The 144179-nt window shown below is 42.7% G+C and overlaps 1 long non-coding RNA gene across 8 annotated transcripts; it reads left to right on the forward strand.

The window, feature by feature from the left end:
* Positions 1-38047: 38047 nt before the first annotated feature.
* LOC134932344 (uncharacterized) lies at positions 38048-103990 on the forward strand. 8 transcript variants are annotated; one of them, XR_010179314.1, is made up of 9 exons: positions 38048-38275; positions 38850-38907; positions 42174-42239; positions 79735-80542; positions 80839-80940; positions 81487-81616; positions 98654-98829; positions 99697-99799; positions 103659-103990. It is a non-coding gene; the product is annotated as an uncharacterized LOC134932344 (long non-coding RNA). The 8 variants fall into 8 exon arrangements; XR_010179315.1 differs by lacking the exon at positions 79735-80542 and having other exon boundaries at positions 42174-42243; XR_010179313.1 differs by lacking the exon at positions 79735-80542.
* Positions 103991-144179: the final 40189 nt, after the last annotated feature.

The raw sequence follows: 144179 nt of genomic DNA on the forward strand, positions 1-144179 counted from the left end.
ATCAAAATGACCCCCAAATACTATGATTTAAGCTGTTTTTTAGTGTTTTTTGAAAAAAACACCCGAATCCAAAACACACCCGAATCCGACAAAAAAAATTCGGTGAGGTTTTGCCAAAACGCGGTCGAACCCAAAACACGGCCGCGGAACCGAACCCAAAACCAAAACACAAAACCCGAAAAATTTCAAGTGCACATCTCTAGTAAGGACTGACAAATGACGTCAAGCCAACTAGTGACCGATCTGTTATCACTTGATAAATACTAGGTCCACACTATTCACGGTTCACTCTATTATATAGTATTCGCATTTATTACTTTTCATTTATTTATTGTCTACTACTCACTCTGTGTATGTATACCCTCCCAGCATCACCCCCCTCATACATCCTATATAGAAATTCATCCTTCAGTAGGGTTCACTACGGCTGGCCGGCGGTCGGGCTCCCGGCGACCAGCATCCTGTCGCCGGGAGCCCGACCGCCGGCTTACCGACAGCTTGGCGAGCGCAAATGAGCCCCTTGCGGGCTCGCTGCGCTCGCCACGCTACGGGCACGGTGGCGCGCTACGCGCGCCACACTATTTTATTCTCCCTCTATGGGGGTCGTGGACCCCCACGAGGGAAAATAATTGTCGGTATGCCGGCTGTCGGGCTCCCGGCGCCGGTATACTGAGCGCCGGGAGCCCGACCGCCGGCAAACAGAAGACCACCCCTTCAGTATACTACTCTGCACCTGGATCTTCCGCTTTTCCTCTCTAATTGTAATTTCATAACCTCCCACCCTTCTTTGTTTAATCCCACAGTATGGTCACCATAAAATCACCACTGTATTCAAAAATGAATTGCCACGTTTTTAGACACAAGTGTTGCAGCGTTTTGCGCATGTTATAATAATGTTTAATATGTGGGCCATTAAGATATCCCCATCCCCCACCACCCCTCTCCTTATGCACAAATGTTGCAGCGTTTGCGCATGTTATAATATTGTTTATTATGTGAGCCACTAAGATATCCCCATTCCCTCCCCCCCCCCCCTCCCCCCGTTTATAGCAGTCTCCAATACCTGTGGAAAACCAGTATATTTCTGTCTGTTCTATTTACATGGGACCGTTGCTATGGATACCGCAAAGCCACGTTATCTGGGTCTCCTAAGACTCCTTAAAGATGGCCACCGCATTTCCTATGGAGTTTCTCACCAACAACATGGCTGCCACAGCACCTGATGGGATGGACATACACTTTATTGTGACCTGCCTGAGTCTGCTGCTATCCAGGAGGGACTGCAGGCACATGCGCAGTGAACGAGGATCGCCGCCGGCGCATGCGCACTAGCGAACCAGAAGTGGGCGGAAATACCCGGAGTCACGTGACGCGCTACCTCCGTTACCGGAAGTGTGGCGGAAGTGCCGCACTTTACTACATTTCAGCAATATTGAACATTTTAAGCAATGTCTGCACCATATAAACCACTCGTTTTTATTAAGAACATGCATACTGTGACCCCTAGTTCTTTGGGCTGTGCTATGTTTGATTGTCCTTGAATGTTTTTAGGTAAATGTTTTTATTGGATCACATGACCAATTATGACATCACTAACCCTGAGCTAGTATTGCCAGGGGTATAAATAGGCATGCAATCTCATTCTGTCCCTACCCCTTGAAGAAGTCTGGTGTGACGAAACGCGTTGGGTTCCCTGCAGTGACCCCCTTGCCTATTTTAAGTTAAGTCATAAACTCCTTATCTGACCTTTATGTTTTTATCAATATTTGGCAAACTTTTATGTTTTATCCCATTTTTTATGCGTTATTACTATTATTAAAAACTGTCTGTTTAATTTTATATTTTTTGGCTCATAAATTATAAGTTTTAGTATATGTACTTTCAACCAACATTAGTCGCCGGTACCCTTATCCCCTCACTATATATATATATATATATATATATATATATATATATATATATATATACACTGCTCAAAAAAATAAAGGGAACACTAAAATAACACATCCTAGATCTGAATGAATGACATATTCTTTTTAAATACTTTGTTCTTTACATAGTTGAATGTGCTGACAACAAAATCACACAAAAATTATCAATGGAAATCAAATTTTTTAACCCATGGAGGTCTGGATTTGGAGTCACACTCAAAATTAAAGTGTAAAAACACACTACAGGCTGATCCAACTTTGATGTAATGTCCTTAAAACAAGTCAAAATGAGGCTCAATAGTGTGTGTGGCCTCCACGTGCCCTAGTCCTCCAGAAAGCGTCAGCATAGCATCAACAGCCTTTTCAGTGCACCTACAGATATATATGTATATAAAATATAATCACAGCACTTCAGGATTTTTAAATGCATACTTACATTTATTTGAGTGCTGAACCATATGCAATATAGAGTATAACAGATGTACATACAGTACATCTGTACACATACATAGACTTACATACAGCATACTTACAATCAAACACAGAATACATACATACATATATACACACACACCCACATAGCATACACATACACACAGTAGACACATACTGTACAACTAGGGTTACCACCTCATCCCTTTAATTCTGGACACATCCACATTAACAACTGCTTTGGTAATTAGGGCATGATATGCCTCACCCTGCCACAATAATTTATTATACACTACCCCCCTCCACCGAGTCACCCCGATTTATGAGGCACAAATCTGGCTGCTGCAGTCAGTGGGAGTACCAGAGAGAGTCAGTCACTGCCAGGGGGGGTATCTAGGTACTCAGAAATGCCCCCGCATGTAAATATGAAATAGTGTAACATATAAGCACAACTTTATCAGTGATGTTACAGAAGTGGGTTACTTTGGTGCAACATTTCTTTTCATTACACTTGGTGGAGCTTGGCTCCACAAACTAAGGTTTCATTTAGGAAATTAACATTGTGTTGATTTTGAAAACTGGCAACTGGTATGACCACATTTACAAAACAGCAGCAGTAATTATTTTATTGCAGTAAAATAAAAGGTTTCTGGGAAGACAAAGCCTTTTGAAAACAATTCAGTTTCAAATTGAGGTTCTGAGTGGTGACTTGACCAGAGCAGATTCGGTTATGGTTGGACAGGCTAGATGGCAATGACTACAGCACACAACAAAGGGATCAGCATCTCGGGCAGTAGCAGATAGCATAAATGCTCCAAAACTTCTCACTGTCATGGGCCCCACCCAACTTGAAATGTTCCATGACATTATCCCATGCTTTTTGTTCCTCATGAAACAATAAACATACTGTATAACAAAAGTGCTACTCCATATTGGGAGAATCTCCATGTTCAACCTAACCTTAAGTGGATTTATGTAACCATGTACATGTGTGGGGTTAATTAGGGTAAATGCAATTTTGGCATTGCAGCAATAAAATATATTGGATATATTCCTACACAAATTTAATACCACTGCACCATGGGTGCTGCATTTTTGTGGTCCAGTCCCAAATCAAATCAAATTATTTGGTTTGGCATCTTTGTAGATTTGGAAAGCTTTGGTTTGCCCTGCACTAATAGGTAAGTACCCTGATGTGAACATGTGATAATTATCCTTAATATGGTACTGTACTCAGTTTATTCATGTAAATGATAGATTCTTTTTCCCATTCTTCATCATCATGTTTCCCATTCTTCATCATCATGTATAGATTAGTTACTTAATATTTAATGTGCTTTGGGTGCTGTTAAATTCATAAGAGTTATACAAAGGAGAGAAATAAGGGTCTATTATGGCACACTAGAAGGCATATACTGTATTTATAAGACTTCTAGTGTTTTAATCAGTACTCACTCAGACCTATGGAAACAGTTATTATTATTATTATTATTATTATTATTATTACATTATAAATAAAATTTAATAATAATAATAATAATAACAATAATAATAATGTGACTGGACCCCAGGGCTGCAGTTAACTCCTTCTGCACCAAAAATTTTCCAGCTGCTGCGGAGCTGCAGCAAACGTCCTTAAAGGGGTACACACAACAAGTTCCGGGGTGCCACGCTTGTCTTTAAAAGGGAGGCCTTTGCTAGTATTCTGATTCAACCAGTCAGACTGCCAAACTGCAGGGAGAGACACAGTGAACACAACATACAGGTAAAACACATTTTATCCTTCAAATGCCTGACTTTCCCTAGCTTACTAGCTAAACACCCCTGGCTTCTTTGTAGCACACTGACCGTTTTGCCACTATACTCTAAGCACATAAAATACGCTCACTCCTCATTTCCTATGTCAATAGATCCCATTCAGCAGCTTGGAAAGCTCCATGACAATGACACGTTCTTAATGGTTTTGTTTCTTATGAGGACACACAATTAAACATCCTGAAAATGCTATTACATTCTGCAGGGACATCCATTTTCAATTTGTGCAGTGGCAATTTGTTTCTAACCTGCAGTGTATGTAAAATGTTATGGCCCAGCTGTGTAGGATTAATAATTAATAAAGTTATGTGAAAGCAGAGTTTACATGTCAGCAACAAAATGCTGAGCACATGAGAAGCACTGTATGCAGAGGGAATGGGAAAACTTCAAGCTAAATACTGTAAATGCAATACTTATTATAGTGACTTAACTGTATATAGAAATTTAAAGTGAAACTATAGCCTTATATATGCATTTAGATGTAATAACAATTGAAATGCATTTTTTAGAAAGGCAGTAGCACTACTAAGATTACAAAGTAGATAAGTTAAAAAATAAAGCAAAACATTCCATTGATACATTCAAAGCAATCCTTAGCATGTACTCTTTAACAGAAGAATTTTCTGCTGCTGTGGAACAACTTGCCTTACTTCAAGTCATAGTTCTTTTTTTTCTTACAGATAGCATCATTTTTTCCTTACACCCTCTTCTGCTAAACTCTAGAGATGTGCGGCAGGCACTTTTCATGTTTTGTGTTTTGGTTCTGGTTCCATGCTCGTGTTTTGGATCTGGTTTGGTTTTGCCAAAACAACCCTTTCGTGATTTGGTTTTGGATCTGGATAAGTTTTGAAAAACACCTAAAAACAGCTAAAATCACAGAATTTGGGGGTAATTTTGATCCTATGGTATTATTAACCTCAATAACATTAATTTCCACTCATTTCAGTCTATTCTGAACACCTCACACCTCACAATATTGTTTGTGGGCCAAAAGTCTGCACCGATGTGGCTGTATGACTAAGCTAAGCAACACAAATGGGCAGCACAAACACCTGGCCCATCTAGGAGTGGCACTGCAGTGTCAATCAGGATGTCAGATTTAAAAAATAGGCCCCAAACAGCACATCATACAAAGAAGTAAAAGAGGTGCAATGATGTAGCTGTATGACTAAGCTGAGCAACACAAGTGTGCGGCACAAACACCTGGCCCATCTAGGAGTGGCACTGCAGTTGCAGACAGGATGGCACTTAAAAAAACTAGGCCCCAAACAGCACCTCATGCAAAGATGTAAAAGAGGTTCAATGAGGTAGCTGTATGACTAAGCTAAGCAACACAAGTGTGCGGCACAAACACCTGGCCCATCTAGTAGTGGCACTGCAGTGTCAGATAGGATGTCAGATTTAAAAAATAGGCCCCAAACAGCACATCATGTAAAGAAGTAAAAGAGGTGCAATGATGTAGCTGTATGACTAAGCTAAGCGACACAAGTGTGCGGCACAAGCACTTGGCCCATCTAGTAGTAGCACTGCAGTTGCAGACAGGATGGCACTTCAAAAAACTAGGCCCCAAACAGCACATCATGCAAAGAAGTAAAAGAGGTGCAATGAGGTTGCTGTATGACTAAGCTAAGCGACACAAGTGTGCGGCACAAACACCTGGCTCATCTAGGAGTGGCACTGCAGTTGTAGACAGGATGACACTTAAAAAAACTAGTCCCCAAACAGCACATCATGTAAAGAAGTAAAAGAGGTGCAATAATGTACAGTAGCTGTATGACTAAGCTAAGTGACAAAAGTGTGTGGCACAAACACCTGGCCCATCTAGGAGTGGCACTGCAGTTGCAGACAGGATGGCACTTAAAAAAACTAGGCCCCAAAGAGCACATCATGCAAAGAAGAAAAGAGGTGCAATGAGTTAGCTGTATGACTAAGCTAAGCAACACAAGTGTGCGGCACTAACACCTGGTCCATCTAGGAGTGGCACTGCAGTTGCAGACAGAATGGCACTTCAAAAAACTAGGCCCCAAACAGCACATCATGCAAAGAAGTAAAAGAGGTGCAATGAGGTTGCTGTATGACTTAGCTAAGCAACACAAGTGTGCGGCAAAAACACCTGGATCATCTCGGAGTGGCACTGCAGTTGTAGACAGGATGACACTTAAAAAAACTAGTCCCTAAACAGCACATCATGTAAAGAAGTAAAAGAGGTGCAATAAGGTACAGTAGCTGTATGACTAAGCTAAGTGACAAAAGTGTGTGGCACAAACACCTGGCCCATCTAGGAGTGGCACTGCAGATGCAGACAGGATGGCACTTTAAAAAACTAGGCCCCAAACAGCACATCATGCAAAGAAGAAAAGAGGTGCAATGAGTTAGCTGTATGACTAAGCTAAGCGACACACGTGTGCGGCACTAACACCTGGTCCATCTAGGAGTGGCACTGCAGTTGCAGACAGGATGGCACTTAAAAAAACTAGGCCCCAAACAGCACCTCATGCAAAGATGTAAAAGAGGTTCAATGAGGTAGCTGTATGACTAAGCTAAGCAACACAAGTGTGCGGCTCAAACACCTGGCCCATCTAGTAGTGGCACTGCAGTGTCAGACAGGATGTCAGATTTAAAAAATAGGCCCCAAACAGCACATCATGTAAAGAAGTAAAAGAGGTGCAATGATGTAGCTGTATGACTAAGCTAAGCGACACAAGTGTGCGGCACAAGCACTTGGCCCATCTAGTAGTGGCACTGCAGTTGCAGACAGGATGGCACTTCAAAAAACTAGGCCCCAAACAGCACATCATGCAAAGAAGTAAAAGAGGTGCAATGAGGTTGCTGTATGACTAAGCTAAGCGACACAAGTGTGCGGCACAAACACCTGGCTCATCTAGGAGTGGCACTGCAGTTGTAGACAGGATGACACTTAAAAAAACTAGTCCCCAAACAGCACATCATGTAAAGAAGTAAAAGAGGTGCAATAATGTACAGTAGCTGTATGACTAAGCTAAGTGACAAAAGTGTGTGGCACAAACACCTGGCCCATCTAGGAGTGGCACTGCAGTTGCAGACAGGATGGCACTTAAAAAAACTAGGCCCCAAAGAGCACATCATGCAAAGAAGAAAAGAGGTGCAATGAGTTAGCTGTATGACTAAGCTAAGCAACACAAGTGTGCGGCACTAACACCTGGTCCATCTAGGAGTGGCACTGCAGTTGCAGACAGGATGGCACTTCAAAAAACTAGGCCCCAAACAGCACATCATGCAAAGAAGTAAAAGAGGTGCAATGAGGTTGCTGTATGACTTAGCTAAGCAACACAAGTGTGCGGCAAAAACACCTGGCTCATCTAGGAGTGGCACTGCAGTTGTAGACAGGATGACACTTAAAAAAACTAGTCCCCAAACAGCACATCATGTAAAGAAGTAAAAGAGGTGCAATAAGGTACAGTAGCTGTATGACTAAGCTAAGTGACAAAAGTGTGTGGCACAAACACCTGGCCCATCTAGGAGTGGCACTGCAGATGCAGACAGGATGGCACTTTAAAAAACTAGGCCCCAAACAGCACATCATGCAAAGAAGAAAAGAGGTGCAATGAGTTAGCTGTATGACTAAGCTAAGCGACACAAGTGTGCGGCACTAACACCTGGTCCATCTAGGAGTGGCACTGCAGTTGCAGACAGGATGGCACTTAAAAAAACTAGGCCCCAAACAGCACCTCATGTAAAGACGAAAAAGAGGTGCAATGAGGTAGCTGTATGACTAAGCAAAGCGACACAAGTGTGCGGCACAAACAACATGGGACGTGCTGGAATCTGCCCAGATGTAATACATGCACAATATTGGTGGCATAGGAGAGCATACCCCTAAACCACACACACACACACACACACACACACACACACACACACACACACACAGCAAAGCCTGTAAAATTTATTTGGATGATAATAACCCTTTTATTTGGCGCTATTATAATAATATGCAGCACCAGCGAGCGTATCCCTACACCACACAGTAAAAATTATTTGGATAATAATTTAAGTAATGTACAAAACTTTTATTTGGAGTAAATAATATACAGCACAGGACACCACCACTGGACTTATGGCATCACAAGACACCACCACTGGACTGATGCAGCACAAGACAGCACCACTGGACTGGACTTATATGGCAGTACCACTGGACTTATACAGCAGTACCACTGGACTGGATTTATACGGCAGTATCACTGGACTTATACGCCAGTACTACTGGAAATATACAGCAGTATCACTGGAATTATACGGCAGTATCACTGGAATTATACGGCAGTACCACTGGACTTACACAGCAGTACCACTGGACTGAATTTATACGGCAGTATCACTGGACTTGTATTCCAGTACCACTGGACATATACAGCAGTATCACTGGAATAATACGGCAGTACCACTGGACTTATACGACAGTACCACTGGACATATACGGCAGTATCACTGGACTTATACACCAGTACCACTGCAATTATACGGCAGTATCACTGGAATTATATGGCAGTACCACTGGACTTATACGGCTTTACCACTGGACTGGATTTATACGGCAGTATCACTGGACTTATTCACCAGTACCACTGGAATTATACGGCAGTATCACTAGAATTATATGGCAGTACCACTGGACTTATACGGCTTTACCACTGGACTGGCTTTATTATACGGCAGAATCACTGGATTTATATGGCAGTACCACTGGAATTATACAGCAGTATCACTGGAAGTATACGGCAGTACCACTGGAATTATATGGCAGTAACACTGGACTTATACAGCAGTACCACTGGACTGGATTTATATGGTGGTATAACTGGATTTATACACCAGTACCACTGGAATTATATAGCAGTATCACTGTAATTAGACGGCAGTATCACTGGAATTATACAGCAGTACCACTGTATTTATACAGCAGTACAATTCGACTGGATTTATATAGCAGTATCACTGGACTATTACGCCAGTACCACTGGACATATACGGCAGTATCACTGGAATTATACGGCTGTACCACTGGACTGGTTTTATATGGCAGTATCACTGGATTTATATGCCAGTACCACTGGAATTATACGGCAGTATCACTAGAATTATGCGGCAGTATCACTGGAATTATATGACAGTACCACTGGATTTATATGGCAGTACCACTGGACTGGATTTATAAGGCAGTATCACTGGATTTATACGCCAGTACCACTGGAATTATACAGCAGTACCACTGGAATTATATGGCAGTACCACTGGACTAGATTTATACGGCAGTATCACTGGACTTATACGCCAGTACCACTGGAATTATACAGCAGTCTCACTGGAATTATACACAGTATCACTGGAAATATATGGCAGTACCACTGGACATATACGGCAGTATCACTCGACTGGATTTATACACCAGTACCACTGGTTTTATGCGGCAGTACCAGTGGACATATACGGCAGTATCACTGGACATATACGGCAGTACCTCTGGACATATACGGCAGTACCGTTGGACTGGATTTATACGTGAGTACCACTGAACATATACGACAGTATCACTGGACATATATACGGCAGTACCTCTGGACATATAAGGCAGTATCACTGGACTGGATTTATATGCCAGTACCCATGGAATTATACGCCACTACCCATGGAATTATACGGCAGTACCATTGGAATTATACGGCAGTACCACTGAACTTATACGTCAGTATCACTGGACTGGATTTATACGGCAGTACCAGTGGACATAGATCGCAGAATCACTGGACATATATGGCAGTACCACTGGACATATATGGCAGTATCACTGGACATATACGGCAGTATCACTGGACTGGATTTATACACCAGTACCACTGGACATATACGGCAGCACCACTGGACATATACGGCAGTATCACTGGACATATACGGCAGTACCACTGGACATATACGGCAGTATCACTGGACTGGATTTATACGCCAGTACCGCTGGAATTATACGCCAGTACCACTGGAATTATACGGCAGTACCACTGGAATTATACGGCAGTACCACTGGACATACACGGCAGTATCACTGGACTGGATTTATATGCCAGTACCACTGGAATTATATGGCAGTACCACTGGACATATACGGCAGTATTACTGGATTTACACGGCAGTACCGCTGGACATATACAGCAGCCCAGGGACACCCCCACTGGACTAATGCAGGATAACACAGCACCACTGCAATGGACTGGACTTATACAGCAGCACTGGACATATGGCCGCAGAGGATACCATTACTGTGACTGGACTGATGTAGCACAAAACACCACCACTGGACTGATGCAGCACAATACAGCACCACTGGACTGGAGTTATACAGCAGCACTGGACATATGGCAGCAGAGGACACCACCACTGTGACTGGACTGATGCACCACAAGACACTACCACTGTACTGATGCAGGACACTGAGGACGGAGACACGTCCTCTCGCTACACTCTCCAATGCCGGAGTGAAAATGGCAGCAATGCGCGGCTCCTTATATGGAATCCAAACCCCGCAAGAATCCAACAGCAGGATGATCACGTTTTGTCTCATTCTGGTTTCCGAGTCAGGCGGGAAAACCCGAGCCGGGCTCGGAACCAGGCTTGGGTAGTGAATGCCGGTAGGGTTTGGTTTTCAGGGAACCGAACACACTCATCTCTATAAACTACTGGTCTCACCTTCACTTAATAATCAAGATATTATCATCATTAATGTTACTTGACTACCTTATCATCACTCCAAAATAGTCCAATTTTCAAGGTAGCTCACTCATCGTCATCATCACTGTTTACAGGAAATGCATCAGCAGTAATAGCATTACCATCATCAAGAACGGCTATAATAAATAATAATTAATAAATAAGGTGCTGAACTTGTCATTATCCCAATCCCCGGCCTCAGCTCTGCTACATATTTTTCCTGCTGAAGTGTTACCTCACCAAAGATATAGTACTTGTTAGGACATATTTGTATAGCAGCCAGGACTGCCATAGCCCAAAGTTGGAAACAATCTTCCCGTCCCTCCTTAACACTGGTAATCAATAAGATCCAATATCTTTTTACTATGGAAACTGAATTTATGCCTAACTCTTCTTCAACTTCTTCTCCAATGGCGAAATGGATGCCTAGGCATGAGTACATAACATATGGTGTGGTGCCTTTCTCCTGTCTTAAATAACCTTTCCATCTATTCACTGTCCATTATAGTCTCATTGTTCTAAGGGGTTTCATGCCTGTTATATCTCGTTATATGAGTTTTGACTGTTTGAGTGATTTTCCCCTGGTGTATTTAAATTCTGTGTCTATTTGAAATGTTTCACTTGTTTTTATGTCATGTTTAATTAATATGTGTCTGCATCCCATCCCCCTTATTCTGTAATCTACTCCCTTCTTCTTTTCTGTATCCCAGCCCTTTATAAAAAAAAGAGTACATTTTACTCTCAATAAAAACTATTGATGAAAAAAAAAAAGAACTGACAAGTCCAGTTTGTATCACAAGTAACACCAGTAAATAAATATCTTCCTTTTTTAATCAATTGCTGATGTTGTTGGTACAACTATGTTGTACTTGTGCAGAACACATTTGCACTAAGCAGTGTGTTTTGTATACTGTATACCATGTCTAAGAATGAGATAGTGATAAATAAGGAGTCTGAGCCATTGGTGTTTCTATCATGGGTGCAATGTGTGTTGTGCACAAGGGCCCCTAGGTCCAGGGGGGGCCCACAACACACACACTGCACCCATGTTGTTTTATAGTTACCTTTCTGGAGTCTTACGGCGGGCGCTGCAGCAGCACCAAAAAAAAAAAAAATCACCCCAAAAATGGCCACCACCCATGCACAGTAGGAAATTTGCCTCGGGGCCATGGAAGGTGCCATGTTTCTGTATACCTGCACATGCACAGTAGACTCTTGCACAATGCTGTAGCCTACGGTGCTGTGGAAAGGAGGGGACCCACCTGGAGTGTGCACACGGGCCCCCTCCTCTCTTAAAACGCCTCTGGTCTGAGCATCAGCAATGTGCACGTGCAAAGGACCACAGAGAAAGAAATGAAACATAAATGCATTCTGTGTTTAGACTTGGGTACCATCCTCAAGATATCTCATTGTGGTATGCAAATATTCCAAAATACAGAAAATTCTGATATCCATTAATACATCTGGTCCTAAAGCATTTTGGATATGGGAGACTCAACCTAGTAATTGTATTACACACATTGGTTAAAATAAATTCAGTTGCTTTACAGGGTAAATGCAGCTATACTTAGTAGACTGTCCTGAATTGGTATATTACTAAATGACAGAATTTCATTGTGCAAGAGTGACAGGTCAATGACTCCCTTTTATAGGTTTGTGGCATACAATTACAAAATGCAATAACATGCAGTTGCCAACATTCTGTCTGTCTCCTGTGGGAGGGGGCAAGATAGACTACAGCAGTGGAGGGGTAGGTCTAGGCTGCTGGAGATGAGGTTAGGAATAGGCACTAGGGGAAAAGTAGGGGTTAGGGATACACACAACCAGAAGTCATCATGATGCCACTGCTGGACCTGGAAGACACCACTGGAGCTGCCGGGACTGCTGTACCAGGGAGGTCACCACTAGATCACCAAGAACATTTTGATGACATTCTAATTATGTCGACTATTCATCAGTGTTGACATGATGAATCTTTTAGTGTTGACATTTTGAATGTTCATATGATGTCGACAGTTTATCCGGTTGTTTCATTCTATTTTGATCAGTCTGTCATATACTGTAGCTGTGTGCCATAAACTTTGCACATGCTTTTCAGCCTTATTCAGGTTTGTTAGCAAAAATAAGATTTTAAACCTACCGGTAAATCTTTTTCTCGTTGTCCGTAGAGGATGCTGGGACTCCGTAAGGACCATGGGGATAGACGGGCTCCGCAGGAGACATGGGCACTTTTAGAAAGACTTTAGATCTGGGTGTGCACTGGCTCCTCCCTCTATGCCCCTCCTCCAGACCTCAGTTAGAGAAACTGTGCCCAGAGGAGACGGACAGTACGAGGAAAGGATTTTAGTTAATCTAAGGGCAAGATTCATACCAGCCACACCAATCACACCGTATAACCTGTGATATACAATCTAGTTAACAGTATAAACAACAACATATCATCGGTCCATAACCGACAAAGCTATAACATAACCCTTATGAAAGCAATAACCATATACAAGTCTTGCAGAAATAGTCCGCACTTGGGACGGGCGCCCAGCATCCTCTACGGACTACGAGAAAAAGATTTACCGGTAGGTTTAAAATCTTATTTTCTCTAACGTCCTAGAGGATGCTGGGACTCCGTAAGGACCATGGGGATTATACCAAAGCTCCCAAACGGGCGGGAGAGTGCGGATGACTCTGCAGCACCGATTGAGCAAACAGGAGGTCCTCCTCAGCCAGGGTATCAAACTTATAGAACTTTGCAAAGGTGTTTGACCCCGACCAAGTAGCAGCTCGGCACAGCTGTAGTGCCGAGACCCCTCGGGCAGCCGCCCAAGACGAGCCCACCTTCCTAGTGGAATGGGCCTTAACCGATTTTGGTAACGGCATTTCTGCCGTAGAATGCGCCTGCTGAATCGTGTTACAGATCCAGCGAGCAATAGTCTGCTTTGAAGCAGGGCCGCCAACCTTGTTGGCTGCATATAGGACAAACAGTGCTTCTGTTTTTCTGATCCTAGCCGTTCTGGCCACGTAAATCTTCAAAGCCCTGACCACATCAAGGGACTCGGAATCCTCCAAGTCCCATGTAGCCACAGGCATGACAATAGGTTGGTTCATATGAAAGGATGAGACCACCTTAGGTAGGAATTGAGGACGGGTCCGCAATTCCGCTCTATCCATATGGAAAACCAGTTAGGGGCTTTAATGTGATAAAGCCGCCAATTCCGAAACTCGCCTAGCCGAAGCCAAGGCTAACAACATGACCACCTTCCAAGTGAGATATTTCAACTCCACTGTTTGAAGTGGTTCAAACCAATGTGACTTAAAAAAACTTAACACCACGTTAAGGTCCCAAGGCGCCAACGGAGGCACAAAAGGAGGCTGAATATGCAGTACTCCCTTCACAAAAGTCTGTACTTCAGGCAGAGAGGCCAATTCCTTTTGAAAGAAAATGGATAAGGCCAAAATCTGAACTTTAATGGAGCCTAACTTTAGGCCCAAATTCACTCCAGTCTGTAGGAAGTGAAGAAAACGGCCTAGATAGAATTCTTCTGTAGGAGCAGTCCTGGCCTCGCACCAAGAAACATATTTTCACCATATCCGGTGATAATGTTTAGATGTCACGCCCTTCCTAGCCTGTATTAGCGTAGGAATGACCTCATCCGGAATACCTTTTTCCGCTAGGATCCGGCGTTCAACCGCCATGCCGTCAAACGCAGCCGTGGTAAGTCTTGGAACAGACAGGGACCCTGTTGCAACAGGTCCTGTCTTAGAGGAAGAGGCCACAGATCTTCTGTGAGCATTTCCTGCAGATCCGGATACCAGGTCCTTTGTGGCCAATCCGGAACAATGAGTATTGTTCTCACTCCTCTTTTTCTTATTATTCTCAACACCTTGGGTATGAGAGGAAGGGGAGGAAATACATAGACCGACTGGAACACCCACGGTGTCACTAGGGTGTCCACAGCTACCGCCTGAGGATCTCTTGACCTGGCGCAATACCTTTGTAGCTTTTTGTTGGGACGGGACGCCATCATGTCTATTTGGGGCAATCCCCACCGACTTGCAATCTGTGCGGAGACTTCCTGATGAAGTCCTCACTCTCCTCGATGCAGGTCGTGTCGGCTGAGGAAGTCTGCTTCCCAGTTGTCCACTCCCGGAATGAACACTGCTGACAGTGCACTTACATGATTCTCCGCCCAGCGAAGAATTCTGGTGGCTTCCGCCATCGCCACTCTGCTCCTTATGCCGCCTTGGCGGTTTACATGAGCTACTGCGGTGACGTTGTCCAACTGAATCAGCACCGGTCGGTCGCGAAGTATGGTCTCCGCTTGACGTAGGACGTTGAATATGGCCCTCAGTTCCAGGATGTTGATGTGAAGACAAGTCTCTTGACTTGACCAAAGGCCTTGGAAATTTCTTCACTGTGTGACTGCTCCCCAACCACGGAGGCTCGCGTCCGTTGTCACCAGGATCCAATCCTGAATGCCGAACCTGTGGCCCTCTAGAAGGTAAGCACTCTGCAGCCACCACAGGAGAGAAACCCTGGCCCTGGAGGACAGGGTGATCTGCTTATGCATGTGCAGATGTGACCCGGACCGTTTGTCCAATAGGTCCCACTGGAAAGTCCTTGCATGGAACCTGCCGAAGGGAATGGCTTCGTATGTCGCTACCATTTTTCCCAGGACTTGAGTGCAATGATGCACTGACACTTGTTTCGGCTTCAACAGGTTCTTGACTAGAGTCATGAGTTCCTCCGCTTTTTCTTCCGGAAGAAAAACCCTCTTCTGGTCTGTGTCCAGAATCATGCCCAAGAAGGACAAGCGAGTCGTAGGATCCAGCTGCGACTTTGGAATATTGAGAATCCAGCCGTGTCGCTGTAACACCTTCAGTGAAAGGGATACGCTGTTCTATAACTTCTCCCGTGATCTCGCTTTTATGAGGAGATCGTACAAGTACGGGATAATTGTGACACCCTGCTTTCGCAGGAGCACCATCATTTCCGCCATTACCTTGGTGAAAATTCTCGGGGCCATGGAAAGCCCAAACGGCAACGTCTGAAATTGGTAATGACAATCCTGTATCGCAAATCTCAGGTACGCCTGATGAGAAGGATACTGTATATGGGAACATGCAGGTATGCATCATTTGTGTCCAGCGATACCATAAAATCCCCCCCTTCCAGGCTGGCGATGACCGCTCTGAGCGATTCCATCTTGAACTTGAACCATTTTAAGTAAAGGTTCAGGGATTTTAAATTCAAAATGGGTCTGACCGGACCGTCCGGTTTCAGGACCACAAACAGGGTTGAGTAGTACCCCTTCCCTCTCTGATGCAGGGGAACCTCGTCCACCACTTGTTGAAGACACAATTTTTGAATCGCCTGTAACACTATCTCCCTTTCCAGGGGAGAAGTTGGTAGCGCCGATTTGAAAAACCGGCGAGGAGGCACCTCTTCGAATTCCAGCCTGTATCCCTGGGAAACAATTTCCATTGCCCAGGGATCCACCTGTGATTGAACCCAGATGTGGCTGAAAAGTCGAAGACATGCCCCCACTGGAGCGGACTCCCTCAGGGGAGCCCCAGCGTCATGCGGTGGATTTTGCAGAGGCCGGGGAGGACTTATGTTCCTGGGAATTAGCTGTGTTGTGCAGCTTTTTTCCTCTGCCCTTACCCCTGGCAAGAAAGGACGATCCACGTACTCTTTTGCTTTTATTTGAACGAAAGGACTGCATTTGATAATGAGGCGCTTTCTTAGATTGTGAGGGAACAAAAGGCAAAAAATTTGATTTACCTGCCTCTTTGAGTCGGCATCCCCCGTCCACTGTCGGGTCCATAAGACTCGCCTAGCAGAAATGGACATAGCGTTTATTCTGGAACCCAGTAAACTAATGTCTCTTTGAGCATCCCTCATATATAAGACAGCATCTTTTATATGCCCTAGGGCAGGCATGTCCAAACTGCGGCCCTCCAGCTGTTGTGAAACTACATATCCCAGCATGCCCTGACACAGTTTTGCTGTCAGAGAATGATAAAGCTGTGTCAGGGCATGCTGGGATGTGTAGTTTCTCAACAGCTGGAGGGCCACAGTTTGGACATGCCTGCCCTAGGGTCATTAAAATGGTATCCTTATCAAGGGTCTCAATATCCGCTGATAAAGAATCTGTCCATGCTGCTACAGCACTACAAACCCAGGCCGACGCAATTGCCGGCCTGAGCAACGTACCAGAATGAGTGTACATGGACTTCAAGGTAACCTCCTGCTTGCCGTCAGCAGGATCCTTGAGGGTAGCCGTATCTTGGGACGGAAGCGCTATCTTTTTTGATAAGTGTGTCAAAGCTTTGTCTACCCTAAGGGAGGATTCCCACCGTATTCTGTCCTGTGACGGGAAAGGATATGCTGTCTGGAGTTTCCCACGCTTTTTCGCATAATTCGTTCAGCTCATGTGAGGGGGGAAAGGTGACCTCAGGTTTCTTTCCCTTATACAACTGTACCCTCGTGTCAGGGACAGCGGGTTCCTCAGTAATATGCAAAACATCTTTAATTGCGATAATCATATATCGAATACATTTAGCCACCCTTGGCTGCAATTTTGCATCATCGTAGTCGACACTGGAGTCTGAATCCGTGTCGGTATCTGAGTCAACTGTTTGGGATAGTGGGCGCTTCTGAGACCCCGAAGGTCCCGGCGACATAGGGACAGACATGGGTTGACTCACTGACTGTACCCTAGCTTCAGCTTTGTCTAATCTTTTGTGCAATAAATTAACATTAGCACTTAAAAGATTCCACATATCCATCCAGTCAGGTGTCGGCGCTGCCGACGGAGACCTAATATTCATACACTCCCCCTCCTCCTTAGGTGAGCCTTCAACCTCAGACATGTCGACACACGCGTACCGACACACCACACACACAGGGAAGCTCTTTTCTGAAGACAGGTTCCCCACCAGGCCCTTTGGAGAGACAGAGAGAGAGTATGCCAGCACACACCCCAGCACTAAATGAGTGACCCAGGAAAAAACACAGAATGTTTACCCAGTAGCGCTTATGTATAATGTATATGCGCCAATTATGTGCCCCCCTCTACTTTAAAACCCTCTTTCACCGTGTGTCAAGCAGGGGAGAGTCCGATGGAGCTTCCTCTCAGCGGTGCTGTGGAGAAAAAATGGCGCTGGTGAGTGCTGAGGGAGAAGTCCCGCCCCCTCGGCGGCGGGCTTCTGTCCCGCTCAAATTTACTAATAACATGGCGGGGGCTCTTTTTATACATGTACAGTGCCCAGCTGTACATGTATATATGTGTATTTGCTACCTGAGGTGTTTATTGCTGCCCAGGGTGCCCGCCCTGCACCCTTACAGTGACCGAAGTGTGTGAGGTGAATGGGAGCAATGGCGCACCGCTTCACTGCTGTGCGTTACCTCTTATGAAGATCATGTCTTCTGCCGCCTCTGAAGTCACATACTTTTCCTCACATACTCACCCGGCTTCTTTCTTCCGGCTCTGCGAGGAGGACGGCGTTGCGGCTCTGGGACGGACGGCGAGGGTAAAACCTGCATACCGATCCCTCTGGAGCTAATGGTGTCCAGTAGCCTAAGAAACAGAGCCCTGAAACTCAGAGAAGTGGGTCTGTTTCTCTCTCGTCAGTCCCTCGATGCAGGGAGTCTGTTGCCAGCAGGCTGTCACGATCCGGGTATCTGGACGCCATTACCTGCCGTTTGGGTGTCTTCTGAGACTGGCCCAGCGTTCCAAATCCGGATCTCATTTGTGTAAACGCTCTGCACATCCCTCCTGTCGTTCTGAGACACTGCCACAGCGGCGCCATGTTTGAATCCAACATGGCGTCTCCCGTCCTCCGCGGCTTCCGCCGCCGTTGCTGTGTTATTGCTGCGGGTTCTCAGGGTAGTTTATCATGCCTCCCGCGGTCTCCGCTGTCCTTCATGTGTCCCAGCATGTAACTGTTATATGGCTTCTCCTGCCCTCCGCGGCCGGCGCCGCCATTATCACTATGTTTGCACATTTCATTCCAAACCAGGTTTTCCCTCCAGGTTCCAGCATGGGCGCAGCCATGTTGGATTTGATCACATGCTCCAATTCCTCCAATCCACCATCTCTGGAATCTGCATAATTGCCCAGCCAATGCCTGCATAGCAGCAGGTATAAGTATCCTGTGTCTGGGCCAGATAGATGTCAGTGCTTTGAATGTCATACCTTGTTCCAGTCTCTCTCTCCTGTGGCTTGTTTCTCCAGGTTCCAGCTCCTGTCTCCAGCATCCACAAAGAGACCCGCACCTGCTTTCCATCCTGCGGTGCAGCCTGACTTTGCAATCCTCTGTGACTGATCCAGCTTTCAGCTATTACTTCGTTTGCTTCCAGCTTCCAAGCTTTCAGCTATTAACCCATCTGTTTCCAGCAACCTGCTTCCAACAGAATTCAGCCTCCTTAAAGAGCCGGTGTTCTCCCAGCGGATTTCTACTTACCAGCAGTATCCACTACCACCGGTAACCACTCTTCATTTCATCTGTTTCCACGCACCCTAGCATCTTTCAGTTTTAACTCCGTGTCTCCACCATCTGGCTGGTTCCGTCCAGTGACTCCTACAGTGCATTCCAGTTACCAGCATCATCTCATACACCTACTGGCGTGTTCCTCGGTTGTCTCCACTACTACAGCCTGGCCTGGTAAGGTTATTCTACCCAAGGACTATAACATCCGTTCTGCAACCTACCAGTGCCCTGTTATACCTTTTTATGGTTTAGTGATCCAGGAACTGTATTATCTGCCACTGCTAATACTGACTGTGAACGCTGTTGTGATTATACGGAGTCTGTTTAATAAAACTTTCATTTGACTTTTAACCTGCTTGTCATGGTCACACCTTCGGGTTTCCTTCCACACTTACATGTCCAGGGGTCTGATTAAACCATCTAAGTTTAACTTCATTCCAGCCCCTACAACTGAGGCTTCCTCCCGTCAGCCTAAACCCTCAGTTGTGACAGTAAGCACTGACCATATGAATCCAGCCGGAGACCAGGATCAAGCGGCTAGACCTATGCAAGAACTGGCAGCCAGACTCGAACATCAGGAGGCTGCACAAGGTCACATCATCCGCTGTCTCCAGGATCTCTTTACTCGGCTGGATGGGATTCAGACGACCCTCCGTGGACCTGGCACGTCTGGTGCGTCCACCACAGTGACTCCAGCTGTAACCCCACCCACCTTGCCCATTTCCATACCACGTCTTCATCTTCCAACGCCAGCAAAATTTGACGGATCTCCAAGGTTCTGCAGGGGATTTCTTAACCAATGCGAAATCCATTTTGAGCTTCAATCTGGCAACTTCCCCAGTGACCGTACCAAAGTTGCTTATATTATTTCTCTCCTCAGTGGCTCAGCCCTTGATTGGGCATCACCGTTATGGGAGAAGTCTGATCCCCTGCTGTCCTCCTATACTGACTTTGTAGCATCATTCAGGCGCATCTTCGACGAGCCGGGCCGGGTTTCCTCTGCTTCATCTGAGATTCTCCGTCTACGCCAGGGAACACGTACTGTGGGACAGTATCTTATACAGTTCAAAATCCTGGCATCTGAACTGGCCTGGAACGACGAGGCCCTGTATGCTGCATTCTGGCATGGCTTGTCAGAACGCATTAAAGATGAGTTTGCTACCAGAGACTTGCCTTCTAAGTTGGATGAGCTAATTTCACTATGCACGAAGGTTGATCTACGGTTCAGAGAGAGAGCAACCGAGCGAGGAAGATCATCCGTTCCTAAATCTTCTGCTTCTCCTCCTCGTCAACCATCTCCATCCAAGGATGAGCCTATGCAAATTGGTCGTTCCCGTCTATCTCCCGCTGAGCGCCGAAGACGCCTCTCCGAGTCTCTATGTCTCTACTGTGCAGCTCCGTCGCACACTATCAACGCCTGTCCCAAACGTTCGGGAAACTCCAGATCCTAGCTCGCCAAGGAGAGGGCCGGCTAGGAGTAATGATCTCCTCTCCATCTCCTCATGATTGTAACCTCCCAGTGTCGCTCCAAATTGCTCAACGTTACAGGAACGTCATTGCCCTCCTTGATTCCGGAGCAGCTGGGAATTTCATAACCGAAGCTTATGTTAAACGGTGGTCCCTACCCACCGAGAGACTGTCCTCGTCCATCTCTTTGACTGCCGTGGATGGCAGCAAGATTTTTGACGCAGTCATTTCCTTAAGGACTCTTCCAGTTCGTCTAAGAGTGGGAGTTCTTCATTCTGAGTAAATTTCTTTTCTAGTGATTCCAAGAGCCACACATCCAGTGGTTTTAGGCCTACCATGGCTCCGTCTCCACAACCCATCGATTGACTGAACGACTACGCAAATACTGGCATGGGGTCCCTCCTGTGCTGAGACTTGTTTAGCCAAAGTTCTTCCTGTTTGTTCTTCCTTCCCCAGGTCATCTGATGTTCCGCCTCCTCCATATCAAGACTTCACGGACGTGTTCAGTAAAGCCTCTGCTGATATCCTTCCTCCTCATAGAGAATGGGACTGCCCAATCGACCTCATTCCAGGGAAGGTTCCACCGCGAGGCCGAACTTATCCGTTGTCTCTGCCTGAGACACACTCCATGGAAGAGTACATCAAAGAGAACCTGGCGAAGGGTTTCATCCGACCATCTTCTTCTCCAGCCGGTGCAGGCTTCTTCTTCGTTAAGAAGAAAGACGGTGGTCTGCGTCCGTGCATCGACTACAGAGGTCTGAAAGACATTACCGTCAAGAACCGATACCCTTTACCCCTGATTACCGAGCTCTTTGATAGAGTTAGTGGTGCAACCATTTTCACAAAGCTGGACTTGAGGGGTGCCTACAATCTCATCCGAATCCGTGAGGGTGACGAGTGGAAGACCGCCTTTAACACCCGTGACGGACATTATGAGTACCTCGTCATGCCCTTCGGATTGAGCAACGCTCCAGCAGTCTTCCAGCACTTCGTGAATGAGAACTTCAGGGACATCTTGTACCGCCATGTCGTGGTTTATCTAGATGACATCCTCATCTTTGCCAATAATCTCGAAGATCATCGTTTCTGGGTAAAAGAGGTTCTTTCCCGTCTCCGTGTCAATCACCTCTATTGTAAATTGGAGAAGTGTGTGTTTGAAGTTAAAACCATTCCGTTTCTAGGTTACATTGTGTCCAGTTCCGGACTAGAGATGGATCCTGAGAAACTCCAAGCAATCCAGAATTGGCCTATACCCTTAACCCTCAAAGGGGTCCAGAGGTTCTTAGGGTTCGCCAATTATTATAGAAAATTTATACGAGACTTTTCCACCATTGTGGCGCCTATCACTGCATTAACCAAGAAAGGTGCTAATCCGTCCAAGTGGTCCGAGGAAGCTACGCAGGCCTTTCACCTTCTGAAGCAACGGTTCATCTCTGCACCAGTTCTGAAACAGCCCGACACCGACTCTCCTTTTATCTTAGAGGTAGATGCCTCCTCCGTTGGAGTAGGAGCAGTGTTATCCCAGAGGGCCAAAGATGGACATCTACATCCTTGCAGTTTCTTCTCCCGGAAGTTCTCCCCAGCTGAGCGCAACTATGCCATTGGCGATCAGGAGTTGCTGGCCATCAAGCTCGCTCTGGAGGAGTGGAGATACCTGTTGGAGGGAGCTTCCCACTGAATCACCATACTTACCGACCACAAAAATCTTTTATATCTCAAAGGCGCACAATGTCTGAATCCTCGTCAGGCCAGATGGGCACTTTTCTTCTCTAGGTTTGACTTTAAACTCCAGTTCTGTCCGGGTTCTCAGAATCGTAAGGCCGATGCCCTTTCCCGCTCATGGGAGCAAGAAAATGAGTCCGAGTCTGCAGACAAGCATCCTATTATTAATCCGTTGGCATTCTCCACGGTAGGGATAGACTCTACGCCTCCACCACGGAAAAGTTTTGTTAAGCCAGTTCTAAGGAAGAAGCTCATGCATTGGGCCCATGCTTCCCGTTTTGCTGGACATACAGGCATTCAGAAAACCCTTGAATTTATTTCTAGGTCCTACTGGTGGCCAACTCTGAAGAAGGACGTTATGGAATTTATTGCCTCCTGCCCAAAGTGTGCCCAACACAAAGTCTCCCGCCAGTCGCCTGCGGGGCAACTGGTTCCATTATCTGTTCCCCGTCGATCATGCACCCATTTGTCGATGGACTTTGTTTCCGATCTACCTATCTGCAACAAGTTTAATACCATCTGGGTGGTAGTTGACCGGTTCACCAAGATGGCACATTTCATCCCTCTCACCGGTCTTCCGTCAGCTTCCAAGTTGGCTCAAATATTTATACAAGAGATCTTCCGACTTCACGGTCTTCCTGAAGAGATCATCTCGGATCGTGGAGTACAATTTGTAGCCAAATTTTGGCGACGTTTGTGTCAAGCCCTCCAAGTCAAGTTAAAGTTTTCCACGGCTTACCATCCTCAGACCAATGGTCAAACCGAGAGGGTGAATCAGGACTTGGAGGCCTTCCTCCGTATATGTGTGTCTTCCTCTCAAGATGACTGGGTTCAACTCCTTCCTTGGGCCGAGTTCAGCCACAACAATCAATACCATTCCTCATCTTCTTCTACACCATTCTTCATTAATCATGGATTCCACCCTAAAGTCCCAGAATTCCAACCGCTTCCCGCAACTTCTGTTCCAGCAGTGGATGTCACCTTGCGTCAGTTTTCAAATAACTGGAGGAACGTCCACGCAGCCCTGCTTAAAGCCTCATCCAGGTATAAGAAGTTTGCCGATAGGAAGCGTAGAGCGGTTCCTGCTCTCAAGGTGGGTGATCGTGTGTGGTTGTCCACGAAGAATTTGAGGTTGAGAGTTCCCAGCATGAAATTTACACCTCGCTACATCGGTTCCTTCAAGATTGAACAAGTCATCAATCCTGTTGCCTACAGATTACAGTTACCACCCTTCTTGAAAATACCCAGGACATTTCATGTTTCCTTGTTGAAACCGCTGATCCTAAATCGGTTTCATTCCGCACTTCCTCCAGCTCCCAAAGTTCAGACTCAACGGGGAGTCGAGTACGAGGTGGCCAAGATTTTGGACTCACGTTTCCGTTACGGTCAGCTACAGTATCTCATTGACTGGAAGGGCTATGGTCCTGAAGAACGCTCTTGGACCAATGCCTCAGACGTCCATGCTCCTGCCTTGGTCCGAAATTTCCACTCAAAGTTTCCTTTAAAGCCTAAGAAGTGTCCTGGGGCCACTCCTAAAGGGGGGGGTGCTGTCACGATCCGGGTATCTGGACGCCATTACCAGCTGTTTGGGTGTCTTCTGAGACTGGCCCAGCGTTCCAAATCCGGATCTCATTTGTGTAAACGCTCTGCACATCCCTCCTGTCGTTCTGAGACACTGCCACAGCGGCGCCATGTTTGAATCCAACATGGCGTCTCCCGTCCTCCGCGGCTTCCGCCGCCGTTGCTGTGTTATTGCTGCGGGTTCTCAGGGTAGTTTATCATGCCTCCCGCGGTCTCCGCTGTCCTTCATGTGTCCCAGCATGTAACTGTTATATGGCGTCTCCTGCCCTCCGCGGCCGGCGCCGCCATTATCACTATGTTTGCACATTTCATTCCAAACCAGGTTTTCCCTCCAGGTTCCAGCATGGGCGCAGCCATGTTGGATTTGATCACATGCTTCAATTCCTCCAATCCACCATCTCTGGAATCTGCATAATTGCCCAGCCAATGCCTGCATAGCAGCAGGTATAAGTATCCTGTGTCTGGGCCAGATAGATGTCAGTGCTTTGAATGTCATACCTTGTTCCAGTCTCTCTCTCCTGTGGCTTGTTTCTCCAGGTTCCAGCTCCTGTCTCCAGCATCCACAAAGAGACCCGCACCTGCTTTCCATCCTGCGGTGCAGCCTGACTTTGCAATCCTCTGTGACTGATCCAGCTTTCAGCTATTACTTCGTTTGCTTCCAGCTTCCAAGCTTTCAGCTATTAACCCATCTGTTTCCAGCAACCTGCTTCCAACAGAATTCAGCCTCCTTAAAGAGCCGGTGTTCTCCCAGCGGATTTCTACTTACCAGCAGTATCCACTACCACCGGTAACCACTCTTCATCTCATCTGTTTCCACGCACCCTAGCATCTTTCAGTTTTAACTCCGTATCTCCACCATCTGGCTGGTTCCGTCCAGTGACTCCTTCAGTGCATTCCAGTTACCAGCATCATCTCATACACCTACTGGCGTGTTCCTCGGTTGTCTCCACTACTACAGCCTGGCCTGGTAAGGTTATTCTACCCAAGGACTATAACATCCGTTCTGCAACCTACCAGTGCCCTGTTATACCTTTTTATGGTTTAGTGATCCAGGAACTGTATTATCTGCCACTGCTAATACTGACTGTGAACGCTGTTGTGATTATACGGAGTCTGTTTAATAAAACTTTCATTTGACTTTTAACCTGCTTGTCATGGTCACACCTTCGGGTTTCCTTCCACACTTACATGTCCAGGGGTCTGATTAAACCATCTAAGTTTAACTTCATTCCAGCCCCTACAACTGAGGCTTCCTCCCGTCAGCCTAAACCCTCAGTTGTGACACAGGCTCCCTGAAAATAAAAAACCTAACTAAAATACTTTCTTTTACAGGAAACTCAGGATAGCTCCCTGAAAGCACACAGTCTCCACTGGGCACAGTATCAAACTGAGGTCTGGAGGAGGGGCATAGAGGGAGGAGCCAGTGCACACCCAGATCCAAAGTCTTTCTTAAAGTGTCCATGTCTCCTGCGGAGCCTGTCTATCCCCATGGTCCTTACGGAGTCCCAGCATCCTCTAGGACGTTAGAGAAACAACAATTCTGTGTAAATGATTGCTTAATTGACCACAATAGTACCAAATGAAAATATATGGAGACATTCATGTTTTTCACTATTGTCTCAGTATATTTATTGCATTTTTTTCCTGTTTAATAAATGTTATTCTCGCTATCTTCATATTCTATTTGTATAATTGAATATCTATTAAATAGCAGGATTTCAAATGCAGACAATACTACATTATAGTCAGCTTTAGTTACATGATGAGAACTATAGTTAGCTGTATTCTACCTAGACTGTACATGCATGTTGTGCTTTGATGAACATGCTCGGCATTAACATGTCCCCAGAAATCAATTTAAAATCTTTGCAACTTTGTCGTATGTTGGGAAGATCATACTGTATAATGCAGCTGAAAACAGATAATTAGGGATATTTTCCTGATATCAGTGCAAGCTGCCTGCAGGGAAGAACTGCTGTCAAGACAGTAGTAGCTTTCATGCTGACATACTGTGGGGTTCAAGCATTGTTTATAGTGCAATCTTAAAACATTGTTATACTAATGATCCCACAGTAGGGTTATGAGGCCCCAGGAGAACATTAATTACATGTTTGTTGATTTTAGAATAATAGAAACATTTTGCTTGACTAAGTAGAATAACTTTCTAAAGGAAAGTTACGATGTTTGAAAGCAGAAATGAGCAAAAATTGCAACAAAATTCCATGAAATTTAAAATATGTAGAGAATTAGTCATTTTGTATGTTATATGTGGCTTTCTATGTAGTTTATATGTTAATATACAATGATTGCCTTATCTGTTTTATGTGAACATTTGAGCTAATTAATAAATTGTATATGCTTTGGAATTATTAGCACTTTATTATAAATAACTCTGCTCCTATTGTATCGTATTGCAAATGTAATATGTGCAGAGAGAGTTAGATTTGGGTGGGGTGTGTTCAAACTGAAATCTAAATTGCAGTTTAGAAATTAAGCAATCCAATATTTACTATGCACATAAACAATATAACCCACCCAAATCTAACTCTCTATGCACGTTACATCTGCCACACCTGCTGTGCACATGGGGGGGTCATTCCGAGTTGATTGCACGCTGCCGATTTTCGCAGCGCAGCGATCATGTTACTACTCCACATGCGTATGTACCGCAATGTGCACGCGTGTCGTACGGGTACAAACAGCATTGTTGCTGTGCAATGCTTCTAGCAATGATTCCATTTGCACAGCCGTTCGCAAGGAGAATGACAGAAAGAGGGCATTTATGGGTGTCAACTGACCATTTTCTGGGAGTGGTAGGGAAAACGCAGGCGTGTCCAGGCGTTTTGCAGGGTGGGTAGATATGGTTCGAAAGAACTGCGCTAATTAATACCACATAAGTTATGCTTAGCTGGTTGCTGCTGATATACTATTGGTAGGTGTACTACAGAACACCTACTCTAGAGAGAATACAGTTGTACAAAGAGATAGTTCAGCGCATCCATAGCTTATCATAATTTTCATTGAAATTTTCATAAGAAATTCTAAAAGTGGTCTATATAGAGGCGTACATTTATAAAAAAGCAAATTCAAAGAGTCTAATATAACAGGGTATATAAAGTTTATTTATAAATAAAGACAATAATTATTAAAAAATTGGTAAAATAAAGTACCGGTACAATGACTTCAACACATATAACACATAAAAACAATATAAGACATACAGACAAAAAACACAAAAATCCTTTTGGTACACCGAAAAAGCCATTCACCCCACTGGGAATAGTGTAATTTAAATGGGCTGGAATTGTACTTGACACTTAATAACTCAATGTCCTGATTGAATGAAAAGTCTTATTTTTCTTCAGCTAGAGTAGCCCAGTAATATTGGTTTTATATATGCAAAGAGTCAATGTAGCTGCTTATTAGCTGATGTTACTTTCCTTACACTTGTTACTGTTGCACAGTTTCTGCTCCTGCTGATGCATTCAAATTTTGCACAAAATCACTGGCTGAATGAGGCAATGGATGAATCCTACCTTTTCACAGAGGGGAACAAAGTTCCTAAACGGAACAAAGGATTGCTCAGTCCCGGTTTTAGCCGCGGTAAAGCGGTGGTGTTCATCTGCCAGCAGACGTCCCGACTCCCCGTCGCTTGCTTCCAGGTGACCGTATGGCATAGCTCTAGCGGCTTGCTTCTGGACGGCTGGATGGACCGGGATCCGTTGCTCCACGATCGACGCATTTCACCTTGCAAAAAGGCTTCGTCAGTAATGTGGAATAATGGATTTGACAACCCAGCGCTATTTAAATGATTTCCATGGACTTGATTGTCTCTTTCCGCCCTCAATGCAAATGGAACTAGTGGCCTCCTTGCCCTTAGTGTACATATATTCAGGTGTATATAGAAAACGGGACAAGAACAAACAACAAAACAAAACAAAAAAAACAAAACAAAAAAACACACATCTATAGGAGAAAGCATAATAATATATATTTAAAAATATATATAATATATATAAAAATATATATAAATGAATATAGCAGATCACGGAGTCTATAATGCTGTATATTTGATTGTGTTGAATGATTTATTATTTAATATTTATTTATTAGTGATATCTGCTTAAGTTTTGAAATGTACTATACTAATATTTAGAAAATGAAAGGGTTTACTTCTTATCCACGATGTTTATCTCTTATTTTTATTTTTCCCACAAATAAATAATGGTATTTCTTGTTCCATACGGCACACAGACTGCAGGTATATTAAGTTAATATTTTAAGATAATATTCTGTAGAAACATCTGATGAGTATAATTAAACTCATAAAAAGGCACAAATGAAGAGTTAAGCAATTGTTTAACAAATACAATTGTCATTTCTTATAAAAAATATATAAATGACCGATATATGTGGGCAATAAATAAACTAACAGAAGATAATAGAATATACAGTTTTGAAATCCGAAATGGGTATAGTGGTTGTAATTAATTATTATTAAAGCACCTAGATAAGTATATTACAGCCCTATATCTTTAAGGTGCTGATGTTCAGAAAGGATGTTATTTTAATAGCAGCTTATTGCTTTTATCTTAGAAAGGGTATAATTTCCATATCCAGGTTCAGTCCCCTAGGTGCCATAGTGCCCATCTCGTATATCATCTTTGTCTCTTCTTTTGAGAGAATGTCTTCCATGTTTCCACCCCTCATGGGTCTTCTAATCTGCTTCAGTCCAATAAATTGTAACAGACCTTGATCCGAGTTATGTATTTCCTTGAAATGTATTGGTATACTGTGATTTGTACGTTCATTTTTAATATTACATAGATGCTCCTGGATCAGAATATGTAATTTTCTTTTTGTTTTGCCAATGTACTCTAGACCACATGGGCACCACAGCATATAGATATCTCCAGAAGTATGGCAACTCAATCTCTTGTTGATGGTAAACACTTTCTTATTAGAAGTGGAAGTGATTGTCTTGATTACTCTTGTTGAGTTATGTCTGGTCTTCTTGCAAGCTGTACAAATACCACAACGTGAAAAACCCTGATTGTTCAATATTTTCTCCATTTTGGTTGTCATGAAGTGGCTCCTAACTAAAGATGCCTTGAGGGTGGGTGCTCTTCTATATACCAGTCGAGGGCGAATGGGAATTTCATCTTTAAGGTCTTCATCTGTCTTTAGAATATGCCAATGTCGCTGGAGACTATTTTCCAGGAGTTTACTTTGGGCTGAGTAGTCGGATATGAAGATTACATATTTTTGGCCTTCTACTTCTTTCACTTTATATTTCAAAAGGTCTTTTCTCTCCATTTTACTGATTTCCTTTTTCTCATTCTCAAGGTTTGTCATATTATAATGTTTTGCCTTGAAATTTTCCAACATGATTGATGATTGCTGTTCGAAATCAATTGCTCTAGAGCAATTTCTCCTTAACCTTTTAAACTGGCCTCCAGGGATATTGGTAATCCAGTTTTTGTGATGGTTACTCTGTGCACTCAAGTAACTGTTGCAGTTTGTTGGTTTCGTATATGTTCTTGTCTCAAATCTATTCTCGTCCACAAAAACAGTTAAATCCAAGAAGTTTATCGATGTTCTGCTCGTACTGTAGGTGAATTCTAAATTGATCACATTTTCATTTAATTGATTCAAGAAAGTGTCCAGGTCTTCCTGCGTACCTTTCCAAATAATTATTATGTCGTCAATAAATCTCACCCACAATTTGAGATTGTTCTCTAGGGAGGTGTTGTTCCAAATTGTATTTCTCTCCCTTTCTGCTAAAAAAAGGTTTGCATATGACGGTGCAAATTTACTGCCCATAGCAGTTCCCTTTATCTGCACATAGAAATCATCACCGAATTAGAAATAATTGTGCTGTAATATGAAGAACATCGATTGCACCAGAAATTGTATTTGTTCATTTTTAAGGTTGGTGTCCTCTTGCAATCTTCTCTTTACATGTCTACATCCATCCTCATGTTGTATACAGGTGTATATGGACTTGATGTCACAGGTGGCCATGATGAAATCTTCTTCCCATTTTATTTCTTTTATCATATTTATTATGTGTGTAGTATCTTTTAAGTAGCTTCTCTGTTTAGCTACTACTGGTTGTAGGTATTTATCCACATATCCTGATAGGTTAGATGTTAGAGACCTTATGCCCGCAATAATAGGCCTTCCAGGCGGGTTCTTCATATCCTTATGGATCTTCGGTAGGTGGTAAAAAACGCATGATAGGATTCTTCTGATTCAAAAACTCGAACTCTTTTTTATCCAGGATACCACTTATCAGGCCTTCCTTCAGTAATATTGTCAGTTTTTCTGTATATCCAATTGTTGGATTTGCTTTTAGCTTCTGATATGTTGTTGCGTCTTTCAGTTGGTTCATAGCCTCACTCACATACATCATCTTATCCATGATTACTATTACCCCACCCTTATCAGCTGGTAAAATAACTATTTCAGGATTCTTACTAAGCGATTTTAGGGCTTCTTTTTCCTCTTTGGAGATATTCCATTTTTTACTTTGTATTTTCATTGGCATACTCTCTATATCCATCTCTACTAATTTCTGGAATGTTTTTATCGAATGACTCTTAAGGTGTTGTGGATAGAATGAAGAGGGCTCTTTTAATCCTGAATGTATGAAGGTCTCTTCAGATTGTTCTGTTTGGCTCGATCCTGTCTGATAGTTCTTATGAAATTTTTTCAAAGTTAATTTTCTAATGAACTTTTGCAGGTCAATGAAAGTGTTAAATTTGTTAAGTTTGTTAGTGGGGGCAAACTTTAGCCCTTTTTGCAAGATCTTTACTTCTATGTTGGTAAGTTCATGACTACTTAGGTTGAAGATGCCTTCTGTTGACGTCTTTTTTCGTTTTTCTTTCTCTTGTTGATGTTCCTTTTTGCGATTGTTCCTAATCCCTCCCCGCTTTCCTCACTTATACTTGAACTTCGCTGTCTTCTCTTTCTCTTCCCCTTGTCTTGTTGGGAGGATAACTGCTTCGGTATTGCTCCTTGCTCCATCAGGTAGTGTTCCTTTTGGGCCATACCTAAAAAAGTATCCATATACTCATCAGCATCTTCATACTCTTCATCATCTTTTTCCTCTCTCGGCCTTCTTGTATTGGTAGGATGTTCTAATTTGTCCGTTAATCTATTCATCAGGGTGTTTGCTGACATATTGATCTCTTCTCGAACATCCTGTCTCCCTTGATTAAAGCTTCGTCTAAGGGTCTGTTCATCTGGATAAGGTACGGACGTGGTCTTTCTTCATTTCTCGAATCCTTCTTTTTTCTTGCATCAAGGTTCCTGCCTTGTATAGGATAGGCTGTATTTCTGTATGGATAATGTTTAATGTTGTTTCTTTCTATTCCAAATTTGTTCTGTTGATACCTGTCTATGTTCCTCTGGCTATCTCTGGTCATTCCATCTTGCCTCCCATGTTGCAAAAATTCCTGTTGGTATTGGCCTTGTCTTCTTGACTCATATTCTATATCATATCTGGTATTATTTGAGGCATAATTCCTCCGGTTCCCTTGTTCCTCTCTATTGTGATGTTGTACAGAATCTTTTTTCCAATTCCTATAATCATACTGATAATCTTCCAAGCAGATATCACTAATAAATAAATAAATAAATATTAAATAATAAATAATTCAACACAATCAAATATACAGCATTATAGACTCCGTGAGCTGCTATATTCATTTATATATATTTTTATATATATTATATATATTTTTAAATATATATTATTATGCTTTCTCCTATAGATGTGTGGTTTTTTGTTTTTTTGTTTTGTTTTGTTGTTTGTTCCTGTCCCATTTTCTACATACACCTGAATATATGTACACTAAGGGCAAGGAGGCCACTAGTTCCATTTGCATTGAGGGTGGAAAGAGACAATCAAGTCCATGGAAATCATTTAAATAGCGCTGGGTTGTCAAATCCATTATTCCACAATCCTGACGAAGCCTTTTTGCAAGGTGAAATGCGTCGACCGTGGAGCAACGGATCCCGCTCTGTCCAGCCGTCCAGAAGCAAGCCGCTAGAGCCGCGCCATACGGTCACCTGGAAGCAAGCGACGGGGAGTCGGGACGTCTGTCGGCAGATGAACACCACCGCTATACCGCGGCTAAAACCGGGACTGAGCAATCCTTTGTTCCGTTTAGGAACTTTGTTCCCCACTGTGAAAAGGTAGGATTCATCCATTGCCTCATTCAGCCAGTGATTTTGTGCAAAATTTGAATGCATCAGCAGGAGCAGAAACTGTGCAACAGTAACAAGTGTAAGGAAAGTAACATCAGCTAATAAGCAGCTACATTTACTCTTTGCATATATAAAACCAATATTACTGGGCTACTCTAGCTGAAGAAAAATAAGACTTTTCATTCAATCAGGACATTGAGTTATTAAGTGGCAAGTACAATTCCAGCCCATTTAAATTACACTATTCCCAGAGGGGTAAATCGCTTTTTCAGTGTACCCACAGGATTTTTGTGTTTTTTGTCTGTATGTCTTGTATTGTTTTTATGTGTTATATGTGTTGAAGTCATTGTACCGGTACTTTATTTTACCAATTTTGTAATAATTATTGCCTTTATTTATAAATAAACTTTATATACCCTTTTATATTAGACTCTTTGAATTTGCTTTTTTATAAATGTACGCCTCTATATAGACCACTTTTAGAATTTCTTATGAAAATTTCAATGAAAATTATGATAAGCTATGGATGCGCTGAACTATCTCTTTGTACAACTGTTTGCAGGATGGGTGTCTGACGTCAATACCGGGACCAAACAGGCTGAAGTGATCGCAAGGGCTGAGTAAGTTCAAACCTACTCTGAAACTGTAAAAAACTTTTTCGTCCCGCTCGGCTGCCCATGCGATCGCACACTTGCAAAGCAAAAATACACTCCCCAGTGGGCAGCGACTATGTGTTTGCACGGCTGCAAAAAGTAGCTAGCGAGTGATCAACTCGGAATGACCCCCATGGTTTTGCCCAATTGCTAAGTTTTTTTGTTTGAAAACAAACTTGAGCAACCCCCATTGGGTGGGATGTAATGCCGCCCGAGTTAGGCCGACGTGTGGGATTCCGGGTGAACATTGTACCGGTACTTTATTTTACCAATTTTTTAATAATTATTGTCTTTATTTATAAATAATCTTTATATACTGTTTTATATTAGACTCTTTGAATTTGCTTTTTTATAAATGTATGCCTCTATATAGACCACTTTTAGAATTTCTTATGAAAATTTCAATGAAAATTATGATAAGCTAGGGATGCGCTGAACTATCTCTTTGTACAACTGTATTCTCTCTAGAGTAGGTGTTCTGTAGTACACCTACCAATAGTATATCAGCAGCAACCAGCTAAACATAACTTATGTGGTATTAATTAGCGCAGTTCTTTCGAACAATATCTACTGTATCTTACACTACCTGTAGAACAGCAGCTTTTTTATTCCCATAAATATATCACCACCCTATATTTGAAAAGTCTAATCATGGCATATAATAGGGAAGAAAAATATAAACACTTGGAAACATTTAGTACTGGCAGAGGCAGTGAGAGAATAGAACAGCTCCGGTATCAGAGGAAAATTTCTGTACACTATACCAAACATTAGAAAAATTAGAAATAACTGAGATAAAGCAATGGTGGGAAAGCACTACCCTGAGCAAATATTTGGATCAGAAGATGATCCCGAGGGGTCTACGTATTCTGAAAAAAACTACTTTTTTGTCAAATGATAATACATTTTTGGACAGGTGGAATGCAACACTTGATTCCTGTTCCAATGATCTTATGAAGTTAATTATAGAGGATAGAGAACTTTCATTGGAAAAAATTGAAGAAAGCATCGAAAAAATCAGAAAGAGGATAGAGCCTCTAAGAAATCTGGAAGACTTCAAGAAACTAGATACCCTTACTAAAAATAAAATAAGAAGAATCGAAGAAGAAACAATCGAACAGAAGAAACGGAAATTAAATAGGGACTTGGAAGATTATCAGTATGATTATAGGAATTGGAAAAAAAGATTCTGTACAACATCACAATAGAGAGGAACAAGGGAACCGGAGGAATTATGCCTCAAATAATACCAGATATGATATAGAATATGAGTCAAGAAGACAAGGCCGATACCAACAGGAATCTTTGCAACATTGGAGGCAAGACGGAATGACCAGAGATATCCAGAGGAACATAGACAAGTATCAACAGAACAAATTTGGAATAGAAAGAAACAACATTAAACATTATCCATACAGAAATACAGCCTATCCTATACAGGGTAGGAACCTTGATGCAAGAAAAAAGAAGGATTGGAGAAATGAAGAAAAGACCACGTCCATACATTATCCAGATGAACAGACCCTTAGACGAAGCTTTAATCAAGGGAGACAGGATGTTCGAGAAGATATCAATATGTCAGCAAACACCCTGATGAATAGATTAACTGACAAATTAGAACATCCTACCAATACAAGAAGGCCGAGAGAGGAAAAATATGATGAAGAGTATGAAGATGCTGATGAGTATATGGGTGCTTTTTTAGGTATCGCCCACAAGGAACACTACCTGATGGAGCAAGGAGCAATACCGAAGCAGTTATCCTCCTAACAAGACAAGGGGAAGAGAAAGAGAAGACAGCGAAGTTCAAATATAATCGAGGAAAGCGGGGAGGGATTAGGAACAATCGCAAAAAGGAACAACAACAAGAGAAAGAAAAACGAAAAAAGACGTCAACAGAAGGCATCTTCAACCTAAGTAGTCATGAACTTACCAACATAGAAGTAAAGATCTTGCAAAAAGGGCTAAAGTTTGCCCCCACTAACAAACTTAACAAATTTAACACCTTAATTGACCTGCAAAAGTTCATTAGAAAATTAACTTTGAAAAAATTTCATAAGAACCATCAGACAGGATCAAGCCAAACAGAACAATCTGAAGAGACCTTCATACATTCAGGATTAAAAGAGCCCTCTTCATTCTATCCACAACACCTTAAGAGTCATTCGATAAAAACATTCCAGAAATTAGTAGAGATGGATATAGAGAGTATGCCAATGAAAATACCAAGTAAAAAATGGAATATCTCCAAAGAGGAAAAAGAAGCCCTAAAATCGCTTAGTAAGAATCCTGATATAGTTATTAAACCAGCTGATAATGGTGGGGGAATAGTAATCATGGATAAGATGATGTATGTGAATGAGGCTATGAACCAACTGAAAGACACAACAACATATCAGAAGCTAAAAGCAAATCCAACAATTGGATATACAGAAAAACTGACAATATTACTGAAGGAAGGCCTGATAAGTGGTATCCTGGATAAAAAAGAGTTCGAGTTTTTGAATCAGAAGAATCCTATCATGCCGTTTTTTTACCACCTACCGAAGATCCATAAGGATATGAAGAACCCGCCTGGAAGGCCTATTATTGTGGGCATAAGGTCTCTAACATCTAACCTTTCAGGATGTGTGGATAAATACCTACAACCAGTAGTAGCTAAACAGAGAAGCTACTTAAAAGATACTACACACATAATAAATATGATAAAAGAAATAAAATGGGAAGAAGATTTCATCATGGCCACCTGTGACATCAAGTTCTTATACACCTGTATACAACATGAGGATGGATGTAGACATGTAAAGAGAAGATTGCAAGAGGACACCAACCTTAAAAATTAACAAATACAATTTCTGGTGCAATCGATGTTCTTCATATTACAGCACAATTATTTCCAATTCGGTGATGATTTCTATGTGCAGATAAAGGGAACTGCTATGGGCAGTAAATTTGCGCCGTCATATGCAAACCTTTTTTTAGCAGAAAGGGAGAGAAATACAATTTGGAAAAACACCTCCCTAGAGAACAATCTCAAATTGTGGGTGAGATTTATTGACGACATAATAATTATTTGGAAAGGTACACAGGAAGACCTGGACACTTTCTTGAATCAATTAAATGAAAATGTGATCAATTTAGAATTCACCTACAGTACGAGCAGAACATCAATAAACTTCTTGGATTTAACTGTTTTTGTGGACGAGAATAGATTTGAGACAAGAACATATACGAAACCAACAGACTGCAACAGCTACTTGAGTGCACGAAGTAACCATCACAAAAACTGGATAACCAATATCCCTGGAGGCCAGTTTAAAAGGTTAAGGAGAAATTGCTCTAGAGCAATTGATTTCTAACAGCAATCATCAATCATGTTGGAAAATTTCAAGGCAAAACATTATAATATGACAAACCCTGAGAATGAGAAAAAGGAAATCAGTAAAATGAAGAGAAAAGACCTTTTGAAATATAAAGTGAAAGAAGTAGAAGGCCCAAAATATGTAATCTTCATATCCGACTACTCAGCCCAAAGTAAACTCCTGGAAAATAGTCTCCAGCGACATTGGCATATTCTAAAGACAGATGTAGACCTTAAAGATGAAATTCCCATTCACCCTCGACTGGTATATAGAAGAGCACCCACCCTCAAGACCTCTTTAGTTAGGAGCCACTTCATGACAACCAAAACGGAGAAAATATTGAACAATCAGGGTTTTTCACGTTGTAATATTTGTACAGCTTTCAAGAAGACCAGACATAACTCAGCAAGAGTAATCAAGACAATCACTTCCACTTCTAATAAGAAAGTGTTTACCATCAACAAGAGATTGAGTTGCCATACTTCTGGAGTTATCTATATGCTGTGGTGCCCATGTGGTCTACAGTACATTGGCAAAACAAAAAGAAAATTACATATTCTGATCCAGGAGCATCTATGTAATATTAAAAATGAACGCACAAATCACAGTATACCGATACATTTCAAGGAAATACATAACTCGGATCAAGGTCTGTTACAATTTATTGGACGGAAGCAGATTAGAAGACCCATGAGGGGTGGAAACATGGAAGACATTCTCTCAAAAGAAGAGACAAAGATGATATACGAGATGGGCACTATGGCACCTAGGGGACTGAACCTGGATATGGAAATTATACCCTTTCTAAGATAAAAGCAATAATCTGCTATTAAAATAACATCCTTTCTGAACATCAGCACCTTAAAGATATAGGGCTGTAATATACTTATCTAGGTGCTTTAATAAAAATTAATTACAACCACTATACCCATTTCGGATTTCAAAACTGTATATTCTATTATCTTCTGTTAGTTTATTTATTGCCCACATATATCGGTCATTTATATATTTTTATAAGAAATGACAATTGTATTTGTTAAACAATTGCTAAACTCTTCATTTGTGCCTTTTTATGAGTTTAATTATACTCTTTAGATGTTTCTAAAGAATATTATCTTAAAATATTAACTTAATATACCTGCAGTCTGTGTGCCGTATGGAACAAGAAATACCATTATTTATTTGTAGGAAAAATAAAAATAAAAATAAATGATAAACATCGTGGATAAGAAGTAAACCCTTTCATTTTCTAAAAATTAGTATAGTACATTTCAAAACTTAAGCAGATATCACTAATAAATAAATAATAAATAATAAATAATTCAACACAATCAAATATACAGCATTATAGACTCCGTGATCTGCTATATTCATTTATATATATTTTTATATATATTATATATATTTTTAAATATATATTATTATGCTTTCTCCTATAGATGTGTGTTTTTTTGTTTTGTTTTTTTGTTTTTTTTGTTGTTTGTTCCTGTCCCGTTTTCTATATACACCTGAATATATGTACACTAAGGGCAAGGAGGCCACTAGTTCCATTTGCATTGAGGGCGGAAAGAGACAATCAAGTCCATGGAAATCATTTAAATAGCGCTGGGTTGTCAAATCCATTATTCCACAATCCTGACGAAGCCTTTTTGCAAGGTGCAACACGTTGATAGTAGAGCAATGGATCCCGCTCCGTCCAGCCGTCCAGAAGCAAGCCGCTAGAGCCGCGCCATACGGTCACCTGGAAGCAAGCGACGGGGAGTCGGGACGTCTGCTGGCAGACGAACACCACCGCTATACCGCGGCTAAAACCGGGACTGAGCAATCCTTTGTTCCGTTTAGGAACTTTGTTCCCCACTGTGAAAAGGTAGGATTCATCCATTGCCTCATTCAGCCAGTGATTTTGTGCAAAATTTGAATGCATTAGCAGGAGCAGAAACTGTGCAACAGTAACAAGTGTAAGGAAAGTAACATCAGCTAATAAGCAGCTACATTGACTCTTTGCATATATAAAACCAATATTACTGGGCTACTCTAGCTGAAGAAAAATAAGACTTTTCATTCAATCAGGACATTGAGTTATTAAGTGTCAAGTACAATTCCAGCCCATTTAAATTACACTATTCCCAGTGGGGTAAATCGCTTTTTCAGTGTACCCACAGGATTTTTGTGTTTTTTGTCTGTATGTCTTGTATTGTTTTTATGTGTTATATGTGTTGAAGTCATTGTACCGGTACTTTATTTTACCAATTTTGTAATAATTATTGCCTTTATTTATAAATAAACTTTATATACCCTTTTATATTAGACTCTTTGAATTTGCTTTTTTATAAATGTACGCCTCTATATAGACCACTTTTAGAATTTCTTATGAAAATTTCAATGAAAATTATGATAAGCTATGGATGCGCTGAACTATCTCTTTGTACAACTGTTTGCAGGATGGGTGTCTGACGTCAATTCCGGGACCAAACAGGCTGAAGTGATCGCAAGGGCTGAGTAAGTTCAGACCTACTCTGAAACTGTAAAAAACTTTTTCGTCCCGCTCGGCTGCCCATGCGATCGCACACTTGCAAAGCAAAAATACACTCCCCAGTGGGCAGCGACTATGTGTTTGCACGGCTGCAAAAAGTAGCTAGCAAGTGATCAACTCGGAATGACCCCCATGGTTTTGCCCAATTGCTAAGTTTTTTTGTTTGAAAACAAACTTGAGCAACCCCCATTGGGTGGGATGTAATGCCGCCCGAGTTAGGCCGACGTGTGGGATTCCGGGTGAACTGGGATGTTTTTTTAAAGAGGCAATCACTTACAAGGCAAAGCCATGCCTTCTAAGTGATTGCTCCTTCAAAAAAATGTCCAAGTTTGGCCGGAATCCCACACATCGGCAGAACTCCCGCCCATACACTTACATTTCTGCAGCTCAATTTTGATTTGCGCATATTAATGAATAGACACTTCTAGCACAAAATGAAGTAATCTTCATCAACTTGTACCATGCCTAATGAAATGTGCAAAGATATGTTTCCTAAAAGAGTACCTTAAAGATATGCATAAGTAGCTTAGCCACCTTGCCGGGATTGCTGAAGACGGTCCAGAAATCAGTATACACTATGTGTCCGAAAATTAGCAGTTCTGGATTGGCAGTGTACAGATTTATAACATCTACCAGCCTTCTCTGCATTGTCCCACCTTTCCTGCTCCATCCACACCTTCCTGCTCTGACGGTCTTACTTCACCTGCTCCAGTAAGTCTCCCTTGTTCCCTTCATTGCATACCATTATGGACATGATGAGGCTTTGGGCTGGCATATAACAGCATGAGGGGGCTCCAAGGCATATAAAGTGGCATATGGAGGGTCTGATGGCATATAAAGTACATGGGGAGCCTGAAATCTGAGGGAAAAAAGTTTATAAAGCCCTACTGGAGTTTTGGTCATGATCCCCATCCAGGAATCTGAAACTGAAAATGTGGTAACCCTATGCATAATCAGTATAATTTATATGGGTCTTGGCTGTCTTTCTTCACAGTGCCCTATTATACAGAACTTACTATGAGAAGCGCTCAACTCAAAATATGGCACAAGTTGTGCACTGGTGACAAACTCGACACAAGTAACATATTTACAGTAGGTAGCACAATTATACTTACACCAGTTACCACCACGTCAAATGATGGAGCTGCTGGGAGCCATCTCTTTCTCTGTAGTACTAGTATATTGTGCCTGATCACCCCAGTCCCCCCACCCCATTCCACCCTCTGCTCTGCTGTTCTGCTCACCCCATACCACTCCATTCTGAACACACATCCCCTCTACCCTTGAGCTCTCATACTCAGGGGCTAATTCAGGCCTGATTGTAACCATGCAAAATTTTGCACAGCTACGATCAGCCACCCTGACATGAGGGGGGACGCCCAGCACAGGGCTAGTCCGCCCCGCATATCTGGTCCTCCCCTCACTGCACTTTTTGCAGTGTCCTGGGTCGCAGCGGCTGCGTGTGATGTCACGCAGCTGCCGTGGTCCACCCTCCACATGGTACTGGCACGCCTGCGTTGCCCAGACCGCACCCCCAAAATGGTGGCCTAATGGCTCGCCCCCTCCCGCCCAGCGAATGCCTATGCCTGTCAATCAGGCAGAGTTGATCGCTGGTCTGAGATGCCAATCGCTTCTCTGGCATGCACATGCACACTGCGGCGCATGTGCATGCGCAGTTCAGACCTGATTGGCCACTGTGCAAAAACGCACAGCAGCGATCAGGTCTGAATTAGCCCCTTAGTCTGTTCTGATTGCAGGATCCTCATTTTTTCCGGCAACCAGCTAGGGTGTATTGAGCCTCCCTCACAGTGTGAGCTACTGGGGAACACGCCCCGTCTACACGGTGTGCACATTGAGGAGACAGGACAGACCTGAAATAACATATAAATAAAATGCGTTTACATATTACAGTATGATCGGGAGGTAATGAAGTTCGAGTTCAGCGACTGTGCAGGTTGCCGGACGAGCTTGGCCTATTTTTTTAAAAGGGGCAATTATTTGCAAGGCTAAATTATCCCTTGTAAATGATTGCCCCTTTAAAAATTGTTCGCATTCGACTGGCAAACAGCATGGCCGCCGAACATGGACTTCATTACATCCCAGCTCATATGTCAATCTGGCGTAAATCATGTGTGTGGGTTGCTTGTTGGTTATTATACGTATGTGTGTGTCAGTCACCAAGCTAGGGTCTAACCGATGTCTCTCGCAGTTGGAGATACTGGGGCACATGCACAGGCTTCCACTGTGTGCGCAATGAGGAGACGGAACAGACCTTCTTCAGCCTGGTATAACTTATGTGTGGGGGGATTGTTTATAATATGTGACAGAAATTTCCACATTAGATGGCACTCAAAGTAGGGACACATAGGGCCTGATATTGGGTTGAATGTAATGGTGGATGTCAGAGCAGTGAAGCAATGGTTTGTGTCTGTGCATGACTCTATCCTGACTTTTAGATTTAGATGCATGGTAGCAGAAATCTATTGGAATTGTATGGGGTGTTCCTGGGCGGTGACAGGGAGGTAACAGGGCGTGGATAATCAGGCCCATGGAGATGTTACACGCTATGGGAGTGCCACAGGCATGTGTTGCTGATAGTGGCTGTGATTGTCACGCGGATTCATTCACATAGGAGGCCATACTCAGATGGATAATCTGCACATGCCATAGGGCTGGTGCAAGTTTCAATGGTGCTACCTATGGTGCATCTGAAGAGAGGTTCCTGTCACTCTGAGGCTGCGCCCACACCACCTACAGCTCAATTACCTTTTTGGACAAGATGGCTCACATCCCTGCTAAGCATTAAGTGGCGTATTCTTGGGGCCCCTCTGATTCTTGGGGCCCGGTATAGGTGTCCCCTTTGACCCCCCCCCCCCCCTGTCGCCAGCCCTGCTTAGTCCATACACATTTGGACACATCAGGGAAGGGCTTTGTAGCATCATTAGCATAAAGTTGCAGACGTGACTGGTAAATACCCAGAATCATGCCCATAATATGTAAAAAATAGCAACAAGTGCTGTTATAAATCCATTCATGTGCTAGTAGAAAAGCCAGGCCACATGTTTGCGTCTGCCCTCGGGCACAAAGTTGCCAGCCTGCCACTGGTTATAGCTAATGTTTTGTGCATGAAAATGTATAAATGGCTGTTGCCATGCTGCCATGAATTACATTGATTTGTATTTCTTATTTTAAATCATGATTTGATTCATTGTTTTGATTTGTTTGATCCCAGGTCACTTCACCCAACCTACCTACAATCTCTTGGAATAGCAGCACAACACAGAGCCAACAAGCTACTGTAGGTAAAAGTTTGGGTGTCAGCATCTAAGCTGGAAATATTTTTGGTTTTGAAATATACCAGCATAATTTCTATCAATTCTTGCTCAGTTTTTGATGCACAAGAGTACTTTATAATGGGTGAAGTGCCTTGGAGGCGACACCCTTGCTGCCACTTCATCTGGCTAGCAGAGTTCCGATCAGCCAGTTTCACTGCTACAATGCCAGCCGGCATCCCCTATTGACATTCTGGCCACAAATTCTGATGCATTGTACCACTTTAGGACACTTAGAGTGGTACAGTGCATCAGAAGAGTGGGGCAATCAGCCCCAAACTGGTCAGCACAGGGCAGGAATAGGCAGGTGCAAGTGGTGATAATATATGCAATAGTGTGCCAATGGTGTATGTCTAAAAACTCATGTGGTGCTACTGCATGCAGAGGTGCAGAAAGTGAGAGTCTGAGTACTTATACATTCAGATGCAGGCATCTACACAAAGGGAACACTGACACTAACATTTTGCATATTATCGCTCCTGCATCTCCGTCAATAAACTCAAATGTGGACCAGCAGCATCCACCTCTGAGGATTTTCCTGTTTCATATTCATCAGCTGTTTGCTATACTGTAAGTGTATTTTTTCTATCATGAGATGCTAATCACTATTTTTTATGTTTTATATCTATAAAATGTTTTTATTATACTTGGTTGGTGGTCTGTTTACTAATATCGTAGCAGCACTTTGTGTGGTTGAGCACATACATTTTTAGGTTTGGCCATCGACCATCGGTAGTTACAAACCATCAATGGACTAATGGCAGTACAGTATTAGATAGTTTTGCCATCAATGTCTGAGAACCAATGTTTCTCCACCATCAATGATACAGAGCCCACCGATGCTATTTTTCTTCCCATAATTAGTAGTGGGAGATAAAATCTAGCTCACGCCCGACACATGTGAAACCCCAAACCCAGGTTCTGATTGGCCCACGGCCAGTCAGTGACGCAGCAGGGATGACCATTGGTGGTTAAAAGTAACCATTGCTGGTCCTCCATTGCATGGTTTGCGACCATCAATGTTCATTTACTGTTTCACCATTAATTCTAACCATCGATGATGAGCACACTGATGGCCATCCCTACTTTCTATGCATTCTAGAGTGCCTGGGTGCTTTTTTTTAGGCTTTAGACATGTTACATTTCTTGATCATTGTTGATTAGTTTCTGTATATTCTATACACTCTGACTGGTCCAATTCTTCAGGCAAAATTAATTATTTTCATTGAAATCTCTATGAAGTTAATGAATTTTTGGAATTAGCTAAATCAATTTGTCCATCACTAGTTGAAAATGTTTGACTCTCCTTCGCAACATCTGTAGGCATAGAAATAAACTCTACATTGCAACAATTGTTTCCATAATTACAGAAGTTGCAAAGAGTGTAAAAAAAAAATCCACAACATTTATGCAGGTACAGTATGTAAGCATGTAGCATTTAAAGTTGCGCCATGCTGCTGAACAGAGGGAATGGAGAAGGATGCAGTTACACAACAAAATAAAAAGTAACCGCACACAGTATATGGTACAATTAAATAGATTTTATATCTCAATAAATTCCTGAACATACTTACAAATTATGCTTAACGCTAATATCACCACCTTATATTTTGCATTTATACCTTCATTGCTATTGTTTCCTTTGATTTGTATGCAATCAATGGCATTCACATGACATCATTTTCCATTCCTTCTCAATTACCATAATTTATCACCTTTTTTCATCATGTTACTTTCATTTCCATGTCTCCATCATTATCATTTCCCACCTTCCAACTATGTTACCCTTATAACTCAAAAATGTCAGTACCTACATTATTTATTTATTTATTTTCCTGTTTCCTAATTTTGCATCATGTACGTAAGCATAAAATTACAGTTGTTAAAACATCTGTCTAACCTGTATTCTAAATTCCATATATCGTAGGATACAAAAAACTCAAATATAGCATATAGCTGTGGTAGTAGCAAGATACACTGTAACTGTATCCTAATGCAGCTCGCGTAAAGATATAACATTCATCAGTATCAATTAATGATGATAGTGACTGCCCTGTAACCCCTCCTCAACTAAAATAAAAAACTAGCACCACTGCTATAGTTTGTCATGGTTTCTACTAATCCAGGGATATGGGTCCCTTTTAAAAAGTACAACTAGCATGAACCTATAGCAGGCTGTGCTGTTCACACTATACGAGAGACACCTGCAGTTTGGATGCTACCTGTCGCTGTGATACCAATTCCAGCCTGGTCAGTAGAGTGGAATTCCAAATGAAGAAAGCTGCCCTGTTCTTCACTGCATGTGCTGCTGAGGCCATGATAATAAGCAAGGTTAGAACTCCAGTGGGGTGAGCGAATTGAAAAGTTTTGAAAATGAGTGTACGGGTGGTGGTTTTAGCATAGTTAAATGTACACACCAGCACATTGCAAGATGACCCATGAACCAAGTCAGTGTAATTTATTGGGCAAGCGGTAGTACAGCCATACTCAGTGTTACACTGCGAGAGGAAGAGCATGAAGCGTAGTAGGGTTCAGATTGTCTCTAGGATGTGGTAGTGGTGGAGGTGCTGGAACAGTGGTCAATGTGGGTAACAGCATCGCTGTCTCAGGAGCTAAAGATGTCCATCTCACACTATGTCATTCATACAGTACACAGTAACAAGATGTTGCTAAGCACGTGCAGTAATAGTGCTGGCGGCAGTCATGGTAAGGGAATAAAGCATCATCTCCAGAGAAGTCATATTGGAGATTGCGCAGTAGCACTGTCCACTTCTAACAAACAGAACATGACAAGTGACTAAGGAAATAAGAAAAACAATAAAAATATAGTAAAAAGAATGTTTCTGAAACATACAGTAATTCCATCACTGACATAGAAATGAAATTTGACTGCAGATAAGAATCACTTGGCCCATTTAGTCTGCCCTAAACACACTACATGCACAAGGCAGAGTTATTTTTTGTTGGGCTCCAATAAACCTACCAGAATATTTTTGGATTGTGAGAGGTAACTGGAGTACCCAGAGAAAACACATGCATGCACGGGGAGAATACACAAACTCCACACAGTTATGCCATGGCGGGAAACGATTTCATGACCTCAGTGCTGTAAAGCAAACCATTACACCATTCATGCTGGTATACATAATAAACTACTAAATTCATCCTGACTTTTTTTTTATGGTACAGGCTCCTCAATGGGGGCAATCAGTGGGTCCCCCTGATTTTATACTAACCAGAACTCACATTACATATTACAGTTGGGGCTGGTAGCAATATAGGAGGGGGGGTGGGGGGGAGGGGCATGTGGATCCCCTCAACGTAGTGATACTCAGACTTAGGAAAAAGAAAATAAAGAGAAAACTGGACCCCCTTCTTAGTAAGAACAATCACAAAGATAATTGACAGTTGGGTACAGTATATAGTTGTGTGCCAAGGAAGAGTGTAAAAAAATAATAAGGTACATTAACAGTATTCTGGAGACTTTGTTATCATATTTATACTAGAAACCTCTGTACCATATCCATTAAGTTGAGCCAATCAGGATTAGATGATGGCTTTAAAAATCAGGTACATATACAACCACTACTTTTCTGACAAAATAAAAACACTTAAAAGTTGTTCCAAAAAAAATCATATCTGTATCTAAAACTAGCTGCTCAATTCTGCAAAATTGTGAGTGAATCCAGTCGTATTGTGTATTAAGGACCTGTTTATTATTTATTGTGGTTTTTCACAGAAAAATAGCAAATCACATTGAATTCAATTTATCTGAGCTATTTTATACAGTACCTCCCAGCAGTTAGGAGGAAGGGAGCTGTACTTTGGGGGTAATTCAGGGTTGATTGCAACAGCAATTTTTTTAGCAGTTGGGCAAAACCATGTGCACTGCAGGTGTGGCAGATATAACATATGCAGAGAGAGTTAGATTTGGGTGGGTTATTTTGTTTCTGTGCAGGGTAAATACTGGCTGCTTTATTTTTACACTGCAATTTAAATTTCAGTTTGAACACACCCCACCCAAATTTACTGTAACTCTCTCTGCACGTTAATTCTGCCCCCCCCCCCCCCCACAGTGCACATGGTTTCGACCAACTGCTAACAGATTTGCTGCTGCAATCAACTTTTAATTAGGCTCTTTGTTCTTGCTCCTTTGACTTGCGGCTTTGTGGTATTGGCATGACCTCATGATATGTGATCATGTCCGCACATCACCCCCCCCCCCCCCCCCCCCATTTTTTCAGAATGCTTTCTGAGTTGCCAGGCTTCCTCCAGTCCATCTCTCTATTGTTTAGATGCAGCTTGCATAAAGCTATGCAGAGAGCAGGGGTGAGAGACCTCCCCACCCGTTTCCATCAGGAGACACTTCTTCCTGCCATGAGTAAGATGGTGAGACAGTTCCTGATGAGCAGGACTATGCCGCCAAAATTAGGATGGTTGGGAGGTTTGATATTTAACGGTGATTGGTTCATGGCGAGTGCTTCCAAAAAGAGTCTCTCCCAATAAAGGGATTGATTCTGAGTCACACGGATCTCTCATCATACATGCAAATGGTTATTATGTACAGAAGCGACTTTGTGCATATTTGCATATGCCAGTCCTACAGATGTGTTCTCGAGTGCCTTGAAGCCATATGGCACAAGATGCATCTTAGGCAAGGTACGCTCTAGAGCAATTTCAGCATGATTTGTCATAATGGAACGACAAATCGTGCATATCATCTAGTGTTTATGTAGCATTGCGCTCATGCGGGTCGCACACAGCATCTTCTGGTTGGCCATGTTGTATGGCCAACTAGAAGATATTTTGTGTAACCCAGTGCAGTGTAATGAAGGATGGAATGAGAGATTGTTCTGTCATTCAGTACACTGGACAGTGTGCATGGACAATCTGGCATGGTGTGGGACCAAGGGAAACTTTTCCGACAATTGGTATGTTGTCCTGGTGTGTACCCAGCCTTAGTAACATTGCAGATGTAGTGAAAAGCCACTGGCAGTGTACCATAGACATTAGGCTATGACTTTACCCACAGATGAACTGATTTTACACATGTACAAAGTCAGAGATGAAGCACAACTGAACTTGGTGTATGGAAAAGTGGTGGTTGCTCTCATCGGAGCCCTATTTGCACAGATTTGAACTCCCACACAGATGTACAGATGTCACAAGCCTGAGTGGTCTATGTATACTATCAATGCAGTTCAGTCACTTTCAGTTGTCATATCTGTGCTACTTAAGAACACATCTGTATTCTGAGTCAGACGCAACTGAAATAAGGGTGGGAACTGGATGGTGGTAAAGTGATTACTCGAAACCACCCTGACTTGTGGGAGTGTAATGGGGGTGTCATGGCTATGAATCAAAAGCTCTGTGGGATTCTGAGCTGTGCATATGCACAAGGGAAGCATTTATCATATGACTCTTTTGCAGATAGCTTGGTGCTGGTGCAGGCGCAGATACTAATGCTGACTGTTGTGGTGGTCGGTGTAAAATCAGTAAGTGGCACTGGTTTCTGCTTGCACATGCACAATAACCACATTAGTTGAATATATACTCGCAGTAGTATGCCTCCCAACTATCCCGATTTTAGCAGGACAATACCATTTTTCTGGGACTGTCCCGCTGTCAGTGTCATGAGGTGGGGGAGGGCATTTGGGAGACCCTCTCTCACCCACTGCAGAGCAACAGTGAATAGATGCTGTGAGAGAGGGACAGGGGGCATGCCAGGAGCTCACAGAGAGCTCTGCATGCCCACAACAGCAGCAAAAATGGAGGCATGGCCAATTATTGGGGCACTGCCCACGAGGCCACGCCCCTGACCCATGAGACAATGACCCCAATTTAGAAAGTTGGGAGGTGTGCATTGAAAAACAGGCTTCAACAGCTGCCCACAACTACAGTCCATCTGTGTGTGAATAAAATCAGGTGCTTAGTTAGAGATGTGCACCGGAAATTTTTCGGGTTTTGTGTTTTGGTTTTGGATTTGGTTCCGCGGCCGTGTTTTGGATTCGGACGCGTTTTGGCAAAACCTCCCTGAAAATTTTTTGGCGGATTCGGGTGTGTTTTGGATTCGGGTGTTTTTTTTCCAAAAACCCCTCAAAAACAGCTTAAATCATAGAATTTGGGGGTAATTTTGATCCTATAGTATTATTAACCTCAATAACCACAATTTCCACTAATTTCCAGTCTATTCTGAACACCTCACAATACTATTTTTAGTCCTAAAATTTGCACAGAGGTTGCTGGATGACTAAGCAAAGCAACCCAAGAGGGCGGCACAAACACCTGGCCCATCTAGGAGTGGCACTGCAGTGTCAGACGGGATGGCACTACAAAAAATTGGCCCCAAACAGCACATGATGCAAAGAAAAGAGAAAAAGAGGTGCACTGTGGTCGCTGGATGGCTAAGCTAAGCGACACAAACACCTCAATATCACAGGAATTATTAGTTCTAATCAATGGTATTATTGGTCCAAATCACTGGAAGAAAATGACAAAATCACTGGAATTATGTGTTCTAATCAATGGTATTATTGGTCCAAATCAATGGAAGAAAATGACAAAATCACTGGAATTATTCGTTCTAATCAATGGTATTATTGGTCCAAATCACTGGAAGAAAATGACAAAATCACTGGAATTATTCGTTCTAATCAATGGTATTATTGGTCCAAATCACTGGAAGGAAATGACAAAATCACTGGAATTATTCGTAAACATTTGTAGAAAGTCGCTGCTTTCTGATTACAGAAATGCTCAGATATTCCTGCAAATCCACAATCCCTTCCCAGAGGAAAAAGAAATTGAGAAACCGTTTCTTTGAAAACATTTGTTCTCTTTCCCTTACAAAGGAACAAACCACTTTCCAAGAAGACTGACGTTTTTGGGATTATGGAGACATAGATGTATATTTACTAAGGTGGGAGATTTTTAGAACTGGTGATGTTGCCCATAGCAACCAATCAGATTATCTCTATCTACTAAAAGCAGCTAGCTAAATGGTAAGTAGAATCTGATTGGTTGCCATGGGCAACATCACCAGTTCTAAAAATCTCCCACCATAGTAAATTTACCCCATAATGTTTTTGAATATAAATCCTAAAGCAGGTGGTGTATTAGAGCAAAAGAGTGCAAAAGACCAGCCATGCAGTTTCTGAAATATTATGACAAAATGTTACTGTATTTCATAAGCACTCATTCCTAACTCTGCTAAATACTGTTTGGTATACTGTATCTGGCTTCCATGAGGTAGTTGTCCATTATTTCAGCTTCCATTGACCTTTTTGAAAGCGGTAGAAGTTATTGATTCTTTTTTTTTTTTTATTTCCCCTATTTTTATTTTCTCCTTCATAGCCCAGTAAAATGTTGCAATGTTAAGTATTGACTTGTGCCTTCTGGGGGTCCACTTCTTCACCAAACCCAGCCAAATCTCATCCTAACCCTCTGTTTCACGTTCTCTATGTACCCCATCTGTGTCACCCATGTCTGTCTACCCCTCCCCTTTAGATTGCAAGCTCTCATGAGCAGGGCCCTCTTCCCTCATGTGCTTATCCTTTGTCTTACTTTAATAATCTTCAACTGTACCACATCCAGCAGTCTTCTGCCACCTGATACTTAGTCCAGTGTCATCTGCTGATGTAACTATGTGTATTTACCCTGTACTTGTCCTATACTGTCATCAACTGTAAGTTGCTGTTTTCCTGTTTGATTATTTATGTACTCTGTAATTGGGCACTGCAGAACCCTTGTGGTGCCATATAAATAAAGGATAATAATAATAATAATAATAATATAGGGTGTATAATCCCCAGGTGTATCTTACACATCACACAGTACAGTATATAGGGTGTATTATCCCCAGGTGTATCTCACACATCGCTCAGTACAGATTACAGGATGTATAATCACCAGGAGTATAACACAAGTCGCACAGTACAGTATACATACTGGTCACAACAATGCAGCAGAAATTGAGCACTGATCAGGATACTAGAAGTGACATAGAGCTGCAAGATAGAGCAATGGCCTACTGTACTGTACTATATATGTATACTGCTGGTCACCAAAATGCTGCACTGTCCTACTATATACTGCTCACAATAATGCATCACAGATATGGATACTTGCAGTGACACAGAGCTGCAAGATACAGCAATGGCCTACTGTACACAACTATATACTGTTGGGTCACCAAAATGCTGCACTGTAATACTATATATACTGCTCACAAAAATGCTGCACAGATATGGAATGGATACTTGCAGTGACACAGAGCTGCAAGATACAGCAATGGCCTACTGTACACAACTATATACTGTTGGGTCACCAAAATGCTGCACTGTAATACTATATATACTGCTCACAAAAATGCTGCACAGATATGGAATGGATACTTGCAGTGACACAGAGCTGCAAGATACAGCAATGGCCTACTGTATACAACTATATACTGTTGGGTCACCAAAATGCTGCACTGTAATACTATATATACTGCTCACAAAAATGCAGCACATATATAGAATGGATACTTGCAGTGACACAGAGCTGCAAGATACAGCAATGGCCTACTGTACACAACTATATACTGCTGGGTCACCAAAATGCTGCACTGTAATACTATATATACTGCTCACAAAAATGCTGCACAGATATGGAATGGATACTTGCAGTGACACAGAGCTGCAAGATACAGCAATGACCTACTGTACACAACTATATACTGTTGGGTCACCAAAATGCTGCACTGTAATACTATATATACTGCTCACAAAAATGCTGCACAGATATGGAATGGATACTTGCAGTGACACAGAGCTAAGAACACGAAAAGAAAGGTACATCTGCACACTTAAGTGGTCTATGTTAACAATTTGATTGACAAATGAGTCAGTGAAACCCCAATATACGTGTGTCTAAATTAGACTTTAAGCCTCTCTTGGGGTGCAACCCTGTTACAACCAAGGTATCCAAACATATAAAGAGAACTAGAAAGACGGTTGTTGAGTTGGGTGCACATATCATTCCTGATTCCTATAGTTTTATTATAAGCAGTATGGTGGTTACTAAGCACAGAGTGGTTTCAGCATCAATAACGGTAATCAGGTGATCCACCGATGTATGTTGTTCAGAGAAGCGGGTAATTGCTGCCTCTGTTTTGCAGAAATAACCTAGGGTAATCCCCTGTACTGCTGTCTCGAGTGGTTGTTTGTCTGATTTCCTAAACTCATACACTCAGCCTGCTGAGCTAATCCTGATTGCTAATTGCTATGGCTCTATGGAGATCAGTGCTGGTGCAGGTAAGAACATCACTATCTATTACACAAAATACAACATTGCTATAACATTTCAAGGAGTGTGGTAGCCCACTAGCAAGCCAGCCGACATGCATGTTTCGCTGTACGGGCAGCTTTAACGAGGCTTTTTAAGAATCTGTCTCACACTTTCTTTTTCTCTATTTCACTTATGTGTTTGTATATGTCATGTTTTTAACCTCTATATTTTGCTGTATGTGCCCCACGACAAGGACCCTCTTAATATTAATATAAGTAATAAAAGTTACGCTTTATTCTTGATAATCAATCCAATTAATTGATACTGTGCACCCAACTCAACAACCGTCTTTCTAGTTCTCTTTATATGTAGTGACACAGAGCTGCAAGATACAGCAGTGGCCTACTATACTGTACTACTATAAGTATAATTATATACTGGTGGTCCCCAGTTCCCACAATAAAGCACACTGAGCACAGATATTTGCAGCACACTGAGCACAGATATTTGCAGCACACTGAGCACAGATATTTTCAGGACACTGAGCACAGATATTTGCAGCACACTGAGCACAGATTACGGAGCTTTTCAGGAAGAGAACGCAGCCACGTCCTCTCCGTTCAATCTCCAATGCACGAATGAAAATGGTGGCGACGCGCGGCTCTTTATATAGAATACTAATCTCGCGAGAATCCGACAGCGGGATGATGACGTTTGGGCGCGTTTGGGTTAACCGAGCAAGGCGGGAAGATCCTAGGCTGCCTCGGAACCATGTAAAATAGGTGAAGTTCGGGGGGGGGGGGGGGGGGTTCGGATCTCAGAGAACCGAACCCGCTCATCTCTACTTAGTATGTCCCCATTGTGAAGCCATTCAGAAACACACTTACTTCCTACTGATGCCCACAGTTACTAGAGAGGTATTTGATGAGCCCTCTGCAGCAATTGTGTAGCTAAAGCTACAATGGTAACCGCAAGATAATCGGATCAAGATCCAAAGCAAAACTTTTAAAAGTTTGATCAACTAAGCCAGACCACAGCTCCCCTGTATTCAGGCTTTGGGTAATAGAATTGTTACTTAAATTAAGCAGACACTATCATTGCTGCATTATTTAGGGGGCAATTTAGGTTGCCCCTTAGTACCTACTGTAGGTGATTTTATACTATTTTAAGAATTTTCTATGTAGATGTATTAAAACTAATTGAATACTGAGGCAGGTATGATGAGGACATGTTTGGGGCAACTATTGAGGTGCCTTAGTGAATTGAAATGACTGGATGGAATAGTTAACTTTGAAAAGCCCATGTCCAGCTGCTTGCTCTGGCTCCCACTGTTGGTTCCTTGCTGCTGCCTTCTGTCTTTGCTTACAGGCAGCTGCTGTTTTAGCTATGTGGCAGCAAATGTTGGCAGGGTCTGTAGCCATGCCAAGGCCCAGTCTTGCCTCTCTCATTTGGCTTCTTGGTTTGTTTTGACTGTGGCCTCTGCCAGCATCTTCCTTTATATTGCAGCACCTGTCCTTATATTTGCCCTTTTTTTGAGAACATGGTTTATTTCCCTCAGTCTCCCATACCTAGCACTGTGCCTGTTCCTCTCCCTTTTGGCATTTATACACTACCAGTGGAGCCCCTTCTGTTGGGGATCCTTCAGTGTTGGTTGGTGCCCCTCCCCAGATCCTGCCTGCTTGAGATCCGCAAGTTCTATCCTGCTTTGTTGTGGCACAGTGTAGTTCCAGTAAGGCCAGTTGTTCCTCTAAAAGGCATTCTGGGTCCGAGACTGTCATCCCAAAGAGTCAAGGGTACGGCTCTGTTACCCCCCCCCCCCCCCCCACTGCAGCAGGTGTGGTGGTGAAGGTTTACCATCAGGAAGCCAATGAGGCATTCTCCCCTTCTGAGCTTTCTCTACTTTCTTCTGTTTTACAGTATCTTCTCTGTGTGATTCCTCTAATAGTAAATGTTCTCTGGGTCAAAGGCTTGCAATGTGAAGCTGGGCAATTACGATTCTATTACACATAAAGTACCTAAAGACCATGCTGCGGTGGTACAGAATGCTGTGGTTTATTGCTCTAGCACATCTATTTTGCAGGGTCTAAGGGAGCGAACTAGAGCCCAAATTATAAAGGGGGTTTTATCAATGTTTTCACCCTTTTAGTGGAAACTAAAAAGTTGTTACTACAAGCCAAGTTGAAAAAGAGCATAGTAGAAGACCTATTTAGATCATATGACAATTGGATAGAAGGCGTCAAAGTTTTTGCAGCTTGTTATTTTGAGATACACCCTGGGGAAGCTCCAAAAGTACCTCCATCTAATACACAGTTCTGTACAAGTGGCTGTGAGGTACGTGTCATTTATATGATGACAAGTTTTATAGAGAACAGGATGATGCAGAAATTATGGATTTTGACTGGTGGTTTGGCTTGAGGTCATACAGACCCAGAGTACTGCTCCTTAGATCCATCCTGGTAGGAGGGTTGCTCCCCAATTGCTCCTAACCTCGGCCCCTAAGTCTGCAGCAGTGGCAGATGCGGTCATGTCGGCATTCACAATGTCAACAGGGAAAATGCCAACATTCACAATGTCAACATGGTCATAATATCGACATTGCCAATGTTAACAGGCACAATGTTAGCAGTCCATGTTAGGGTCAGGATTAGAGTAAGGTTAGGGCTCAAATACTCTAAAAACACTATGCTGCCATCAATGTATTCTCACCATGTCAACATTCTTTATGTTGACCATTGTACCACACCCAGTAAGACAGGTACCCACTATACTTATTTTCTTGTTTGCTGGTTCTGTGCACTGAAGACTGTCTCTCTCCAATGGCTGCCAGAGCTTACTGAAGCATGTGAAACTGCAGGAGCCAGCATGCCCTGACAGCCAGGACATGTTTGAACATATACAAGTAGATGTGCAAATGTATGACATAGTAAAATAAAACCTTACACATATTAATTTTACTATGTGTTTATTTGAAAACCAAAATGCTCACACAAATCCCTTAATAGTTCTCCCAAATTCATAATGTATCTTAATTCATTTTTGTTTTTATTACTTCAATGGGTGAAAAAAAACCCTGATCCAAGGATTAGTAGTTGTTCCTGCCAGAGCTGATTTAAGTGATCTTGAGAAGCCAATACACGAAAGGAGTTATCCCTCACTCCAGCTAATCAGAAGTAAGCCACTGCAATTGGCTGCTGGTGTACAGTGTGATTTCATTTATTCTAATTGCAGCTATGCTTAAAGCAAATACTTGTCATTCTACTATTGTTTCATGTATTCCTAAATTGGATTACTTCAAGGTAACCCAGTCTGGCATACAGTAAGTTGATACTGGTTGCCACTTTCAAAGAAGGACCTCATGCTGATCCTACTGCTTTAGTGGAAACCAGCCTAGGTGATAGCACAGGTGCTGGTTATTTATTTGGGATGCGATTCTGTGACTGGCGGTCCTTATGCTGGCGCCGGTATCCTGAACGGTAAACAGCCCGACGGTTCACATGCCGACCAACAGGTACTATTTCCACTCATGTCCACGACACCCATAGAGTAGGAATAGAACATGTGGCGAGCACAGCGAGCCACCGAGCCTGCTGTGTGATGAGCCGCCGGTCACACAAACCCAACCTATTTATTTTAGTGGGGAGGTACGCATTAATATGTTTGTAAATATATTTGGAAAAATGGGCTATTTGGTATCTACTGAAGGTGTGCTACACTTATGTGTACTCATTTGCACTGTACATGACTTGCATTTGCACACTCCTGATACACCAGTCCGGGAGTAGGGGCTGCGACTGCAGGTCATATGAACCTCCAATATTCAATAAACGTTGACAGTGAAGAAACAGTACATTTACAGACCTAGGCATACTCAAACATACTGCAGCTCCAAAAGATCGGAGTGGGGTCCTTAGTGGGGGGCGGCATTTGAATGCTTTTTTTGATACTGTCAGCACAAAATGTACCAGTAACCAGTAAATATTTCCATTGTACTTTACCATATGCCATCTTGCATCAGGTGTAAATGGGTAAGACATTCACATAGTGACCCTGTCATCTGTCCTATTTAGTATATATATATATATATATATATATATATATATAAAAATAAAAAAAATTATAGTTAGTGGCTTTTTCCTATTATTCTATTAAATTGCTTATCATCCAATGAGGGCTTTTAACCAATCAATGAAAAGAATAAAATGAGGAAGGGGGCTTTACTGTTGAGGGCATCTAGGGGCAGCCTCAACCTTAAATTCACCCTGGGCCGGCGCTACCACTAGGCAGCTTTAGGCAGCTGCCTATGGGCGCCGGCACTTGAAGGGCGGTGCTGAGTAAAACAACATTAAAAAAAATATATATGTAAGGCCACCGCTCTCTGCTCACCACTCCTTCACTGCTGCGTCATTCACTCCCCCTCCCTTCTGTTACCCGCCCCGATGACCGGGGGCGGCACCTTCACCCAGGGAGGAAAGGACTTCTTCCACTAACGGCAGATCCGTCACCCCTTGCAGAGGGTGGGCGGGTCCCTGGGACGCGCTCCACAGCAGCCTGGCTGGATTGGACTGGATGGAGGGACTGGATGTTTCCGCAGCGATGGGGGAGTGGTTCCCAGTGTTCCCGTGGCTGGTGCGCAGGGGGGTTTGGAGAGGACACGAGGCCGGGCGCTCGGCTCCTGCGGGGGTAAATGGCATCCTGCTCAGTGTCCCCGTGTCTGGTAGGCAGCCGGGGGAACGTGGGTCCTGATGCTCAGTGCTCGGCTTCGGCGGGGGAGAGTTGCAGCTGGCTGTGTGCTCAGTGTCCCTGTGGCTGGGGAGGGAGGGAGAGGAGACGCTCATCGCTCTGGTGGGTGTAAGTGGCAGGTGTGCTTATTGTTCCCATGGTGGTGATGGCGGGTATCTGTGTGCTCTGTGTCCCAGTACTGCCCAATCTGCCATCTACCCTTACCCCCTCCCTACTCTCCAGCACTGCGTGCCCCTAACCCTCTCCTTACCCTAACTGCCATCTACCCCAACTCCCCAGCACTGCCCATAGTACTAGCTGTCTTTAACCCCCTCTTTTCCCAAGTACTGCCCCAGTTATATACCCCTACCCCCCAGGCACTTTCCATAGTACTGCCTATCTCCCCTTGCCCCAGCTATCTAATACCCTTCCTACCCCCCCAGTACTGCCTCTCCCAATAAACCTCCTTGCCCCCAATAGTGCCCTAACTACTAGCCACCCTTACCATCTCCCTACCACTCAGTGTTACCTGTCTCTAACCCCCTTCCTTGCCCTCCAGTACTGCCCCAGCCGCTATCTACCCTTACCCCCGCCCTGTCCTCAGCACTGCCCCAACATCTGCATGACCCCCTCCCCCACACACACACAAACACGCCAATAATATGTTATGGGACCCAGAAATGGTGAAGTGTGACCCCAATTTTCTATAGTGAGGGGTCCCAGGGACCCACAATTTTTTTTGCTCTGTGCGATCACTGATGTTGCTCCCGTCCCTGCTCGGCTGCTGGCGGCTGTGTAGAGCGCTGTACTAGCTCACAGCCATACGCCGCTCACCACCGCCAGCCACTCACTGCTCACCGCTCATCATCTGCCAGCCACCAGCCGCTCAGCTGCAACAAATGAGTCAGGTAATGTTCCCCTGCTGTCACCCTCTCTCCCTGTCGTTACTGTCCCTATCCCTACTGTCACTCTCTCTCTCCCTGTCATCACTCTCTCTCTCCCTGTCATCACTCTCTCTCTCCCTGTCGTCACCCTCTCTCTCTGCTGTCACAATTTCGGCTCATTCAGTGTGCTATAATGTGTTATTTCGGCTCATTCAGTGTACTACAATGTGAATTTGAGCTCATTCAGTGTGCTACAATGTGAATTTCGGCTCATTCAGTGTGCTACAAGGTGAATTTCGGCTCATACAGTGTGCTACAATGTGAATTTCGACTCATTCAGTGTGCTATAATGTGAATTTTGGCTCATTCAGTGTGCTATAATGTGCATTTTTGCTCATTCAGTGTGCTACAATGTGAATTTCAGCTCATTTAATGTGCTACAATGTGAATTTCAACTCATTCAGTGTGCTACAATGTGAATTTCGGCTCATACCGTGTGCTACAATGTGAATTTCGGCTCATTCAGTGTGCTATAATATGAATTTCGGCTCGTACCATGTGTTATAATGTAAATTTCGGCTCGTACTTTGTGCTATAATGTGAATTTCGGCTTGTACCGTGTGCTATAATGTGAAAGGGGCACCAGTACTAGATAGTATAAGGGGTTCTACTACACTGGATATACCCCCCTTTCTGGAGCGCGCGCGCATAATTGCGTCCTTGACTCTTGCATACCCCCACTTAAAAATTTCCACTTCGACCACTATATATATATATATATATATATATATATATATATATTTATAATATACATGCATACATACTCCTCTTAAGGTAAATACGTGCTGCGGTGCCCTCCCAGGGGAATGAATCCTCTATGCATAAACGTGGAAGAAAGGCGGCACTCGGACAGTATATATATATATATATATATATATATATATATATATAAAATATAATTAGTTTTTTCATTTGGTTTTCTTTGAGGGGGAGGGGGGGGGGGGGAATTTGCCGAAGATTTGCCTAGGGTGCTGGGAAACCTTGCACCGGCCCTGAATTCACCCCTGATTGTCAGGCTTTCCTCACCTTATCCCAGAGATCTTTTACCTGTTTGTCATTTCCCCTGTTCTGGCATCATCTAGACTGGCATCATATCTGCATGTGTCTAAGTTAATATTTAAGACCCCACAGCAGCACAGATCCCTCTCTCTAGGCACATATTTTGTGCTTGTGACTGAGACGATAAGCCTGACTGATTGCATGGATTGCTTCATTGGGGTGATTACAGCAATCGCTGTACATCTGTTGTATATACACCCAAGAACACATAAACATTTCATGTTTGCAATTTATTTACATGACATTCCAGCAGAGCAGAGACAGAAGAAAAATAAGTTTAACTGCCCATAAATTTACGATTCTTCCTCTATAACATGAAACAGAACAATTATGGTTCCATGCAGCTCTGTGCAAGCCAGAAGCCAGACATGCATGCTGACAGAACCTTCATCAGTGGCCCGGTGGCTGGTACCATCAGCATACTGTAGCATTAGGAAATGCAGAGTGAGGCTTGTGCAGATCATCTAGAATGCTTCTGTTATAATGACGATCACGCAGTAGGGAAGCAAAGCCCCAGGAGAGCATTAAATTATATTTACTCCACTCTTATCTCTGCATTTTAGGAGGTAGCATCAGCAGTTGCTGACACAGTTTAAAAGACTGATGAATACCTTTTTGGCAGCATGTAAGCTGAAACACTGATACAGCATTAACCACTCCAAGCCCAGACGAGTTTAATACCCATTTAAAACACTTTTAAATATAAGCTTTGATACTAAGGCTAATGCTGGCCTAGAAAACATTTATTGTAAAACTCTTGCTGAAATTCAAGGTTTCACATAGATTGCAGACACCACAGTTTATACTATTTCAGTCCATGTGCTAAAAATACAATTCAAGGATGCAAAATAAATTATCACTGGAAAGATTTTCTAATGGTTAAATCAAATTTTGTAGCAGTGGTCTTACAGATACATCTATAGTATTCGTTATTCTACTACGGAAGCTGAGTTTCTGCTGTGGCATCAACTGAAATAGGCTGAAAGATGAACGGGATGTGAATAAAAATTGAGTGAGATACCAGAACAAAAAGCCTGATGGCTTTCATGAGAGAGAAAATATATCAATGTACGGAATAAGTAGATAATATTTGGGTCTCAACTGTGCAGTAATATTTTTTTCTGAAGTTTTTTTTTACCTCTTTTTTTAATGCAAACTGCAAAAAACAGTAGGGGTACTTCAGAGTTGATTGCAGAAGCAAATTTGTTAGCAGTTGGACAAAACCATGGGGGGTAATTCAGACTTGATCGTAGCTGTGCTAAATTTAGCACAGCTATGATCAGGAACACAGACATGTGGGGGGACGCCCAGCACAGGGCTAGCCGCCCCGCATGTATGGCCTGACCCCTGTCACAGAAGTGCAAAAACATCACACAGCGGCAATGCTTTTGCACTTCAGGAGTAGCTCCTGGCCAGCGCAGCTCCTGCGCGCTTGCCGGGAGCTACTCGTCGTTGCCCGGGTCGCAGCAGCTGCATGTGCGGTCCGGCAATGCCTGCGTTGTCTGTACCACGCCCCCTAAATGGCGGCATATTCCTAAACGGCGGCATATCGCAGAGGCCATCGCTGGGCTCCTACAGCCGTCGGCTGTCAGCCATGTGCCAGCGCACTGCGGCGCCGGGGCATGCGCACTTCAGACCTGATCGGCTGCTATGCAAATTCGATCAACACCTACTACAATCAACTCTGAATTAGGCCCAATGTCTAAACTGATTTAAGGACCAAAACACCTTTGGATTTTCCCTGTTCCTCTATACACTCATGCACGCCCTCTTCCCTGTTTTTGGAATCTCCTGTTAACAAGATACGATAATATTTGCACATACCCTTAAAAATACAAATAGGGGAGAGTTAAAAAAGTCATATCACAGGCCAACCTGATCTCACTTTATGACCAGTCCCTTTATTTATTTAGATGCTTTCAGATTTTTTGGCCTCATTTATGGATTAAATAAATACTGCAAATGAGTGAATATTGGGACCACCTTTATTGCATGCTTCATTCAAACTTGGGACACTCACATCCCAAACCACTTCCAAAGAAAATGGTTGGGATAAAGGATGCAATGATGCATCATCTTGGTCAGCCGACTCTTTTTTTATCCACTGGGATTTGCTGCATTTTGCCTTGTATGAGGTGTCTGATGATGCAAACTGCCCAACCCTGCCCACTACAGTGATCACTTACATGTCCTCTTTGAGAGCTCTTCCAGAGAGAAAGTGTCAAGGGTTTGCAGCTTTTTGTAGCATTCACTTAACTGGCATGGTCAGATCACATGCAACTGCACCGGCCCCACTATGTCCCCCAGTTTTTGACGAGGAGATCCGTTCAGCAGATGTGCATAATATAATATTTTAATATTAAAAAAAAAGACTTTTTAGACTATATTAAATAAAAACTATTTTATGATCTGTTTTGAAGGCAAACATCATCAGTTAAGTGGTTAAAGTGCACCTAAATATGCAATTTTCCTCCAAAGTGCAACTAAAAGGTGTAAATTGTGTGCTATGTAAAATGAGGCCTGGTTCACAGTTGGTGAAAAAAGGGTGAAGGAGGTAAATAGTGAACATTTCCAGGAACCCTGTGCACTGCTGAGATGCTGCATTCACAGTCATGGGTTACATACTGTATGTAGGTGTTAAATAATCCCATACACCAAGATAAAATCTAAAATTTTCATGTAAGTGCAAGCCTAATCCATATTCAGCAATAAGGCATACCCAACCCTCAGCAAGGCATTCCCTGGACCACTCAACTTCTTCCATCATAAATAAGGTTTAATCGGAGATAAATATAGATACATAGAAACATGGCTATCCATATTACTTGAAACCAATTGCTTAAAAACTGTATCACAACCCATAGTATATTGATTAATGGCTTACATAGAGAAACAATTTATTGTTTTTTTCTGAAATTTTAACATTCAAATATAGTCTATGAGAAGAAAGAAGACTCTTGCGCATTGTGACTATTTCCATTACACAGATTTCAAAAGTTATTTCAAAGTTGAAGACAAATTAAAATGTTGATTCCATTATCATTCAACTCATTAAAAGCCTCACAGCTTACCTAATCATTTTACACAGCTTACCTAATCATCTAGTGCAACACTTTCTTGGACACCTTTCACACCTAAATCCTGGGTCCAAGCAGGTAAAGTGAACTTGGTTTCAATCTATGTCACAGCTGCTGAAACCTCTTTCTCACTACATACCTTCACACTGCATGGCATGTCTGCCCTGCTTGTCTCTCCCTTGAGGTGGGACTCTACATATGAAACCAAATAACAGGGTTTAAATGTAACCCAGATCAAATTCGACCAGGGTCGAATTGCCAGGACACCAAACCCATGTTGACCCTTGCACACCAAGCCAGTACCTGGGTTTCCCTGGCAGTATCCCGGACAAGAGGCTCAGGCCGTTATCCAATTAGCTGCGGTAATGTACCGCAGCAAATGTATTGGCCTGGAGCTATCCTATTAGCTCCGTTAAGAGCCACTTATCGGGGGTTATGCTTCAGGTGCCTCGGACTCCAGAAGTATAATCCGTGATAAGCAGCTGCCAGAGACCCATCTTTGCATGATAACGCATAGGTCCAGGAACTTATCCCAGATCCCATGTGTTATCGGCTGAAAATGGGTAATTTACCATATGATACAAATGGGCTATAATTGGATAGCCCAATATACTATCAGGTTATTTTAGCCTGTTTTTGCTGTGCAGTAAATTACTGCATGCAATTGGGTATGGCCTCAGGAGGAGATGTACAAAGCAGTAATAAAAATGGAGAAGTGAGTCAGTGGAGAAGTTGCCCATGTCAACCAATGAGCTGCTCTGTATATGTTTATAGTATGCAAATTATAAATGTTATGTCAATGCTGATTGGTTGCCATTGTCTGCTTCTACACTGGTTCACATCTTCACTTTTATCACTGCTTAGTACATCTCCCCCTTAGTGAGAAAGGAGTATTAGTTTGTAGTGTCTCTTTCCTTTTCTATAATTTGCAGTAGGAAATAATTTAATAAAGTTTAAAGACAATAGAAGATTAAAATATGAAGCTGAAAAGTTGCTTTCTTCTTAAGGATTCTATTTTTATTTGCAGCAGTGCTGAGGGGGACAAATGTCCCTCTGTCCTGCTCCTTGTTCTCTCTGTGCAGCATGTGGTGCCGTAATACTATTTTTTTTATTTTCAAAAAAGTGAGACGGCATGGCCACGTCTTCCCCAAGATCTGTCCACGCCCCCAGTATCCTGGTCCGTAGCCGCTCCTGGTGACCCTGATTGCGACACAGATTTGTGTCTTCCATGTTCACAAGTAAACAAGTGCACTCAAAGGCCTGTCATCACACAATTATTTTCAAACAATGAGTGCAATATATGGCTTTAATAAAACTTTGCTTTTTAATTTAAAGATAAATAAAAACAACAAAAAAATAACTGAAACACCAAAAACAACTTCACAGAAAACAAGCTTCATCATTTACAAAGCACATTTCTTTCATTGTTAAAAGATTAAACATTATTCCGCTCTTTCAAAAATTCTGTACCTCTTAATTAAAACATACTGTTACTAAATTATCTGGGTCAAGAACAATATACAGTAGTGATGAGCGGGTTCGGTTCGTCGGAATCCGAACCCCCCCGAACTTCACCTTTTTTACACGGTTCCGAGCAGACTCGGATTTTCCCGCCTTGCTCGGTAAACCCGAGCGTGCCCGAATGTCATCATCCCGCGGTCGGATTCTCGCGAGATTCGTATTCTATATAAGGAGCCGCGCGTCTACGCCATTTTTCACTCGTGCATTTGAGATGATCGTGAGAGGACATGGCTGGCGTCCTCTCAGTTTCTATGTTCAGTGTGCTGCAAATATCTGTGCTCAGTGTGCTGCAAATATCTGTGCTCAGTGTGCTGCAAATATCTGTGCTCAGTGTGCTGCAAATATCTGTGCTCAGTGTGCTGCAAATATCTATGTTCTCTGCCTGAAAAACGCTCCATATCTGTGCTCAGTGTGCTGCAAATATCTGTGCTCAGTGTGCTAATTGCTTTATTGTGGGGACTGGGGACCAGCAGTTTTATATAGTAGGAGGACAGTGCAAAGTTTTGCTGACCAGTGACCACCAGTATACGTTCCCTGCCTGAAAAACGCTCCATATCTGTGCTGCATTGTAGTATATAGTAGGAGGACAGTGCATAATTTTGCTGACCACCAGTATATAATATATAGCAGTACGGTACAGTAGGCCACTGCTCTACCTACCTCTGTGTCGTCAAGTATACTATCCCATCCATACCTGTGGTGCATTTAAGTTTTGCACAATATATATATAGGAGGAGGACAGTGCATAATTTTGCTGACCACCAGTATATAATATATAGCAGTACGGTACAGTAGGCCACTGCTCTACCTACCTCTGTGTCGTCAAGTATACTATCCATCCATACCTGTGGTGCATTAAAGTTTTGCACAGCATATATATAGTAGGAGGACAGTGCATAATTTTGCTGACCACCAGTATATAATATATAGCAGTACGGTACAGTAGGCCACTGCTCTACCTACCTCTGTGTCGTCAAGTATACTATCCCATCCATACCTGTGCTGCATTTAAGTTTTGCACAGTATATATATATAGTAGGAGGACAGTGCATAATTTTGCTGACCACCAGTATATAATATATAGCAGTACGGTACAGTAGGCCACTGCTCTACCTACCTCTGTGTCGTCAAGTATACTATCCATCCTTACCTGTGGTGCATTTAAGTTTTGCACAGTATATATATAGTAGGAGGACAGTGCATAATTTTGCTGACCACCAGTATATAATATATAGCAGTACGGTACAGTAGGCCACTGCTCTACCTACCTCTGTGTCGTCAAGTATACTATCCCATCTATACCTGTGGTGCATTTAAGTTTTGCACAGTATATATATAGTAGGAGGAAAGTGCATAATTTTGCTGACCACCAGTATATAATATATAGCAGTACGGTACAGTATGCCACTGCTCTACCTACCTCTGTGTCGTCAAGTATACTATCCCATCCATACCTGTGGTGCATTTAAGTTTTGCACAGTATATGTATAGTAGGAGGACAGTGCATAATTTTGCTGACCACCAGTATATAATATATAGCAGTACGGTACAGTAGGCCACTGCTCTACCTACCTCTGTGTCATCAAGTATAGTATCCCATCCATACCTGAGGTACATTTAAGTTTTGCACAGTATATATATAGTAGGAGTACAGTGCATAATTTTGCTGACCACCAGTATATAATATATAGCAGTACGGTACAGTAGGCCACTGCTCTACCTACCTCTGTGTCGTTAAGTATACTATCCCATCCATACCTGAGGTACATTTAAGTTTTGCACAGTATATATATAGTAGGAGGACAGTGCATAATTTTGCTGACCACCAGTATATAATATATAGCAGTACGGTACAGTAGGCCACTGCTCTACCTACCTCTGTGTCATCAAGTATACTATCCCATCCATACCTGAGGTACATTTAAGTTTTGCACAGTATATAAATAGTAGGAGGACAGTGCATAATTTTGCTGACCACCAGTATATAATATATAGCAGTACGGTACAGTAGGCCACTGCTCTACCTACCTCTGTGTCGTCAAGTATACTATCCCATCTATACCTGTGGTGCATTTAAGTTTTGCACAGTATATATATAGTAGGAGGACAGTGCATAATTTTGCTGACCACCAGTATATAATATATAGCAGTACGGTACAGTAGGCCACTGCTCTACCTACCTCTGTGTCGTCAAGTATACTATCCATCCATACCTTTGGTGCATTTAAGTTGTGCGCAGTATATATATAGTAGGAGGACAGTGCATAATTTTGCTGATCACCAGTATATAATATATAGCAGTACGGTACAGTAGGCCACTGCTCTACCTACCTCTGTGTCGTCAAGTATACTATCCATCCATACCTGTGGTGCATTTCAGTTGTGCGCAGTATATATAGTAGTAGGCCATTGCTATTGATATATTACTGGCATATAATTCCACACATTAAAAAATGGAGAACAAAAATGGGGAGGGTAAAATAGGGAAAGATCAAGATCCACTTCCACCTCGTGCTGAAGCTAATGCCACTAGTCATGGCCGAGATGATGAAATGCCATAAACGTCGTCTGCAAAGGCCGATGCCCAATGTCACAGTAGAGAGCATGTAAAATCCAAAAAAATAAAGCTCAGTAAAATGACCCAAAAATCAAAATCGTCTGAGTAGAAGCGTAAACTTGCCAATGTGCCATTTACGACACGGAGTGGCAAGGAACGGCTGAGGGCCTGGCCTATGTTCATGGCTAGTGGTTCAGCTTCACATGAGGATGGAAGCACTCATCCTCCTGCTAGAAATCTTAAAAGAGTTAAGATGGCAAAAGCACAGCAAAGAACTGTGCGTTCTTCTAAATCACAAATCCCCAACAAGAGTCCAATTGTGTCGGTTGCGATGCCTGACCTTCCCAACACTGGACAGGAAGAGGTGGCGCCTTCCACCATTTGCATTCCCCCTGCAAGTGCTGGAAGGAGCACCCGCAGTCCAGTTCCTGATAGTCAAATTGAAGATGTCACTGTTGAAGTACACCAGGATGAGGATATGGGTGTTGCTGGCGCTGGGGAGGAAATTGACAAGGAGGATTCTGATGGTGAGGTGGTTTGTTTAAGTCAGGCACGCGGGGAGACACCTGTTGTCCGTGGTACGAATATGGCCATTGACATGCCTGGTCAAAATACAAAAAAAATCACCTCTTCGGTGTGGAATTATTTCAACAGAAATGCGGACAACTGGTGTCAAGCCGTGTGTTGCCTTTGTCAAGCTGTAATAAGTAGGGGTAAGGACGTTAACCACCTAGGAACATCCTCCCTTATACGTCACCTGGAGCGCATTCATCAGAAGTCATTGACAAGTTCAAAAACTTTGGGTGATAGCGGAAGCAGTCCAATGCCAACTAAATCCCTTCCTCTTGTAACCAAGCTCCTGCAAACCACACTACCAACTCCCTCAGTGTCAATTTCCTCCTTAGACAGGAAAGACAATAGTCCTGCAAGCCATGTCACTGTCAAGTCTGACGAGTCCTCTCCTGCCTGGGATTCCTCCGATTCATCCTTGAGTGTAACGCCTACTGCTGCTGGCACTGCTGTTGTTGCTGCTGGGAGTCGTTCGTCATCCCAGAGGTGAAGTCGGAAGACCACTTGTACTATTTCCAGTAAGCAATTGACTGTCCAACAGTCCTTTGCGAGGAAGATGAAATATCACAGCAGTCATCCTGCTGCAAAGCGGATAACTCAGGCCTTGGCAGCCTGGGTGGTGAGAGACGAGTTTCCGGTATCCACCGTTAATTCACAGGGAACTAGAGAATTGATTGAGGTACTGTGTCCCCGGTACCAAATACCATAGAGGTTCCATTTCTCTAGGCAGGCGATACCGAAAATGTACACAAACGTCAGAAAAAGACTCACCAGTGTCCTTAAAAAATGCAGTTGTACCCAATGTCCACTTAACCACAGACATGTGGACAAGTGGACCAGGGCAGACTCAGGACTATATGACTGTGACAGCCCACTGGGTAGATGTATTGCCTCCCGCAGCAAGAACAGCAGCGGCGGCACCAGTAGCAGCATCTCGCAAACGCCAACTCGTTCCTAGGCAGGCTACGCTTTGTATCACCACTTTCCATAAGAGGCACACAGCTGACAACCTCTTACGGAAACTGAGGAACATCATCGCAGAATGGCTTACCCCAATTGGACTCTCCTGGTGATTTGTGACATCGGACAACGCCACCAATATTGTACGTGCATTACATCTGGGCAAATTCCAGCACGTCCCATGTTTTGCACATACATTGAATTTGGTGGTGCAGAATTATTTAAAAAACGACAGGGGCGTGCAAGAGATGCTGTCGGTGGCCCGAAGAATTGCAGGCCACTTTCGGCATTCAGCCACCGCGTGCCAAAGACTGGAGCACTGCCCTGCCATCATCTGAAGCAAGAGGTGGTAACGAGGTGGAATTCAACCCTCTATATGCTTCAGAGGATGGAGGAGCAGCAAAAGGCCATTCAAGCCTATACAGCTACCTACGATATAGGCAAAGGAGGGGGAATGCACCTGACTCAAGCGCAGTGGAGAATGATTTCAACGTTGTGCAAGGTTCTGCAACCCTTTGAACTTGCCACACGTAAAGTCAGTTCAGACACTGCCAGCCTGAGTCAGGTCATTCCCCTCATCAGGCTTTTGCAGAAGAAGCTGGAGAGATTGAAGGAGGAGCTAAAAAAGAGCGATTCCGCTAGGCATGTGGGACTTGTGGATGGAGCCCTTAATTCGCTTAACCATGATTCACGGGTGGTCAATCTGTTGAAATTAGAGCACTACATTTTGGCCACCGTGCTCGATCCTAGATTTAAAACCTACGTTGTATCTCTCTTTCCAGCAGACACAAGTCTGCAGAGGTTCAAAGACCTGCTGGTGAGAAAATTGTCAAGTCAAGCGGAACGTGACCCGTCAACAGCTCCTCCTTCACATTCTCCCGCAACTGGGGCAGCGAGGAAAAGGCTAAGAATTCCGAGCCCACCCGCTGGCGGTGATGCAGGGCAGTCTGGAGCGAGTGCTGACATCTGGTCCGGACTGAAGGACCTGCCAACGATTACTGACATGTCGTCTACTGTCACTGCATATGATTCTGTCACCATTGAAAGAATGGTGGAGGATTATATGAGTGACCGCATCCAAGTAGGCATGTCAGACAGTCCGTATGTATACTGGCAGGAAAAAGAGGCAATTTGGAGGCCCTTGCACAAACTGGCTTTATTTTACCTAAGTTGCCCCCATCCAGTGTGTACTCCGAAAGAGTGTTTAGTGCACCCGCTCACCTTGTCAGCAATCGGCGTACAAGGTTACTTCCAGAAAATGTGAAGAAGATGATGTTCATCAAAATGAATTATAATCAATTCCTCCGTGGAGACATTCACCAGCAATTGCCTCCAGAAAGTACACAGGGACCTGAGATGGTGGATTCCAGTGGGGACGAATTAATAATCTGTGAGGAGGGGGATGTACACAGTGAAAGGGGTGAGGAATCAGACGATGAGGAGGAGGTGGACATCTTGCCTCTGTAGAGCCAGTTTGTGCAAGGAGAGATTGATTGCTTCTTTTTTGGTGGGGGCCCAAACCAACCAATCATTTCAGTCACAGTCGTGTGGCAGACCCTGTCGCTGAAATGATGGGTTTGTCAAAGTGTGCATGTCCTGTTTATACAACATAAGGGTGGGTGGGAGGGCCCAAGGACAATTCCATCCTGCACCTCTTTTTTCTTTCATTTTTCTTTGCATCATGTGCTGTTTGGGAACTATTTTTTTGAAGTGCCATCCTGCCTGACACTGCAGTGCCACTCCTAGATGGGCCAGGTGTTTGTGTAGGCCACTTGGATCGCTTAGCTTAGTCACACAGCTACCTCATTGCGCCTCTTTTTTTCTTTGCATCATGTGCTGTTTGGGGACTATTTTTTTGAAGTGCCATCCTGTCTGACACTGCAGTGCCACTCCTAGATGGGCCAGGTGTCTGTGTCGGCCACTTGGGTCGCTTAGCTTAGTCACACAGCTACCTCATGGCGACTCTTTTTTTCTTTGCATCATGTGCTGTTTGGGGACAATTTTTTTAATCTGCCATCCTGTCTGACACTGCAGTGCCACTCCTAGATGGGCCAGGTGTTTGTGTCGGCCACTTGGGTCGCTTAGCTTAGTCATCCAGCGACTTTGGTGCAAATTTTAGGACTAAAAATAATATTGTGAGGTGTGAGGTGTTCAGAATAGACTGGAAATCAGTGGAAATTATGGTTATTGAGGTTAATAATACTATGGGATCAAAATGACCCCCAAATTCTATGATTTAAGCTGTTTTTGAGGGTTTTTTGTAAAAAAACACCCAAATCCAAATCACACCCGAATCCGACAAAAAATTTTCAGGGAGGTTTTGCCAAAACGCGTCCGAATCCAAAGCACTGCCGCGGAACCGAATCCAAAACCAAAACACAAAACCCGAAAAATTTCCGGTGCACATCACTAATATACAGTATTATAGTATTACGTTTTTTACAGATATACTGTAGACATCTGAGTAAAAAGAAAGAGGTTGCGAACAGAAGAGCTCAGCAAAGCCTGTGGCCCACATACTGTATAATGAAAAAAAGTCACCCAAAATGGAAAAACAGTTACTGTTAAACTTTTTAACCTTTAGCAGATCACAAGCACAGCTCTGAGCTATGCTGATCGTATTTGCAGGAACCTGAATAAATCCTGAAACAGCATGTCAAGTGAAGACATGAACCAGTCTGCTTCCAAGATTGATTTCTGCACAAAGGACACACAGAAAATGTTTTACACCTGTCAGGCTAATTCAGGATATCCAGGTTTAGACAAAAAAATGACAACTAATACAGGTTGAGTATCCCTTATCCAAAATGCTTGGGACCAGAAGTATTTTGGATATCGGATTTTTCCGTATTTTGGAATAATTGCATACCATAATGAGATACCATGGCGATAGGACCCAAGTCTAAGCACAGAATGCATTTATGTTTCATATGCACCTTATACACACAGCCTGAAGGTCATTCTAGACAATATTTTTAATAACTTTGTGCATTAAACAAAGTGTGTGTACATTCACACAAATCATTTATGTTTCATATACACCTTATACACACAGCTTGAAGGTCATTTAATACAATATTTTTAATACCTTAGTGTATTAAACAAAGTTTGTGTACATTGAGCCATCAGAAAACAAAGGTTTCACTATCTCACTCTCACTCAAAAAATTCCGTATTTCGGAATATTCCGTATTTCGGAATATTTGGATATGGGATACTCAACCTGTAACTCAGTTCCTGGTGGTTTTTTTCATATTTCGTAAAAACTTTTCAAAAGTTCTAAGCCTTCATGAGTTCTTTTGTTGGTTCATTCATGGTCATTTGTTAATGACAAACTTACAGAAAGTTTGTGACCCTGCGCACCAAGTATACCTGTTCGGGCTAGCTGCAGCACTTAGGTGACTAACCTATAAACAGTAATTGGTGATTAAATGCTGCGCTTGGCCCTACTCGTTGTGTGGGTGTCTCCTATATATACAACAGGAAAATGGCCAATGTGTAGAAATATGAACCTTGCACAATATATGTAATAAATCTTTACTGATCAATTCAAAAAGTAATTAATGACATAGATCTTCCAAACAAATGAGAAATATAAGTAACGTAAGGATTAAATGCAGTTAATCTTGCAAATAAATTAAAAGTAAAGTAAATTAGAGTATAATGTCCCGCAACAAGTGATATTAACCTCCTGGTCAACATGGTAATGTGAGCGGTACCTGACCCTTGGTGAGTGACCAAAGAGACTAAGGGAAACACAGTCTTGAATGTCCTTAGGACGGCGGCGTCCCGCTCGTCCGAGTAGCTACTTGCACTTAGGTATACCTTATGGGAGTAGTTCTTCACGGTGTTCGGTGGGTATTGACCGGGTGTGTGTTGGTAGCAATACCCTCCGAACTAGTCCACCCTATTGCAGCCCCGTTCCCCTGCAGGGCGCCGGTTCACCAGCGCTCACTGGGTGATCGAGTGCTGTGTAAGCAGGGACCTGTCTTGGCAGGGAGTGTATTATGGCAGCGGCTGTGTGCGACGCTCGCCGTGTTCCCAGCCGTTCGGATAGGGTCTGTCAAAATGCCCCCCCCCCCGGGACTAGTCAGGCTGCATCGGCTCTGAACTCCGGTGGCGCGTCGGTGTACGGACGCTCGCCGGATCTCAGTCAGCCGCTGAAGCACGAACTGTCTGGACGGGGGACTAATCAAGCCACCCCGGCCCTGAACTCCAGTGACGTGTCAGTGTACGGACGCTCTCCAGATGTCAGTCAGCCGTGGAGGCAAGAAACGTCTGCATGGGGGATGAAGAACAGTCGCGGCTCAATGAACCGCTGACCGTCCCCCCGCAGTGTAGGGAAGTTGACTCTGCTCACCTGTCACCGCCGATAATGGCCTCCCGTCACCGGCTTCTTCCTCTGGTGTCGCCTTGTAGTGTTTGTTAGCGGAGTTCTCGATCACGCGTTCTCAGCCTAGTGTCCTGTCTTTCTCCTGTGCACGGGTCCTGTACTCTGTCGAGGTGGTTTCCAATGTGTGTCTCCCCAACGCGTTTCAGCCCACTAGGGGCCTTCCTCTGGGAGTCTTTGCATGTCCTCTCCGTGGGTGCTCTTTATAAAGGGTTTCATTTCAAATACCCCGCCTTCTGCAGGTCTCAAAGAGTGCATTTCCTATTGGTCCATCTAATTAATTTCCTGGTTGGTCAGTGATGCTGTCAGTCTTGGGAGTTCTACCCTCCCATTGGTCCATCTGGTTCTGTCACTGATTGGTCCATGATACTGTCAATCTTATGAATTCTAGCCTTCCATTTAAGGCTAAAACCAAGTTAGTTTGGTAAACTACAGTCCCACGTCCATGTTCAATGGGATTGAATAAATAAAATGCATGACAACAAAACTCTATGTAAATATAGATGCATATAAAAGTATATACATGTGCATGAATGTACATAAACATGTGCAATAAATGGATACCATACAACATTGTTCCTAATGGTAATCTTGCTGTCAAATGCTAAAGGGTACAGCTCCCTGCGTAATATAATTCCTTATGGTAATTTAGGTACTTATTATCTCTGTGCCGTAGCAAGTTTTGTTCTTTTGTTCGCTAGCATTTTGTTAAAAACAGATGTTGTGTATCACACTCTAAATGTTTCTGTATAAATGAGTTGGAAACATAAACCATGTACACATATATGATGATACATCCACGTATATATGGTTTCACATGCCGTAATGGGATATTGGATCTAAAAACCATGTGGTAAAACTTTACTACAGATCTCGGTAAATACTAGGACTAATGTCTTTTTCTGCAAACGATGGATTTTACTTCGTTGTCTTTGTTCAGACCGCGTGGGGTCAGTGTCTTAAGTTCGTACATCCATCGTAACTCGATGGTGTTAATCCTCTCTGTGTAGTCCCCCCCTCTCCAATTGTGTTGTACCTCTTGTATCCCTAAAAATTTTAATGAGCGGGGGTCCTTATTATGGTAGTCTTTGAAATGTTTGGACAGGGAATGGTCTTCATAGCCTCGTTTTATATTGTAAATATGCTCGCTGATTCTTGTTTTGAGCTGTCTTGTCGTCCTACCTATATATTGTTTCGAGCAGGCGCACTCCAACAGGTATATGACCCCTTTGGTGGTGCATGTGATCCTATCCCTTATGTTGTACACTCTGTCTGTATTGTTGGATTTGAATCCCAATTGTGGTTTAGTACTGATTGTTCTTGAATTCCTACACCCCATGCATGTACCGCAGTGATAAAAGCCCTTTTTTGGTGTAGTGTTGTTAATGGTCAACTGCGTTGTTTTCTTAGGTGGAATATGGCTGTGGACTAATTTTTGTTTTAGATCGGGTGCCTTCCTGTAAACGACCTTAGGTCTTGCCTGTATATGCTCTCCTAAGGATTCATCCTCCAACAATAAAGGCCAATGTTTCTTTCTCATTCAAGACTGTGTTTCCCTTAGTCTCTTTGGTCACTCACCAAGGGTCAGGTACCGCTCACATTACCGTGTTGACCAGGAGGTTAATATCACTTGTTGCGGGACATTATACTCTAATTTACTTTACTTTTAATTTATTTGCAGGATTAACTGCATTTAATCCTTACGTTACTTATATTTCTCATTTGTTTGGAAGATCTATGTCATTAATTACTTTTTGAATTGATCAGTAAAGATTTATTACATATATTGTGCAAGGTCCATAGTTCTACACATTGGCCATTTTCCTATTGTATATATAGGAGACACCCACACAACGAATAGGGCCGAGTGCAGCATTTAATCACTAATGACAAACTTAGCTGAATTCACCACACTGACAGCTGTTAAAAACTCTGTTTAAAAGAAGACTTCAGGTGAATTTCAGCAAATCTACAAATGTTATATAAAAATCTAAAGCTAAGTACACACTAAGCAATATATCGTCCAATATATCGTCCCAATGTGAATCGGAGCAACATCGTATGGTGTGAACCCACGATTGAATGTGTCTAGCATTCGTTCCTTGAATCATCCCATCTGATGGCCTTCATGTCAGATGGGATGATGCCGCAGATGACAGCATTCAGTCACATGCTGCATTGCGCCATCTTATTGGTATTGGTATTATGGTGTATTTCAGTTATTACTGTAAGTGTATTATTACAATTGTTGCTAGTACCAAGTCAGCCTCTAATGGTTCTTACTGTCCCTGTAACATTTATTTATTATTATTTATTTATTACCAGTTATTTATATAGCGCACACATATTCCGCAGCGCTTCACATCAGTCTATGCCCCTCATTCAACTTGGATCGCTATTAAGACTTTCTTAGAACTATTTCTACTAAAAAAAATGCATGTGAAAAGCAACCCAGAAAGTAAAATCGTCTGATTTGTGTATTTGTAACTGAAGCTGAGTAAGTACCAATATTCCCTACCATATGTACAATACATGCACAAACATTCACACTATGGTTAATTTTGATGTGAGGCAGTAATGCCAACCATTACACCATCTGTGCTGCCCACAAGGAAAATATATGACAATCATGACTCTTTAAATGAGAAACAAGCTTTTACAGGTAGTTACTGTACTTGACATTTGAAAGCACCATTGTTTACAATTTAAGTATTGTTATCAAAGCTATAGATTTCCTACAATTCCCACAGTTGGTTTAAAATAGAGATGAGTGGGTTCGGATTTACTCGGTTCTTTACGTCAGAATTATCACCATTTCTTATTTTCAGGACTTTTCTTATTGGCTAACCAAAACACGTGACGTCCAATAGCCAATACGGAGATTCGGGTAAATCCGAGTAAATCCCAGTAAAACCGAACCCGCTCATCTCTAGTTTAAAATGGTAGATACACTGTGGTCGGTGTATCTACCATTTTAAGCCAACTGGGGGAATTGTATGAAAGAAAACATCAGCAAAGGCCTATAGTTTGGACAGGGGAACAGCAGCAACAGTATACAGTAAATACCCGTTCTCAAAAGTGGTTAGGTATAAAGTTATCAGAAAACAAATAATGGACTGTCCTACTGCTGTGTTACGGGAGTGTCGCAGGAGTTTCGCTGAAGTCTTGCATTGTTGGCCGTAAGATGGAAAATCTGCAAGTTTCGATGGTGCGACTGATGGTGGCATCTAAAGATACACAAAGCATTATTACAGTGTCTAAAGACACTCCAGGTGGGCATCTCAGTCCTTCCACATTCATACTGTATGCATCCTTTTACACCAGGGAAAGGACTGATATTACCATTAGCATAAAGTCTCAGGCAGGACTATGGCAAAAGATGCTGAAGTGATCGCAGCAGCGTGTGATATAGAGCCAGCTCCATAGATGGTATAGCCACTGCTACCCTGCCCTAACTACAAGAATTGGAACATCTGAAGGGACACAGGGGGTAGGAGGTTCCCCAAAGGCCATATATTGCCAGGATTCTCAACTATATGATCAACATCCTTATGATTGCTACCGCTGTCCAAATGAGTTTTCTATAGTACATAGTAGGGGAAATACAGAGTGCACTAAATAAAGAGTGTGCCAGGAAATTGAAACTTGATATATAACTATGCTGCAAGAAATTCATATAGTGGTTCAGAAAATGTTATCATGTACAAAAACATGAGTATACGCTTATCACGCCACATACTCTAACAACGCCTGACGTGTTTCATTCCTACAGTAATTAGAAAACTGTTCTTCTCTCCCTACCCCCCACTAACTATTGAAATGTACTTTAAGGGGAGAAATATTATAACTAAATGTAGTATAAGCTGTATTGAATTTCTACAGGTTAATGTGTACTGTTATCCTCCATTTCATCTACACCTTATTATTATTAATGAGATCATATACTAGCTTGCTGAAATTTCAATGTCGCACTATAGGTCAGTCTGTATGGAAAGTATGGAAGGATGACATCGGAGGACACTGGCCTGGGGCTAACTAAACTCTTAGGCACACTAAATCTCACTAAAGCCTTTAGGCAGATGCATTCAAGAAAAACACATTCTATTGTCATTCTTCTTCTTATGCGCTCAGAGTCCCTTATTGATTTGGCATTTCCCTCTGATATGACCCTAGGATAAATCTGTAAGACAGAGCACTGTATACACTGTGCGGCATATCTGATCATCCCCCACAGTCTAGACAGATAGCTTCCCGAGCAGCATATGAAGTTTTCAGTCACAATGGTTAAAAATACCACACATAGGTGATGAGAATAAAGATGAAAGAAAGATGCATTTTTTAAGAAAAATATATTATTGATTCAACTTCCTAATTAATAACATAGGATGTCCTCAAAGCCTCTATTATAGGTTAAATGATTGCACAACTAGCACTCTATAATAAGAATGATGAGAAGTACAGAATCCAGGCAGAGCTTCATTTCAGCTCAGATTCACCCCATGTGATATACATAAGGCCCAATTAGGAGACAAACTGTATGCACAAAAATTATAATGATTACTGAGAGTGCAAAAAATGAGGCAGAACTGGTTTGAGAGCTGAGATTGAGCGGGGAAGATGCTGAGGTTTCTCCCTAGAGAGCAGTGGATTAAAACAGCAATCACAGAGCCTGAATGATAGAGATTTATCACTCATTACATCTATAGCTGCTTTAACACTCAGATTTCACCCTGAAGGATATGACTATAGCCATTTGCAGCTTTGATTTCATCATACTACAATACCTGTGAGCTGTCCTGAAAAGATGTTTTTTAGGCCAGAATATATAGAGTGGATTCAGATGTTGATCATGAACAAGAGTTAATACAAGCTGACTAGGCTCTGCTCCAGGAGTATACAACATACAACCTTCCAGCTGCTGTTTTGCTATCAGGCCATGATAAAATAGTGGCAGGGCATGCATACTGGGGTTCCACAAACTTTGGAGGGCCACATGTTGACTACTCCTGCTTTATGCCTTTCGAGTTAACTGCAGGTACTTGGCAGAACTGCCATCACTCTCCTGTTCTATTTGCATTGGCTGTGTATCTAATAGCATACACATGCTGTAAGAGAACACAAAAAACATTCAGAGGTTATTACTTGGGAAAATATTGAAATAGTCAGATGACATGGTTTTGTCCTCATACCTGATGACTTTTTGGATGCCCCCTCTGGGAGGCAGTCCACTGTCAAGTGGGTGATCCTGGGGGTGTGATGGCGTGCTCATGTCATTGTGGCCCCGCCACCCTCTATATAAAGAGCTGCAATTACCTGCATTATGAGAAGGGAAGTGGACGGCCTCCAGTAGATTTGCCCACTCTTTCGGGCATCTGGGAGAGCCTCCCAAGATTCCGGGGCTACCTTGTTCTTCCGGAATAGTAGACCAGTATGTGAATGTACATTCATCTATTCAGAGTGTACTGTAAGTGGATACTAATTGATATGTATATTGTAAGGGTGTTTTCCAGACACTAGTTGGGGTCTGATTACAAGCAAAATGAAGAAGTCACCGTGCAGAAGGAAAGAAGAGCTCCTAAATTTCATCTTCATATTTATTTATTTATTTATTTATTTATTTTAGCATTCATTTTCATTTTCTGCTGAAGTTTAATGAAAGAGAAATGAGTCACATTTTGAAAACTTTTTTTTTTAACATATGTCTAAACTGGTATTTGAAGGTCATAATCTCACAAGAGTTTTAGAATTCAGTAATCAACAATAAATCAATTTGAATTCTGGTTTACATTACTTAAATCCTAAATTCTGTCAGTATTATAGCCTATTATCTCAGGACTAAACACGCCTATCTGAGAATAATTTGGTTTAAATGCTGTTGAAAATGAATACATAATAAGGGAAACTATTTTAAATTCATCATGTATAATTTCTGAAAGCAAAAAATGCCAGTGTCAAAGAAGAATATTCAGTATGACAATGACACCGATACGCTCACCTCCCGCTGTGGCTCAGTCTTCAAAAATTCTGTGGACACTAAACACCACCTGTAAATTAATGCATAAGGTTATAACAAGGAGTTGTTTGAAGACAACATTGACAAGTGTATTCAACACCTGGGCAGACACTAATCAGGTATACAGTACATGTTCCTGGGCTACATAAGGGTAAAAGAAAGAAAATCCATGGAGATGTGGTTTAGAATCTATTAGGAACAGTTTATAGATATGTGTTGATAATAGATTTACTGTACAGCACTGTAGATTGTAGAGATGTGCACATGACCACTTTTGATGGTTTTGGTTCTAATTCATTGTCTAGTCTAGTTTTTGTTTTACAAAAATGCTGTGACTGGTTTTGGTTTGGGATTTTTTCAGAACGGGACAATAATGTGGGCCTTTCATTGTTCCTACAGTGTTATTAACCTGAATAACATTAATTTCCAGTCATTTTCGGTAATTTTTGACCACCTCACAGATCACAGTATTGTTTTCATCCAGTTTAGGCCAAAGGCTGCAGCGATCTGGCTGGTTACTAAGCAACAGTGCCTCTGGACAAACACACAGCAATTTTTAGCACATCTATGAAACACTGCCACATAGCAGTGGCAGAAATTAAATGTGGTGCAGGATGGAATTGTCCTTGGGCCCTCCAACCCACCCTTTTTTGGATATTAAAAAGTACATGCACAGTTTAACAAACCAAGGATATCAGCGACAGGGACTGACACTTTTGTGGCTGAAGTGCTTGGTTTGTTTGGACTTCCACAAAACAAGCTACCAATGGGCTTAAGGCAGCTAAGCTAACAGCTCTGCAGTGGCAAGATGTCATCATCACTACCATCTCCTCCTCACCCTCATCAGTGTGTACATCTTCACAAAATATAAATTAATTCCCACTGGAATACACCATTACAGAAGTCTCTATACTTTAATGTAATTGCTGGTAAAGGTCTTCCTCGTGGAATTTGTAGTTAATTTTGACAAACATCAACTTTTCCACATTTTGAGAAAGTAGCCTTCTATGCCGTCCGCTGACAAGATTCTATACAGCTGTGCTGTAAACACACTGGAGGGTGCACAGCTTAAGTAATGCAAAGCCAGTTTGTACAAAGTGCCTCTAACTTGCTTTTTTTTCTTACAGTAGTCAAAGAGACTCTATGACATGCCTGTTTGTATGCTGTCATTAAATAATCCTCCACCATTCTTTGGATGGTGAACATATTACATGGTGTACAGTGTGCCAGAACAGTTCAAATAATATAAAAATACATTACTTTTTCAATTTGCAGCTTAACTCATACTCTGGCAAATCAAGGTTTTTTTTTCATATGTACATGAATAATAAATAAACAGGGGTACAGTGCACCAGAACAGAACTAACAATAGAACAATATATTTATTTTCCACTTTGCAGCTCAACTCACACTGTGGAAATTAAGAGGGCTTTTATATGTATGTGAATAATAAATGCACAGGGACACATACAGTACCCCAGAATAGTACAAACAATGGAACAATATATTTCTAAATTTGCAGCTCAACTCAAAGTGCGGCAATTCAAAAAGCTTTTATTGTAATATTATATTATACGTGAATAATAAATGCACAGGGGTACATATTTTTGTAACTTTTTAAAATTTTTAAACATTTGAAAAAAATTTAAACTTTTTTCGCAACTGACAAGTGTCTATACACACTGTAATGGTGCTTGTGAACACACAGCCACTTTAGATGGACACAGCACAACCAATGTAACTAGCAGAGCACAGCGCAGTACTCAGCAGCGTGCCTTGTATACAGTATACACAGTACAGCCACTTGTTTGTTATGAGAATGAACACAGCATAGTCAATTTAACCAGCAGAGTACATCCAGCATGCAGCAGTGTGCATGAGAGCAGAGTGAAATGGGGTCGAATTAGCGACGTGGGGTCCTTATATAGGATCCAAAACCCACGAGAATCTGATGGCGGGAGTATGACATTTTGCCTTGATTTGGAATCCGAGTCTTGCATGAAAACCTGGGCTGTCACACGGATTGACTCTGATCTGTAAGTTTGGGTGCATATGGATTTAAGGTAATGTGAACCACTTCTCTCTAGTAGACTGGCAATAAAACTTTTTTTCAAAGAACAAATTAGTAGAGATATGCGCAGACCCATGTGTTTTGATTCAAAATCATCATTGTATTTTGGTTATGCAATAGTCACAGTACTTGCATGTTATGGATACAGCACAAAAGAAAAACAATATTCTTTTAACTTTTTTTACTTTTTTTAAACTTTTTAAAATTTTTTTTACTTTTCTTGACTATTTAATTTATTTGTAACTTTTTAAAAAATTTTCATACTTTTTTCAACTTTTTTAACACTGTGCTCCACTGTGGACACTGGACAGGTGCGTCATCCGCATTGGAGAGGATAGACACTGGACAGGTGCATCGGCAGCTCTGGAGCAGATGGACACTGGACAGGTGCGTCATTGGTACTGGAGCAGCTGGACACTGGACAGGTGCGTCGGCAGCACTGAAGAGGATGGACACTGGACATCCACATAATGGACACAGCACTGGCACTTCTGGATTGACACAACACAGCCACTTTATATGAACACTAGCAGCACAGCCACTTTAGATCGACACAGGCAGCACAGCCACTTGTATATGGAGTCTGGATACAGCACAGCCACTTGTATGGATGGACACAGCACAGCCACTTGTATGGAGTCTGAACACAGTCTGGACAAAGCACAGCCACTTGAACCAGCAAAGGACAGTGCAACAAACAGCAGCGTGCCTGAGAGTTAAATGGTGCCAAGTCATCATCACGGGTCCATTGTATAGAATCCAAAACCCACAATAATCCAACACTGGGATGATGGCATTTTGCCTTAATTTAGAATCTGAGTATTGTGGGAAACCTGAGTTGTGGCTCGGTTTGACTCGAATACCAGAAGTTCAGACGGGCTCAGATTCCAAGGAATCCAAACCGCTCATCTCTGGTTCCTGCTAACCACTTTTCTGTCTTTTTTAAACTTCCAGTTACTTTTCTGCCTTCTGATTTGGTTAGATTTATTCAGCTTCATAATTCCTGCTATACCGCTCATAATTTGTGCTCTTGCCCAAGTCTCAGACGACCATTTAAAAGAAAAAAAGACAAAAGTTTGTAGTTTCAGCACATGTGGACTCGTTACCACATTTGTTCAAGTAAGCAAAACGATTAAGTTAAAAATGTAACAACAATAATTAATTTTATATAAATGGTTAATTGGATATTCTAAGTTTGAATTATCTTTAAACATACTTATATTTAGTTTAACAGTAAAAATTACAACAGAATGCTTATTTTGTAGATCTGTTAAGGGAAATCAGAGATATGTTTTCATAAGCAGTCTCCTGATCCGTTCCAAAATTCATTCAATGATCCAAGCCAGCAGTTCAGACCGGTTTGGATCATTTCTGCACACATTTTTCCAATATGTCTCTTTGTGTATCCAATCTAGGAATCATCTCTAAGTTTTGTTATTTGAGCATGACTTGGTGATTTGGGAAATCACAGGAGAAAGAATTAGGGAGCTAGCACAAGATACACAGATTTTAATGAGGTTTGTCATGCAAAATTGCTTGAAAATGAAATGTTATGTGATGCAAAGAAAATGATGAGCTTTTGCCATATTCATGAAGAATTATCTATAAAGAAAGATGGCTGCAATAAACACTTCATTGGCATGCACTTTCTGCTTCAGTTATTATGCTTCAGTATCTTCAAAAAGGATTTAATGGAAAGGAAGAAATGAGGAGAGATATAAGTGAGAGAAACTGGAGAAAAGGCAATAGTGAAAGAAAGAATGTCTTTTATATAATAGGAAGAAACGCAGAGTGAACTAATAGGTAGAAAGTTAGACAAATAGAAATTCCTAGGACTTAGACAGTGATGTTAGTACAGACGTATCCTCATACTAAAGATGTGCACGGACCCTCTGGTTTTCATTTTTCCAAAACCACCGTCAGTGTTTTGTTTTTGGCAAAAACCACCCTCAAGTGTTTTGATTCGGATTTGGTTTTTTTTTACAGTTTTTACAATCAGCTAAAATCATAGAATGTTTTTGTGTTCCTACAGTATTATTAACATTAATTACAATAATTTCCAGTCATTTACAGTCAACTTTGCCCACTGAAATGGCAATCCAAACCACAAAATTCAGATTTAAAATCCGAAATCCGACACTACGGGAAGATCCAAAAGCAGGACTTAGTTCGACTTGAAGCCCCTACATTCAGGTGACTTTGGATATTTAAAATACAAACTGCACAACTCTACTTTGTAAACCTAGGAGTAAATTTATTAGGATTTGATTTCAACTTCTATTTAAAATTGCTGGACATCATTGGAAAGTTTGACAATTATAAACCAGAATTTACGAAACTACGTGTTTTACTGTAATATTTTATTCGACTGTGACACTTACCAATTTTGGGAGTATGTATTTTCAGTTGAATTCAGTTGTAAATGTTACAGAACAGTGGAATTTGCAAAGCAATATACAGTATGCACGGTTAAACGATGAAAAGCAAATTAAATCGATTAATTAAGACAACAATCAGAATTCATTTCCGGCCACAACCCGGAGCATCACATGCATTATAAAAATGCCCCAAATTGATCCAAGCACATGCATTGTGATGGATTTAGCTGGAAGAAGCTTTAACTTGAGTTAGAGAGGAGAGATTTATAGCTACAGTAGAAAATAGTTTGCTGAGTACTTTTGAGAGTTGTCTTGTGTTTATCTGTTGTATTGCATCTTTTTCCAGTTTGTTTACTTTATAGTCCCTTGCCATTTATTTTCTTGTATTGTCAATATTTGTGTCTGTTTGTGGTGTGTGTGCTATAGTGTGAATGTTGTTGTGTGAGTGTGTGTATGTGTGAAGAGTGTGTACTTAGTGGTAGTGTAGGTTTTATTTAGTTTTTTTGTGTTCTGTGTTATTTGTTAGAATGGAAAAGTGTTTGGAGTAGGGCTGAGGAGGCAGAGTCAGAGGTGGAGGAGGAGTTGGTATAGCAGGCAGCTGAGACCTCAGAGTGTTAAAATGATGATGATGATGATGATGATGATGATGATAATGATGATGGTGGTGGTGGTGGTGACGATAATGAAGAAGAAGTAGTAGAATCCATCATGTGCACCAATGCCGAAAGTGGATGGAATGTGTGTTTTACAGTTGAAGAAAATGTGACCCTTGTGAGAGCAGTCGTGTCATTATGACCTCCTCTATGGGCATATAGCTGCCAGTACTCCTGAACACAGAAAAACACAGATATGCAAGGTGGTTGTGGCTGAGGTCAATTGTAAGGAGGAATGCTGACACATGCAAAAAGCGGCTCAGTGACATAAATGAAGGGTGAAGGTCAAGTTGGCCAATGAGGCCAAAACACAGACGCAAACTGGTGCTGGATTCCCTGTGTCATTTGAGCTGCTGGATTATGAGAACCATTGTGGAGCATAATTCCACTTGAAGTGGTTAAGGCACTACATGTACATGGCTCTGACACCCCACTCAGGCCTGGTGAGTCTCCTTTCATTTGTTCAAACAATATTTTCACATAATTTATCACAAAAACATGTCTCCTATGTACTTCTATGTTCAGTAGCAATGTTGTCTGTTATGTGAATGTTATTGCTAGGTTGCAGCATGACATTTTAAACGTTAAACTAGCCATAATATGCCTTTAATTATGTGCACTTCTGATTTAACCAGCATTTGTGGCTGAATATAGCAAGGTTGAATATAATTTTTTATATGTGCAGACCCAAAACCTATGCAATTTAGATGTGTACCAATGTCGTGACCATTCACATTATCTGATCCCAAAATATGGTATTGTGCAAATAATGCACCTTGACAAAGACCCTGTTGGGGAAGTTATTTGTGAACTGTTGGTGACCATACCTGAGGATGAAAGAAGTAGACGCTTGTGAACTGGAGACTCCGTTTTGATACAACTACTGCTGCCTCTTTAAACCTTGGTATTAGAACACCCATTTTATTTATACCATCTACTAACTGTGAATCAAAATAAAATATGTTTTTTATGAACTCTCTCTCCGGTTTATGTGCCTTTGCAACCTTTGTGAGGGGTTTACTGTGCCTGGAAATAAGGAAGAAAGTAAGACTTCTGCTGTAAAGACCCACCTGATTATTAGAGATGAGCAGGTTTGGATCTCAGAGATCCAAACCCCCCCCAGACTTCCCACCAGACTCGCCACCATTTTCACTCAGGACTTGGAGAGTGAGGGAGACAGACCTTTGTCTCTCTGTGGGTGTTGGTGTTGGGTGGGGTCAGTGTGTGCTCTTTAGGGGTGCAGTCCTGTGTGCTGTTAAGGGTGCTGTACTGCTGTGTCCTTTGCTGTTAGAGGTGCTGTACAGGGTTGCTGTCCTGGGGATTCCATTGCTATTTGGGGTGCTGAACAGGGGTGTCATGTGCTGTTAGGGGTGCTGTACAGGGGTGTTGCTGTCCTGTGCTGTACAGGATCACTGTTCTGTGTGCTGTAAAATACAGGGGTGGTGTGTCCCTGTCCTGTATGCTGTAAAAATGCAGGGGTGTTGTTGAAACACAGGGGTGCTGTGTCCCTGTCCTGTATGCTGTAAAAATACAATAGTGTTGTTAAAATACAGGAGTGCTGTGACAATACAGGGGTGCTGTGTCCCTGTCCTGTATGCTGTAAAAATACGGGGGTGTCATAAAAATAAAGGAACACTGGCCCTGTTCTGTATGCTGTAAACATATTAGAGTGCTGTTAAAATACAGGGCTGCTGTGAAAATAAAAGGATGCTGTGTGTCTGTCCTGTATGCTGTAAAAAAACAAGAATGTTGTAAAAATGAAGGAATACTGGCCCTGTCCTATAAACCAAATGGATGTTTATACTCTCAAAAGCACTTCACATATATGATTCTTGATATACACCCTATGTATATAAAGATGGAAAAAGTTTTCTCTCCAGATTGGATAGAATGATATTGGAACTGCTGGTTAAATCTACTCTCTATAGGCTCTACTGGTAGTAGGGCTTAGTCTTATAGACTAGGAGAGAAAGCTTTTTTCCATCTTTATATACATAGGGTGTATAACAAGTGTCACCACAAAATATGTATGTATTTCATCATTGATGAACACATTCTCGATGTTGGACAGTCCCACCATTCCCCCCCCCTATTGTCCTACTTATATAAACATATTGTTCTACTTTTATTAATAAAATAGCCCATACACTAAAAATACACTTAAAATGTATTTACAGGGAATTATATAGAATTAAGTAAACTCTTCATTCCAGGATGTTATGGTGCGCAAGCGTGTTTATGGGTAAACTTTTCCCTTCGATGGGATAGCCCAAATACTATCCTCTGGTGGCATTCCATGCGCTCCATTTGCATTTCATCTGAATCACCATGATGCGCATGTGCAGTAAGACGAGTAAACCGCCCCCTCTGCATATATGATAGCCGTAATACTACATCTGGCGTAAGCCCGTACGTTCCATATGCGTTCCACCGGATTCGTCATTTCCGGTGAATACACATATGTCAATCAGCGCTAGTCATCACTTAGTAAAACCACGTATAGTGATTCCACTTCTGTGGAATAACTATATTAGGTAGCAGCTTTTGCAGTCCATCGAACGCTCCACTGGCTAATAGACTTCTGGCGGGACGTTCTAATTTTTATCATGGTGGAAGGACCACATTAGGCAGAAGCCTGTTCGGTCCAATATGCGTTCCACCGAGTACAGTACCTCCGGTGGGAACGTATATATATTACTTAACATCTATTGTCCCTAGTTTTATTCAACACATAAAAGGTGGCCCATGGGGGTTAAATAACCATATATATAAACCACACATCGGCCGGATTCCACCAGACACCAGCCGATGCGTTCCACCCTGCGTTCCACCGGAAGTAACACTTAAGGCGGAAACAGCAACACAGCACTGTATAATAACCTCTATCAAAAGCCATAATTTTCTTAAGGAATGCTATGGAGTTTATTGTACATAGCTCCAGAGTATTACACATTATTAATACTAATACTAATATATATATAAATAAAATTTTCAATCACTAGACATGCCCATACAGGAAGTACTCCCTAGGAAACCAGGTACAGGTTGAGTATCCCTTATCCAAAATGCTTGGGACCAGAGGAATTTTGGATATCGGATTTTTCTGTATTTTGGAATAATTGCATACCATAATGAGATATTATGGTGATGGAACCTAAATCTAAGCACATAATGCATTTATGTTACATATACACCTTATACACACAACCTGAAGGTAATTTTAGCCAATATTTTTAATAACTTTTTGCATTAAACAAAGTGTGTGTACAGTCACACAATTCATTTATGTTTCATATACACCTTATGCACACAGCCTGAAGGTCATTTAATACAATATTTTTAATAACTTTGAGTATTAAACAAAGTTTGTGTACACTGAGCCATCAAAAAACAAAGGTTTCCCTATCAAACTCTCACTCAAAAAAGTCAGTATTTCGGAATAATCCGTATTTCGGAATATTTGGATATGGGATACTCAACCTGTATATAAATCCCCACTTTCAGCTCTCATTTGGTTTATTTGTATTTCATGTGTTTGGTGACACATTTTTGCCCACCACCCACGAAAGCTGCATCCAGTGCGCAGAGGTCTTCTCCCCCTTTTTGTATTTCTACATAACTGGCCCTGTCCTGTTTGCTGTAAAAATGCAGGGGTGTTGTTAAAATACATGGGTGCTGTGAAAATACAGAGGTGCTGTGTCCCTGTTCTGTATGCTGTAAAAATTTAGGGGTGATGTAAAAATAAAGGAACACTTGCCCTGTCCTATATGCTGTAAAAATACAGGGGTGTTGTTAAAATAGAGGGGTGCTGTTAAAATACAGGGGTGCTGTGTTTCTGTCATGTATGCTGTAAAAATACAGGGTGCTGTTAAAATACAGGGGTATTGTGCCCCTGTCCTGTATGCTGTAAAAATACAAGGGAGTAGTAAAAATAAAGGAACACTGGCCCTGTCCTGTATGCTGTAAAAATACAGGGGTGCTGAGGAAATATAGGGGTACTGTGTCCCTGTCCTGTATGCTGTAAAAATACAGGGGTATTGTTAAAATACAGGGATGATGTGACCATGTCTTGTATGCTGTAAAAATACAGAAGGGTTTTTAAAAATAAGGAACACTGGCCCTGGCCTGTATGCTGTAAAAATAAAGGGGTGCTGTGAAAATAGAGGGGTGCTGTAAAAATACAAGGGTGCTGTCAAAATAAAGGTTCACTAGTCTGTGTACTGTAATAATAAAGGGGCGCTGTCCTGTGAAATGGAGAATAAAAATGTGGAGGAAAAAATAGGGAAAGATCAGGAACTATTTTCAGTTCCTAGTATTAGTGCTGAAGCTGTTGCTGCCACCAGTCATGACATTGATGATGCAATTCCATCAATGTCATCTACTAAGGCTGATGCCTAATGTCATAGAGGGCATGTAAAATCCAAGAAGCAAAAATTAATAACCAAAATCAAAAAGAAGTTATCTGATGAGAAACGTAAAATGTGCAATATGCCATTCACTACATAAAGTGGCAAAGAAAGGCTGAGGCCTTGGCCTTTGTTCATGACTGGTGGTTCACCTTCTCATGAAGAGGGAAGCCCTCCTCCTTCTCAAAAAATTTAAAAAATAAAGCTTGTTAAAGCACAGGAAAATACAACAAATGTGCGTTTAGAAATATCACAAATTCCCAAGGAGAGTCCAAATGTGTCCATGGTTGCGATGTCTAGGCCTGACCTTCCCAAGACTGTATGGGAAAAGGTGGCTCCTACCACCATTTGCACGCCCCCCTGCAAGTGCTGGGAGGAGCACCGCCAGTCCAGCTGCTGATATTGAGGATGTCACTGTAGAAGTACACCAGGATGAGGAGGATATTGGTGTAGCTGGCGCCAGTGACGTGCGGTGGGGTGAGGCAGGTGAGTACTGCTGCACCTGTGTATAATGCCCACATGTACGCTTTGGCACATATATTGCATGTAAATCTGGCTCTGGTGCTAGCCAGTGCCTCCTGAGCTATTTAGCTCACCGCACGTCCCTGGCTGGCGCTGAGGAGGAAGTTGCTGATGAGGATTCTGATGGTGATGTGGTTTGTTTGAATAATTCACCAGTGGAGACAGTTGTTGGCCATGGGATGAAAAAGGCCATTGTCATACCTGGGCAAAATACAAAAAAATCCACCTCTTCAGTGTGGAATTATTTCTCCGTGAGGATGAGGATGTAAACACTGAAGGGGGTGAGGAATCAGAGGATGAGGATGACATCTTGCCTCTAAAGAGTCAGTTTGTGCAAGGAGAGATTAATTGCTTCTTTTTTTGTGGGGGCCCAAACAAACCAATCATTTTAGCCACATTCGTGTGGCAGACCCTGTTGCTGAAATGATTAGTTTGTTAAAGTGTGCATGTCCTGTTTATACAACATAAGGGAGGGCCCAAGGACAATTCCATCTTGCACATCTTTTCTTTGTCTTCCATATGATTCCAGGGATGCTGTCCCATATAGGGTGCTGCCTCTCTGCCCTATCAGTCCAGGGGTGCTGCCCCAATGCCATTTAAGTCCAGGGGTGCTGCTGCCAGTCTGCTGTGCTGTGTAATTCTCATGGGGTGTTGCCTATCTGCTGTATAAGTCCAGCGGTGCTACCTATCTGCTGTATAAGTCCAGAGGAGCTGCCATAAAATTCCAGGGGTGCCCTGTCTGAACCCGCTCATCTCTAGTAGATATATCTTCTAGTGTGCACTGTGTACCCAGCATTAGAGAGAGGTTCTTCTCAATTATTTCATGTTAGGGACTCAAATGAATGGCTCCAATTAGTCAACCTTAATTTTGATTTATTAATGTTCCACATCTTGGGATTATTTACAAGATGCCCATTTGTTGTACAATATAAGTGCTGCGTAGGGTTATCCCAAGACCTCGCGGTGTTAGAAGAACAGAGTTTCAGTGATCTTGCATTGCAACAGCTTTCCATTGCACTGCAGCATTAGATGGTCCAGGAGCACCTGTGAGGCACAAACAGTTACTGAATAAAGGCCTAGTATGGAGTCTCAAGGTGGCTTACAGCCAGGAAGCTGTCGGGCTTGCCAAGATGAAGCATGCTGGTGGTACAGAGGTGAGCATTGCCACAGTCCTACTTGTAATATGAAATAATGTTTGGACTAGAGTAGAGATGAGAGGGTTCAGTTCTCAGAGAACGAACCCTACCGAACCCTCCTACCCAAGTCCAGATCCGAGTCAGGCTTGGGTTTTCCCTCCTGACTCGGAAACCAGAACGAGGCAAAACGTCATCATCCCACTGTCGGATTCTCGCGGGCTTTGGATTCCATATAAGGAGCCGCGCTTCTCCACCATTTTCACTCCGGCATTAGAGATTGTATAGATAGGACATGTCTCCGTTCTCTCAGTGTCCTCAGTGTCCATGTCTTGTGCTGAATCTGTCCAGTCACAGTGCTTCTGTCCTCTGCTGCCATATATCCAGTGCTGCTGTATAGGGTGCTGTGTTGTGCTGCATCTGTTGAGGGTGGTGTAATTTGTGCTGCATCAGTCCAGTCACAGTGGTGATGTCCTCTGCTGCCATATGCCCAGTGCTGCTGTATAATTAGCTGTGTTGCCCTGCATCAGACCAGTGGTAGTGTCCTGTGCATCAGTCAGTCCAGTGACCATTCACAGTGGTGGTGTCCACTGCTGCCATATGCCCAGTGCTGCTGTATAAATAGCTGTGTTGTCCTGCATAAGACCATTGGTAGTGTCCTGTGCATCAGTCAATCCAGTGACCAGTCACAATGGTATACTCTGCTGTTTGCCCTGTGTGGTGTAGAGGTACGCTCTCCTGTACCACATATTGATATATATATCTCCAGAAAAATAATGGACAAAAAAAATTTGGAGGATAAAATGTGGAAAGATCAAGAACCACTTTCTCCTAGTGCTGAAGCTGCTGCCACTAGCCATGACATACAGTAGACGATAAAATGCCATCAATGTCGTCTGCCAAGTCCGATGCCCAATGTGATAGTAGAGGGCATGTAAAGTCCAAAAACCCAAAGTTCAGTAAAAATACCCAAAAAAAGAAATTTAAATGATCTGAGGAGAAATGTAAACTTGCCAATATGCCATTTACGACATGGAGTGGCAAGGAACTGCTAAGGCCCTGGCCTATGTTCATGACTAGTGGTTCAGCTTCACATGACGATGGAAACCCTCATCCTCCCACTAGAAAAATTAAAAGAGTTAAGCTGGAAAAACCACAGAAAAGAACTGTGCGTTCTGAGATGGTATCACAAAACCCCAAGGAGAGTCCAAGTGTGTCGGCGGTTGTGATGCCTGACTTTCCAACACTGGACGGGAAGAGGTGGCTCCTTCCACCGTTTGCACACCCCCTGCAAGTGCTGGAAGGAGCACCCACAGTCCAGTTTCTGATATTCAAATTGAAGATGTCACTGTTGAAGGACACCAGGATGAGGATATAGGTGTTGCTGGCACTGAGAAGGAAGTTGACGATGAGGATTCTGATGGTGATGTGGTTTGTTTAAATAAGGCACCCGGGGAGACACCTGTTGTCTTGGGGATGAAGAAGCCCATTGTGATGTCTGGGCAAAATACCAAAAAAGCCACCTCTTCGGTGTGGAATTATTTCTCCACAAATCAGGACAACAGGTGTCACGCCGTGTGTTGCCTCTGTCATTCTGTAATAAGTAGGGGAAAGGATGTTAACCACCTAGGAACATCCTCCTCTATACGTCACCTGCAGCGCATTTATCAGAAGTCAGTGTCAAGTTGTGAAACTTTGGGAAAGAGTGTAAGCAGTCCACTGACACCTAAGTCCCTTCTTCCTCATGTACCCAAGCTCCTGCAAGACACACCACCAACTCCCTCAACGTCAACTTCCTCCTCAGCCATGAATGTCAGTAGTCCTGCAGGCCATGTCCCTGGCAAGACTGAGGAGTCCTCTCCTAACCGGGATTCCTCCAGAGGATCCATGAGTGGTATGCCTGCTGTTGCCACTGCTGTTGTTGCTGCTGGGAGTCAATCGTCATCCCAGAGGGGAAGTCGGAAGAGAACTTGTACTACTTCAACTAAGCAATTGACTGTCCAACAGTCCTTTGTGAGGAAGATGAAATGACAGCAGTCATACTTTTGCAAAGCGGATAACTGAGGCCTTGACACTTATGTTGGTGTTAGATGTGTGTCTGGTATCCGCCATTAGTGCAATGGGATTTAGACAATTGATGAAGGTATTGTTTCCCCGGTACCAAATCCCATGTAGGTTCCACTTCACTAGGCAGGCGATAAAGAGAATATACAGAGACGTCAGAAAAAGTGTCACCAGTGTCCTAAAAAATGCGGTTGTATCCAGTGTCCACTTAACCATGGAAATGTGGACAAGTGGAACAGGGCAGACTAAGGATTATATGACTGTGACAGCCCACTGGGTAGATGTATTGCCTCCCGCAGCAACAGCAGCAGCAGCGGCATCAGTAGCAGGATCTTGCAAATCTAAACTAGTTTCTACGCAGGCTACGCTGTGTATCACCGCTTTCTGTAAGAGACACACCACTGACAACCTCTTATGGAAATTGAGGGACATCATCGCGCATTGGCTTACCCCACTTAGACTCTCCTGGGGATTTGTGATATCGGACAATGCCACCAATATTGTGTGTGCATTACATGGGGGCAAATTCCAGCACGTCCCATGTTTTGCACATACAATTAATTTGGTGGTGCAGATTTTTTTTTAAAAATGACAGGGGTGTACAGGAGATGCTGTTGGTGGCCCGAAAAATTGCGGGCCACTTTCGACATTCTGCCACTGCTTGCCGAAGACTGGAGCACCAGGAAATACTCCTGAACCTGCCCTGCCATCAACTGAAGCAAGAGGTGGTAACGAGGTGGAATTCAACACTCTATATGCTTCAGAGGATGGAGGAGCAGCAAAAGGCCATTAAAGCCTATACATCCACCTACTATATAGGCAAAGGAGGGGGAATGCACTGGACTCAAGCGCAGTGGAGAATGAGTTCCATCTTGTGCAAGGTTCTCCAACCCTTTGAACTTGCCACACGTGAAGTCAGTTCAGACACTGCCAGCTTGAGTCAGGTCCTTCGCCTCATCAGGCTTTTGCAGAATCAGCTGGAGAAATTAAAGGAGGAGCTAAGATGTTGCGATTCCGCTAAATATGTGGGACTTGTGGATGGAGCCCTTCATTCACTTTGCCAGGATTCAAGTGTGGTCAATCTGTTGAAATCAGAGCACTACACTTTGGCCACCATGCTCGATCCTAGATTTAAAGCCTATGTTATATCTCTATTTCTGGCTGACAGAAGTGTGCAGAGGTGCAAAGACCTGCTGGTGAGTAAATTGTCAACTTAATTGGAATGTGACCCATCAACAGATCCTCCTTCAATTTCTCCCACAACTGGGGCTGCAAGGAAAAGGATAAGATTTCCTAGCCCACCCGCTGGCGGTGATGCAGGGCAGTCAGGAGCGAAAGCTGACATCTGGTCCGGACTGAAGGACCTGCCAACGATTGCTGACATGTCTACTTTCACTTCATATGATTCTGTCACCATGGAAAGAATGGTGGAGGATTATATGAGTGACAGCATCCAAATAGGCATGTATGTATACTGGCAGGAAAAAGAGGCAATTTGGATGCCCTTGCACAAACTGGCTTTATTTTACCTAAGTTGCCCCCCCTCCAGTGTGTACTCCAAAAGGGTGTTTAGTGCAGCCGGTAACCTTGTCAGCGATCGTCATAGGAGGTTACTTCCATAAAATGTGGAGAAGATGATGTTCATCAAAATTAATTATAAATTCCTCTAGGAAGACCTTGACCAGCAATTGTCTCTGGAAAGTACACAGGAACCTGTTATGGTGGATTCCAGTGGGGATGAACTAACACTCTGTGAGGAGGGGGATGTACACAGTGATAGGGGTGAGGAATCGGAGGATGAGGTCGACATCTTGCCTCTGTAGAGCCAGTTTGTGTAAGGAGAGATTGATTGCTTCTTTTTTGGTGGGGGCCCAAACAAACCAGTCATTTCAGCCACAGTTGTGTGGCAGACACTGTGGCTGAAATGATTGGTTTGTTAAAGTGTGCATGTCCTGTTTATACAACATAAGGGTGGGTGGGAGGGCCCAAGGACAATTCCATCTTGCACCTCTTTTTCTTCTTTGCATCATGTGCTGTTTAGGGACTATTTTTTTAAAGTGCCATCCTGTATGACACTTCCGTATATGTCCAGTGGTACTGACATTTAATTCCAGTGATTTTGCAGTTTAATTCCAGTGATATTGCCATTTAATTCCAGTGATTTTGCCATTTAATTCCAGTGATTTGGAAGTATAACTCCAGTGATTTGGACATATAATTCCAGTGATTTTGCAGTATAAATCCAGTGATTTTGCCATTTAATTCCAGTAATTTTGCCGTATAATTCCAGTGATTTGGAAGTATAATTCTAGTGATTTTGACGTATAATTCCAGTGATTTTGCAGTATAATTATATTGATTTGGATGTATAATTCCAGTGATTTTTCCATTTAATTCCAGTGATTTTTCCATTTAATTCCAGTGATTTGGACGTATAATTCCATTGATTTTGCTGTATAATTCCAGTGATTTTGCTGTATAATTCCAGTGATTTGGATGTATAAATCCAGTGATTTTGCTGTATAATTCCAGTGATCTTGCCGTATAATTCCAGTGATTTGGACGTATAATTCCAGTGATTTTGACGTATAATTCCAGTGATTTGGACATATAATTCCAGTGATTTGGACGTATAATTACAGTGATCTTGCCAATTAATTACAATGATTTGGACGTAATATTTGTGATTTTGCCAATTAATTCCAGTGATTTGGACATATAATTCCAGTGATTGGGACATGTAATTCCAGTTGAAATTGTTAGTGTCGCTTGGCTTAGTCATACAGCTACCTCATTGCACCTCTTCAACATCTTTGCATGAGGTGCTGTTTAGGGCCTAGATTTTGAAAAGTGCCATCCTGTGTGACACTGCGGTATGAGTCTTGGGGTACTGCTGTATTAGTTCTGGGGTACTGCTGTATAAGTCCACCAATTGCAGAATTTTTTTAAATGACTGGAGTGTGCTGGAGATGCTGTCAGTGGACCGAACAATTGCTGGCCACTCTCGACATTTAGCCACTGCGTGACACTACTAGATGGGCCAGGTGGTTGTGTCGCTTAGCTTAGTCATACAGCAACCTCGGTGCACCTTTTTTTCTTCTTTGCATCATGTGCTGTTAGGGACCTTTTTTATATCTGCCCTCCTGTCTGACACTGCAGTGCCACTCCTAGTTGGGCCAATTGTTTGTGTCACTTGGCATAGTCACACAGCTACCTCATTGCACCTCTTCTAAATATTTGCATGATGTTCTGTTTGGGGCCTTTTTTTATATCTGCCCTCCTGTCTGCCACTGCAGTGCCACTCCTAGATGGGCCAATTGTTTGTGTCACTTGGCATAGTCATACAGATACCTCATTGCACCTCTTCTACATCTTTGCATGATGTGCTATTTGGGGGCTTTTTTTAATATCTGCCCTCCTGTCTGCCACTGCAGTGCCACGCCTAGCTGGGCCAACTGTTTGTGTCACTTGGCTTAGTCATACAACTACATCATTGCAATTCTTTTTCTTTTTTGCATGATGTGCTGTTTGCAGACTTTTTTTTGCATATCTGCCCTCCTGTCAGCCACTGCAGTGCCACACCTAGATGGGCCAGGTGTTTGTGTCGCTTGGCTTAGTCATACAACTACCTCATTGCAATTTTTTATCTTCTTTGCATGAAGTGCTGTTTGAATCCTTTTTTTTATATCTGCCCTCCTGTCAGCCACTGCAGTGCCACGACTAGATGGGCCATGTGTTTGTGCTGTCCACTTGTGTCACTTAGCTTAGTAATCCAGCAACCTCAGTGCAACCTTTTGGCCTAAAAACAATATTGTGAGGTGTGAGGTGTTCAGAATAGACTGGACATGAGTGGAAATGATTGTTATTGAGGTTAATAATACCATAGAAGCAAAATTACCCCCAAATTCTGTGATTTTAGCTGATTTTATGTTTTTTATCGAAAATACCTGCTGGTTTATATATTGTTACTATATATAAAATATATGAAACATAACCACTCTCAGAATTACAAGAATATGTTCCAGGAAATTTTTTCGTTAAGACCTCGAGGCGAAATGGTATCCAGAATATGTATCCATTTCGATTCACACTGACTAAGGCGTTTCTTACGGTCACCGCCCCAAATATCATTGGGGATGTGGACTATTATTTTATACCTCTAAGAGGATAAAGTATGTTGTACTTCCTTAAAGTGGCGAGCCACCGGTTGGTCACAATCTTTATTCTCCAATGCCGCTTTTATAGCCGAGCGATGTAAAGCCATACGCTCTCTAAATGTACGGATAGTCTGACCAACATAATATAACCCGCAGGGGCACATGATGATATACACTACGAATTGCATCGTGCAACTTAGGACATGGTTGATCTTAAATTTACGTGCCGTATGTGGATGTTTAAAATATGGTCCAGGTTCCATAAAGCTACACGTCGTGCATGATGCACATTTATAACAGCACAACTTCTTTTTTTGTAACAAGAAAGAACTATTGGGATTGGCAGGTACATACGTAATATTAGTTTTCACTAGCAAATCACGCAGGTTTCTACCCCTTTTGTAACAGGGCATGATATTTTTGTTCTTAAAGACCGGTAACTCACTATCACCTGATACAATAGGCCACAATACTTTAGTGGCACGTGGTAAAACCTGACTAGCCAATGTATATTCAGAAACTAGCGGGATCTTATCCTGTTTTTTATCCCTTAATTCTGACTTTAACAGATTTTGTCTCTGGGTTGCTAACACTTGTTTTTTGGTTTCCTCCAATAAGGATAAAGGATATCCTCACTTAGTAAATTTATCTGAAATTAAATCAAGGGCAGGTTCAAGCTGACTAGGATTACTAGTAATTCTGGCTACTCTGAGCATTTGAGATTTTGGGAGAGCCTTCTTTAATGGTGGAGGATGACAACTACTGTGATGTAACAGAGTATTCCGATCTGTATGTTTATGGAAAACTTCCGTAAATATACTGTTATCCTTAATTTTAACCAATACATCCAAGTAATTAATTTCTGTTTGGCTATATTGAAACGTAAATTTTACCGGGTAGTTTAAGGAGTTAATGTTTGTTACCAACTCTATTAGCTCAGATTCTGAGCCTGTCCAAATGATGAAAAGATCATCTATGTATCTTGTATACATCACATATTGATCTGTAAAGAAAAAATTCCGCTCCTGCTCAAACATGAAAACATTGGCATACGATGGGGCCACATTCGTCCCCATCACACAGCCAATGCACTGTAAATAATATTTACCGTTATGTAAGAAAAAGTTTTTTGTAAGGATAAATCTGAGTAATTCAAAAACAGTGAAATATCAAGATCAGTAAAATGGTTAGAATGTAAAAATAGCCTCATACAGTCTAAGCCCATAGCATGTGGTATTACTGTATATAAGTTTTTCACATCCAGAGTACACAGGAATGCCCCTTTGTGAATATTCTTCAATTGACCCAACTTTAACAAGAATTGCATGGTATCTTTCAAAAACGTACTTTGTTTAACCACTAGCGGTTGTAATAAATAATCCAAAAATTGAAATATTGGTTGTAAAAGAGACCCTCTCGCCAATATGATCGGCCTACCCGGGGGGTCTCGGGCATTCTTGTGTACCTTGGGAATCGTATACAAAATAGGGGTGACTGGATGAGACTGTATCAATGCATCACACAATTTTTTATTGATAACTCCATTTCTCACAGCAGTAGTTAAGATCAAATCAAGTTCACGCTTATATTGATCACTCGGGTTTTGCGTCAATTTCAAATAAGTATTAGGGTCTGCTAGCTGTTGATCAATCTCCTCTATATATTTGCTAGTGTCCATAACCACTATGGCCCCGCCTTTATCCGCGGGCCATATAACAATATCAGAATATGATCTTAAATCCCGTAAAGCTTGTTTCTGTAATCTATCCAGATTATGAAAATGTCTTTTGGACGTCATATCAAATTTAGTTACGGATTCATCTAGCAGACGTGAGAATGTTCTTAAAGAAGAATTATTAGAAGCAGGATCAAATTTAGATCTGGAATACTTTTTATGGAATTCCCGAAATGGATCATCCTGGACAGGCAATTGATCTTGGAAAAATTATTTGATCCGAAGAGACCTATTAAACCGATGTAGATCAATTTTCCAGTTAAGGTCGTTGTGTGGATTACTGGGAACAAATTTCTGTGGCCGACAAGGTACGGGAAGATAAATTAAAAACTGGTTCCTGGCCTTGCTCTTGTTTATTGGCGGCTTTGTGTATTCTTTCTGACTGCCTCCCCCGTCTCGTGGGCTTGTTCCAGGAACCTCGTTTTTTGACCGGGTAAATCTACTCACAGGCGTTCTTTGTGAATAAGGTTCATCAGAATCATTGATATTAAAGTCACTGTCGCTATTAGATTGGTTTCCTCGTTGTTGTCTTCTGTCCCGCCAAGATGTGCGAGGGCGGTTATATGAACGATTGCCCTTAGTAGTAGTACCTGACAACCAACGGTACACCCTTTGATCTTCATAGTCAGTTTGTACCACGGTCAATTTACCTTTTTAAATTTCAGTAACTCTTGTCGATATGCCTCACATTGTTGTGCTAACTTTTCCCAGGTCGCTTTATGTTTTTTATCTTCCAATAAGGTTTTATAACTGATGTTAAATTCATTAATCTTGGATCTAGATATTTCCAATTCTTTGCCTGCCTCCTGTATGACTAACAGCATCAGATCAAAGCTGCACTTGTTAAGGATGGCAATCCATTGTCGGCAGAAATCTGCACTATTTCGGTCAGTGGTTGGATTATTATGGATCCTAAATCCCCTATGTATTAATTTAGCTCTAAAATAGTCAGACAGGGACTAGCAATTTGCTAGTGAAAACTAATATTACGTATGTACCTGCCAATCCCAATAGTTCTTTCTTGTTACAAAAAAAGAAGTTGGGCTGTTATAAATGTGCATCATGCACAACGTGTAGCTTTATGGAACCTGGACCATATTTTAAACATCCACATACGGCACGTAAAATTAAGGTCAACCATGTCCTAAGTTGCACGATGCAATTTGTAGTGTATATCATCATGTGCCCCTGCGGGTTATATTATGTTGGTCAGACTATCCGTACATTTAGAGAGCGTATGGCTTTACATCGCTCAGCTATAAAAGCGGCATTGGAGAATAAAGATTGTGACCAACCGGTGGCTCGCCACTTTAAGGAAGTACAACATACTTTATCCTCTTTAAGGTATAAAATAATAGACCACATCCCCAATGATATTCGGGGCGGTGACCGTAAGAAACGCCTAAGTCAGTGTGAATCAAAATGGATACATATTCTGGATACCATTTCGCCTCGAGGTCTTAACGAAAAAATTTCCTGGAACATATTCCTGTAATTCTGAGAGTGGTTATATTTCATATATTTTATATATAGTAACAATATATAAACCAGCAGGTATTTATAGAATTATATCATGAATATTTAGTGAATATACAGGATGTGTTTTGTCTAGGATTTAGATAATTATTGAATGTTTAACAGTATACTCCTTTGTTAATGACAGCTTTGCCTATAGTGCAGCTGATGAATTCTCTGATATACCAATTTTTAATTATAAATGTTGTATGTCTTAACACTTATTTATAACACTATCTGTATGGGTGTAGTACGGCTGACCGGCGGTCTCCTGACCGCCGGTCAGCTTACCGACGCCTGGATCCCGGCAGCATACCGATGCTGGGATCCCGGCGGGGAGGGGCGAGTGCAGCAAGCCCCTTGCGGGCTCGCTGCGCTCGCCACGCTGCGGGCTCGGTGGCGACCTGCGGTCGCCACGGGTTCTGTTCCCACTCTATGGGTGTCGTGGACACCCACGAGTGGAAATAGTCCCTGTGTGTCGGCATGCCGACCATCGGGACAGTGATCCGTCAGGCTGGTGGAGGAGGTCATGTGACTGTCGGTCAGCTGACTGGCGGTCACATGAATACCAGCCATCTGTATATCTGTGCTATTTTTTAGTATAGCTATATTTATACACAATGAATTACGATGTTTGATATAATCACATTGTTTATTTTGTGTGCAGTAACGAGTGACGGCCGCGGCGCTGTTCCCCAGGCAACGGAATAGAACGCGTATGGCTTCAGCGTCTCCGAGGCAACCGTCTGACAGGAAACGCGTCAGTATGGGACCCTCCTCACTACCGGCCGGGCGGGAGCAGCGGGCGTCCGTGCACCGGACTGCACACACTCGTATTTAAAGGTAAAATTGACACAGTAATGAGTTATGTTTCTAAGGATTTTTCACTTGCATTCACGTCCTGACGAAAAGGCCTGTGAGCCTTGAAACGTCGACATCCACTTATGATGCTATGATGACCGTTTAATACACCAGCTTGATTTCAACTTGTGGGAGTGCCGCCTCGTTCTTTTTTGAAAAAGACATTGGGTAACTATATATATATATATATATATATATGGATCGATATGTGTGTGTCATTAATAGTGGTTGCAATCTGTACCAAGCTGTATTTGAGCATCTAAAGACACTAACAATGAGCGTCTCAGTCCTTACACATTCAGACGCATGGTTGTACACAGGGGAAAGGTTTTGTAGCGTATTTAGTTTAAGACTCAGGCACATAATATAGTAAACCCAGCAAAAAGAGCAACATTTCAGTGTATTGAAACATTTTTCCTCGTGATTAATGCATTTTTGTGCATATATTTCAAGTTTCACCTACAAATCCATTGCATGCGCTTACAGAAAATCAGGGCCACTAGTTTGCATCTGCCCCCCTGGGTTAAAATTTACCAGGGAGACCCTGACAACCGCCCATTGTTCCTCTAGTGTTTTATACACACACTGGTTCGTAGGATGCTAGCAGGTTGTAGCCTCTAGGCAGTAGGGGCTTATATAACTGGCAGGACACAAATATTGATGTAGTTAAAGTATACAGTATATTTTTCTATCACAGCCAAACAAAAATAAAAATACCTTCCAACTAATGAACAAGCTACACAGGATGAAGAAGTGGCAGATAAAGTAATGTGAAAAAATGTCTCTTTCTTTGTGCGTGCAACACAGAGTTTGGCCCTGATTACAACATATTTTGCCACTTATTTAAAGGTCCACCAGCTGTTGTTTGGCCATTCCTGGTGGCCTTCTTGCACCCCACCACATCCTTAAATGCATACTGAGCCAATGACACCTCCTTGTGAACAGCCAAATAGTGAGTATATGTAATGTAAAAATAATCATATAAATATGATGTATAAATAATTTTTTATATAAAGTTTTTACATATCTTGTTTAAACTGGGTGACAGTGTAAGTTTTTAATGCTTAGACACTGCTGCATAGTGTTCCAAAATACTCAGGGGTAAAAGACGTGTGTTTTTGTTTTTTCCTTTTTTTTTGAGGTATATCACTGGAAAAGGTAGATTTTCATGTTTTTGCTAGCCTAAAAAATGCTGAATGTTGTGTGTAATGTTGACTTACTAAATTTTTTAGATAATTATCCAATGCTATGAATTAGATCCACAGAGTTACAATCCATACTCTCTGACACAACACTCAGATGGTAGACCTGCAGAGATACAAGCAGAATTCATCACATTTAATTTAATCACCAATGGCAGAAATGCTAGCACCACCAAGTCCAGATTTACAAGAGCTGCTCTCTACTCTTGCAACCGCTTTTACCGCAGCCGTCATACAATCCCAGGCTGGCTTTCAAGGCAGGCATGTGTCTCTAATGGGCAGTCAAATGAGGCAAGTAACACAATTGAACAAGCAGTAAGGTTAAGTGTCACAATATGCTTGCAGCCAAGCAGAGCTGGCCCAAATCAATATGATGCCAATTGCAAGATTTTGGCTCGTGCCCCCTAGCACTGCCGCTAGTTCTGCCTCTGACCCTGTACCCCTTTCCTAGCATCATTAACCCTCACCCATAGCATTCCTCATTTTGGTGATCCTACCCCCTATATTTTAAATTGGAACTGTGCGCACATTCTGTGCGCAGCCCAAAAAGGGGCGTATTCTTGCTGGTAAGGGGCATGGCCACACAATAGTACCCCTCAATTCAAATTAGGCAACACAGTAGTGCAACTTTATTCACATTATATCATGTAATAGTGTCCCTTATTCACGTTACATCACACAGTAGTACCACTTTACCATATACTGTATAAACGTTACTCCTCACAGTAGTGCCCCTTATTCACAATTACATCACACTGAATTGCTCCTTATTCACATTACACCATACCATATTGCTCTTTCTTCACATTAGACCACACAGTAGTGCCCTTTCTATACGTAACATATACACATTAATGCCCTTACACATATGACACACTTTTTAATGTCCTTATAAACATAATGCACCTTGCACATTAAGCCAAACTTTATTAATGCCCTTATGCCCATATTGCCACTTAAACATATGCCGCACATTATTAATTCATTTTTACACATACAGTAGAACACATAATGCCCCTTACACATATGCCGAACTCTATTGCACAACCAATCCACCCGCATAGCACTCACACGGCCACTAACAATGTGAGCTCTGCCTCTGTTTGAATACAGATGTGTCCTCATACAGCTTGCCTCAATACGCCATGCAGCAGGAGATGCCTAACATGAGTCAGCTGGCATCTCCCGGCCAGCTCTGCTAATGTCAGGCACCTATTTTCTGTGTACGACTGTGGCTGTATCTGCATATGAAATGCTACGTTACAGTGATTTCCAGGAATATACTGTAACTTAGCATTTCATATGCAGATACAGCTGCAGTCACACACAGAATATAGGTAATCAGTAGGATTTACCGACAATGGAATCCCGATCGTCAGTAAACCGGCAGCGGGGCAAGCGCAAAGACTCCCCATACAGGCTTGCTGTGCTCACCACAGGTTCTATTCCCACTCTATGGGTGTCGTGGACTCTGGATGTCGGCATTGTCAGTGGTCGGGATCCCCACGTCGTTATACTAACTGCCGGGATCCCGACTGCCAGAAACATAACTGCATACCGAATATAGGCATGCTGCATATCATTTGAATCAATAGAAGCTGTTTGTGCCCCTAAGCAGTCCTAATTTGCCTATGCCTAAATCTGGCTCTGCAGCCAGGGATGGACTGGCCTGCAGGGGTACAGGGAAAACACCCAGTGTATGCCACTAACTGAGGGCCCACCCCCTCCTCTAGGGATCAAGTTCCAGATTGTAAACTTGAATTATACATTATCAGTGGCACATGCAGGGGTGGTTTCCGAGCACCCAGAAACCCCCCCTCCACCAAAAAATAATAATATATATATATATTTTTTTTGCTGCATGAGTATTATTAATGGCTGTTTAGCGTCCTCTGCAGCCTGCTGTCTTCCTGGTGGCACTTGTAAGTGCTTAATAAAAGTTTACTTTATTTTAATTATAGTACATATATATCCATATGCATACATATATACACATGTATATACACACACACATATGATATATATACATGTGTATATATATGTGTACTGTATGTATATATATATATATATATATGTATGTATATATGTATGCATGTTTAATATGCTATGCATATGTATGTATGTATATATATATATATATATATATATATATATATATAGGTTATATACGGTATATATATGTGTAGATATGTATATATATATATATATATATATATATATATATACACACACACTAGTTTTACGGACCCAGCATCTACTGGGTCACCTCAGTCCCAACCCCTTGTGATTGGCTCCACCCAGTTCTGGAAACCCTCCCATGCAAATCCTGCGTTTGCCACTGATTATATATATGTTACATTATACTGCACAGGACTATGGTGTATTTTCTAAAGTATATTACTGTTATTAATCTGGTACATTATCCTGCATGCGTTAGTGATATTTAATATAAATATAATTATATAAGCGCCCAGTTCATCTAGGGGTAAATGTATGAAGCAATGATAAGAGTAGAGAAGTGAGTCAGTGGAGAAGTTGCCCATGGCAACCAATCAGCATTGAAGTAACATTTATAATTTGCATACTATAAAATTATACAGAGCAGTTGATTAGTTTCCATCGGCAACTTCTCCACTGGCTCACTTTTCCACTCGTATCACTGCTTCATACATTCACCCCCTACTCTCTAATGGTTAGCCAAGGTAATTTAGGTAATCTCAACCCCTTTTGAACCTTAGTTCTTTGTAAGGATATTCATATGCCTATCCCAAGCATGTTTAAATTGCTGTACTGTCTTAGCCTCCACCACCTCTGATGGGAGGCTATTCCACTTATCCACTACCCTTTCTGTGAAGTAATTTTTCCTTGCGTTTCCCCCAGTGGGCCTTTTATGCCCTAGTCTGACACTGCTTGCCATTCCTCCCAACATGACCCTCTCCATGAGGGACAGAATGCTCTGCTGCAGGACGTCGCTCTTACTTTATGATTGCCATCACCTGTACTGAAACACCTTTCTTCTCCTTTAACCTGTGCAAAACAGCTGCTGGCAATCATAAATTAAGAGAAAAGTCCAGAAGCAGAGCATTGGGGGTAATTCCAAGTTGATTGCAGCAGGAAAATTTTTAGCAGTTGGGCAAAACCATGTGCACTGCAGGGGAGGCAGATATAACACATGAAGAGAGAGTTAGATTTGGGTGGGTTATTTTGTTTCTGTGCAGGTTAAATACTGGCTGCTTTATTTTTTACACTACAATTTAGATTGCAGATTGAACTCACCACACCCAAATCTCTCTCTCTCTGCACATGTTATATCTGCCTCCCCTGCAGTGCACATGGTTTTGCCCAACAGCTAAAAAATTTCCTGCTGCGATCAACTTGGAATTACCCCCATTGTGTAGGGTCATTTTGAGAGGTATGCTTGCAGCCATTGATACATCAATACAGCAACTGTTTGCAAATGTCGACAGAGAAAATAGAATGATGGAATCTATGCTACTGTACGTATGCTTGAGTCCAAAATAAATGCAAATATCTTTCCTACGAATGTATAAATCACAAACAAATGCAACTCAGGACTTAAATACTAATATGTCTGTTTTGTGGAACCAGGTACTTTCTCGCTTACAAGAGTCACAATACAGCAACGCCACCAACAGCCTGAGCCTCAGTCCCTCGCCAGCTGCTACTCCACCCAGGCATGGGGCCTGCACCGGAGGTGGCACAAGGTCCCCAAGCCCGAAACCTACTAAAAGGCAAAGTTAAAAAAGCAGTATTCACTTAAACCTTTACTTTACACCATTACTAATTTTAGTGATATTATACTTATTGTTTTGCTCTATAAATCATTGTTTTATATTTCTATGAGCACTATAAGGCTTTTGCCTACAAAACCATTTGAAAAAGGTGTGACTTAATAAAAGAGCAACACTTTTTGTCTGTTATTGTTTGTGCATTGCTTGCATCCTAATTACTTATTTACTATATCATGGGAAATGAAATAAGGCTTGATTTGTAATGCAAAAAAAGGTTCAACTGTAAGCAATGGCGCTATAATGAAAATCACTCACCTCTAATTTTCAAATACCAGAGAGCAAATTCTGCTCTGTTAGTAATTTACAAAGTCCCATATACAGTAGCAGTTCATAGGTGATCACAGTCCACCACCAAGGGTATAGTTTGTGGGGACGCACCCTATCGGGTACACTCACAAAATGCAATGTTTTTTTCAACAAGCCTGTCAGGTATATCTTTATTGCATATTCGAGCACTGGTTCCTCCTCCTGTTCCTGTTCTCATACCATGCAAAGGAAACAGATGCTGGAAAAGCAGACCATAGTGTAAAAACTTTTAATTAAAAAAATGACACACTTGACATAAGATCAAACAAAGTAAGCAAATAGTCATATACAGTCATATACAGTGCTGAGTTTCAAAGGTGGCCTCCTAGCAGATATTAAAGGATAATAGTGATGTTGGAATCAATGGGGCTCCATCTCTGCAACAAAACCTTCTTTTGACATCTTAAGAAAGATCCATGCCGGATCGAACAGCGGCAGTGGGGGCAGACTGACGCTGGGGAGGAGGTGGACCAACCAGGTGCAAAAGAAGGTGCAGCGTTAATAAATGGAAAAATTGAACATGGAACAACATTAATAAAAGTGAATATGATTTGTTTTTATGTGTGAAGATATAAAAATACAAGTGAAAGTATTGTAAATACTGTATATAAATTTGCATCATTTATTTAAACAAATAGAATAGGCAATTAAATTTGTACCAATATAAGGAATTAAAAAGTGTTACATAAATACATATGCATGTGTAAATATATAATCTAATAAACTGATCTGAGGGCTCTAATAATAGTAAATATGTGAATATATATCTGGCCATATATACAGTATCTATCTATCTATCTATCTATCTATCTATCTATCTATCTATCTATCTACACTATATAAAGGATAGATAGTCCGGCACTCCACCAATAGTCCTGCAGCGGTGAACTAAATGGCTCAGGAGGCACTGGCTAACCCCAGAGCCAGAATTCCATGCAATATATGAGCCAAATGGTACATCTGGGCATTATACACAGATGCAACAGTATAAACTCCTGGAAATTTGGTGAGATTTGATCAGAGATGTGTAGAAAAGATAGTCAGGTGAGGCACTGCCTTACTTTTTACTCCAGAGTTTGGGCTATAAAAATAATTAGAATAATGCAAAGAAGATATTTCAAACAAATTATTAGTATTTTTCATGTACTTTATTCAGTCAAAACTCTGGTTTAAACGTAAGTATGACAGGAAAGGCTCTGCCTCACCCCACCGCACGTCACTGTCCTGCAGCCCCTGGTACCCCCTGTGGTTTAAGGATAGTGGAAGAAAATCAGGGGCACTCAGATGGTCTTGAAATAAATCAATATAGTGTATTGGCACACACAGAAATAGGTAAGCAACGTTTAAAGACTAACAATGCTGCTTTGTGACGGTGTAAACAGTTTAACCAAACAATCTTATCTCTTAAATAGCTAAAGGAAAGGAGAAGCCTGCCGTGCGTCACACAGAAGTTCCGGTCAAGAGCGAGTGACCCGTCGCTTGGGGATGATGTCATTGCGTCGGCCAATCGTAATAGCAACGCCGGACACCCAATGTCCTGATGAGACACTAAAGCGTGTAAATAACTTAATAGTCCGGCTTACCGAAGCCTAATTGTGATATAGCAATGTGAGACATGACAAAAAGTAAAAAGGTTGCGTACACTGATGTGGACCTAATATTATTACCCCATCAATAGGCAACATATATAATGTAAAAGCAATGTCATAAATCCGCAGTGGAATGACACAATCCCTCGCCTAATACCAAGGGTAGGTACTCTCTTAAAAACCCGAGGTTACCTGTACTGGCCACTGTATGTTGGACCTGGAGTGAAGGGTGGGAGCATGCTTGTAAGGGATAGATAAGGGGACAAAAATGAAAGGCAGATACAAACATGGCAGAAGCCGGAAGGAAAATTAGTGAACAAATAAGGTGCCCAAATAAACGAAAGGGGACAGCATGTAATGAGCAGCTCACATACTGTAGGTATTTCACCAGGATACAAGGACATGACTCTCTTCATATCAATGCAATAGCAAGCCAGTTAGTTGGAAGTTCAGTGGGACCCACATAATTATCACGACACAAGGATTTAGAACACATTCCAGGAGAATTTCTCGTTGAGCCCCAACCAGTGGTACAATTATGCAGGTAAGCTCGGGTACCCTTAAGAATTTGTCAGCAGGTACACAGTAACACCCACTGCACACTTTGCACCTGTGACTGCCATTACTGCAACTATAATATGCAGCCGAGCAACAAGACCATGGTGTTCGGCAGCATGACGGCACCTCGCACTTTGTCAGGGCTACAGGGAGCGCAACGGTGATCTCATGAGATCACATCATGCTTCCTTTCCTGACGGCTGTGGCTGGCGTGAATAGAGGAGCCTGGGGACTGGGCTGGGTGCCTTTTCCCGCAGTATCCTGGTGTTTCTCTTCACTCAGCTTGAGTGACACATCAGCACTGAGCGGCTTTTGTTCTTCACAGGCTGGGCATGTCTCTGGCTTCACTGTGTGGGGGTCATTAATTTTTTAATATAATGTGGACATTACTATATATTTCTATAAGGCGCCCATAATTTATTGTGATAAATTTAACCACTTACTTTTAACTAGCTTAACACTGAAATAACGACAGACACCGATAGCTGGATTTAAAGGTCAGACGGTTTTTATTTATAGCTGACCTGAATGTTAAACTAGATTTATTATGATGAGAGATTTTCTGTTGGAGGATGGCAAAGGAAAATTCGCTACCAGACGCCAGTTCAGTCACTTAAATTGTACCAACAAAAACTTGAGGAGGGGGCTAACAATAACACCGCCTCCTACATGCATAACCCGCATTGTGCAGGACTCGCCACTCTTCTCTCTGGCAAATATTGATGTTCCCGCATGGGAACGTCTATTGTCCACCCGCAGGGTAAGGACACATTCGCCGTCTTTCTAAAAGAGGGTGCCCCACAATGACCACTTATGCCTAGCTGACTGCTGGCTGGTAGCTACTTCCCGTCACAACAAGGTTTAACTAAACCACCACCGCGATCCAAAACAACAGAAACAAAGGAAAATTCCCAACCTAACGGAAAGGACCAAAAATGCTCTCTAGAAAAATGCTAACACCTGCAGGGGAAAGATGGACACCATCAGCCTTGTAGAACTGCCTATTGTGCAAAACCAGCAAAGGATGCTTAACCACTACCCCCCCTAAAGCCATGACAAACAAAGAAACAGCCGAGTTAACCTTCCTGCTCACCTTCTCAATGGCAGAGAAACGCACAGCTCGTCTCCAATGGAAACGGGACACCATCTCAGACCAAACAAAATGGACTCCAGACCAATGATAACGCAAAGCCACCAAATCCGCCTTAACAGACAATATGAAGTTGATGCCTTTCACACGACCCATATCATTACCACCCAGGTGGAGAATAATCCAATCAGGGCGACCCCACCTCTTCTCCTGGTTAAAAAGAAGCCTCTCGAATCACCCCATCTCAAACTTCAAACACCTAACCAACGGATGACCCTGCGCCCAAAAACCTCATCCGACCTACGTGCCACGGGATGCCTTGCCGCCCAAAAAAATATAGGAATGGCCAACTAGCCACACTTGTTCAAAAGGATAGTTGACAGCTGCAAAAGAAAAAACCCTAACATCAGCACACTGTATCAAACATGAGAACACCGTAGAACAGAAATAACAGAAACAACCCAAGTGAAGGAGAAAACTCAAAGATCCTCCCGTGGACCTGAGATATGCCAATTGTAATTAGGCCCCCTCAGAAGAAAATTACAAATTTGCTTCACACCCCCGATTCCTGAACACTACCCGTTCAAAAACCGACGGGTAAATAGAGTTTTTGGGTTAGCGCAACAGGTGCAACTAAACCTTATCCAAACATATGTAAGACTTATAAGAAGCAGACTTCCAATGGCCCAGCTCCTGGATAGCTGCCACTGAGGAGCCTGCAGCTGCCGCTTGGGTAGCAGCAACAATCTGAAAGGAATGGGTACCAAAATCTGCACACCGCAAACCCAAAGCCACCAAACATTGCCGGAACACCACGGCAAACTGGAACTTGGTGAGAGGACCAGTGAGGGCATGCAGCAGAAAGTGACTGCCCCCCGGAGACCACAATTGGACATCTTTGAAAGGTGCAATGGGCAAATATCCTCATTCACCTGTGCCCTAAGGGACACCCAGCGACCCCAGCAAGCCCAATCCGTCTTAGAACGAGCAATCTTGCATAGTAACAGGTCCCCCTGCAACTGAACGTTACAAAAAAGCAGGCCGAAGTCCCGAGATGACTTACTTCTCGCCACCAACTCACTTATATGGCCTCATGCTTAGTCAGCCCTCAGCTAATCTTATTATGGGGAATTGCTATATATTTCTATTGTAATGTGGGCCACTTCTATATATGTCTATTGTTATGGGGCATTACAATATATTTCTATTGTAATGTGGACACTGCTATATATGTCTATTATTATGGGGCATTACTATATATTTCTATTGTAATGTGGACACTACTATATACAGTAGGTCTATTATTATGGGGCATTACTATATATTTCTATTGTAACGTGGACACTACTATATAGGTCAATTATTATGTGGCATTACTATATATTTCTGTTGTAATGTGGACACTACTATATATTTCTATTATACCGGGGGCACTACTACAGTATATATTCCTGTTATAACAGGAGCATTACTATGTATTTTATTAAATTGGGGGCATTACAATGTATTTCTATTATACTGGAGTTATTACCATATATTTCTAGCCATACCTCCAGAGTGCAAAGAAAAGGAACGGTGCTGTTTGCCCACACACCCTAGGGTCATGTGGTCATGCCCCCTCATGACACTTGACGATGCCCATTTTTTGGCACACTCAGTACCACTAAGAAAATATTTTAACTTGAACCACTAGCCCCAATGGGTTAACAGTGTTCAGTGTGAAAATCCACCTGGCCTCTGCTTGTAATAGTCGGCCTTCTCCACAAATGGAATTTGGAGTGTGGTCAAATGCCATATGTATCAATTTGGAAAGTGGATGTTTTTTCTCCTAAAAGTGCCCAGCCACCTGTTGGTCAGAGGTCCTACCTGTGATGTAGGGCCATTATCTCCCTCGTGGTTCTAGCAATCTTCCCCACATAGAACAGGCCACATGGGTAGACAATGATGTAAACTATATACAATGAAGTACAGGTAAGTACATGCTTGATATTAATGATACTGTCCTCATGTGGATGCTTGAATGATGGACCTGTCAGCATGTTTGACATGTGGTGCACGTGTGGCAGTTGTAACGGTCCGGGCTTTTGGTGATGTCCATATTGACAATCATATTCTAAATTTTTCTTCCTCTGTGTGGCACGGCATTGGCCTTACCGTTTTGAAGCTAGAGTGGTCTTTATCTGTAACAACTTTTGAGAGAATAATAAGAAAGCATTGGCACATTCTGCTGGGTAATCCAGTCTTAAAGAATATTATTCCTCCAAAACCCAAATTCATTTACCGCAAAGCACCCAATTTAAAAGATCGCTTGGTACGAAGTGCCTTACCCTTCAAAAATTAAAATCCAATCAGAACATCAGGCTTCCATCATTGTGTGTAGTAGTGTCAAAACAGAAAGCTCCAAATACACAGAGGTCACTGTGAATGGGATTACAATGAAAATACGTGATTTCATCACCTGTAAAACAACAAATGTTGTTTATCTTGTCAAATGTAAATGCGGAAAATCCTTCATCGGTAGAACTTCAAGATCTTTATAGACCCAGATAGGGGAGCATTTACGCAATATTCGCAAAGGACTTACAACTCACCATCTTTCAGAACATTTCAGAAAAGAACATCAGTGTTCCACAAATTCCATATTACAATTCATTGGTCTAATAAACACTGCTCAAAAAAATAAAGGGAACACTTAAACAACACAATGTAACTCCAAGTCAATCACACTTCTGTGAAATCAAACTGTCCACTTAGGAAGCAACACTGATTGACAATCAATTTCACATGCTGTTGTGCAAATGGAATAGACAACAGGTGGAAATTATAGGCAATTTGCAAGACACCCCCAATAAAGAAGTTGTTCTGCAGGTGGTGACCACAGACCACTTCTCAGCTCCTATGCTTTCTGGCTGATGTTTTGGTCACTTTTGAAAGCTGGCGGTGCTTTCACTCTAGTGGTAGCATGAGACAGAGTCTACAACCGACACAAGTGGCTCAGGTAGTGCAGCTCATCCAGGATGGCACATCAATGCGAGCTGTGACAAGAAGGTTTGCTGTGTCTGTCAGCGTAGTGTCCAGAGCATGGAGGCGCTAACAGGAGACAGGCCAGTACATCAGGAGATGTGGAGGAGGCCGTAGGAGGGCAACAACCCAGCAGCAGGACCGCTACCTCCGCCTTTGTGCAAGGAGGAACAGGAGGAGCACTGCCAGAGCCCTGCAAAATGACCTCCAGCAAGCCACAAATGTGCATGTGTCTACTCAAACGATCAGAATCAGACTCCATGAGGGTGGTATGAGGGCCCGACGTCCACAGGTGGGAGTTGTGCTTACAGCCCAACACCGTGCAGGACGTTTGGCATTTGCAAGAGAACACCAAGATTGGCAAATTTGCCACTGGCGCCTTGTGCTCTTAATGATGAAAGCAGGTTCTCACTGAGCACATGTGACAGGCGTGACAGAGTCTGGAGATGCCAAGGAGAAGGTTCTGCTGCCTGCAACATCCTCCAGCATGACCGGTTTGGCTGTGGGTCAGTAATGGTGTGGGGTGGCATTTCTTTGGGGGCCGCACAGCCCTCCATGTGCTCGCCAGAGGTAGCCTGACTGCCATTAGGTACCGAGATGATATCCTCAGACCCCTTGTGAGACCATATGCTGGTGCGGTTGGCCCTGGGTACCTCATAATGCAAGACAATGCTAGACCTCATGTGGCTGGAGTGTGTCAGCAGTTCCTGCAAGACGAAGGCATTGATGCTATGGACTGGCCTGCCCATTCCCCAGACCTGAATCCAATTGAGCACATCTGGGACATCATGTTTCGCTCCATCCACCAACGCTACGTTGCACCACAGACTGTCCAGGAGTTGGCGGATGCTTTAGTCCAGGTCTGGGAGGAGATCCCTCAGGAGACCATCCGCCACCTCATCAGCAGCATGCCCAGGCGTTGTAGGGAGGTCATACAGGCACGTGGAGGCCACACACACTACTGAGTCTCATTTTGACTTGTTTTAAGGACATTACATCAAAGTTGGATCAGCCTGTAGTGTGTTTTTCCACTTTATTTTTGAGTGTGACTCCAAATCCAGACCTCCATGGGTTAATAAATTTGATTTCCATTGAAATTTTTTGTGTGATTTTGTTGTCAGCACATTCAACTATGTAAAGAACAAAGTATTTAATAAGAATATTTCATTCATTCAGATCTAGGATGTGTTATTTTAGTGTTCCCTTTATTTTTTAGAGCAGTGTATATTAAAGCTACATGGAAAGATCGAAATTTGGACATCAATCTAGCGAAAGCCGAAATGAAGACCATTTTTAATCTTCAAACTCTGTCACCTATGGGTCTCAATCAGGACTTTGAAATCAAATGGTTTCTCTAGCCACATGTCACTTGATAACATATGTACAACACCTAGTACATGTTACAGTATATTGTCATATTAGTCTCTGTCTATACTTTCTCCATCATTCTCATACCAGAGATCATTTATCGTTCATATATCAAACCCAATGTAATCTTTTTCTAAATGTTTTTATCCATTTATGCAATAACATTGATCCATATATTGTTTTGTTTATTTACATCAAAAAAAAATTTGTGTTGTTTTGCGCTAGACAGACAGTGGAAAAATGCAGCATATACACCTCGGAAAAATCCACCAATTTTCCATATACAACTGTTTACAAATAAATTGGTGTACAGATTGCGCAAATTCTGTCCTAAATGATTACATAAAATAAAAGAGCGTTACTTCCCTTTTGTTTCTTTATGGGAAGGACAATAACTTCTCGGGTATCACCATATATTGAATTGTCTGAACTGTAAAAATATTAACACAATAGTGCAGACATCCAATTCAAAAACAACAAAAGGTTTTTTATATATACACCACACTCACAATGTGTCAATGGGTTGAAGGTATATTATGAGTCTTTAACTTGAAGGAAAATGTTTATATTGAATTCTTCTAATATCCACCTGGGCTTTAGGCTGAAACAGAGTAAGGCGAAGCAATAGTGCAGACTCCCATTCAAAGGAAAAGGATTTTTTTAATAACAAATGCACTCACAAACAAAAGAAATTTAAAAGCATGTAATAACACTGGTGCTAGAGATGGCTGTATACTCATCGATCCAAAAAGGACCACAGAGTTCCGGATACTCCTAGGAACAAGTTCAGGATCAGTCCTATACCTCAGTCCACCAGATAAGAAGAAGCCTCACCGCTTAATGCATTTCGAACCCCACTGGGTTCTTCCCCAGAAGCGTTTCTGAGGAAGAACCCAGTGGGGTTCGAAATGCATTAAGCGGTTTGTGAGTGCATTTGTTATTAAAAAAATCCTTTTCCTTTGAATGGGAGTCTGCTCTATTGCTTCGCCTTACTCTGTTTCAGCCTAAAGCCCAGGTGGATATTAGAAGAATTCAATAGAAACATTTTCCTTCAAGTTAAAGACTCATTATATGCCTTCAACCCATTGACACATTTTGAGTGTGGTGTATATATAAAAAACCTTTTGGTGTTTTTGAATTGGATGTCTGCACTATTGTGTTATTATTTTTTACAGTTCAGACAATTCAATATATGGTGATACCCGAGAAGTTATTGTCCTTCCCATAAAGAAACAAAAGGGAAGTAACGCTCTTTTATTTTATGTAATCATTTAGGACAGAATTTGCGCAATTTGTTTATTTACATGTTTAAAACTCCTGGATACCATCCGTGAAAATACTTTCAAAGAGAACTCCTTTTAAATGTATATGGAACCATAAGACTCCCTCTTAAGTGACACCAAGCTCCTCAGACCTGCGGGAGACCGTTCGCGGTGCACTTCCGGTCATATGGACCGCACATGACTTCCGGTCAAAGAGGTGGAACGCAAAAGAACATCACATCACCGGAATTACTGATTCCGGTAAATACAGGAACGGAAGTGTCCAGTTTTTGATGGGTGTGTGATGGTCCTCATCCGTGAAAATACATTTAAAGAGGATTCCTTTTATGTATACATGGAACCAAAAGACCTCTTCCTCAATGACACCAATCACCTCCAATCCTTGGGATACCATTTGCTGCGCACTTCCGGTCAGATGGAATGCGCATGACTTACGGCAAGCAGGTGGAACGCATACAAACGTTCCCTTCCGGTTCTGGTAGACGTGGGACCAGAAGTGCCGGGTTTGGATGGGTGGCGAAAATGAAACCAACGGTGAACAGGATAAAAAGACAGACAGGAGAACTGTAGGCATACAGCCTTGAAAAAGAGACCAGGGTGTCCCGTAATGCATCGGCGTTTGACTTCCAGTGCCAGCAGTCATTCATGGACTTGCTGATCGAGTGACTTGCCGCTTGGGAAACAGACCTACAGGAGCCACATGCAGGGTATTTCCCGGGAGTACCTTGCAGTTTTACACCTGCGGCTCCCATCGCTACGATTTATTTTCCATTTGGCCTCATCTCTTTCAACATTTTATAATATGCATTTTATTGTGTCAGTCTTAAGTCAGTGAAAGTGTAATAAATCTTTTAATCACATATCCTGACCTATAGTCTCTATTCAAAAGACACATACATATTCTCAGGTCCTAGAAATTAGGATCGTGTATCTCAATTTATCCTCACCTCCAGAATAAGTGGAGCTGTACCAAAGATATTCATTCTTACAGGATCAGAGCCAAGTAGTAGGAGTCACCCTTTCTTGTTCACAAGGCCCGGCGGCCCTCGAAAGTACTGGGCTCGCGGTGTTGTTTTTATTTATCAGTGGTATAAAGTCCCCCATTTTCCTTGGCGTTGCTGTCAATAATTGGGACCTTGGGATGTTAAGATCCTCTCCTTTCTGTTCTGCCAGCAGCTTGGAGTCATATCCCCTCATCAAGAATTTCCATATCATTATATCCAATTCCTTGTCCAGTGCAAAATGGTTACTGTTTATTCTCACGACCCTAATCATTTGGGACTTTGGCATACCCCTTTTAAGGGCACGTGTATGGTGACTGCTGGCCTTAAGGAGGGTGTTCTTGTCCGTGGGTTTCGAGTATTCGCCAGTTGAGATCCTGCCATCGCTGATGGTCACTAGTACATCCAGGTAACTGATAGAGTGTTGGGAAGATTGAAAAGTTAGTTTAATGGAGGAATCCCTTTCATTAATGGACGCAATTAGTTGGTTGAGGGCAGTTTCCCCTCCTGTCCATAACAGGAACATATCGTCAATGTAATGTGCGTACATGAGGATGTTCTTTGTTACCATTGGATTACAAAAAAATATAATTCTCTTCATTAAACATATAGACATTAGCAAAGGATGGTGTGCCCTGTGGGACAGATGACAGGGTGTTCAGAAGATTCAAAAAGCTGGCAGTGTCCTTGAATGTTTAATAATCAGCAGTTGAAGAATTTTGTCCAAAAATTGGGAGACTGGCTGAAAAATGTAATTGCAGGCAGAGATGATGGGTCAGCCCGGGGGATGCGTAAGATTTTTATGGATTTTAGGTACTGTAAATAGTATGGGAACTACCTAGTGTTGTTGTTTCAGTGCTTCATTTAATCTTACCGAGATTAGACCTTCCACAAGGGCCTGATCTAACAGATCGACCAGTTATTTCTTGTAATTTCTCTGGGCAGTTAAACACCCAGTTTCCTCAGAAGCATTATGCTTCTGAGGAAACTGACTGTTTAACTGCTCAGAGAAACGCATCAAGCTCTGCTACCAAGTTGACTCCAGTCACCACCTACCAGACTTATTTCTGCAATTTACCATCATCCTTTTTTTGGACTGAGCCATATCGCCAGCTGTACCAGTCTGTTGCGGCATATTGGATTTAAAGCGGAACCCTAATCATCTGGCAAATCTGCATATTGTCTGCCAAGGGATTGCTATGAACTTTCCACATGTTGGTAATATCCTGCTGCACTAATTAACTGGTTATAACAGTTACTAGAAGATCTAAAAAGTCATACTACATACTGTACTGCAATATCAGGGGTGGTGACAATAATAGAGAGTCACAGATGGTATGTAAACTGTTTATATGTTTTAATAAATCTATGTACTATTTTTTATCCTATCCATCTTTAAATTTATATGCATTGAGCTTATATTTTTGTTGTTGTAAGACAATAGAGAAACAACGCTGGTATATCACTTATTTGTAAACAGCCTGTAACATGGCAGTTAGGAGCTGGTTGGTTTGTACTTTATCACTGTGCTATTTATCACTCTCCAAGGCTTGATCAATGGGGGCCTTAGTAAGAATGGATCTCTGCTGTGCCCTGACACTGTAGTTAGTCTGGGCTGTGAACAATCTTGCTGCGACTACAGTGGAAAGCTGGCTCCACTTGGCCTTAAACTAGGTGTGCTGCCAGGGCTATGGGCAGTCCATTTTAGTAATTTGGCTGATAACAGCACACTGGGTTACAGTCCCTGGTCAGGTATACAGATCTTTAGAGCTACTGGAGCTGCAGTAGAGACAGAGATCAGTGAATTGAGCTACTGTAGAATATCAAAGTGTTTTGAATCCATGCTTGATACTTTTTAATTAAAGAAAGTGAGTTCAGTTCTGGGCTCTAATTAAATGCCCTTTAAGGTTTGACAATTGTGACCCGCTGAGTTTACAGGTACCCAGATTGACCCGAACCTTACACTGAAACTGGTTGTTTGTAGTCAGTAATATATATTGCATAATGTAGAAACATATAGTAATTTATTTGATTGTTAATAAGTTTCAAATCAGTGTACTAAAAACACAGAACAATTATACAGGTTGAGTATCCCATATCCAAATATCCGAAATACGGAATATTCCGAAATACGGACTTTTTGAGTGAGAGTGAGATAGTGAAACTTTTGTTTTTTGATGGCTCAATGTACACAACCTTTGTTTAATACACACAGTTATTAAAAATATTGTATTAAATGTCCTTCAGGCTGTGTGTATAAGGTGTATATGAAACATAAATGAATTGTGTGAAAGTAAATACACTTTGTTTAATGCACAAAGTTATAAAAAAATATTGGCTAAAATTACCTTCAGGCTGTGTGTATAAGGTGTATATAAAACATAAATGCATTCTGTGCTTAGACTTAGGTCCCATCGCCATGATATCTCATTATGGTATGCAATTATTCCAAAATACGGAAAAATCCGATATCCAAAATACCTCTGGTCCCAAGCATTTTGGATAAGGGATACTCAACCTGTACTTCCAAATTAACACATCACTATAAATCTTTCACTGTTGGTCAAACTTAATGAGATACAGATCATCGCCTTTATAAATGATCTTAAAGAAAGACTACATAAAACTGTATGTATATTGCTATGTTTTGAACTAATTAATAGCATTATGACAAACTAAAGAACAATAAAAATGAAAATGGTGATAATAATGCAAGTAATGATATTATTGTAAATAAAATAAACGCATTATATAAATAATTGAAACAAATAAAATAAAAAAAGAAAGAATACAAAAAGAAAAAGAAAACAAATTTGAAATAAGTCTAAATTAGTAAATAAATATAAAGATCTTGTTAATTAATAATAATGAAATACAAAAAAATATTTTTATGCTAATCCACTTGTTTCCTTTTCTTCAAGTACCTTGAGTATTTTTATTTTATATTATTTCTATCAGTGCTGTTCCATTTCCGCTGTGCACTACATGGGGTATATTTACCAAAATTCAATTTTGACTATTATGAATCTAAAAAATCAACTGAAATCAATTATTATTGATTTTCTAAAATGCTTAAAAAATCCCTCATTTATTAAAAATCGATTTTGCATTCAATTTTCAACTCAAATTCATTGTGTTTTCATGTTTGAGAGGAATTTTAAGTTGAATTTATAAAATCCCTTTGAAAATAAATCCTCAAATTGCCATTAAAATCTCCAGCAAAATCAAACAAAACTTCCTCGTTGCTTTCTATTGGTCCAAATGTATCACATGCACAATAATTAAAGGGGAAGCTCTCTCTTTACACTGTTTTATACATGAAAACTTAACTGATGATTAATTATTTTTAAAAAAATACTTACTGCAGAAATAGTTGGCAAAAAGTGTAGCTCTAATCTGCCTTTATGGCTGCCTTCCACTTTCTGTGCACACATAGTCATTCCGACGCATTCGCACGCTGCCATTTTTTTGCAGCGCAGCGATCAGGTCACTACTGCACATGCGTATGCACCGCAATGTCGTACGGGTACAAAGCGGATCGTTGCTGAGCAATGGATTTAACGAAGAATTCATTCGTACAGCCAATCGCAAGGAGATTGACAGAATGAAGGCGTTTATGGGTGACAATTGACCATTTTCTGGGAGTGTTTGGGAAAACGCAGGCGTGTCCAATCGTTTGCAGGGCGCATGTCTGACGTCAATTCCGGGACAAGACAGGCTGAAGTGATCGCAAGGGCTGAGTAAGTTCAGGGCTAAACAGAAACTGCACAAAATGTTTTTGCAGAGCTCGGCTACACAGGTGTTTGCACACTTGCAAAGCGAAAATACACTCCCCTATAGGCCACGACAATCTGATTGCAGCGCTGCAAAAAGTAGCTAGCGAGCGATCAACTCGGAATGACCCCCATAGTCAGTTGTTGGTAAAAAAAAAACCCTCTGCCTGCTCCCTGTTTATTGCATAATCTGGGGGGAGTGGTTTATATAATGCATGTGAAGCTGCTGATGGTGCTCTGATTGATCATCCAGGGTTATATCAGTCAGGTGGTGATTTGCATTGTGCAGGTAGGTGAACAACATACATTAATGCTTTTAGGTACTTAAAAAGTCACTATCAATTTTCTACCATTATAATGGTGTTTAGAAGCCAAAATCGAATGTCCACTCTAATATCATTATAAACATTTGAGAATTTGAGGTTCGATTTTGAGTTCGATTTCAAATCGATTTGCAAATCAACTTTTAGTAAATGAGGGAATTCTATGTTGGGCTATGGGAAAACATTAGTGATGTGCACCGGAAATTTTTCGGGTTTTGTGTTTTGGTTTTGGATTCGGTTCCGCGGCCGTGTTTTGGATTCGGACGCGTTTTGGCAAAACCTCCCTGAAATTTTTTTGTCGGATTCGGGTGTGTTTTGGATTCGGGTGTTTTTTTACAAAAAACCCTCAAAAACAGCTTAAATCATATAATTTGGGGGTCATTTTGATCCCATAGTATTATTAACCTCAATAACCATTATTTCCACTCATTTTCAGTCTATTCTGAACACCTCACAATATTATTTTTAGTCCTAAAATTTGCACCAAGGTCGCTGGTTGACTAAGCTAAGCGACACAAGTGGCCGACACAAACACCTGGCCCATCTAGGAGTGGCACTGCAGTGTCAGACAGGATTTCACTTCAAAACAATTGTCCCCAAACAGCACATGATGCAAAGAAAAAAAGAGGCGCACCAAGGTCGCTGTGTGACTAAGCTAAGCGACACAAGTGGCCGACACAAACACCTGGCCCATCTAGGAGTGGCACTGCAGTGTCAGGCAGGATGGCACTTCAAAAAAATAGTCCCCAAACAGCACATGATGCAAAGAAAAAAAGAGGTGCACCAAGGTCGCTGTGTGACTAAGCTAAGCGACCCAAGTGGCCAACACAAACACCTGGCCCATCTAGGAGTGGCACTGCAGTTTTCTAGCGAGAGGATGAGTGCTTCCATCCTCATGTGAATCTGAACCACTAGCCATGAACATAGGCCAGGGCCTCAGCCGTTCCTTGACACTCCGTGCCGTAAATGGCATATTGGCAAGTTTACGCTACTCATCAGACGCTTTCAATTTTGATATTTGGGTCATTTTACTGAACTTTTGTTTTTGGATTTTACATGCTCTCTACTATGACATTGGGCATCGGCTTTGGCAGACGACGTTGATGGCATTTCATCGTCTCAGCCATGACTAGTGGCAGCAGCTTCAGCACGAGGTGGAAGTGGATCTTGATCTTTCCCTATTTTAGCCTCCACATTTTTGTTCTCCATTTTTTAATGTATTCATTATATGCCAGTATCAATAGCAATGGCCTACTACTATATATACTGCGCACAACTGAAATGCACCACAGGTATGGATGGATAGTATACTTGACGACACAGAGGTAGGTAGAGCAGTGGCCTTCCGTACCGTACTGCTATATATGCTGGTGGTCACTGTCAGCAAAACTCTGCACTGTACTCATCCTAAATAATATACTGGTGGTCCCCAGTCCCCACAATAAAGCAGTGTGAGCACAGATATATGCAGCACACTGAGCACAGATATGGAGTGTTTTTCAGGCAGACAACGTATACTGGTGGTCACTGTCAGCAAAACTCTGCACTGTACTCCTCTTATATAATACAGCTGCTCCCCAGTCCCCACAATTAAGCAGTGTGAGCACAGATATATGCAGCACAATGAGCACAGATATGGAGTGTTTTTCAGGCAGACAACGTATACTGGTGGTTACTGTCAGCAAAACTCTGCACTGTACTCCTCCTATATAATACAGCTGCTCCCCAGTCCCCACAATTAAGCAGTGTGAGCACAGATATATGCAGCACACTGAGCACAGATATGGAGTGTTTTTCAGGCAGACAACGTATACTGGTGGTCACTGGTGAGCAAAACTCTGCACTGTACTCCTCCTATATAATATACTGGTGGTCCCCAGTGCCCACAATAAAGCAGTGTGAGCACAGATATATGCAGCACACTGAGCACAGATATGGAGTGTTTTTCAAGCAGACAACGTATACTGGTGGTCACTGTCAGCAAAACTCTGCACTGTACTCCTCTTATATAATACAGCTGCTCCCCAGTCCCCACAATTAAGCAGTGTGAGCACAGATATATGCAGCACAATGAGCACAGATATGGAGTGTTTTTCAGGCAGACAACGTATACTGGTGGTCACTGGTCAGCAAAACTCTGCACTGTACTCCTCCTATAAAATATACTGGTGGTCCCCACTGCCCACAATAAAGCAGTGTGAGCACAGATATATGCAGCACACTGAGCACAGATATGGAGTGTTTTTCAGGCAGACAACATATACTGGTGGTCACTGTCAGCAAAACTCTGCACTATACTCCTCCTATATAATACAGCTGCTCCCCAGTCCCCACAATTAAGTAGTGTGAGCACAGATATATGCAGCACACTGAGCACAGATATGGAGTGTTTTTCAGGCAGACAACGTATACTGGTGGTCACTGGTCAGCAAAACTCTGCACTGTACTCCTCCTATATAATCTACTGGTGGTCCCCAGTGCCCACAATAAAGCAGTGTGAGCACAGATATATGCAGAACACTGAGCACAGATATGGAGTGTTTTTCAGGCAGACAACGTATACTGGTGGTCACTGTCAGCAAAACTCTGCACTGCACTCCTCCTATATAATATATTGGTGGTCCCCAGTGCCCACAATAAAGCAGTGTGAGCACAGATATATGCAGCACACTGAGCACAGATATGGAGTGTTTTTCAGGCAGACAACGTATACTGGTGGTCACTGTCAGCAAAACTCTGCACTGTACTCCTCCTATATAATACAGCTGCTCCTCAGTCCCCACAATTAAGCAATAAGCACAAATATTATTAATAAACGGAGAGGACGCCAGCCACGTCCTCTCCCTAACATTTCCAATGCACGAGTTAAAATGGCGGCGATGCTCGGCTGCTTATATAGAATCCGAATCTCGCGAGAATCCGACAGCGGGATGATGACGTTCGGGCGCGCTCGGGTTAACCGAGCCATACGGGAGAATCCGAGTATGCCTCGGACCCGTGTAAAATGGGTGAAGTTCGGGGGGGTTCAGTTTCCGAGGAACCGAACCCGCTCATCACTAGAAAACATCAACGTTTTTCAGAAATTTTATTTCTATTCGGATGTGAGTTAAATTTGGCTTTAGAATTGATTTGACATACGATTTGGTCTTTAGTAAATCACTTCAATCCAAATGGAATGGAAAACAAATAGAAATCAAACGCCAAAACCCTTGAAACTTCTAAATTAAATTTTAGTACATATACCCCCTCTTGTGTAAAATTTAAAATGTGCAAGTGTGTTGGCAGGGTATGTCTAAGTGGTTGAGAGAGGTATCACAGATGTTGAGTGGCTATGTAACAGACCTTTCACCTGAAATGTTGTTCCCCATACCTTGTCTCATAGGGGGTCATTCTGAGTTGTTCGCTCATTATTTTTTTGTCGCAACGGAGTGATTAGTCGCTAATGCGCATGCGCAATGTCCGCAGTGCGACTGCGCCAAGTAAATTTGCTATGCAGTTAGGTATTTTACTCAAGGCATTACGAGGTTTTTTCTTCGTTCTGGTGATCGTAATGTGATTGACAGGAAGTGGGTGTTTCTGGGCGGAAACAGGCCGTTTTATGGGAGTGTGTGAAAAAACGCTACCGTTTCTGGGAAAAACGCGGGAGTGGCTGGAGAAACGGAGGAGTGTCTGGGCGAACGCTGGGTGTGTTTGTGACGTCAAACCAGGAACGACAAGCACTGAACTGATCGCACTGGAAGAGTAAGTCTCGAGCTACTCAGAAACTGCACAGAGAAGTCTTTTCGCAATATTGCGAATCTTTTGTTCGCAATTTTGATAAGCTAAGATTCACTCCCAGTAGGCGGCGGCTTAGCGTGTGCAAAGCTGCTAAAAGCAGCTTGCGAGCGAACAACTCGGAATGACCCCCATAGTACCGTGCTCAGAGAGGTAGAGGTATATATTGATACAAATAAGATGTGAGTCAGCAATTAATTTCCAACAGGACGTCTTTTTATTGCTCTGCAATGAGTTCTAGATCTGGAAGGATTAAATGATTAAGGGATGTTGCTTTGGTTGTAAATAACAGAAGAGAAGACTTTGGCATACAAGAAGAGCAGGAATTTACAATTACAGTACACACCACAAAAGTTCATCCAATATGCAATAGACAAACACATTAAATCATAGAAGAAGAAGAATCAGAATTAGGATGAAAAACAATTGGATTCACAAAATTAACATAAAATCGTTGGAATTATGAAATAATATCAGACATTGTGCATTCCATTCTATAATGTGATGACAGGAAGAAAAATAGCAATATGGTCAGTAATTCTGAATTCTAACTTTCTAGATCTCCCTAGCCAAAGTTATAAATGTCTTCATCGGCAAATGATGTTGGAGCTCTGGTTGACGTCTGTGGTGCCCCAGCATGTCATTGGTGAATGGGTACACAGTTACTAAGAGGATCCTGGGATCGAAAATGTCAGTGTTACTCAGTACTTATTTCAAAGGGGATATAACTAGCAAAGGAATAGCAGGGTCTCCTGACAATGGCACTTATGTCACAACAAGGGGGCTTTTGTGAAGAACAAACTCAGTCTCTTTTAGTTGCAGGGCTTAATTAACACTTGCTTAATTAGCTCAGTCCTTCCAGCAATGACTGTCTGCGTTGAACTTGCACAAAACTCAGTCCTGTATCACACATATTTCTCTTCTCTTGCATTTAAACTCAGTCCTTAAGCATACATAGTTCTCTTGAACTTTGTTTCAGCACTCCATCTATTGGTCTTAACTGGCATAAAATGGTGCTGCTGACTGTGCCCTTCTAAAATACTTTCTGATCTGTAACACAGGTTGTGGAGGCTGTAGGGCACACTTGCCAGTGGCTGACTGTCAGTTTCAACAGTACTCAGTCAGAGCCAGGGAATGGAGTTTCCAGCTGGCTACTTCATTTGTACTGGCTCCTCACTCTCTCTCAAGATGGTCGTGACGTTTGCGGCTCTCAATAGGCCTAGTGGTGTCTGTTCCTACAGGCACAGCATCTTAACACCCGCGCTCTGGCAACACTCCTTGGTGACACTATGTTGCTTTTCTTTAGCAGCGCTGCTCTCACTGCCTAGCGTGCTGCGGCTATTCCCAACACACTGTTCCCGCTCTGCTCAGTGTTTCTCTGTCTCCAGCTTACGCCACGCTCTCCCTTCTTCCCAGCAGTCTTTCTCCAAGCAGCCTCTGTCCAATTAGCTCTCTGTCCTGAGGCCATGTGACCAGGCAGTTAACTCCTCCTGCCCCAGCATTTATCCTGCCGCTGCAGCCAACATTCTTAAAGGGGCACACACACCATGTTCCGGGGTGTCACACAGAGATTTAGATTTGAGAGAGGCATATCTAAACTTAAATCTAAATTTCAGTGTAAAAATAAAGCTGTCCAGCATTTGTGGGCTATAAAGCAGCCTGTACTAATCCTGCCTACAAAAAAGAAAATTGCATTCCTTGTAATGCAACATGGTTTGTTGCAAATGCAAAGTTGTTGTTTTTTTTTGCTTTGCTCAGAACTCAGAGCCAGCCCCATAGTACTGACTAATCATAATGTAGGATTAAACAAGCTGAGCATAGGACTAGAGATGAGCGGGTTCGGTTCCCTGAGAACCAAACCCTACCGAACCTCCCTACCCGAGTCCAGATCCTAGTCAGGCTCGGGTTTTTCCACCTTACTCGGAGACCAGAACGAGGCAAAACGTCATTATCCTGTTTTCGGATTCTCGCGGGGTTTGTATACCATATAAGGACCCGCGCGTCGCCTCCATTTTCACTCCAGTCTTGGAGAGTGTAGTGAGAGGACGTGTCTGTGTGGGTGGGAAAGTGGGGTGGCGATTCCAGTGCTGTCTTGTGCTGCTCAGTCCAGTGTAGTACAAACAAAAGAAATGCTCTGCGCTCCCAATCACTTTGAGTTAATTGACCAATCAATTAAAGGCAGTCTATCATGGAGAATAATTGACTCAATGAGGCTTGACCCTTTTTTTTTAAATATTTTATCAAACAATTAGATACCACACAAACACATAAAACAAACAATACATGAAAAATTGACAATTTAAAAATTCAGGGGTTAATACCTCTAGCATATGTAAGCAGAAACACTGTATCTATAATTGTAAATGTGCTATTGAGACAGTATACAATGTAACTAAAGTGCAAAATTGAATATCTTGAGAGAGAGGCTTTCTAGCAGAATGTCAATTGATTCTACCACTGGCGTCCCAGTGTAAAATCATATATACTGACCACAGAAGGCTCCGCAAAAACTAGTATGGGACTATTAAGGCAAAACAAACAATGATAATTACCCCCGTGCTGGTTCCTGGAGTTTATCACAGGGTCCTGTATGCAAATGCACGAGGTAGATGTAATAATTTTTAGTTGATGCCTCAGTGATAATTGGAAGGCAAACTTGCTGAAGTGCTCTCACCTTCGTTAGAGAAGCCGGCAATTGACCATATGATGATGATGATGATGATATTATATTAGGAACTTCCCAACAAGGGATGTGATTGATTCAGCTGGTGATAACAGTGTGGTAAGGCAAGTCCGCTGATGGCTGATGATAAAGTGGTCTCACTGCGGAGATCCGTTCGTATCCCTAGTCGCGGCAGTTTCCAAAAAATACAATGCCGTGTAGCTGAAATCACCTTTTTCCGTTGCTAGGAGACGAAACGCGCTGACGCCCCCTTCTACGAGTTCATTATTGGACATCTGATATCTGGCACACAGGCTCCTTAGCTTCTTGGCTCCCGGCACCTTCCGGCGTTTACACTGCATCCAAGTGACCTTCAGGAACCGTACCTCCGCAGTGAGGCAAAAGGTGATTTCAGCTACACGGCATTGTATTTTTTGGAAACTGCCGCGACTAGGGATACGAACGGATCTCCGCAGTGAGACCACTTTATCATCAGCCATCAGCAGACTTGCCTTACCACACTGTTATCACCAGCTGAATCAATCACATCCCTTGTTGGGAAGTTCCTAATATAATATCATCATATGGTCAATTGCCGGCTTCTCTAACGAAGGTGAGAGCACTTCAGCAAGTTTGCCTTCCAATTATCACTGAGGCATCAACTAAAAATTATTACATCTACCTCGTGCATTTGCATACAGGACCCTGTGATAAACTCCAGGAACCAGCACGGGGGTAATTATCATTGTTTGTTTTGCCTTAATAGTCCCATACTAGTTTTTGCGGAGCCTTCTGTGGACAGTATATATGATTTTACACTGGGACGCCAGTGGTAGAATCAATTGACATTCTGCTAGAGAGCCTCTCTCTCAAGATATTCAATTTTGCACTTTAGTTACATTGTATACTGTCTCAATAGCACATTTACAATTATAGATACAGTGTTTCTGCTTACATATGCTAGAGGTATTAACCTCTGAATTTTTAAATTGTCAATTTTTCATGTATTGTTTGTTTTATGTGTTTATGTGGTATCTAATTGTTTGATAAAATATTTTTTAAAAAAGGGTCAAGCCTCATTGAGTCAATTATTCTCCATGATAGACTGCCTTTAATTGATTGGTCAATTAACTCAAAGTGATTGGGAGCGCAGAGCATTTCTTTTGTTTGTGTTTCATAGTGTTTTTCAGTCTAGCCAGCTGTTTTGCTCAGCAGCCGTAATTTCACCATTTTTGTATCGATCACCAACTGGTTAATTTATTACTATTATCTATAGCGCCAGATTTATACAGTTTGAGATTTATCTCCAGCTGTATTTATATACAGTCCAGTGTAGTGTCTTATGCTGCATCAGTCCAGCCAGTCACAGTGTTGGTGTCCTCTGCTGCTATATGTCCCCAGTACTGCTGTATAAGTCCCTTGCAGTTTTGCTGTGTTGTGCTGCATCAGACCAGGGGTAGTGTCTTGTGCAGCATCAGTCCAGTGACTAGTCACAGTGGCGGTGTACTCTGCTGCCATATATCCGGTGTAGCTGTATAAGTCCCTTTCAGTGGTGCTGTGTTGTCCTGCATCAGACCAGAGGTAGTTGTTATGAGCCACGGCTGTGGCTCATTCCTGTTTTGCAGTTTTGTTCTGTATTTCATGTTATACTTCTGTTTATGTTCCCCGTGGGTGTCATGGGGTGCTCGGAGCTCACCCTTAAGGAGGGGATACTGTTATGAACCACAGGTAGTGGTTCATTCCTATTTTATGTTTATAAAGTTGTCTTGCATGCCAGGATTTCCTGTTGCTCTGTTTTAGAATACTCTTGTCTGCTGCCGCTGGTGAGTCTGTGTAATTGCAGCTTGTTCCCATGTGTTCAGCCTCACCTGGCTGCTAATTGCATCTTGTCAGTTTGGAATCATGCAACAGGGCAGCTGCATGGGATTATTAATTAGGCCTCTCTGTTATATGCTGGCTGACTGCAATTCACAGATGCTGGTGATATTTCTTGGTTTTCAGTCTGCTTGAAGTCTGACCTGGTTCCTGCCAGTCCCTGAGCTCCTGTATAGCAGTGTCTGACTAGCTGCTTCCTGTGTTGATTCCTGTGTCAGTCCCTGTGTCGATTCCTGTGTCTGATCCCGTGTCCTGCTGTGAGGCGTTCCTGCCCTGAGGTCCAGTGGCTTTGCCTATCCCTGGTCAAGTTCCTGGTTTCCTGGTGTCCACCGGTCTGTCGTTTGGGATTCTGCCTGTCCTCCAGTTCTGAGAGTGTGTGTCGGCATCATTGAGGGTTCCTGTCCGTTTGCCAGTATTCGTACCGGTTCCGTGAGTAGCGGCACTGCCGCATCCGTTGGCCTAGGCCGCTATATTTCATTATTGTTTCTGTCCCTGGTGTTTTGCAGAGGGTTCTGCTTATGCTGTCACCGCCGGTACACAAAGGTATTGTGTCGGCGTGTGATCAGCATTTCCTTTGTTGTTATTTTCCTTTGGCGGTTTCTCCGCACATACTTTAGGTTTTTAGTTAGCTTGTAGCCCCTGGCCTGTTTGCTTAGTTAGAGGGCCTCTTGTTATCATCCTGTCTCGGATTTCCCTTTGTCTCTCACTAAGACCGGGGGGCATCGAAGTTGGGCAGACATAATCCGCCCTTCAAACGCGGCTGCCAAGGGCTCAAGAAACCATAGTCTCGCAAGGGATTTCTGACAGCACGGGTGAGACAACAGAGTTAGGGTGCCAGGGGCTATTCCCTTTCCATTCCCCTTTCCCAGCGTTACGTCCTGGTGCTCTGGACTCACTTCATGAACATCTCCCTTGTTCTGAGCACCAGGAACCTAACAGTAGTGTCTTGTGCAGCATCAGCACAGTGACCAGTCACAGTGGTGGTGCCCTCTGCTGCCATATATCCAGTGTTACTGCTGTATAATTCCCATGATACTGGCATATAATTCCCGTGATACTGGCGTATAATTCCAGTGATACTGGTGTATAATTCCCACGATACTGGCGTATAATCCCAGTGATATTGCCGTATAATTCCTGTGATACTGGCGTGTAATTCCAGTGATATTGCCATATAATTCCTGTGATACTGGCGTATAATTCCCGTGATACTGCCGTATAATTCCCGTGATACTGCCGTATAATTCCTCTGATACTGGCGTATAATTCCTGTGATACTGCTGTTTAATTCCTGTGATACTGACGTATAATTCCTGTGATACTGGCGTATAATTCCAGTGATCCTGCTGTATAATTACAGTGGTACCGGTGTATAAGTACAGTCCAGTGATACTGCCGTATATGTCCATTGATACTGCCGTATATGTCCATTGATACTGCCGTATAAATCCAGTGATACTGCCGAATATGTCCATTGATACTGCCATATAATTCCAGTGATCCTGACGTATAATTCCAGTGATCCTGCCTTATAAATCCAGTGATCCTGCCATATAAGACCAGTGATCCTGCCATATAATTACAGTGGTACTGACGTATAAATCCAGTCCAGTGATACTGCCGTATATATATATATACCCTGCTGAAAAGCGAATTACTGAGGCCATAACAACTATGCTGGTATTAGACGTGTGTCCGGTATCCGCCATTAGTGCAGTGGAACTGCAGTGCCAACCCTAGATGGGCCATGTGTTTGTGCCACACACTTGTGTCACATAGCTTAGTCATACAGCTACCTTATTGCCCTCTTTTACGTCTTGGCATGATGTGCTGTTTGGGTACTATTTTTTTTTAAGTGCCCTCCTGTCTGACACTGTAATCCCACTCCTAGATGGGCCAATTGTTTGTGTCACTTAGCTTAGTCATACAGCTACCTCATTGCACCTCTTTTACATCTTTGCATGATGTGTTGTTTGGGGGCTTTTTTTATATCTGCCATCCTGTCTGACACTGCAGTGCCACTCCTAGATGTGTCAGGTGTTTGTGCCGCACACTTTTGTCGCTTAGCTTAGTCATACAGCAACCTTGGTCCACCTCCTTTTCATCTTTGCATCATGTGCTGTTTGGGGCATGGTTTTATAAAGTGCCATCCTGTCTGACACTGCCATATAAGTCCAGGGGTACTGCTGTATTAGTCCAGGGTTGCTGCCGTATAAATCCACCAATTGCAGATTTTTTTTAAAATGACAGTGGCGTGCTGGAGATGCTGTCAGTGGACTAAAAAACTGCAGGCCAATTTCAACATTCAGCCACTGCATGCCACTACTAGATGGGACATGTGGTTGTGTCGCTTAGCTTAGTCATACAGCAACCTCGGTGCACTTCTTTTTCTTCTTTGCATCATGTGCTGTTTGGGGCCTATTTTTTAAATTTGCCATCCTGTCTGACACTGCAGTGCCACTCCTAGGTGGGCCAGGTGTTTGTGTAGCACACTTGTGTCGCTTAGCTTAGTCATACAGCAACCTCGGTGCACCTCTTTTTCTTCTTTGCATCATGTGCTGTTTGGGGCCTAGTTTTTAAATCTGCCATGCTGTCTGGCACTGCAGTGCCACTCCTATATGGGCCAGGTGTTTGTGCCGCACACTTGTGTCGCTTAGCTTAGTCATACAGCCACCTCGGTGCAACCTTTGGCCTAAAAACTATATTATGAAGTGTGATGTGTTCAGAAAAGACTGGAAATTAGTGGAAATTAATGTTATTGAAGTTACTAATTCCGTAGGATCCAAATTACCCCAAAATTCTGTGATTTTAGCTGTTTTTATGTTTTTTTCAAAAATCATCCAGATCCAAAGCCAAAATCAAAACACGAAAGGGTGGTTTTGGCAAAACCAACCCAAAACCAAAACATGCGTGGGGAATTAGAGCCAAAACCAAAACACAAAACATGAAAAGTGCCCACCGCACATCTCTACATAGGACAAATTCATATTATTTATTCCTATCTTTACATGAGTGCATTTTCTCCTTTCACTCTTCAGCGGGGATAGCAAACAGCAGAGTTTGCAAGATCCATCATGCTTCCTCATGATGTTGATGCATTGGGTAACAGCAATTGATCTGTGATAGGTTTACAGTATTTTTTGACTGATATTAGGCCCTTTCCATGCACATGCTCCAACTTGAATTCAATCACGGACTTCCCAGGGATGACAAGAGAGCATTCCAAATAGACATGTCATTTCTCCCATACTGTGCCACATTCACATTGTTAGGACCCAAAAAATACCAAGTTACTTATAGCCAACATATCCAGAAAATCTTTTAAAAAGTTAGATGAGCTGTTTTTAAAGTTCAGTTCCTTACCTATAGGTATATTATCATCATTGGCGTTTCTATAATGTGTACAATATGTGTGGTGCACATGGGGCCCTGGGTATAGGGGTCCCACATCGCACACATTGCACCTATATTTTATTACTTACCTTTCCGGAGTCCCGCATCTCTGGAATCACTGGCAAATCACTGGCAAAATGACTGCCGCACATACACAGTAGGGATTTAGTCTCTGGAATATGGCAGGGGCTATGTTTCTGGGGACCTGCACATGTGCAGTAGACTCTGGAACAATGCCAGAGTTTATTGCTCCATGAAGAGGAGGGGGCCCACCCAGAGGTTGCACACGGGCGCCATCCTCCGTTAAAATGCCCCTGATTATCATGTTTTAACCAAATACACTTTGAGCAGGCTCCTATTACAGATGGGGCCATGCTCATTGAGTATGGCTGTATCGCAGGCAGGGACACGCGGCATTCCTAGGTACACCTGCGCCTTGGCGTGCCACCAAGCTTACAGAAATGCTCCCATTAACTTTGAATGCAGTGCATGCATGTCTAAAATGCAACGGCGTTCCATTCGTGTCCGGTGGTGCGCCTCACCAGGGGGCATCTAGCTGCAGACGGAGCCACAATTAGTGCGGCTCCATTTGTACATCCATTTGAACCATTCTGCACAATTTTAGTGTTACAGTAACCTGGAAACACAGAAACATCAACAGGTTAATGCTACTGTTTACATGCTTTCATTATTTTTATCAACAGAAACATTTGCTAAGTACAACAATATCTTAAGGAAACATTTGTACTGTACATTGAAACTGCAGATACTCACTTTTCTCCTTGTAATTCTAGGGTTAATGACAGGGTAAGTGGATCCCTTCAGTCTGGATAACTCTTTATGACAAGGTAATGTCACACTCAGCCGCTGCAAGCCGGGCAGCAACGAGTTGCTGCGCTGGCCGGGAGCTACTCCTGAAGTACAAATGCATTGCCACTGTGCGATGCTTTTGTACTTCAGCAAGGGGGCAGGAAAAGACATGCGGGGTGGGCTAGCACTGTGCTGGGCGTCCCCCCTGTTAAAGCCAAATATTTATCTTACTGAAAACCCTCTAAAAGGTTAAAGAACACAGTACGCTATTGGCGCACGAGGCACCGTAAGGGTACGCTCTTTGCGTAGCGGACGCTGTATCGGGAGCGAGCCGCTCGAGCGACACAAACGCTCGCGAGAATACGCTGTTGGTATCGGGCACACTATAGGTAAGCGACCACCGTAATGCTACGCTATCAGCGTAGCGGACGCTCGAGACCACGAGGAGATCACGAACGGCGCAGACGCTCACAAGATAACAACCAGTAGACCTTGAATGTAACACACAGAAATGATATTCTTATACTGTAAACCTTGTACTGAAACACTGTAGCGATATAACGCTGCTTAACCTTGTTTACACTAAAGCTGTTTGAGCGATAGAGACGCTCCTATTGCCCTCTGCAATATAATGAACACACAACACCGGTCTAAGGGTCTAACGCCTTTTAAGGAAATGAATGAACGTTCAAAAAGAATAATACAATACAAGTTATACACTACCAAAATAACATAGAATATCTAACCAAGTAACTACACATAAAATACAATAAAGATACAATTACTTTTAAAGGGGGAAGGAGAGAGAGAGAGAGAGAAAGTGAGAGAGAACACGAGAGAATGGCTTATAACAATAAAGACAATATGATTGCAGAGAAACTTACGCACAAAGGGAAACAATCGCATGCGCCTTCTGGATATCCAGCTCCCGATTATCTGCAATGAGAACCGTTGAAGAGAATAGAAAGCTGGCCCAGATCGGCTTGTCCTTTTATACCCTACACACAATACAGTACAATGGTCCCTATATTCTTATTGTTCATTGGACACAGGAATTCGTCTTCGCATTATAACAAAAGGTCATAGGTTGATTCATACAGATGGGCTGTGACTATTTCCAACTGCTCAGGTGGGTGGGAAACTAGGTTTCCCGCCGCATGGATAATAAAGTGCAAAATACAGTAAATGTTCATAAACTTCTTATGTCCATAACTATTCGCACGAGCGTTTAATCCGCTTCAAACCAACACCGGAATATTGCTAATTAAATACTCTTCCGATGGATACTAAACACCACAGTATAACCCCTGTCTGACCCTTCGTATCAAACAAAGAGGGATCTCTTTGTCTATGAACATGCTACATTAACTAAACTTTCAGATTCTATCAAAGGGACCATAATCTACAAAATACATTATATGGTTAAAATATGTAACGATTGAGTCGCCCGCTAGACGCACATAAACTTTACCGTAAATGCGCATACCGTGCGCCTGCAGGTGCACGCAACAGCGAGTATGCGCACGCACGGGAGAGCTCATGCACTCGCAGCAGGCACTCGCATGAGGTGCATATATAGCAGTGTGTAGCGTGATAATTTTCTGACTTTGACACCCCGCATGTCTTTGTGGATGATCGTAGCTGTGCTAGGCTCAATGAACAGACCTGATGATAAAAGTGGCAAAGGTCAAGGTAGTCTGGACTTGGGAGAGGAGAGCGCTAACCCCATACCAGGGACATGCGGTGACGTAAATGGCTGAGGAGGCACTGGCTAGCCCCAGAACCAGATTTACATGTAATATATGAGCAAAAGGGTACATCTGGTCATTATACGCAGGTGCAGCAGTATAAACTCCTGGAAATCTGGTGAGTTTTGATTAGAGATGTGTGGAAAGGAAACACAGGTAAGGCACTGCCTCACCTGCCATAGACTTTTTACTCCAGAGTTTTGGCTATAAAAATTATTATAATAATGCAAAGTAGATATTTCAAACAAATTATTTGCATTTTTCATATACTTTATACAGTCACAACTCTGGCACAGACATTAGTATGACAGGAAAGGCTCTGCCTCACCCCACCGCACGTCACTGCCCCATACCCCCACACAGTGACACACCAGTAGTATGTGTTTCAGTGTGCAGCAGTGGGATGAGGGAAGGGGGAGGAGCATATAATGAAGGCTATGTCTTCTTCTGTGTGAATGTATGAAGTGTGTATGTCAGTAAGTGTGTTTGTGTTAGTGTGTGTGTCAGTAAGTGTGTATGTCAGTAAGGGGTATCGGCCAATAAGTGGTGTCTGTGTCAGACTGCCAGTAAGTCCTATCTGTGTAAATAAGTGTATTTGTGTGTGTGTGTGTGTGTGTGTGTGTGTGTGTGTGTGTCAGTAATGGGTATCTGTGTTAGTAAGTTGTAGCTGTGTCAGTAAGGTGTGTCTTGTCAAAGTCGAAAAATATTGCAGTACACACATCAAGTACAAACTACACACAGATGGCTTCCATGCGCGTACTTATTCTGCCGTGCGTGCACATATCCGCAATTTGCTTATGGTCGCTCCCGCGGTCCTGCGCTTTAGCGCATGGTATGAGTATTTACGGTAGAGTTTGTGAACGCATGGAAAGCTATCAAAACACATTACATATTTAATCCAAATAGTGCACAATGTACACATAGTCTCCCTGCACCACATCAATAAATTACAGCAGTTTAAATGGTAACAGAACAAAGGGATTCACCTTTACAGGATATGAGGGGACAGAACAAGGTTATAAGGTGGTGTTTGGTATCCAGCTGTAGGGTATTTTAAGGGTAAAATTCCGGTGTTGGTCTGCAGCAGATCGCATGTTCCTGCGAATAGTTATGTGTAGGAGCAGAATAGAGAAATAAACTGTATTTACTGTACATTATGTATGCGGCGGGAATCCAGAGGAGACCACCTACAAGAGCAGTTGGAACAGACATCGCCCACCTATTCAAACCGACCTATGACCTCTCCTGTACTGTAAATGACCATCCCTGTGTCCAATGGACAAAGAGATTACAGTATCCATTGTGTTAGGTTTTGGAAGAATTGTGTAAAGAGAGCCTGCTGCAGGCCTGGTCAGACACAAGACTCACAAAGTTATCTATCAGATGACTGAGGACCAGACTGGGTAGCGCGGCAAATCCAATCACGTATGTACCATTGACTGTAGCCATTATTCTGTTGTATTGTATTGTATTGTATATATTGTAACCCCCTTTCAGTAATAATATGCTGTGGTGTCGGAACCCAGCAGTTTAATTTCAATCTGGTGTTGTGTCTTCCTTTCCCTGCTAAGGTTTAAAGTGTATTATTATCACATTGCATAGCTGTTAAGGGTTTGTGGTGTATCTCTGGGTGTGTACACGCTGTGTGTACTTTGTACCGTCAGCGCGGCATTTGTGCGCAAAGTCCATACACAGTAAAGAGTACGTAGAATGTGTATTAAGTATAGCGGCCGCAGCGGCTCCATGGTAAAGTGTATTTAAAGTGTGTTTAAGGTATAGCTATTCATTCCTGTATATAAATCAGCATTATCAATTGTGGGCTCCGTCAGGGCAGATGGGCACTTTTCTTCTCTAGGTTTGACTTTAAACTCCAGTTCTGTCCGGGTTCTCAGAATCGTAAGGCCGATGCCCTTTCCCGCTCATGGGAGCAAGAAAATGAGTCCGAGTCTGCAGACAAGCATCCTATTATTAATCCGTTGGCATTCTCCACGGTAGGGATGGACTCTACGCCTCCACCAGGGAAAAGTTTTGTTAAGCCAGTTCTAAGGAAGAAGCTCATGCATTGGGCCCATGCTTCCCGTTTTGCTGGACATACAGGCATTCAAAAAACCCTTGAATTTATTTCTAGGTCCTACTGGTGGCCAACTCTGAAGAAGGACGTTATGGAATTTATTGCCTCCTGCCCAAAGTGTGCCCAACACAAAGTCTCCCGCCAGTCGCCTGCGGGGCAACTGGTTCCATTATCTGTTCCCCGTCGACCTTGGACCCATTTGTCGATGGACTTTGTTTCCGATCTATCTATCTGCAACAAGTTTAATACCATCTGGGTGGTAGTTGACCGGTTCACCAAGATGGCACATTTCATCCCTCTCACCGGTCTTCCGTCAGCTTCCAAGTTGGCTCAAGTGTTTATACAAGAGATCTTCCGACTTCACGGTCTTCCTGAAGAGATCATCTCGGATCGTGGAGTACAATTTGTAGCCAAATTTTGGCGAAGTTTGTGTCAAGCCCTCCAAGTCAAGTTAAAGTTTTCCACGACTTACCATCCTCAGACCAATGGTCAAACCGAGAGGGTGAATCAGGACTTGGAGGCCTTCCTCCGTATATATGTGTCTTCCTCTCAAGATGACTGGGTTCAACTCCTTCCTTGGGCCGAGTTCAGCCACAACAATCAATACCATTCCTCATCTTCTTCTACACCATTCTTCATTAATTATGGATTCCACCCTAAAGTCCCAGAATTCCAACCGCTTCCCGCAACTTCTGTTCCAGCAGTGGATGTCACCTTGCGTCAGTTTTCAAATAACTGGAGGAACGTCCGCGCAGCCCTGCTTAAAGCCTCATTCAGGTATAAGAAGTTTGCCGATAGGAAGCGTAGAGCGGTTCCTGCTCTCAAGGTGGGTGATCGTGTGTGGCTGTCCACGAAGAATTTGAGGTTGAGAGTTCCCAGCATGAAATTTGCACCTCGCTACATCGGACCCTTCAAGATTGAACAAGTCATCAATCCTGTTGCCTACAGGTTACAGTTACCATCCTTCTTGAAAATACCCAGGACATTTCATGTTTCTTTGTTGAAACCGCTGATCCTGAATCGGTTTCATTCCGCACTTCCTCCAGCTCCCAAAGTTCAGACTCAACGGGGAGTCGAGTACAAGGTGGCCAAGATTTTGGACTCACGTTTCCGTTACGGTCAGTTACAATACCTCATTGACTGGAAGGGCTATGGTCCTGAAGAACGCTCTTGGACCAATGCCTCAGACGTCCATGCTCCTGCCTTGGTCCGAAATTTCCACGCAAAGTTTCCTTTAAAGCCTAAGAAGTGTCCTGGGGCCACTCCTAAAGGGGGGGGTGCTGTCACGATCCGGGTATCTGGACGCCATTACTTACCCTTCAGATGCCTCCTAAGGCTGGCTCAGCGCTCCAGGACCGGATCCCATCTGTTATCCTGATGTTTACATTCCTGCATCCTCTCCTGTCTCTCTGAGACGCGGTCACAGTAAACGCCATATTACATCTGGCATGGCGTCTCCCGCGGCCTCCGCCGCCGTCCCTTAGTTTCTGCATGCAAAGTGTCAGAGTGGCGATTACGTCAGCCGTGGCCTCCGCTGTGCCCGCGTGGTTTGGATGTGCATTCATCAGTCTGGCGTCTCCTGTCTCCTGTGGCCGGCGCCGCCATTGCTGCTTCAATTCTCACATGGATTACAAACCAAACTTCCCTCCAAGTGTCTGCATGGGCGCAGCCATCTTGGATTTTGTCATCTGATCATTTCCACCAATCTGCTGTCTGTATTGTTGATTTGCATAATTGCCTAGCCAACCCCTTCCTTGCTGCAGGTATAAGTAAGCTGTGCCTGAGCAAGGAAGGCGTCAGTGCTTTGGTTGTCTAACCTAGTTCCAGTTTGTCTCTCTCCTGTGGTTGTCTTCCAGGTTCCAGCTCCTGTCTCCAGACTTCTGCTATAGAGACCCGCACCAGCATTCCATCTGCGGTGTAGCCTGACTCTCCGATCCATTCTGGACTCACCTGTTTCCAGTTACAACAATCACCTGCTTCCAGCCCAGCTTCCAGCAGTGTACAGATTCTCTTAAAGGGCCGGTGTCCTTTCTGCAGTTTACCACTCTCCACCGGTATTATTATTTCACCGCTCTCAAACTCCAAACTTCATTATCAATCACCTGCTTCCAGCCCAGCTTCCAGCAGTGTACAGCTTCTCTTAAAGGGCCGGTGTCCTTTCTGCAGTTTACCACTCTCCACCGGTATTATTATTTCACCGCTCTCAAACTCCAAACTTCATTATTATTTCATCGCTCTCAAGTTCGTTTATTATTTAACTGGTTCCAGCCAGTATCCACTCTGTACCAACAACAGTCTGGTTCCAGCCAGTATCCACAGCAGCCGTTTTATCTTCAGCAGCCCAGCCTTTCCTGGAACACCAGCTGGTACGATCCTGGGTTCTCTCCATTGCTACAGTCAGGCCTGGTAAGGACTTTCCAACTAGAAGATTATAAGAACTATCTCACACTACCAGTGCCTGTGGCCCTTGCCACCCTGTAGTACCCAGGAATTGTATTTATCCTCTGTTGACTTTTATGTTTCCTTTACTGCTGCTGTGTTACGGAGTTTGTCATAATAAACATCATTGACTTTTATCCTGGTTGTCGTGGTCACGCCTTCGGGCAGTTATTCTACATGTTACTTACATGTCTAGGGGTCTGATACAACCTCCCAGGTTCCGTTACATCTCAGCCCCTACAACTGAGGCTGCCTCCCGTCAGCTCAGGCCCTCAGTTGTGACAGTAAGCACTGACCTAATGAATCCAGCCGGAGACCAGGATCAAGCGACCAGGCCGATGCAAGAACTGGCAGCCCGACTTGAACATCAGGAGGCTGCACAGGGCCACATCATCCGCTGTCTCCAGGATCTCTCTACACGGCTGGATGGGATTCAAACGACCCTCCGTGGACCTGGCACGTCCGGTGCGTCCACTACAGTGACACCAGCTGTAACCCCACCCACCTTACCCATTTCCAGTCCACATCTTCATCTTCCAACGCCAGCAAAATTTGATGGATCTCCAAGGTTCTGCAGGGGATTTCTCAATCAATGTGAAATCCACTTTGAGCTTCTACCTGGCAATTTCTTCAGTGACCGTACCAAAATTGCCTATATCATCTCCCTTCTCAGTGGCTCAGCCCTTGACTGGGCATCACCTTTATGGGAGAAGTCTGATCCCCTGCTATCCTCCTATACTGACTTTGTAGCTACATTCAGGCGCATCTTCGACGAGCCAGGCCGGATAACATCTGCTTCATCTGAGATTCTCCGTTTACGCCAGGGAACACGTACTGTGGGACAGTATCTTATACAGTTTAAAATCCTGGCATCCGAACTGGCATGGAACGACGAGGCCCTGTATGCTGCATTCTGGCATGGCTTATCAGAACACATCAAGGATGAGTTAGCTACCAGAGTCTTGCCCTCTAAGTTGGATGAGCTAATTTCTCTTTGCACGAAGGTTGATCTACGTTTCAGAGAGAGAGCAACCGAGCGAGGAAGATCATCTACTCCTAAATCTTCTGCTCCTCCTCCTCGTCAACCATCTCCATCCAAGGATGAGCCTATGCAAATTAGTCGTTCCCGTCTATCTCCCGCTGAGCGCCGAAGACGTCTCTCTGAGTCTCTCTGTCTCTACTGTGCAGCTCCGTCGCACACTATCAATGCCTGTCCCAAACGTCCGGGAAACTCCAGATCCTAGCTCGCCAAGGAGAGGGCCGGCTAGGAGTAATGATCTCCTCTCCATCTCCTCATGACTGTAACCTCCCAGTGTCGCTCCAAATTGCTCAACGTTACAGGAACGTCATTGCCCTCCTTGATTCCGGAGCAGCTGGGAATTTCATAACCGAAGCTTATGTTAAACGGTGGTCCCTACCCACCGAGAGACTGTCCTCGTCCATCTCTTTGACTGCCGTGGATGGCAGCAAGATTTTTGACGCAGTCATTTCCTTAAGAACTCTTCCAGTTCGTCTGAGAGTGGGAGTTCTTCATTCTGAGTATATTTCTTTTTTAGTGATTCCAAGAGCCACACATCCAGTGGTTTTAGGCCTTCCATGGCTCCGTCTCCACAACCCATCAATTGACTGGACGACTACGCAAATACTGGCATGGGGTCCCTCCTGTGCTGAGACTTGTTTAGCCAAAGTTCTTCCTGTTTGTTCTTCCTTCCCCAGGTCATCTGATGTTCCGCCTCCTCCATATCAAGACTTCACGGACGTGTTCAGTAAAGCCTCTGCTGATATCCTTCCTCCTCATAGAGAATGGGACTGCCCAATCGACCTCATTCCAGGGAAGGTTCCACCGCGAGGTCGAACTTATCCGTTGTCTCTGCCTGAGACACACTCCATGGAAGAGTACATCAAAGAGAACCTGGCGAAGGGTTTCATCCGACCATCTTCTTCTCCAGCCGGCGCAGGCTTCTTCTTCGTTAAGAAGAAAGACGGTGGTCTGCGTCCGTGCATCGACTACAGAGGTCTGAACGACATTACCGTCAAGAACCGATACCCTTTACCCCTGATTACCGAGCTCTTTGATAGAGTTAGTGGTGCAACTATTTTCACAAAGCTGGACTTGAGGGGTGCCTACAATCTCATCCGAATCCGTGAGGGTGACGAGTGGAAGACCGCCTTTAACACCCGTGACGGACATTATGAGTACCTCGTCATGCCCTTCGGATTGAGCAACGCTCCAGCAGTCTTCCAGCACTTCGTGAATGAGATTTTCAGGGACATCTTGTACCGCCATGTCGTGGTTTATCTAGACGACATCCTCATCTTTGCTAATAATCTCGAAGATCATCGTTTCTGGGTAAAAGAGGTTCTTTCCCGTCTCCGTGTCAATCACCTCTATTGTAAATTGGAGAAGTGTGTGTTTGAAGTTAAAACCATTCCGTTTCTAGGTTACATTGTGTCCGGTTCCGGACTAGAGATGGATCCTGAGAAACTCCAAACAATCCAGAATTGGTCTATACCCTTAAGCCTCAAAGGGGTCCAGAGGTTCTTAGGGTTCGCCAATTATTATAGAAAATTTATACGAGACTTTTCCACCATTGTGGCGCCTATCACTGCATTAACCAAGAAAGGTGCTAATCCGTCCAAGTGGTCCGAGGAAGCTACACAGGCCTTTCACCTTCTGAAGCAACGGTTCATCTCTGCACCAGTTCTGAAACAGCCCGACACCGACTCTCCTTTTATCTTAGAGGTAGATGCCTCCTCCGTTGGAGTAGGAGCAGTGTTATCCCAGAGGGCCAAAGATGGACATCTACATCCTTGCAGTTTCTTCTCCCGGAAGTTCTCCCCAGCTGAGCGCAACTATGCCATTGGCGATCAGGAGTTGCTAGCCATCAAGCTCGCTCTGGAGGAGTGGAGATACCTGTTGGAGGGAGCTTCCCACTCAATCACCATACTTACCGACCACAAAAATCTTTTATATCTCAAAGGCGCACAATGTCTGAATCCTCGTCAGGCCAGATGGGCACTTTTCTTCTCTAGGTTTGACTTTAAACTCCAGTTCTGTCCGGGTTCTCAGAATCGTAAGGCCGATGCCCTTTCCCGCTCATGGGAGCAAGAAAATGAGTCCGAGTCTGCAGACAAGCATCCTATTATTAATCCGTTGGCATTCTCCACGGTAGGGATGGACTCTACGCCTCCACCAGGGAAAAGTTTTGTTAAGCCAGTTCTAAGGAAGAAGCTCATGCATTGGGCCCATGCTTCCCGTTTTGCTGGACATACAGGCATTCAAAAAACCCTTGAATTTATTTCTAGGTCCTACTGGTGGCCAACTCTGAAGAAGGACGTTATGGAATTTATTGCCTCCTGCCCAAAGTGTGCCCAACACAAAGTCTCCCGCCAGTCGCCTGCGGGGCAACTGGTTCCATTATCTGTTCCCCGTCGACCTTGGACCCATTTGTCGATGGACTTTGTTTCCGATCTACCTATCTGCAACAAGTTTAATACCATCTGGGTGGTAGTTGACCGGTTCACCAAGATGGCACATTTCATCCCTCTCACCGGTCTTCCGTCAGCTTCCAAGTTGGCTCAAGTGTTTATACAAGAGATCTTCCGACTTCACGGTCTTCCTGAAGAGATCATCTCGGATCGTGGAGTACAATTTGTAGCCAAATTTTGGCGAAGTTTGTGTCAAGCCCTCCAAGTCAAGTTAAAGTTTTCCACGACTTACCATCCTCAGACCAATGGTCAAACCGAGAGGGTGAATCAGGACTTGGAGGCCTTCCTCCGTATATATGTGTCTTCCTCTCAAGATGACTGGGTTCAACTCCTTCCTTGGGCCGAGTTCAGCCACAACAATCAATACCATTCCTCATCTTCTTCTACACCATTCTTCATTAATTATGGATTCCACCCTAAAGTCCCAGAATTCCAACCGCTTCCCGCAACTTCTGTTCCAGCAGTGGATGTCACCTTGCGTCAGTTTTCAAATAACTGGAGGAACGTCCGCGCAGCCCTGCTTAAAGCCTCATTCAGGTATAAGAAGTTTGCCGATAGGAAGCGTAGAGCGGTTCCTGCTCTCAAGGTGGGTGATCGTGTGTGGCTGTCCACGAAGAATTTGAGGTTGAGAGTTCCCAGCATGAAATTTGCACCTCGCTACATCGGACCCTTCAAGATTGAACAAGTCATCAATCCTGTTGCCTACAGGTTACAGTTACCATCCTTCTTGAAAATACCCAGGACATTTCATGTTTCTTTGTTGAAACCGCTGATCCTGAATCGGTTTCATTCCGCACTTCCTCCAGCTCCCAAAGTTCAGACTCAACGGGGAGTCGAGTACGAGGTGGCCAAGATTTTGGACTCACGTTTCCGTTACGGTCAGTTACAATACCTCATTGACTGGAAGGGCTATGGTCCTGAAGAACGCTCTTGGACCAATGCCTCAGACGTCCATGCTCCTGCCTTGGTCCGAAATTTCCACGCAAAGTTTCCTTTAAAGCCTAAGAAGTGTCCTGGGGCCACTCCTAAAGGGGGGGGTGCTGTCACGATCCGGGTATCTGGACGCCATTACTTACCCTTCAGATGCCTCCTAAGGCTGGCTCAGCGCTCCAGGACCGGATCCCATCTGTTATCCTGATGTTTACATTCCTGCATCCTCTCCTGTCTCTCTGAGACGCGGTCACAGTAAACGCCATATTACATCTGGCATGGCGTCTCCCGCGGCCTCCGCCGCCGTCCCTGAGTTTCTGCATGCAAAGTGTCAGAGTGGCGATTACATCAGCCGCGGCCTCCGCTGTGCCCGCGTGGTTTGGATGTGCATTCATCAGTCTGGCGTCTCCTGTCTCCTGTGGCCGGCGCCGCCATTGCTGCTTCAATTCTCACACGGATTACAAACCAAACTTCCCTCCAAGTGTCTGTATGGGCGCAGCCGTCTTGGATTTTGTCATCTGATCATTTCCACCAATCTGCTGTCTGTATTGTTGATTTGCATAATTGCCTAGCCAACCCCTTCCTTGCTGCAGGTATAAGTAAGCTGTGCCTGAGCAAGGAAGGCGTCAGTGCTTTGGTTGTCTAACCTAGTTCCAGTTTGTCTCTCTCCTGTGGTTGTCTTCCAGGTTCCAGCTCCTGTCTCCAGACTTCTGCTATAGAGACCCGCACCAGCATTCCATCTGCGGTGTAGCCTGACTCTCCGATCCATTCTGGACTCACCTGTTTCCAGTTACAACAGTCACCTGCTTCCAGCCCAGCTTCCAGCAGTGTACAGCTTCTCTTAAAGGGCCGGTGTCCTTTCTGCAGTTTACCACTCTCCACCGGTATTATTATTTCACCGCTCTCAAACTCCAAACTTCATTATCAATCACCTGCTTCCAGCCCAGCTTCCAGCAGTGTACAGCTTCTCTTAAAGGGCCGGTGTCCTTTCTGCAGTTTACCACTCTCCACCGGTATTATTATTTCACCGCTCTCAAACTCCAAACTTCATTATTATTTAATCGCTCTCAAGTTCGTTTATTATTTAACTGGTTCCAGCCAGTATCCACTCCGTACCAACAACAGTCTGGTTCCAGCCAGTATCCACAGCAGCCGTTTTATCTTCAGCAGCCCAGCCTTTCCTGGAACACCAGCTGGTACGATCCTGGGTTCTCTCCATTGCTACAGTCAGGCCTGGTAAGGACTTTCCAACTAGAAGATTATAAGAACTGTCTCACACTACCAGTGCCTGTGGCCCTTGCCACCCTGTAGTACCCAGGAATTGTATTTATCCTCTGTTGACTTTTATGTTTCCTTTACTGCTGCTGTGTTACGGAGTTTGTCATAATAAACATCATTGACTTTTATCCTGGTTGTCGTGGTCACGCCTTCGGGCAGTTATTCTACATGTTACTTACATGTCTAGGGGTCTGATACAACCTCCCAGGTTCCGTTACATCTCAGCCCCTACAACTGAGGCTGCCTCCCGTCAGCTCAGGCCCTCAGTTGTGACACAAAGGATTAGACATACAGATTGTTTAAATTTATGGCAACAGGAGGGGGATGTGCAAAGGGAATTAGCTCGCGCAGCAGGTTCCAAACCTAGCGGGAAAACGATGGTGACCGCACCACCACCACCATATATTGTGGGGGAGAAAGTGGCTACAGACAATGGTACATTGGTACAGGATAGGAGAGTAATTGATAAATGTACTAACGCTAACCCTTGCCAGTTGTATCCCATTTTAAATTTTCCCCAGGACTGCGAGCAGGAAGATGAGCCCAGCACGATATCGGCACTCTCTCTAGCATCCACCATACAGGACACTCAGGTGGGCACGGCCCAACCAACAAGAGCAGTAGTCAGGCCCCCTAGCGGAGGGATAAGTGAGGTTGTGTCTACAGGTAAGTACGGTACCATACATTATGCAGAGACAATAGCTCCCCACATTGTAGAATCAAACCAGAATGATGTAATTGAATTAAATCCTGTCAGGGTGATTGCAGTCCCCAATGGGAAGACTGACGCTCAGGGAGTCACTCCCTTCAGGAATATTGTCATGCACTGTCCCTGGTCCCGAGCAGAGTTAAGGTCAATTATGTCAGAATTTCCCGATCCCAGAAAAGATCTAGTCGCATGCCAGAGGTTCATTAAAGAGTTAGGTAACGCCAACGAACCCACGAACAAAGATTGGCGAACAGTGCTACGGGTATGTTTACCCTCAAATATTGACCCCGCAAAATTCATAACTGATTGTAAGTTAGACGCAGAAGTACCTCTTACTGATGAATACAATCAGGAGAATGTACGGCAAATCAATCTGCAATTAGGAGTATATTTCCCTACTGTTGTCAAATGGAATAAAATCTTTTCCATAAGACAAAAGGAAGGTGAAATGGCATCCGAATATTTCCATCGAGCACTGCAGGAAATGTTTAGATACACTGGGATCGAGGACATAAAAGATAATGCGCATTACAGGGAGGTAGCTGTTACTGTATTAATGGACGGGTTAAAAGAGGCATTAAGAGCAAGGGTACAGACCTCTCTACCAAACTGGAGAGGTATCTCTTTGGCTGCATTGAGAGAGTCCGCTATTGAGCACAACAGGAACATCAGTAAGCACAGGGAGTCTCAGGGGGAAAAGCTGATGACAGTGAGTATAGATGCACTTACCAAAAAGCCATATCAGCCGAAACCCCAGACCCCTGATGGTAAGTCACGTACAGTAACATGCTATACTTGTCACCAGGTAGGACATTACTCGAGGGAATG

Source organism: Pseudophryne corroboree, chromosome 6, assembly GCF_028390025.1.
Source record: "Pseudophryne corroboree isolate aPseCor3 chromosome 6, aPseCor3.hap2, whole genome shotgun sequence".
Lineage (NCBI taxonomy): Eukaryota > Metazoa > Chordata > Amphibia > Anura > Myobatrachidae > Pseudophryne > Pseudophryne corroboree.